The sequence below is a fragment of the Liolophura sinensis genome, chromosome 10, assembly GCF_032854445.1.
Source record: "Liolophura sinensis isolate JHLJ2023 chromosome 10, CUHK_Ljap_v2, whole genome shotgun sequence".
Classification (NCBI taxonomy): Eukaryota; Metazoa; Mollusca; class Polyplacophora; order Chitonida; family Chitonidae; genus Liolophura; species Liolophura sinensis.
This window is the reverse complement of record NC_088304.1, coordinates 19,613,959-19,743,455: the sequence shown is the minus strand read 5'-3', so window position 1 is coordinate 19,743,455 and position 129,497 is coordinate 19,613,959. Positions and strand designations below refer to the sequence as shown.

Here is a 129,497-nt window from a genome sequence, read left to right as displayed (position 1 = left end):
GAACAACCGACTGTGGTCCTGCACCACGTGAGCGATGTCCCGCTGATCTCACCTTTATTTACAGTTCTATACAAGGGGAAGTACATGCAGAGTTCGAACATCTATAACATCTGGCGGCTGATGGAGTGGTTTAGCTACGTACACACATACGGATACTAATTATTGCTGTAAGTCAGAAGGTCCGTCAGCAACCTGCGGATGATCGTGGGTTTCTCCCGGGCTCTGCCCGGTTTCCGTCCTGCTGGCTGCTGTCGTATAAGTGAAATATTCTTGATTACGGCGTAAAACACCAATCAAATAAATAACGTATGTAGGGATAAAACGGAATAAAACAATTAAACTGCTGCATTCCGACTTCCATATTACTGATAACATCTAGATCAACGGCATATTTTCACCTAAACCTTCACCTGAGCGACTGATAGATTCGATTTGCTTACTTTTCCTTATTCCATCCAATAAAAACTTTCGCGTCTTTGGTAAAGAACAAAGATTTCATTGCAAGACGGTAACTTTTTTTCCAACGCGATACCAACAAAAAAGCTTACAAAAATTGATTTACAAAGTTTGGGAATGTCCATCTGAAAAGTGTAACTCCGGCTTCTATTAGTTGTTAATGCCATACAACAGACACTACAGTCACATCTCAAGCTCAAATGTATACAGACCTGACCCTTCCCGATTACTTGCTCATCCCATTTGTTTAGTGGGAAAGTCATTTTTAGTACTATAGTGTATTATTTTTCGTCCGACTTTTTTTTTACACTCTCAGATCGGTAAAATATGGATGTAAATATTGATGTAAAGGATTTAACTGTAAGTTAACTGCAAAGTGTGCTTTCACAAATGTTTAGTGAGTGAGTGCTTGGGGTTTAACGTCGAACTTAACAATTTTTCAGTCATATGACGACGAAGGAATCCTTAGAGTGCATGTAATGTGCCTCCTTGTCGCAGGACGGATTTCCACCGCTCTTTTATCTAGTGCTGCTTTAACTGAGACGGCTTACCGAAGTCAAATAAGCCGTCCCGCCCCAGCCATTATACTGATACGTATCAACCAGTCGTTGCACTAGCCCCTTCTTGCTGAACGCCAAGGAAGCTACAACTTCGCTTTTTGAGACCCAGAATTGATCCTGGATCTACTGCTCCCGTAGCGGACGCTTTACCAACTGTGCTATCGGGGCCGGTAAAGTGTTTAGTTAAAACGGGCATGCACACACTTGGAAACGAGTTAAAAAGGCTGTAAGCCTACCACTGTTTTCAAGTTTGAAAATCCAGATTCCTATTTATGTTCTAGTGAAAGGATATGCTTTTATGATACGCCCTCTTTCGGGTTATTGCAGCACCAGCAGGAAACATCAACTAATCATATCCCAATGGACGTCTACTGTTCGTTCCAGCCCATCTTGCTTTAACAGATACTGGGTTAAATTTTGGAACGCATAAACAGCCGGAATCGTTCCACCTGAATAAATTGCATCGATCCACTGTTCATTAACTTAGTCCTGTTATGTCATGGTGCTAAGTGGCATGTAAGTTTCAAGCATTTACATGAACAGTAAGAATGAAACCCCATCTAAGCTAATCTCAGGCCGGATTTCGTTGGTTAGGTGTGACCATTTGCCAACTATCACGCTGTCCTCTCTACCCTATGTAGAGTAGACAATGTTCACTTTACAGGCCAGTTTTCTCTGGATGTTGAGCTACAGTATTGCACACCTGAACACTTTTGCAGCAGCAACTTGATGAAAAAATGAAATGGTCCAAGGGGTGGATCCATGTAGCTGTCCAATATTTCTTGGAATAAAAATTGACACTACAGAATCGCCTGTTCCTGTATTCTACCAAACTACAAAAGCTATTTTTTTGTTTCCACATGGCCGATCCTTAGAGAATATATAAACTACCAGGCAAAAGAAAGGTTTCACCCACTTCTTGAGCCCATAAAACAAAAACAAAGTCAGATATAAGAATTAAGAAGATTGGTTTATAAACAGGAATCATTGTGAAATATTCTCTCAAAAAGGCTTTAAAATATTGGCATTCAATTGGCCACAAAACACAATGAAAGAGACAAGGGGTCAGAAGAAAAAATTACACAAATGTAAAGTTAACTGGCAAGTGCATGTAAAGTCACAGTATCCACAGAAATGAAGGACTACAGTCATCAGTAGCGAGTGTGGCCACCCTGGGCATCAATGCATGCAAGCACACGCCTCCGTATTGACGTCGTCCGTCGCCGGATGACGTCAGCTGGGGTAACGTTCCATAGGTTTAACAGAGCTTGCTCAAGTTCCTGTTGGTTAGTTGGAGGAGGCACCAACTGTCTCAAACGGCGGTCAAGGTGATCCCAGAGATGGTCAATGGGGTTCATGTCTGGTGAGTTGTCTGGCCAGGGCAACACGATGACGTTTGCGGTCTCGAGGTAGTCTGTAACAATGCGGGCAGTGTGAGGTCTTGCGTTGTCGTGTTGTAAGATCGATCCTTTTGGCTGTCATTAAAGGAAAGGAACGACGACAGGTCTCAGTACCTCATCAAGGTATCGCTGGCCAGTCAGATTACCTCGCACAATAACCAGCTGCGTCTTCATTTGGTCACAAATCCCTCCCCAAACCATGACGCCTCCGCCTCCAAACGGATAAACCTCTCTTACGCAGTTTGGCGCGAGACGCTCGCCTCTTCGTCGGAAAACTCGAACTCTGCCATCGTTCCTGAATGGACAGAATCTGCTCTCGTCTGTAAACAGCACTCTCGCCCAGTCACGTCGCTGCCACCGACGTACAATACGTGTCCATCGCAATCTGCGTTGACGGTGTAAAATGGTCAAGGTCATCCTACGGAAGGGGCGGTAAGGTCGTAAACCAGCTGAACGAAGACGACGCAGTGTTGTCCTGGGGCTGATGACATGGCCTAGTGCCGTCCCCGCTGTTGACGTCGCCGTGACGAATCGGTTTCGGAGGTGGATCTGCCGGATGTAGCGATCTTCAGCCGCAGTTGTTACCCTCGGTCTTCCCGATCTTGGTCTGTCTTGGGTCTGGCCTGTCTGCTGATAGCGTATCAACAACCTCCTGATGGTGGTTTGGCTGCAGTTGAACGTTCTTGCAATGTGACCTTGCGAGATTCCCATGGTGGACATACCGATGGCCTGGTCTCGTTGCGCTTGGCATACTGTTGGTGTTTTTTCGGTCACTGAATGTCTGCTCTTTCGAGCAAGAGTATTTATGCAACATTACCGCACGTGCATCACGAGCCATGCCTCAAAAGGACGTTTTGCATGTTATCGCAATTTCACAATTCCAATTGCTGCGTTCGTGACGATGCGCTCTGGTAGAGGAAACGATGCAGTCATACACCATGTCCTGTTTAAAATCAAATCCGGAACCGCGCTTTTATTTTTTTTTATGACAAAAAATACGGTGAAACCTTTCTTTTGCCTGGTAGTTTACCTTGCTTGAAAACTCACACCGGTTTCTAATGTTATAACATGGATAACGATTACAGTATATATCTTTATTGAAACCTGATCCGGAAAGGTGTGTCCTCGCCTGTCGAAATGTCATACTTATATCTTTTGTGTCATTACTATCAGTAAGTATCACAAAATAAATGTTTAAATGTGGTCTAACATCAATTCTTTGGGTGGTCTGATGTTTTCTTTGTACTTAGAATGGGTGCAGCTATGATGTTTTATGCGGTTTCACATGTCGCAACCGCACGGATTGTTTCTTTTGCTACGACAACACCAAGGACGGATTCGTAAATCGGGACGATAAATAGCATATCACCTAGATTGTTCTTTCGTTATATGCTGTGTTAAGAAAGGGCGAACGTCTCTTTTGAACCTTTCCAGAAGGTTAGTACCAAAACACTGTGGCGAAAGTCTAGAAAAAACTCTTTTCTAAACATATAAGTGTTTGTCTCTTCCAATTTATTTATTTCCACCAATAACATTGCACTCTTTCAGCACTAGCGATGGTCAATGATTAACGCTGGCTCCAAAACGTAGCAAGAACCCATTTCACACCGTCAATGAACAGAAGGTTGCTACACAACCTTTTATGGTGTGGATCACGCCTTGGTTATAGTTCAGCCCGCACAGAAGCGAGCCCTGTCGTATTATGATTGGTGACAACCGCAGGGCACATCTCTTTACGAAAGCCATCATCCTAATTAATACCATATGGTCTTATACATATCGTGAAAGGCCTCTTTAACAATGTGAATGGTCATTATGCGACTATGTTTAGGAGGCTCCAAACAGTTGTAAGTGTTGTCCACGGAAGCTCTGAACCAGTTTGTAATGTGCAATATCACGTCCTTCCTCGGCTCGTCTAGTAACCTGGTGTTCGTCCTTTTGCGGCAAACAACGCTGGTTTATTGCGGGGCCTATCGTGGGAATGATTGAGGAACATGTGAAAATGGGAACGTTTCTTTCAAGCGTGCTCATCAGGTGAATTGCCAACTTCAAGACAAGCCCCCATGGTCATTAAGAGTTTGTCCCATTTATAACAAAGGACAGATTTCAAAGAGCGGAACTTTGTGCTGCAGAGATCTTAGCTTTTTGGCCAATTTCTGTTTTCGATCCAAAAAATTGGCCGTTGAGACTACGGATTCTGGAGGCCCCTGTTTTCGAATTTGACGAATTTGACGCTAAGGATTTGATGAAATTGCGGTTGCCAGACATATCAGAATATCAGGCTTTCAATGTGTGAAAGAGAGCTCCTTCGGTGGACTAGACTTGATCACCATTACTGAAAGCAAACGTTTCCATGTAGTCAACCAGTCGAGATGTCTGTTCTACTTGGCAGGCGTGAAACAAGATGTGCTGGAATGAGGGCCTTCGACTGCCGAGAATGGTCCCCACCACTTCTACTCGCTCCCTTGTGCCGTCCAGTTCATCAGTCGCGACTACTCATCCTGCCAGACATGTGGAAACCCTTGTGCGAGTTTTTTTTTCTTTTTTCTTCACCAATCAGATTCCATGTTTGATTTCATTCTTTGTCTTCCAAAAGCACATACCACGCACATTCAAAACTTCACGCTTATGATATTTCTGAGTCTAAAATTTCCCATCGCTTTGAGAATCCATCTTGTTTTCCGGTTACTCAGATATATATTTTTCTAACCTGTAGTCGTTCGCTGTATATTTGATCAGATGTTGTAGATTCATTTTGGTTTTGTTTTGTCTTTTATCAAACAGGTACTTTTTAGCTAGAATCCTCAGTAAATTTAAACATGTCTTTTTTCCTGTCTCACCCCATCCCATAATTATAATTTTAGGCGTCATTTTTATATTAACCTTGCATATTTATGACAACCACTTTTCATACTCGCTCCAAAGCTTTTGTGATTCGGGACATTCAGTGAATGTGTGCTCTATTGTATCTTTGTCCAGTCTGCAGTAATCACATGTCGTCCGTTCTCTGTCCTATTTTGTGGAGATAAGATTTTGGTGGTGTTATCCCGTATAGATTTTTATATTGAAAATCTCTCGGCTTCGTATATTGAGTGCACTCATATATACATTTGAAGACATTTTTCCAAATTGTTTCTCTTTGCAGACCTAAGGACTTGTCCCATTTTTCGCAAATTTTTAGCTTAAACTGTGAATCGTTACTTAGTAGGTCACAGAAAATTTTTGTACCTCGTTTCTGCTTCGCCAATAATCTTGGGGAAAGAAGAACAGTAAGTGTCTTTTTTTTTCATGATTTATGAGTTTAACTCATTCGGTTGGAACACTTTTAAGTAGCCGATTATAATCCAGGAATGTACCATTTACTTTTAATTTTTACTTAAACTCGGTAAATGTCAACAAATTATCCGTTTTGCTAGGTCCCTCAAACACCTTATATTATTTACCACTGGAAAATGAAAAAACTCGGAAAGCAGGGGTTGTACCATAAGTGTTCATCAAGTAACACAGTCTCCATGAACGGCCATGATACATTATTTAACAAAAGCATGAAGGGAGTCCACATTTTGTCCCAATTAAGAAGATGTGGGTTACATATATACAGTTCACAAAAACACAGTCGATGAATACAAAGAAAGGTGGAAAAAAGGAAAGGGGTAAAGTGCGACATCTCGGTAGTAAAAGTGCGCATCGCATATATACAGAAAAAAGTCCTCATCGCGATCAGTGAAAACTGTTCTATAAATAAACCCTCCTGTCTTCAGTATGAAAGTAAATGTACCAATCCATACACCCTTGTATTCATATACATCCTTAAATAAATACATATATATGTCTACACACATAACACACATATATCACATAAATACATACACACACCATATACACCTATAGATATATATATATATATATATAGACATATATGTATACATATACATATATATATATATGTATACATATATATATACATATATATATATATATATATATATATATATATATATATATATATATATATATATATATACATACATACATACATACATACATACATCCACACATATATATACACATACATACACACACGTACATATACACATATACATATACAAATATACATACACAACATATACCCTTGCACAGTTTTCAATAGAGGAAAGAAAAAATGAAAAAATGAAAAAGAATATGTGTATACGCTGCCCAGAAATAAGGTCAGAAAGGCAAGAAATCCCTGAAGCTCAGTCTATTTGTGACCACAGGTCCCTGAGTGTAGAAAAACACACTATCTTCACGCATGGGTTTCTCGGGTTTGTGGTTCATTCACGGAACCATGGATTAATTATGCTGTACCAGTAACAACAGTTGCTTCCAGCAGTCACTGTGAGATGGGGTTAGTGCTGGGGCTGGTGTTGGGGAGCAGAATGCGGGGATCTGTGAGAGGGGGGCATTCCACCAGTGAAATCGTGCAAATCAGACAAACCACGGATTTGCTTGACTTGTTCATGAGCATTTTTGACATACATTTTCCCGTCCTTGAATCATGCCGAACTGACAACAGGATTAGCCACACACGTTCTCAATAACTGCTGATTTCGTTGTGTCAGATCTTCCTTGATCACAATGCGGGTGCCTTTCAGCGCTGTTCGCTTGTGTATGCACTCATTTTCAAGCTTCCTAGATACAAATTTGACAATAACACCCCTTGGTTTAGGTGCACTAGTGGTTCTAACAGGGCTCAGTCAGTGTGCTATGCTGATATCACACGGCTTTACATTTATATTTAATTTATTGTTTAGCATGTTTATGACTTTGTCAGTGCATTCGTCAGAAGTCTCTACAATGCCATACACTCTAATGCTCTGTAGTCCGTGCTGTTCCAAATCATTGATTTTAGAATCGACCACATATAATTTAGTGTTCAATATTCTGATCTCATTCAAACTTTTTTCGAGTTCACACGAAAGCTGTTTCACATATTCTCTCAGGACATCGTTTTCCTTTTCAAGATTAAACATTCTAGGCTCTTGTACTTCAATCAGTGTTGTTAGCTTACCCACGATTTTTGTCATCATATTAGTCAGATGCTCTAACAGTTTCTCACCTGTCACGATGTTCTCCAGTTTATTCATTATCAAGCTTAGTTGCTCCTCCATGAAAGACGTTGGCTTATGGGGCGACAGAAGTTCCATGACTGTTTGGCTCGTCAACACTGTTTTGCGAAGATATTTGTTTCCTCTTTTACTGTGCCCTTGACCTTAGCATAATCTGAGTCAAAATCCAAGACCCTGATCACAGCTGTAAATCTCACGGTGACACACCCGCCACTCGCGACCAGCTAGCTGGCTTGTACTGCACTCTGGTCAAAGGCTGATCGTACAGAGCGTGCCAATCATGTAAATCACATTTGGTTACTTCCCCACCATAGCCAGTTTCTGTAGGCTAACTTTTACTAGTTCAAAACTAAACTCATCTTGTACTGTCACATATTTGTGGTCATGATTGCAAGCACATCCTATTATACGTAAACCGTTCTTGAACAGGCTCAGCAGACAAAAATGTAGGGAGTAAATCGCAATTCGATCGGAGAGGACCTTTCTGTGTGGTGCTACCTGTCCGCCATGTTCTTATAGACCTCACCCTTGTGCAAGTTACGGGGAGCTTAGTAACGACAAAGGAATGTGGTATTTTGTCTAGAGCAATGGCGACATGGATCCAAGCTGCGCTGACCAGCTATCAGCTGGCAATGTATGAGTAATGTGTAACTGTATAACTAATTTTAAAAAAATGTAAACGTGGTTTTTCTTATATTCGCATGCATCTATTCTCATCGAATGTTCTAGCAATAATGCTTCTTCCAACCAATCTAAGACACAGCGTTGTATACTGAACAAAAATATAAACGCAACACCCAACATTGTGGTAAAATTAACTGTTATCAAATTCCTTTCAATACCATTTTTCAGAGGAGGATAACATGGGCTTTTAGCAATACATTTCCGTAACTGATGGAAACGGACAACCGATGGTAACGCTCAGGCAGGTTAGGAAACAGGGGTCGGGTCGGCTTGGGAAATTCCACACTTTAGTGCCAAGTATGTCCACCGTTTGCATGCCATAATGCTACACATCGTCGACGCACAGACCTGATGAGTTGGTCACTCTACTCCGTTGTTAGTTGCGGACCGTGTGCAAATATACATATTAAATAGAGATGACCTTCCAAACAACATCGGAGTGTATCACGCAACAAAAACCGGCCGCTACGTTTACCTCCCCGAGTAATATCATTTCATGGTGTTTATGTCAGCAATCTGCTCAGCGGTATGACGTCATAATACAGGTACAGTACACTTTTACATTTCCACATCGCACAACAATAAGACACGACGTCATACATACGTAGCTTTGACGCTACTAGGTCAGCTACTTTGGCCTAAGCTTGCCGTTCATTGGTTTAAAGCATTGGTTTTAAATGAGGGAGTAAAACAGAATGGCAACAAGTTTTTGTCATATTTTCTTAATCCTGGGGTAGAATAGACTGTAACACCGTCTTGGTGTTTGTTGTGTAACCCGGTATGCCACGGCGGTGTTAAACCCTTAAATTGTGAGGATTTCTCTAACACTCGTGTTGGGCCAAGTGCAACTTCGCGATGTTACCCGGAAATGGAAGTCTCGTACGAACACGCCGGTGGAGGACATCCCACAGGTGTTCGGTTGCGGACAGAACAAGTGAATACGCTGGCCAGTCGAGCACTTCAACGTTTTTGGCCTGGAGAAATGCTTTGCATACAACAGCAACATATGGACGGTACTGTCGACCTGAAATGTTATACCATGGCACCGGACAAATGGACGACAACTGGGGCGCAGGATTCGCTTCTCTGAGGCGATTCCGAACCGTTTGAGCGGAAAATCCCGTTATTGTGGACCCCAACTGTTTCATTAGCCTGTGCAGTGGCTGGCCTGAAACAGTCGCGGAGGTGGAGGTGGGCGAATATGGCGGTCTTGTCCGGCTGTCGTTACATGCGATCGGCGGGCATGCAGGCGATTCGTTGTCGTGCCGAATTTCTTCCTGACGTCGTCTGAGACGACTTATCGTTGACACATTAACGTTAAGGACTCGACGGTTTTAAGGGTGATGCCCAGTGTCGAGCATGCCAATGGTGCGTTCACTTTGATTTTGTGGCATTTGTGGCATCGTTTCCTTTTGACTTCGGGAAACCTTATAGATCACTGAATACTACAGATAGGACCACACCTTTCTGACGGGTCACAATGGTGAATAGGCTTGAAATCGACAACATTTTGGTTTTGGAGGCTGGACTGTACACTGGTGTAGGGCTTGCTTTTGGTCATCCTTTGCTACTATATTGACAAAACAACTCATTATCTTGTGAAATATTGCAAAACCAAAAAGAGTTGCGTTTATATTTTTGTTCAGTATATTTATCGTTCACCAATACTGTTAAATTCTCACGAGTTATGTCCATTTCAAGTTCAAAATGGTTTGTAAGGCCTATTATAGGTGTGTCAGTGCCAGTGAGACAATTCCAGGATTGCGACTGTTATAGTCACCCTCTTTTGTTCACGAAAAACAAGCCTGCCTCACTAGCTCTACCCGTACGACTCCCAAACACCTAAATTCAGTTTAAAGTGTTGTGTAACAAGTGCACGCTGAAGCTTTGTTGAGACTATGCTTCCATTCGTGACCTTGTGTCCGAAGAACATTATTTTAGCTCGGTATATTTATGCTTGAAAGTATGGTCTATTTATTTCAGCCAGTCGCCTATATTCAACTGTCTGTAAAATCAGTCATATTCGCTACCAAATTTGCCTTTCTTTAGTGACACGTAACAACACAAGCTCTACACATTGGTATCTTGTACGTCTATGTTGTTACAAGGAAAATGTTTTTTTTTCTAATTTACAATGTTAAACTCCATATGCCTTGTTTCGACACCAAGAACTCATTGTCGGGTGACGTCATCATTATTAAGACACAAGTGGCATGCTGGACAATGGGCGTGTAAAGTATTTTTTTCTTCAGTAGCTCCACAAACACGCTGTTAGAGCAAACTCCACGCAGTTACACAGCTCACTACTGTCTCCACGAAAAGACATTTACTGTTTCTCATAACAGAATTATGAATTATCACAACTTTAAAACCATAATGCTGTGAGATCATATATACTACAAGAGATAAAATAAAATTTACGAAGATTATATTGTACTAAAACGTGTGAATAATATACAGATAGAGCATGCTATGAGGTGGGACATCAGGGATTGTCAGAGCGAGAGAAGTGCAGATCACTTGTTCAGAGCTGGCAATTCCGATGTCCCACCCCCACAGCATGCACCAATTGTTTTATTATACCGAAAGAAACCGTACCTTTTTGAGCTGTACTTTAAATCGCCGAATTTGAACGTCGATAACGGAGCTATAACCAGCGTCCGGTTGTTTACTTTCCGAACAAGTAGACGCCAGAGAGCTCTAGACGGCAGATAACTGCTGTGGAAGTAACGCACGTGATCGTTGGATATTAGCACGAGATCGTTGGACAATGCCTCGTGAACGTGGCATAATTCTTTGTAAGCGTGACGTTGCATTCCTTGGGCGCGTGACCGTTGTACTTTGTGTTTTGCGGAATATTATGTGACCGTCTCTCTACCAATGGAAACGGAGAATAACCCAATGAGGTATAATGTCAAATATAATGTCTGTGACAGCGTCACAGAGTTTAAAGTCGATAGCAGATTAGCTAACTGGTGTCGCTCTCCGTTTATACATGTTGAACTTCGCCCAATATCCAGCATGGCACTGGTTTCTGAATAATTATGACCCGAGGCAATGAGTTTTTGGTGTCGAAACATGGCATATGGAGATTAACATTATAAATTAAGAAGTGTTTAAATTTTTGAGAATATGGTCTTCCATCATATCGATGTGTAGTGATTGTATTTGGGTTTATGCACGCTTTGGGTTTTACGTCGCATTTAACAAATTTGCAGTCATACAACGAGGATGAGTCATTAAGTGTGTGTACATATACAGTGTCTTGTGACAAAACACGTCCATGCCGGCAATGTGCTTTCGCCACTAAACTTTTGCATCAAGCTAAAGACACCAGACATAACACACATCCAGTGACATTATACGGACAACCCGGGCAACCAGTCCTGGTTCCTAGCTCTAACCTCTCAGTACTGGGGGCCAAGCGGGGCAGAAACAAGAACCATTTTTGAAGTCTTTGGTACGACAGATCCAGGTTTACCTTGTGAACATCGCCCAAAAACACAGACAAAAGCCAATTACTGCAGTTGAAATAACAAAAATAATTTAATACAAAGCCACCAGTATAGCACTTACACATCAAAAGAAGTCCTTTGATTTGTTTTTATACTGGAACAATACATGATAAAATCTAATGCCCTATGTTTCACAAAGAATAGTTCATACATGCCAAGGTTACATCTACACGATAAAAACTTCCACACATGCGGAAACCAACAGAGCGATCCCATCATCTCTTTTATGCGCATGTATACAGCAATGACTGAAGAATCATCCAAGTTACATAACGGTGCAAGTTATTGCAAGATACATTTCGGAAAATAATACTGATAACTATGGCAAGTTGAAGAGTACTTTAACAATGCAGGATAAATGCAAAAGGTTAACGAACCAGGAAGTAGGTTTCACACTCCCCCAAATAAGAAAGTGCCCCTAATAATGGTGCTGTTTCAATAGCGACAAATGGCGCGACAATCTCCTAATGTACACAAATTAAACTTTGATTTTGTAGGAATATGATCACAAAAGCACTTCTACAAAACATAACTGCAGCAGACGCAACTGTTCCAGCAACGCAGGACTTCAGTATGGGTTACCAAGACAGTTTCTGTTGGGCGGACCCCAGCTGAATGGCACATGTAAATACACGTATAACTGTCATATATACCTCTTCAACTTTTGATCTTAATCGATTAATCATGATCAATTTTGAAAATTCGTGAGAAAATTTATTTCATTAACTTCCCCCCAAACATTATGGATTTTCAAGAAAACAGCTTGTATAGTATGTTTACAGCGTCTTCTTCTCATAAAAGCAACGAATCACAAGCTGATCTATGGGGTACATTTATCCTAAAAGCCAAGTATGAATGTTGTATCATTCATGACGCTGTGACTGCGTTCACGTTGAGGTATTCGGTCCCGCCATGAATGGTAATAAACCCTGTGCATTTAATAAATTAGTGTAATTTGTGTAACGCAAGCATTTAATTATATATACAGAACCAGTTAAAATAGTAACAATAAACAAACAACAAAAAAAATGGTCGGAAAAATACTGCATTAATTTTAAGAAATGCATTTGCAAGTTTTCGACACGTGATTCTAGGTGAACATTTGATTGTAGGTGTATTTCCCTCACGGCTAATGATTCTTCAGTCATTTAATTTAGGAAGACATTTTGAAAGTAAATGTAAAATGCATGTATACGTTGGAAGCATGATCAACTTTGAACGTCTAACATCATTAAGCACTATACATCCAAGAGGCTCTATTAATCATTAGGTAAGGGTACGCTTACCGTGCCTTAAAACCAGCGACATCAGTCCTCTTACAGCATAAGTGGCATCAAAAATACGTTTGTCCTAACACACTGTACGACATTGTGATGCACCTATGTAACATGAGATATCCAGGCTTAACCTCTGGAATCTATTAAGTCCGATTTCGCGAAGAGATCACATAGAAGTATGATCCTCAGACGATGCTGGACCATGAGATGCATTGGTATCGATGTCAGAGTAAATATCCTCGTCGGTGAATCCAGAAGCCTTTATAACTGCATTGAACTTGTCATCTGAAAGGTCTTCAAGATTCGCCGCAGTAATGCCGGATGACGACACAAGGCGATCGAACATAGCGTTTTTCAGCAACAAGATGTCTGTGATTTCAACATATGGCTCAAAATTTACACACGTAGAGTCCACAGGTGTGCTTTTTCGAACCAGACCTGATCGCTCTGGCGACTTCTCAGAGTAGGCTATCTTCTCTCCTGGATGCTTATTTTTAATGTGATTTCTCATGTGTGTTTTGGTGAAACACGAATGCCCACACCGCAAACATTTGAATGGACGCTCGGACACGTGTGTGGAAACATGCTCATTGAATTCTTTGACGTTAGTAGATGAAAATGAGCAAAACCCGCACTTCGCCAATTCGTTTTGGTTGCCTGGCTTCATGAAAGCTTCGTGAAGTGATAAATGTTCTCCGAACAAGCCCCTGTCAGGTATCTTGAATTTACACAAATGACAACAGAAAATGATTGGGCCCGTGTCCGAAAATTTCCCCTCCTTAACGCAACTTTTCCATTTCTTCGAATCCGTGGGGATCTGAAATTTACTACTCTTCTCTGAATCAGATTCATCACTACTGCTGGTTTCGCCATTAATATCCAACGAGATCCTGCGCTTTTTAGTCTTGGGCATTTCGAAAGGCAATTTACCTATGGTCGCTAGCATCTGGTTGTATTGTAGGAGCGCCAATTCCTCGAAGAACTTAAATCTGCGAGGTTCACCTTCATGGCTTCGTTTCATATGAGCTGTAATACTGGAGCTGAAACAGAACATATTTTAGGTAAGAACACTGCTGACCTTCGGAAAAAAATGTCAAGTCATCGACACTGAAAGGGATACTTCTTTTTTAAAGGATACATGACACGTAAGTTTTTTTTATGTTAACATGCACTTTTAGGACGTTCAAAAGAGAAAAATGGGGTGGGTTGGGGAATCCTTCTTTTTTTGTGTGTATGTAGTGAAAATTGAATGATAATCTTCCTGTGGCCTGCGCGGTCAGTTTGGAAATTAAGCAGGCTGCCGTTGTGATGCTAACACGGATAGCTTGCTAATCCCGCGGGTCCACCGATCACGTCATTTGTGAAAATGCCCACACATTGACGGAAAATATGCATAAAATATAATGGTAAATTTGAGCCGCAAAATATGCAAGATTAAAAATGTTCTTTGCTGTCATTTCCCTTATTTCCACATAACCATAATCTTCATTTCTGCTGGTGGACTGCGCATCCCCAAAATGACATCCCCAATCTAAACAGGAATCTAGTTCAAGCTTAACTAAACACGCCATTGGGATAACTTAGGCAGATCAAATCGTTCGAAAAAGTATTTCTCGAAAACAGCATTTCAGGTACCGGTATGCACTTCAGAGCCAGAGAAAGTCGAATGAATAATTTTGTTCTTTGATTTTTTTTTAATATCATTTTCTTTGACTTTATTTTCATTTTATTATTTTAAAGTTGAGTGAATCTTTTATCGCCAAGTGTTGCTAACTAGCGGGTCAAATACACAATCTTTGACCGTTCAAACCGCGAGAAAGTGGTGCACCTAATACCGGGAATGGCGTCTTTTCTTGGATCACAGATCAGAAGACAATGAACCACAATTATTCGAGCAATACACGTAGATATAAATGGAACCCACCTTGGATATGCCCTGTAGTTGCAGTAGCAGCATTGAAAACACTTGGGCATATGCTTGTACATATGTGCTGCAATAAGTCCTGAAGTATGACTGCAAAAAGCACACATTAAGCACCTGAACGCTGTTTTTCCTGTTTCATCTTGGTATTTTTCATACAGTTCCTGCAAAGGTAAATGCGCCAAAATTTTTGACTCTGAATCCTCATCCGCTATAATTTTGAAATTGTCCATATCAGGAGAGCTTTCCCCTGCTTTCCTTTTCAAACCTGAGGTGCTAGTTGTAGGACTTGATCTTGAACTTTCTAAGCCGGACAGTGGGTTGTAACCAGGAAGTGAGGCTTCAGCAGGCAGCGGGGTAGAGTTATGAAGGGTATCATCTTCGGACTGAATCCGGGTGAAAGCCACCTCTTTACCAGGGTGCCATCTTTCATAATGTCTTTTCATTAAATATGGGAAATGTCCTGTATAACTGCATATATGACATTTAATTCTCGGAGGACTATGCAAGATGATGTGATTCTGGAGACTGCTTTTGTTCCGAGTGGTAAAATTACAATGTTCACAATGAAATGGATTCGATGGATCATAGTCTCGCTTTGCCCACAGCGGAGTGCTCCCTCTACTGTACCTACCTTGGGGAGAGCTCTTCTCAGCTTTTAATTGTTTCTCTTTTTTGTCATCAGGATTTCCTTCTACATCGGATAATAATTGTCTTTTCTGTTTGAGCAACCGGTCAATTTTCAACTCAAATTGTTCATTTTTGCGTAGCTTGGAATCCAACACCTTTCCTGGGTGAATACGCAAAATATGCTTATGAAGACGATCAGCCCTGGAAGCCACTTTTGGACAGTACACACATTTGTATGGGTAGTATTTAAAATGTACGAAGTAGTGCTCTTTCATTCTTCGTCTGGACAATACGGAATGTTCGCATAAATGGCAAAAATACTTGTACTTTTCTCTGGAACCTGTGGAATGACACATGAGCGGTGTTTCCAAGTCCTTGCTGTGGGAACTTTCAAGTGATTGCAGACCTTCGTTAGATTTGTCCTCATTGTTAAAGTTTTCTTTAGGGGAGTTTTTGTTACTCGAAGGATGTATAGGTTTCTCCTTCACAGGGGTGGACTCGTCTTTTGGAAAGACACCTGTCAGAATTGGAGACGGTATCTTATCATTCGAGTCTGTCTCCACAGAAGTGCTCTGCTTGGCTTGTTCAGAAGCAGCCGTCCGTTCACTTTCTTTCAGGACTCTTTTCATACATCCGTCATTGTGTTCCTTCGCCTCCTGTCTATGTCTAAAACGCCTCCCGCAGTCAACACATTTATGCACCTGAACAGGAGACATCACTGGTTTAACATCGACACCATGTTTGAGGAGAGAGTGTTCAATTAGGGCAGGTTTGGAAGCCGTGATACTGGAGCAGAGTCCACATTTCATGTGCTGTTTTGAAAGGACACCATCGCTTTTAGCTGGGGAAGAATTCACATCAGACATTTTGTATAACATCTGCTTTTGATTATGAACAGTTTCTAAATGTTCCTCCATATCTAATAATCTCAAGGTGTTGAATTTACATCGGCTGCACACGAAAGCTTTGACGTCGTGACGTTTCTTGAAATGCTCCTCTAAGGCATTAATGGTCTTAGTTTTAAAACCACACAACACACATTCATATGCAGGAGTGTCAGTGACATTGCCTTTTAGTTTTTTCGCCGGAGATTCTGTGCTGTCATGGGCTTTTCTCTTTGCAGCAGACTGCTTTCCATCAGGGCTGCTGGTCTCTGCACACAAAACGTTCGTAGCTTTGTCATATTTTCTAGGCATATTCTTGTGTCGTTTTTTGAGATGTTTAATCATCACTGACTTGGTGGTGCATTTATAGGGGCAATATGAGCACTTCTGGTATGTGGTTGACTTGTGGGAGCTCAGATGTCCGGACAAACTCTGTATATTTGATGCCTTGAATGAGCAAAGTCGGCACTTATAAAATTCTTGTCCAGATTTGGTGGGAGATCCTGTAGGACGAATGTCGTATTTCCCATGTTTCAGAGAATTTGGCGACACTTTAGGTTCATCGTTGTGCTGTTCAAGTTTTCCTTTGGCGTCAGGAGAATGTTCCTTACTTTTGTTTGGAGAAGACGTGTCATTTTTAGGTACGCTTTTCACAGGTGACGTTTTCCATGGAAGGTCATTGAAGTTGTTATCATTGATGGAAGAGAAGTCTGTAGACTTGTGATGTTTCATATGCCGGAAAAGGTTGACCTTTACTTTTGTAGAATACTGACAGTGAGGACACTTCATACTAGAGTTCAGTACACCTTCAGGTGGGACGTCCACGCTTTCCTTATTTTCCGTGGATTTCTCCAACTGGGGGCTTTCCTTAGAGGTTTTAGCAGAATCATCAGCTGTGTTATGAGATTTTAGATGTTCCAGAAGGTCTTCCCGAATACTTGAACTGAAGGAACAGTTTTCGCAGTGAAACCAATGCACACTAAAATCGTGCTCAGAAGAATCTGTTGGTATCGTTTTTGGTTCAGAAGCACGGTTTATAACGCGTTGGAAACGAAGAATTTTCTCCTTACCGGAGTGCGCCCTGTTGCAATGTTGAAAAGTTGCACGCAAAGCTGTAGACAAGAAGGCGCAAAGTTCACACTTGTATACCTGGATGCTTTTCACATCAGGATGCTTATTATATGTATGTGCTGCTAGTTTTGCATAGCGTTCGAAGTTCTTTTCGCATATTCGGCAAGTAAACTTACTGATTTTACCTAATGCAGCAGGATCTATGGATGCAGTTTCGAATTGTACATAAACAACTTCGTGGCTGTTAAAATGCTCAGATAGCTCTTCCGGACAGAACGTAGCATACGTGCAGACTTGGCATTTAAATTCTTTCCGAGGAATGAATTTCTTCGTTGATTTGTAAAGCATTAATTCATTTGGATGGAAATCGGCCATGTGCTTTTCCATGTGAACGGTGTCATTTGTGCTAAACTTACAGAATTTACAGTCATGAATAGTTAATTCATGCGGACCTTTGTGAGAACTTCCATAATGCTTAGTAAGTTCAGCGACAGATTTGAAGACCTTAGAACAAAGGAGGCATCGAAGGTTCTTTGCTTCTTGAAGTCTGTCTGACAGAGTGGCTTGGCTGGTGTTTGGAGCATCCGATGTAGCTTTGTCTGAGGTGTCAACTGACGCAGTCATTGTAGGTGTGTCGACTGAAGGTTTTTGGTTTTTTCTAAGAGGACCATTGGCAGCTTCATCAGGACTTTGGTGGCTTTTCTCAGTTAACATTTTTTTCTCCTGATTAATTGAACTGCATATCAGCTGAGACGTAACAGTTATCTGCCGCGGTTTGTCTGGATGTGTTTGCCCAATATGCTGCAGGATAGTCCTTCTATCTTTAGTTTTCACACTACAGTAGGGGCATTGTACAAATTTCAGAAGGCTGGCTGTAAAATGGCTGCAGAGAGCAGCTAGTGACGAATAATTCGACTTGCAAGACGCGCATGTGAAAGACTCGGCATCGTTGTGAAAGATGTCATTATGTTGCTGAAATTCCGAAATCAGATTTGTCCCAAAACGGCATTTTGTAAACCCACACTTGTATAAAAGGAAGACCTTTGCAGAACTGTGGCTCAGCATGTGACGAAACAGCTCTTCTTCTCCAGGATTTTTGTGACCACAGTGGGCACATGGATATTGGCTTGCTCCTTGGTGGTGTATAAGAAGATGATGCTTGAACTGTTCAGATGTGATACCGGAAAATTTGCAGTTTGAAAAGCCACACACATAAAACATGGAATCTCTAACTGCATTATTCTGAGACGATCCCCCAGGTTGTGGCGGTTTTGGCGAGGTTGCGTTTTGTTCATTTGCTGTAGCCTGTTGTTCCACTTCTTGCCCCATTCCATTAGTTACATTTGTCCTGACGTTTTCACTTAGCGAAACTTTATTATCTACAGCTGTGCTGTTTTCTGTATTTAAGGAATATGATGATTGGATCATTAATTTGCTTTCACCTTCTTGCTTCTGAATTTCAGTTGCTGCTTCAGCATATGAGGACGATTCGTCCTCCGTGAGATCAATGCACAAAGGCTTAGGTTTACCAACAGAAATGATCTCGCAATCACTGTCATCCTCCTCGTTCACAGAGTTGTCTTCTTTTTTCTCGGACTTCATAGATACGCCTTCAACTTGTGATGTGGTGTCTTTCTGACCCTCTGTTGATGAACTCTTCTGTTTGGAAGGCCCTTGCGACCCAGTGGTTGACATACTTCCTGAACTTATAACAGGCACAGCGGCATAAATTTTCTCCATAAACGGACAGTAAAGCGTTGACGATGGATCCCCTGGACCTCTCTGATGAGAACAATGTGTATTATTCCCATGTAAATGTTTCCAGATATGGTTCTTGAACTCAGCCTCTGAAACAGTTTTGTAGTTACAACCAAAACAGAACATGTTGTCTCTTATTCTGCCGACAGTAACACCTTTTGTATTATTAGTTTTCTTATGAATATTGGGCGATTTGGATGAATTCTGTTGAATTGCAGCTCTGGGTTCACAAGCTGAGCTCGGTTTTGATGCGACGTCTGATTTTGCTGGTTGCTCTCTTTGCTGAACATTTGTTGGCAATGACTGCTGCATTTGTGTTGACCAGACAGTTTGATTGTGGGGATGTCTAGTTGCATTTGGCATGGAGACTGTTGGAATAATATTTGGCAATGTTGCAGTTTGTTGAACCACTGCGCCTTGGCCAACCGTTGCAGAAGGAACAAGCAATAGCAGAGGGTTTCCAGCAATAGGTCCCGACTGTACCAATGTAGGAACCACAGTCCTCTGGACTTGCACACTGCCCTGATGAAGTACGTTAAATGGTCCGACGCCACGTACAGTAGATGAACAGCTTGTCGCTGTAGCAGGCGGCGACACTAGAGACGGCGAAAAATTTTGTAGCGATGAAACCGGTGTTGTTGGAATGCTTTTAGGTATTGGCACAGACGAAAAAACTGGTTGTGTCAAAGATTTGGTCGTGCTTAAATTTGTCCCTGTTTGGGATATTGTAGTTGTGGGTGTCATATAGGGCTTCGCTACAGGTGGCAATAGGCCCGCTGGATCGGAAACTTTTTCAGACACTTTCACGCTCGGGTCTATCCAAATATTAGACAATATCTCTGCTCCACTTTTTGCTAATCGGTCCAGAAATTCTTTTGCTGCTGTATAGCCGAACATACTAAACTTGTGAGATGCACTCTTATGAGTATTTATGTGGGCAGTTACATCAGAACACCGCTGAAAATATAGAGTTCCTGGAGATGTGCAGTGAGGACATGTATATGGATATTCAATCATGTGCTCAACTAGATGACCAATGAAAAGGGCATAACTTGCTCGGTAGTTACATATAGTACACAGATACTGGGTTTTATCTATTCGAACAATTCGACAATTAATGCCCCTTTGTACTTTTGGTGAAGGTGGAGGCATGTATATTTTTTTCCTTGTGACAGGCGAAGCAGAAGAAAGGTCACCGTCCTTACTGGATTTCTGTGATTGTGTCTCTGGGTTAACGCTGGGTAATCGACTTTGGCTAGATCTGAGAAGTTCTGTAGTTGGAGAAGGCTTCTCAGTGGATGAAGCAGAAATTCCGCCCATGGTTCGTTTGCATGTGTGCACTTGCAGAATAGCGTCATCCGATGTTGTGAAGCTGCATCGCTGACAGCGTTTCACTCCGAAGTCAGGCCAATTTACTTCAGCAGGTTTCTGAGGTGTTCGCTTTAGTGGAGCTGATGGATCATCAGCACTCTTATTTAATATATCAAGCAAAGACTCGTTTGATGCTGTACCAACTGTCTTGGAGCTGACTGTAGGGTTCTCCTTATTCATATGGAGGGCGCTGTTCTTGGCTGATGTGGTTGACTTTTCTGGATTCTCATGCAAGGTGAATATCTCGGCTATTCTCATGTTCTGTTCTTCATCTTCTAAGGGCTCATGAGCCGAAAGTGTGGACGGTATTGCACTGTCGCTAGGTGTCTTTTCGGACCCTTTGCTCGCAGCGGTATCATGTTCAGTACAGTTCTGGTCTGCAGATGGACTTGCTAGGACTGAAGTTGTGACTAATTCTTTTCCATGGTTCGTACTGCTGCTTCCATTTGGCTCTGCCTGGCTCAATTCTGTCGCACTGGGGCAGTTATTGTCAGCTTCACTCGTAAGCTTAACACTGTTGGCAGGATCTGGTTTCGATGTGCTGTCCTTGGCATGTTCGATTGACTGCTGAACAGGCTCCTCACTAAGCAGATTGGTAAGTGCTTCAAGTTCTTTCCGCACCATACTTATGGTACTACCGTTATCACGTGCAATATTCTTGTCAGAGGGAACAATGGCATCTCCTTCTATAATGGAACCTGAAGACGCGTGTACTTCAGTGGCTTCCGTTTGTTTGCAGTGATTCGAAGATACGTTTGGTGACTTTTCCAACATATCCGTAACATTTGTCTGCTCAGGGTTGTTATTTGAAGAGGCAGATGTGTCCCTTTCTGATTCATTGATCAAATTTTCTTTTGAGCCTCCTGGCTCAGGCACATTTGTGTCAGTTGAATCTTCGGATGTCGCTGGAAGAGAAGCATTTAATGCGTCAAAAATATTTGTCCTGGTCAGTGTAGGAGTTGACCTTCCAGACTTTTCTGAATTTAATTCAGGTTTTCTCCTTTGCCAAGTTCTGTTGATTTCTTTGAACTTTTCTAATTTTATCTTCAGATCTCGCAGCCTGATGCTATCATTAGGAAGCAAATTTTTCCCATCAGACCCCTGAGGGATGTCTTCTGTTTGAGGGTTTCTTGAGGTGTCTGATTCACCATCTGGTGCACCGAAGTCACCACCACTTTTGTCTGTACATATACTGCTAGAGGATTCATCTTGTTTTTTGTCCAGTCCTTCACTTATGGCATTCATGGAGGTTTCCGATCCTTCCAAGGCTTTGTCTTCATCAATCTTCAAGGTAGACTCATCCTCACTATCCTCTTCTGACTGGCTATCACGAAGAAATGCCAACGAAGTAATTAGAGACGGCTTAGCACTAATGTTAGTGTTCGTTGGTCCATGCGCCATAGGTTCGCCTGAACTCCACGGTGCTTTCCCATTATTTCCATCAACCTTTTCAGCTGTGTTTGTGTCAAGCTCACCAATTACAGTATTTATCTTGGCATCACAACTTTTGGATGCATTTTGGTCAACAGCAAAGTTGTTTGAATTCTCACTGGCATTCACAACATCAGCTGAAGACTTTCCTTCAAATGGTGTGGTCGTTTCCAACTCCAGCTGTGCAGTGCTTGAATTGCAAACAAAGTCTGCCACCTCAGTGTTTGTGTCAGCAGTGTCTCTTTTCCTAGCAGGAATTTCTCCTTCTCTCTGCGAAGCTTTCTCAGATGCATTGTCCTCTACTGACTTCTTCCCCAGAATATCAGAGGTTCCTGTCTTGTCATCCTCTGCTCCAATACGACCTTGACTACTGCTTCCCTGTGACGTCTCATCCAGTTTGTTGACTTCGGATGTGTCAGAAGGTTGAGCAATGCCTTCGTTTGTAGAAGTACTGGTAGAATGACTTTTTGCATTGGTTTCTGTGTTGCGAGGTGTCGATTCTTCTGGATCTTTGTTCTCTTTATTGGTTGCAGGTTGAGCTTTCCTTGATTCTGTCTCCTTTAAAGATGTTCCAGACTGACTTTCAGAACTGATTATGGGTTCCCTATCAGGAATAGCACATTCACTAACACGCCCAGGGTCAGCATCACTGCACTGGCTTAAACTACCTCCTATAGAGCCCAGACTTTTGTGCCCACCAATTTGTACCTTACTGAGGTATTCATCACCATCACATGTCGAAGTTTCAGAAGCTGGGTTTGTACTCGTACCTACACCCATGTCTTGGGTGTGATTTTGAGCCAAATGTCCTTTAGGTGGAATCAGTTGTTGTTCTTCATCCTTCATCTCATTTTGGGGGACTGCATGGGAACTGGTGGATTCCATTTCTGTGAAAATTAAAAACAGATATGATTTATTTTGCAGGGGTTTAACAACATTCTCAAGCATATATTACTTGTGCACATTTGGTTCAGTGTACGGGTGAAGAAAACTTCAAGACCTGCTTTCGATTGTTACCATTCATATGCATCAAATGAGCAAGGATTTAGCCACAAAAGTAAGCAACAGATTAGATCTGATTGACTGGGTTTTATGTCATGCTCTCTGATGTCGATGGCGATCAGGTTTGGGATGGAGGAAACAAGAATGTCTGGAATACACCCCCACCCTTCGCCAGGTACCTGACTAAAGCCTGCTGCAAGGGCTGTATTCAAACATCATAAAAGATATCAACCTACAATGTCAACAACCAGAACTGGATGTAAACAAGGGACTGAATATAACACACCAACCTAGGACAAAAATTCTCTATTATCACGGCAATTTTGAGGAGAAATACAACTGGTCCTTATAACTGAGAGCTTTCAACACACACAACCAAAACATTGTGCTCTATTCACTACACTGATTGTTGTTTAATGATATACTCAAGCACTATTTTGATTATAAGTTATAGGTCAATTTCATGAATGGAGAAAACCTAATTCTCCTCATTTTTAGGGCAGATATTAATAGTGTTGACAGGAAAAAATTACATTTCTCTCAGTTTTTTCCGAAAGCATGAAAGTATGTTTTTCATTAGATGGACTAATAGTGTGAGTAAGATGTTAATTAGTTACATGGCAAAAAAACAACAGATCAGATATCGCAACCACTGGAAGAGTTACATGTGGAAGCGGTAGTAAAAATCTAAAAATCTAACCCACAAGGTCAACTCAATATGTACTACATATTGTGGTCGGAAATCTTGGGAGTCATCACAGATCCTTCAATACCAATCAGCTAGAGTACTGGACAATGCAGGTCAATGACTGCAAGAACTATTTCCAAACACATCAGTCACCTAAATGTTTGTTTATCTTTTATTGCCACCAAGGGTTTGACAACAGTAGAAGCAAGGCAATCACGTTCCCAATATAGGACTGACATTAAACGAACTCCTCTTGGGTTTGACAACTCAAAGACAAACAGCACAAACACAGTCATAACCAGCCCCCAAAACATTATAAAGTCTCATGTGAGGTCATAATTTACATCAACACAAATGTATGCAAATGACTGAAATGTCCATATATTATATTTTCAAAACTGATTCATGCCATTAAACTGAACTCTAAAAGTAGTGTCTCTCATTTCAGCTTGGGAAACTCTAATTCCAAACAAGTTACAGCAATAATCCTGACGACAAAACATTCCTATAAATGATAGGAATGACCCCCTGATGGCTAAATGACTGGGTCCCAAATAAAACTGTCTTTTTTGGATGGTGTTAAATTTGTATTTGATATAACAATTCTAATAATTACTTAGATAGGTGATGACTGAATTGGTCTATGAACAGGAGACCTCTTCTGCTCATGATCCATGCCTTATCATGGCCATATCTAGAAAAAAATTCTGAAAAAGGTTCTGAAAAATCAATGGAAACTGGACAACTCTTCTACTGGACCATGTGAACACTGATGTGGCAAGTTCAATGAAGGGGTTGCTTAAAGCAGTCAAGATATATAAACTCAAACCTATCAAATAAAAAATGAGTTAACCCCAATGACCTTGAAAAAATAGGCCAATGTCACCATATATAACTATGGTTCTTTGCACTGCTTTAGTGTACATGTGGTATAACTTTGATAAATCTGGCCAGAAGTAATCAAAAGACAAATTGGCCTTGGGAAAGGAATTTGTAGTTACACATGCTGTTGCCGCATGTGACGCCTTTATGACAACAAACGGTCGACTCTTGGTGCAGTCTAACCGTAACGTTCATGAAGATTAAGTGTTTTTGGCCTTCACATATAGACAGTACACAGGTGTAGGTTACATCTGGGAAAGTTTGTTAGTAACTTGCGGAAGGTTAGTGGTTTTTCCAAGGCACCCTGGGTTCCTCCACCTATAAAACTGGCGGTGAAGAATTCTTAAACAAATAGCTCAAGGTCACTGAAAAACAACAACGTTGTGTAAGTTTAATGAAACTTGCTTATGGTTAGGTACATGTATTACAAGTCTAGCTGTGACAAAACATCACTTCAATGAGTAATGTTCTTCAAAAATAGGTCTTGCTCAATAAAAAACAAATAGGTGCATAACTATAGGTGCACCTATGGTACAGGTTTGATGAATGATCATTGAGGAAATTTCACCAGATACTCACACCACTGCTCAAAACTCAATTGGTATATAGTCAATAGTGTCACCTAAATGTGGAGAGCTATATATTTTTTATTATACATGTATCTGTGTGAGCAGAAGCTGTTATGGACAAGATAAAACCTATGCCATCTACAAAGGGAGACAACTCTTGACTTGTTACCCACATTAGTCATACATGTATATATTATTAGCTTGCTCGCTTTACATGTATTAGACAGAGGGAAACACAAGCAAAGTTTTTTAAATCCTTTTATGAGCCATACAAACAACTGAACAAAACATCTGTAAGCACATTGGGAAGATTAATTAACCCTAATAATAACCACACACGTACATTTTTGTGAATAGTTTATAATGACAATTAAGATAAAATCCTTTACAAGTGAAATCATGACATGGCAAAAAAATTATAACACCATGCCACTTTGAGCCAAAATCCGCCATTACTCCATGTACATGTATCTTTGATAACTTAACGGTAAATTAAAATACAGGATCTACATGAACGTGTGATAATGAAATAAATAAAAAAATGCTCTGAAAACAGTGTTTAAAAAAATTAGCTTCATTTTTTAAAGGCATTGAACATAATGTAACTTATGCATAAACAGTGTAAAATGAAAGGTATTACATACAGGAAAAAGAGTATTGTTTGTATTCAATTTTAAACATACATGTTTGTATTCAATTTTAAACATACATGTTTGTATATAGGGTCTATCACTGGAAAGTTTATCAACATGTGGGTACAACTTATTGTCCCTACTACATCATGTATTGTTCTTTATTGCCACTGGCTGATCAGACGGGTCAAACTGTTGACATACACACTTACGTTTGTCTGTAAACCCTTTCCTCCCACCATAATGCTGGCCGCCATCATTATAGTGAAATATTTTTGAGCACTGCGTAAAACACAAACCAAATAAATAAGTGCAGGCTGTTCTTAGTTTACAGTAACTGTAAATCTCAGCTCACTTACAAGAACAATAGTGATATACATTTACATGAGGCTTTCTAGCTGCTTGATCAAAATTTAGTGCTACTCCTTTTCTGTGCCTTTTGCAACTGTTCATGTGTCAAAACATGTTACAAATTCTGCCCCAGGAAGCATCAATCAATGCATAATTGAGTTGTTTTCCCACAACCTGAAATATATGTGCACCTTGTTCACGGCATCCATTTTGGAATAATCAGGGACAAATAAAACCACGCTCTGTGATTGGTCAATATTTGAACCCTGGATGGCAAGTCACTATAGGGTGAGACAAAGGCTTATATTTACTTAATACACAGTTTTCTTTTGCATAAAAATATTTGTAATTTTGTGCTTACCATGTTGTTTGAAGTAAAATGTAAATCTAATCTCAGTGGCTGAGGGGTACCTGAGCACTAAATTATAATCAAAAACTCTCCAAGTTTCTAAGGTGTCTCCTGAGGTACACCAATTACTTTTTTCAAACTTTTAAAGTTTCTGAGGTAGTTGATTTGTTTTTAAAGTTCCTGAGGTGTATTTGAGGTACATCATCTCATGTTCAAAACCGCTCAAACTCTCAAAGTTTCTAAGGTGTACCTCAGGTACATCATCTAAGTGTTCTAAATTCCTGAGATAAATCTGAGGTATGGGTAAATGGCTGGGGTGTATTTGAGGTACAGTACACTTCATCTATACCTCACAGTGAGGTGTACACCTCACCTCTGCAAGGGCATGAAATTTGCCTCCAGCAGTCATGTGACATGGTGGCCATTTGGAAAAACGTGAAAATCTTAAATTACTCTGAAATTTCGACACAATATAGCCAATAGACAGCGCAATGAAGTTTGAGAAAGAAATTGGAATCTAGTTAAAAATCACTTCTGGTTGCCATCTTGAAAAACGACACAATATGGACATGTAATGAATTTGATCGGATTTCAATGTGCAAGGAATTTAGTCATATGTTATTTAGCATGCTGAACATGAGTATGTGCTAAGCTTATTCCTAGGTGAAATAGTTTTCTGTATAATGAGAGAAACCTTCCCCACACATGCCCCATTTAAATAACATGGGCCATATTATATTTATTAATTTATTTGATTGGTGTTTTACGCTGTACTCAAGAATATTTCACTTATATGACAGCTGTCAGCATTATGGTGGGTGGAAACCGGGCAGAGCCCAGGGGAAACCCACGACCATCCACAAGTTGCTGACAGGCATTCCCACTTACGACCAGAGAGGAAGCCAGCATGAGCTGGACTTGAACTCACAGCGACCTCATTGGAGAGACTCCTGGGTCATTACGCTGAGCTAGCACGCTAACCAACTGAGCCACGGAGGTCCCTTGGCCATGTTAAAGGTGAAGTCTTCAGCATTTGTCATGCTGTAGGCCAAAAACAGTTGCATCATTCTAAAGCTGAAATTTTGACAAATGATGGGCATTGGTGTATGTATGTCCGCTTTTATTTTTAATGACTATTGGTCACGTGACATGGCGGCCATATTGGATTTTGACTAAAATACCATTCTTTTCTAAAAAGCTTCTAGTTAGGGGTTCAAGCCTCAAGACTGGAAGCCCTATTGCAATTGTTCTGATTCTTCTTTTTTTTTTATGGTTATTGTTATTCCTCACGAATCTGTCGCCGAGTTGTAAAAAACTTGGTAAGAGCTAGAAAGCTGAAAGTTTAACACATGATAGGCCTAGGCCTTAACCTGTGCGCCGTAACTTTTGGTGATGATCAGTCATGTGACATGGTGGCCATATTGGCTTTTTTCCAAAAACCCAACCATTCTTTAAGAATCTTGCAAAGCTCAACATTTGTCATGATTTTGACATTTTTTGAAAATAATTCATTTTTAGTGTGTCTAAATATGCAAATTAGGATACATGGATAACACCAGCATTAAAAGCATTGGTTTTTGTTTTGTACAACAGACAAATATATGGCATGCATTGTGTATGAAATTTGCTTCCAGAAGTCACGTGACATGTTGAAGAACGTGAAAATGTTTTAATTATTATTATTTTTCTCCTGTTTTCTTCAAAGTTTTTTGAGCGCTTTAAGAGATGTAAAACGAAAAGTTTTCATTGGATGTTGTTGAAATTTAGTGATTTTAAGAACAAGGTTACAGGGCAATTTTTGCATGTTTTTGGTTAGCTCTGGTCACCCAACATGGTGACCTTCTTGGATTTTGAATAAAACCTTTGAAAATATTCTTGAAGAACCAACGAATGGATCCTTTTGACATCAGAGGTACTTGTAGAATGATCCAAGTTAAAGCAATTTTGAAAAAATCTTTTAACATTCACCAAAAGCTTTGGAAGCTAGTCATTGGTCTGTTCGAAGTCATGATGTCATAAAAAGTGTCTAATATATGTATTCTGGTGTATTTGGCAACGCTGATTCAAATTTGCTTTGCCTATCTTGGTCACTTTTTGAGATATATTCAAAAAACTTTTTTCGGGTGCGTAATTTCAATGGCCTGTAACTCGAGAACTATGGTTGGTCACCAAAACTGTGACACATTTCTGGTGAAAATGGTTAGTCCAAAGTTTATGAAATTTTAATACATCTGTCTGTATGACTTGGAGTTGTGCATTGTAAATTTTGGGCAGATATGGTTCAGTGACATGGTGGCCATCTTGGATTTTGACGTAAATGTAAAAAAAAAAATCTTCTTCTCCAGAACAGCTGATGCAAATGAGTTGAAATTTAAACTGCAGTTGCACAAAGCCTAGGCATGTTAACTTTGAAGATGAAAACTTGGTTGATTGAAAATTGTACACGTTGTTTATTGGGTGAAAAAAATTGCGTTTGCCCATAATTTCTACATTTCTTCAGATTATGTCCTGCAAATACTCATATCTGATGCAGTTTTGGACGCGGATTCCGAAAATGCAATTTTTGCACAACTGGAAGTGACATCATCAAAACCGGAAGTGGGCATATCTCCTTAACCAATGAAGCTAGAGATACAATCTTAAGGTCTAACATCATAACAAGGCAATCAGACAACATTTACAAAAACTGGAAGTAACACATGCCGAGAAAAAAAAAAAGACATTTTTACATTTTTAAAACTGAAAAACTTTTACAGCTGAAAAGGCTCAACAGAAATGTGTGGAATTCAGATATAGGATACACCCAATGATGTGCTCTTGTGAGGAAAGATTTGTGTGTACTCAATCACGTGACCTGGTGACCATTTTGGACTGAATTCAAAACATTTTGACAGTTATTTTCTCCAAAACTTATTGTCCAATCAACTTAAAATTTAGCACACATAACAAGCGTTTCCTGGAGACTATTTGGACAGAAAAAGGATGCAATATGTTTGCAAATTAGGTTTTAACCGATACATAAGATGTGACGTCATGTGAAAACGTAAAATTTGAATTTGAAGATTATTTACACGTTACTTCACATAGTTTGACATCCTCACCAGGGATCCGGTCTTATTTTTGTTCTGCGGTGTATATCTTTGTTGCAGGTTGTGGTTAAAATGCCCGAGATTTGCAGGTCACTTGATACAAAACTCTTATAGCTGTAAAGCTGAAAATCGCCGTGTAATAAGGGCTATGTATGTAATATATGTATGCTGAAAATCGTTGAGCTGTGATAAAAACACAGACGACATGCACGGCTTCAAATATTGTTCACAGGTCGACTGATTATGTTTGACACATTTATATGTACATGTTATACAGTGTACATACAATGCATTGATGGTTATGAAGAACGAGCACTTTCTGATCTTATATATCAGTGCAAAAACACCATACTTGGGATCAAATTGCGAAAAAGCGCAATTTCCACCATATTTAGAGGTCACGTGACAGAAAACTGTTACAACTGTACATTTGAAAATCACCGAGTGCAAAGCACTATATATGTACTCTATGTATGCTGAAAAATAGAGGGGAAATACACACCTTCAAATATTATTCAGAAGTCGATTAATTCCGTTCGGCACATCTACATACACATGCTATACAGTGTACTTACAATGCACTAATGTCTACGAAGAATGTAAGCTTTCTAATTAAGTTGGTTATATAACTATACATGGACAACATTCGGGTAACCAGACGTGACACTGCATAGGCTGGGCAATACCGACTTGAACCCCGGCATTGCTGCTTAAGCAGCTATATACTGAATAACAATGTAAATATCCCTAATTTACAATCAAATGAGTAAATGTCCAGATCATATTCATCATTCTCACCAAGTTTCATGGAGGTGATGTGAAGACTGGGAGACTAGTAGCCCCAAACATAAAACCTCAACTGACCCAAACAAATAGAGCTTACTCAACTGACCCAAACAAAAAAAGCTTACTCAACTGATCCAAACAAAAAAAGCTTACTCAACTGATCCAAGCAAAAAAGCTTACTCAACTGACCCAAGCAAAAAAAGGTTACTCAACTGACCCAAACAAAAACCCTTACTCAACTGACCCAAACAAAAAACCTTACTCAACTGACCCAAACAAATAAGCTTAATCAACTGATCCAAATATAAAAAACCTTACTCAACTGACCCAAACATAAAACACCTTACTCAACTGACCCAAACATAAAAAACCTTACTCAACTGACCCAAACAAAAACCCTTACTCAACTGACCCAAACAAAAAACCATACTCAACTGACCCAAATAAATAAGCTTACTCAACTGACACAAACATAAAAAACCTTACTCAACTGAACCAAACATAAAACCTTATTCAACTGACCCAAGCAAAAAAAGCTTACTTAACTGACCCATACAAAAACCCTTGCTCAACTGACCGAAACAAAAAACCTTACTCAATTGACCCCAAAAAATAAGCTTATTCAACTGACCCAAATATAAAAATCCAATGTTAGGTTACGCTCAGTAACAGAATTTCTTAAGAATGGCCTGAAAATTTACATGTAGGTGCATTTCACAAAAATAACAAAAACATTTAATCATTGAACAAAAAAAATAAATAAATAAAATATTGGGTTATAATGAAGATCTTAGAAACTTACCACTGGGGCATTTTCTGTAAAGGTTCTTCTTATGTACAGGATCAAGCCACAGGTCAGTGATGGAGATACATGTACATGTAGGCAACCTGCCAGACAGAAAACTTGGGTAAGCATTGGATTTTTTTTTTTTAATTGGTGTTTTACACTGTACTCAAGAATATTTCACTTATACGACGACAGCCAGCATTATGGTGGGTGGAAACCGGGCAGAGCCCGGGGGAAACCCACAACCATCCGCAGGATGCTGAAAGACCTTCTCACATATGGCCGGAGAGGAAGCCAGCATGAGCTGGACTTGAACTCACAGCGACCGCATTGGTGAGAGACTCCTGGGTCATTACGCTGCACTAGCGCTTTAACCGACTGAGCCCCGCAGGCCCCGGGTAAGCATTGGAGGACTGAAGAATAGGCATGAGCACTTCACAGAAATGATTGTCCTGTTTCTATGTCAGTTCCCTGGATAAATTAGATTTATATATATATATATATATATATATATATATATATATATTGGTTTAATTGCAGCCCCATTCTAACGAATGATCTGTGTCATAACTCAGCTATTCATACCAGTAGGTACATGTATGTACTATAATAAGCATATGCATACATACACATATGTATACTACACACAATTTTTCCATGTCTGGGTTTATCTCAGTAAATACACACTGCCAAACAGTCAAATATGAATGACTAAACAACATAACTCTTGAGGAGGGATATTCACAGAGGACACAGAGTCAATAAATTAGATTTGGTAGGAAGGCTACCAAGAGCTTGCCCGTAGGAGACGCATGAATGCAAGACTTTAGCTCGATACATAAAGGACTTAAATACTGACCTTAACATGGATTCAAATACATAAAGAAGATGTGCACATCACAAATTTGGCAATTTATGGTAATTAACACACAAGTAGGGCATCAACCATGGAACATGCCCCTCATCTTATTGTGCTTTAGAGTCATGTATACAAAATCTGTGCGCAATACATGCAGTTAACATTTAACTTTTAGAACATTGCCATGAATTTTGTAATGTAGTTAATTAATTCAGCACAGACCATCAACAATGGAACATCCTCACGTTATTGTGCTTCACATGTATGAAAAACTTGAGAATAATATCTGCAGTAGTTTTTAAGATGCCTCCTCTAACATTAATCGTAACATTACTTTCACGTTATGCAGGGCAGCCGGTTCACTGTTGTTCAAAATCAGCAGAAATTTCTTCTACTACCTAACCGCAATTTTTTTTTTGATTGTTGTTTTACGCCGTACTCAAGAATATTTCACTTATGCGACGGCGGCCAGCATTATGGTGGGTGGAAACCGGGGGAAACCCACGACCATCCGCAGGTTGCTGGAAGACCTTCCCACGTACGGCCGGAGAGGAAGCCAGCATAAGCTGGTCTTGAACTCACAGCGACCGCATTGGTGAGAGGCTTCTGGGTCACTACGCTGCGCTAGCGCGCTAACCGACTAAGCCACGGAGGCCCCTCTAACCGCAATTAGTAAAATGATCAGTTTTGGCCACTTTAGTCAAAGTTTCGGTAATTTGAAATCATGATTTCCCTTAAAATCAGCTGTAAATTCTCATTCCTAGTTACTGAATGCCAACACTCCTAATATCACATTAGTTTATACACCATACTTTCCTCAGGCAAGCTGCAAATCACAGCTCAGCACTGCTTAGCAAGAAAAAAAAGAACAATGAAACAATTAGTCATCTGATGAAATGAGCTGTGAGCCCTCAAAATTTAGTGCATTTGTTTAAGTCAGAAGGCTATTCTTACCTTGCACTCACAAATGAGCACATGGATCTATTTCAGTCTCTGAGTAGTGAGCGAGCCCATGCTATTTGTATAGGCAACAGACAGGAGATAGCAGACAGATGGCTTAGCAGAGCCACATGTAGGACAGGCAGTACATACAGTACACAGGCCTCAACAAGAGGATGAACAAGGGGATCGGAAAATCGTTCTCCTGGATTTTCAGCCAGCAGATCAAAATTCTGATCACCCCTACAGAAGTGAAGGGGAACAATCGATCCCTTTGATAGATCACCTCAAGCTTACATTGTGTGTAATTGAGCAAGCGACAATAATTACAATGAAATAATATGAATCTAGACTGACCTATGTGCTATGGACTGAGGCAATGGAGCTCTACTGAAACCTTTTCAGGAGGAGTCAATGAAACTGTTTAGGAAGGTCACTACAACTGTACCTAGAAATGAATCAACTTACATTTTCTAATAAAGGAATTAAAAATGAGTAAAACAGACTTTGGACAGTTGCCTGGCATTATTTGAATATTTGTAGGCAAGGATGTCACATCATTTGATATTTTGTAACACAGTTAACATGAGACAGAAAGTATTTATGTTGAACATGAAGGGAGGCAACTCTTGGTTGTACTGAAGCAGTACAACATTGCCCCTTTTTCCAGCCCATGATAATAAAAGCATTGTAAAATTAGATTACAATATAGGTGTGTATGTATATTTCAAGTGTGAATGTAGTGGCATATTATATTCAATTGTCATCAAATTTTAATATGGTGCATGCTATTGAAGCTGTACTTGAAATAAATCCCAACAGTTGTGTCCCTTTTGTTATTTAGCACAGGTCATATCTTGTACTGTTACAAGAGCTAAACGACTCGTCAGCAGCTGTACTTGACAGGATTACAGTGTAGGAATAGTCCTGTTTATTGTTAATTTGGTCAATGCAAGAGAAGGCATTGTTCTGTTATTACAGATTTATCTCTCTTGGAATAACCTTTGGCAGTTTCTCCACCCTCTTACACTTGTTTTATTTATTTATTTGACTGGTATTTTACGCCGTACTCAAGAATATTTCACTTATAGGATGGCGGCCAGCATTATGGTGGGAGGAAACCAAGCACAGCCCGGGGGAAACCCACAACCATCTGCAGGTTGCTGGAGGACCTTCCCACTTACGGCCGGAGCGGAAGCCAGCATGCATTGGATACTTGTTCTACATGTATCTCAGGGAGATATGAATAACTAGCATTAAATTACAATAAGAAAAACAATGACACTTGTAAAGTAAGACAATCTTCAGAAGTATGAAGTCTCTCATACAAAGAATATGTATGGTAAATAGAAATCCATAACTGCAGGTACATTGCACCTTGCACATAGATACATGTACATGTGTAAGGCAGTGTACATCTCACTACCTTATCCTTATTTTAAATGTGTAGGACAACATGAAAACTTTGCAACCAGAGAAAACCCCTTCCCTTCAGGTCAAATATAAATCACACAACTACATATGTTTATTTTACTGCTGTTTAATCCCATTTTGAAAATATTATGATAGAACATACATGTATACAATGGCTGACAGAGGTACGGAAGCCTCAAAAAGTCTGTCATGAGCAGGAACAGGATTGAACCCACATCTCAGGTGTTGTAAACACTGAAAGACAGATCTTTAGGCAAGCACACTGATGTTCATTTGCCCAGGAAATGAATCTGCAAATCACAAAAAGCTTAAACTTAAGTTACAACATGATATTTGCTGGCAAAGATGACATCTCTGCAAATCGGACATTTGCAGCTGCTGAAGTCCATTCATATGGTAGATGTCCATGTACTGTTAAGAGAAACTGAAAGAGATCTATCACTAGGAGTCAGACTCCACTAAGGTTGTCAGGTTACAGATAAAATCAACATTCTCTTCAATGCAAGGGGCACAACTGTCCAAGGGCCATAACTCCTGCAGAACTACACAATATAAATATACAGTATAAATGTTTGCAAATTTCAAATGATTGTCCAGACCTAGGTTGATCAGTCTCAGTCCAAGAAGAGACTGTGGTCATACCGTACCATGACTAAAAGTGCAAACAACCAAACAAGGCACTTTAATAAAAACAAAGGCTGAGAAAGTCAACCTCACAAGAAGAGGGTAGCTACTTGAGTTCAAACCCTGGCAATTATCATGCTGACCCTTAGCTCGAAGTCAAAACCTGCAGGGTGCAAAGATACATTCCTCAACAAGGGACAGGATGGCAATTTCCACTATTAAATGTGTGCTGGACTAAAAAGGGACAAGGAGCATATTTATAGCGGAAGGGTAGAGCATCCTTCTAACAGGAAGTCCAAATCACCAATTTTTTGTTTTATTCATGCAATTTAGCCCTTGTCTGGAATGAAGACTCCATTTTGACATGCTCTCTGACCATAGCGGTCACTTCATCCAATTTAAATTGAAGTGCTTTGTCTCAATTTTACATTTACTCCTCATGAGATATACAGCCTGAGAACACCTTAGTAAGGAATGATGGACATGCCCTTATCATATTGTGTTGATGAGGTACAGGTAAAGTTCTCGAACATTAGTCTCCTTAAAGTGTTAACATAGCTAGCAAATACGGGCAGGTATCATGCAGAATGAAGCAACTCTGAAGGACGTCTCATTTCCAATTTCCTCCTATTTTCTCTATCTTTTCCATGCTAATTTTGTCAAAATAGGGCGTCTCAAAGACACGGAGACATCCTTGTGGCTAAACCTATCAGCATTAGAAATGGCAAGCATACAGAAGATACCATGTTTTACGGGCTTTGCTGTATACAAGAGAGGAGTTCGCAAAAAAGGCTATCCGACTATTGTTTAATGCTGCACTCAAGGATTTGTCACTTGTATGATGGTGATCAGTTTTATAGGTAGACCAAACCAGAGTGCCTTGTGCAAGCCACTGAGGAACTTTCCTACATATGTTGTAAGCCTATATATATGTGTACCACACATGGAAAACAGGCAGCCTTCAATAAATATTAGATTGTGCCATACGCCACAAGAGCATCATGAACTGCTTGATGTCACCACATGCAATGAGAGATGGGTGGAAAGGAAGCAGCCTTCAATAACTATTAGATTGTGCCATATGCCACAACAGCATCGTGAACTGCTTGATGTCACCACAAGCAATGACAGATGGGTGGAAAACAAGCAGCCTTCAATAAATATTAGACTGTGCCATAAGCCACAACAGCATCATGAACTGCTTGATGTCACCGCAAGCAATAAGAGATGGGTGGAAAACAAGCAGCCTTCAATAAATGTTAGACTGTGCCATATGCCACAAGAGCATCGTGAACTGCTTGATGTCACCACAAGCAATGAGAGATGGGTGGAAAACAAGCAGCCTTCAATAAATATCAGACTGTGCCATATGCCACAACAGCATCATGAACTGCTTGATGTCACCACAAGCAATGAGAGATGGGTGGAAAACAAGCAGCCTTCAATAAATGTTAGACTCTGCTATACGCCACAACAGCATCGTGAACTGCTTGATGTCACCACAAGCAATGAGAGATGGGTGGAAAACAAGCAGCCTTCAATAAATATCAGACTGTGCCATATGCCACAAGAGCATCGTGAACTGCTTGATGTCACCACAAGCAATGAGAGATGGGTGGAAAACAAGCACCCTTCAATAACTATTAGACTGTGCCATACGCCACAACAGCATCGTGAACTGCTTGATGTCACCACAAGCAATGAGAGATGGGTGGAAAACAAGCACCCTTCAATAAATATCAGACTGTGCCATATGCCACAAGAGCATCGTGAACTGCTTGATGTCACCACAAGCAATGAGAGATGGGTGGAAAACAAGCACCCTTCTATAACTATTAGACTGTGCCATACGCCACATGAGCATCGTGGTCTGCTTAATGTCCCCACAAGCAGTAAGAGATGGTGGAAGCTGACAATTCCCATAGGCAAAAGAATTACTTATGTCCCAGATGTGTTTGTTCAATGTAGGTTAAATCATTTTTTTTTGTGCGTGTACTTACGAAATCCTTGCCTAAATGAAAACATCAACAACATCATACACATGGTGAACTTACCCACACTTTATGTTTGGAATAAAACGTATATGTATTACTGTCTGAATCATTCAAACTTTGAGAAGCTATGTGTAGAAGTAGCTTATTTTTAGGATTGTTGTTAAAAGCCACTTTTAAGGAGTTGAAGTTTTTGAAGCATCTTTCAGCCTCCACTCTCCAATTCAAGCACTAAATAGGTTTAAAAGGCTGAATGGAATTTCAAAGGATTGTGTAACCCTGTACATGTCTAAACTGGGAATGGGTGAGACTAGTTCAATAGACTGTGCAAGAGTAATATTGCACCTGGCGTTAAGAGTGAAATTTTCCATTCAACTTAAAAAAAGAAAGGTGACTTCAGTATAGGTACTGGCCTTATCAGATAAAAGTTTGTTTGAAGGCAGTGCTATGTGTATCAATAAAAGAGTTTGGCTACCATGCCAATGTCAGGGGGGATAATGAAAGTAAGGGGAATAACTCTTTTATTGAAAAAATAAATAATTTCTTCATAATTAGCCCCAAACAAGAAGGATACAGCTATGATATAAGGACATAATTACTCTGGGTACATATAGGCATCACAAAAAATTGTGAAAAAAATGTTTTAAATTGTATTGCATATTATACCATATAACTGAATGGAAAATTAGGAATAAAATGTCCCACAGATCATCCTTGTCGAAGCACATAAATGTTAATGCCACAAAAACATTGCATTTTTATAATTTGTACTTGTACACTTTGCGACATGAGATAGGAAATACAGACCCGAAAATTCCCTTCAACTGAGGCTAAACGAACGGGCTTGTGGTTTACAGTTCATACGCAATTCATACAAATCACAATTAATAAGATAAAAACAAGAAGGGACCACTGTAGACATAGGTTAGTGACGGTCTGTGGTGTTTACAGTCATACCGTGTGTCAGGATCGCAGCGAAGACAACAGTACCGGGTATCTAGATTTACGTCTGCAAACACATGTCTGGCCGAGTCGCGGTAAACCTCCAGCTAGTCATTGTGTTTCTAGTTCGACGACACGCACACATTCAGCAGACCTTGGCCTGCTTGAGTCCAGCAGTCACCGCGAAGTTACAAAAACCTGTTCTCCTAGTCAGAAGTTGTAATCCTACCAGCCTTGTACAAGCCTCGATCACAGCCCGAGCTGCACAGAGGTCGATAGAGGTTGATAGGGTTTTAGCCCAGCCTTGTCAGTCAGTGTGTGACCCGCCGGCCAGTCTCGTAAGGCCGCAGCTGAGCGACGAGCGACGATCCAATGCGGGTTGAGTGGCAGCGGGCGCCACAGTCAGCCGATCGACTTCCCCATGCCGAAACATAGCGAAAACATGCTATCAGTTCTAGTAGATTCGCCCACTGTCCCTTGCTGAGGGTAACAACAAATCAATAATGCTGACTTACCTTTTCTATCATGTTGCGCATGTTTCCTTTATCAACTTATGAGTCACGTTTTTCACAGGTACAGTTCGCTCGCTGTTAACAATAGACGTCTGGCAATCGAATGGCCGAGAAACCGCAGATGGCAGGCTTTTCATTTATACCCCCACGTGACCGCGGCGGTCACATGGTACAAGTCTTGCATTCTGATTGGTAGAATCGCAGCGCGAGAGCTTTTCTCCCCATTAGTGATATATACCATAGTGCGTTTTTAACTGCGCAGTTTCCTGAGAGGATGGGTAAATATAAACATGACGTCAGGCGGACGGAAATCCCAACAACATTCCCGAAGCTTGAGCAACAGACTTAGCTCATAGGCCCGCACAGCCTGCGTATTTATTGGGAAGTGGGATGTAAAGAGACGGATAGGTTGTAGCCACTACCGAGAGTGTTAACACCAGTAAGAATGTTTGATGGATGCAGATATTGTGCATATGGAAGAACATACTTGTTTGTAATGAAGATAATTTATGGCATTTTGTTAAGCTGTGTACTTGTACTTCTTAATTGTCAGTTTTAGTAATACATTTTTTTATGATTTTTATGATTTATTTATTTATTTATTTGATTGATGTTTTAATCCGTACTCTAAAATATTTCATTTACAAAACGGCGGTCAGTATTATTGTGGGAGAAAACGGGACAAAACCGGTAGTTTCATTTTATGTACTTCCTTTATGAATATAGTGGGTGGGTTCCTCATCGGCTTGTCTGTGTAGACAAGGAAAGCTCCCAATCTATTAACTCCAGATTAACTCCCTGTCTCTATATATAGACACGTACAGGCTAGGCCTGTACCACAGCTGGCGTGGGAAGGCATAGACAGTGCTCGCGCTCAAGTCAGCCCACTGCGCTTTGCCATAGCTAGGACTATAGGCCTACTGGCTGTACAGCCTTCTTTACGCAGCGGCCAGCGGTATGGGACATGTAACGCCTTTCCACTGCTCACTAGCCTATGCTCCTGAGTTAAAGCTATCGCAACGGGAGCTGAGGAGTGGTGGTAGCTAGACACTATTGTCAACATACACCGGATGCGAGACATTCTTCAGCTGAAGACTGGACCTGTCACAGCTCGCCCAAATCCGCCTGATTTAGCTAGCCGCGACCTTGTTTTTTTATTCGTGTAACACTCAGTCTAGCTTTATAGCGCAGAGTGGGTAGGGCCTACACTACACAAGCAGACAATGAGCAGTATACTGCTTGCGGGCTATAAAGTAGGTCAGGCACGTTCTGCACGGAAACACGTCATTATCGTCTTGGCACGCTGCCAGCCAACTGATACCGCTTGAGGAGGGTAGGCACGCCGTAAGCTGTACGCCACCAAGTGAGCGCCGCCGAGCATTCGGTATTGGTTTAGCAAGAGACAAGTGAGATACATTTCCTTTCACTGGTAGTGATCGACACATGTGTATAATGTATCTAAATTGTAAGTTAGTGCGGGCGTAATGCTCTTATAGCAGCCATACATGGATACATGTAACAGATGCTCGTAAACAAGCTCGGCGTCAGCGTACACAAGTAAATACGTACTCTTCCGCGTCATCGTCGTCATATGACTGAAATATTGTTAAGTACGACGTTAAATTCTAAGCACTCACTCACTCACTCTTACGTGTCACGTACATGAGAAATGTGTTCAAGACAAAGGCCACTTTTGTATCATTGCGTGCATAGTGTTACTACGTACACTGCTTTGTATTCACGGTAGAGACGTCAATTTAGAATCGGTCAGTGTAGAGATGTCATGTAGTATTTTCCACATACGACACACTGAGTGCATGGAAATATCCAGCATTACAATAAGCGCCCTATGGTCGAACGAAGCATAATGCGTCGCCACGTCATCGTCGCACGCAAGTATCGGTGCATTCATTATTGTTGTTACATGTTGGCGACACCGTGGTCACTGCAAATCGGCAGGACGCCCTTAATATAACAACACTCAATAGGCCTAGACATTGTGACGAGTGATGTATGCGTGTGTCTCGTACAAAAGCCACTACTATTAACAATTAAATGTACGCCAGGGGAAAAAAATATCTGTGCCGTGAAACAATACACGCATACCTCGGACGGTTACATTGGTGTTGCAGTCGTGTTCCACCCGGCCATTATGTGTGTGCAAGGTTCATTTACGCTATAGCGTTGGGGGCAAATCCCTTGTCTGTCTGTTAACAGCGGGTCACGTTGCCCTTAAAGGCCAGCTGCAGTTTCAGCGCATTGTATCTGCAGTCCTGATTCTCGCTGGTTGGGAACAGCCGTTCCTTTGTAAACGCAAGACTAAATAGCAAACCCAGCCGTTAGTACATGTATAATAAGTACTGAATGCCCAATGCCTACGTGATGTCCATGGCGTTGTCTTTAATTTGACCAAAATTTGCTGCTTTATGGTATCAGATCACTACAATAAACATTGCCCTCTACGTACACATCCGCTTTGCATGAATTAACGAACTATCGAAACATCTAGTAAAATAAAATGGAAGCAACTGCCTTCATTGTGTGATTTATTGGCTTGTTGGTAGTTTAACGCCATACTCAAATGTTTTTTCTCTTACACTAGGGCGACCAGCTTTACAGGTGGAAGAAACCTGAATGTTCCATGATAAACCACCAACCTTAGGCAAGTTATTGCCCACGTGTGAAGTACATGTACCTATGTAGTTACATATCATATAAGTAGTACAGGCAAGTTGTTTTCAGCGAATTATTAGAGACCTTTAGTCAGAAGTTACAACCTGTAACTTCTAACTTCAAATTTGAATTAGTTTACCTATTCTAGTTTGGCGTTACAAGTTAAACTTTTAACTTTTAATGGCCTTTACGAACATTGAGAGCGGCAGAATCCACAGACCCCGACTGCCTTCAATAAGACAGTGACCCAAATAGTTAGTTTCATTGCGATATCGGGTTCTCTGTAATTTCAAATTTGAAGCGATCCAGTGTGTGTCTGATTTGTTCGCTTGTAAAAACAGCATAATAGTTTTTTCTATCCCGTAGAACATTTTGCATGAATTTGTGGCGTGCTCAAATCCAAAGAAATCTGTGTGGGTTGGGAAATTCCATCAAATTGTAGAATTTGCCAGCTTGATGGTCATCAGAAAAGCACTAGCACAGCGACACCTCAAACTGGAAGCGGAAACTAGGCATGATGGCTATTAATGCTACGGGAAATAGCTAACCGCATCAAGCCGATAGCTGCGTCTAATTGCATTAATTTAGTTGTTCAAAATAGAAGCTGTAACATTCATTTCCTGAAACAGCAATGATTTCGTGACTCAATTGTCGGAATTGGAAATCCATTTGCCATGTTCCATTTTTTTTTTTTTTTTGGCTACTTATACCAGAGGTAAATTTATAGAAAGTGTTTATGGAAAGTTTAAAATGCACACTCTGCTGAACAAAGAATTGCATATATCTTCAGCGGATGTTAGATTATGGACTGAGGAATTGAAATTGAATTTAAATATAATAACGAATCATTGAAGTATTTATTCATTTATTTATTTATCTATTTGGTGTTTTTCTCAGTACTCAAGAATATGTCACTTATACGACGGCATATCCCTACATATTATATAAGCATCATTTAAGTAAGCGATGCCTTTGTAAGACGTGGTTTATACAATTTGATTGAGTGAGTGCTTGGGGTTTAACGTCGTACTCAACAATTTTTCAGTCATATGACGACGATATACAATTTGAACTGTAATAGACTAAAAGACTGGCATAAAAACTCCGGTCTACTAACCTAGATATAAGTTGAGCCGTATAGCCGATGTTTGGCGTTATGAACGTACTGCTATGAACTGCGTATTTATTCTTTGCTCTGTACAAAATTCAAGCCAAATTTAGAAGAACGTGTTCAGACTTGTTCTTGCATGATCAAAGCGGTTTTTCCAAATATCCAGCCTAAACCCGCCCATTTACCCGCCTTGACTTGCATCATCGATCGGTTTTGTGACGTGTTAACATGAGCTTGTGGAAAATGTTATATAACACTCAGACATTCCAGAATTATCCACTTCTATCGATGGCTTGGGAATTTTCCGCCACACTTCTCAGTCATGCTTTCGCATGGCCCATATAGTGAACAAATAAAGGTCATCGCCCTCATCAGCCCTGACAATTCTAAACCAAATCTTAACTACAGTCATTGTCGACCTTCTCTTCAGATATTTCAACGGTTCCATATACTGAGCCGAAACTGTATGAACGATATTTACCGTACAAGTAGAATCTGGCCAAATGTTTTTACTTCCTGGATAACCAAGATTCTTACCTTCTGATTTTCTCAGCCACTACCATGCTGTAGGAAACATGTTCTTATTATGTTCTAATTGTACAACTGCATTTGTGATGCTAGAAATCTCAAAACAGCTTTGAGGGGCTGCCGTGCCTCAGTTGCTTAGTGCGTTAGCGCAGCGTAATGACCCAGGAGTCTCTCACCAATGCGGTCGCTGAGAGTTCAAGTCCAGCTCATGCTGGCTTCCTCTCCAGTTGTAGGTGGGAAGGTCTTCCAGCAACCTGCGGATTGTCGTGGGTTTCCCCCTGGCTCTGCCCGGTTTCCACCCACCATAATGGTGGTCGCCGTCGTATAAGTGAAATATTCCTTAGTACGGCGTAAAACATCAATCAAATAAATAAATAAATAAAACAGCTTTATATCTTCGGACCTAATTCCTTCCCTTTGATCGACGTTCACCCGTCAAGGGTTTATGAGTGGCTGGCGTAGCGGGGTACGTGGTGGTTTCTACCGAGATCAGACTGGCTTCCTCCTGCATTTTAAGCAAAGGTAAACACCAGTATATACATTTTACAGAAGCTGTTTGCCTGTTAAAGCATCCCATTCGTCGCGCGACAGGGTGATACTTTCTAGGGCAGAAGCCTCGTTGTAAAAGGCACTGATATGAGCCCGTGATGAGACCTCCTGTATCGTTCCCTTGGTGGCAATGTCTTTATTATCTAAGTTTTTCATCGTATGTTGGATGATTTTGAGATGAAATGTAATGTAGCTAATTGAGTATTAGCTAAGTAGAAGAAATTTTAGCGACATTGAAAACGCTTTTCGATCTCTGTACAGTGTCTATTTCTGCATGTACGCGCCAGATCTATGTCTCACTCTAGTCAACATTCCTATACCAGCCGTCAACCAAACTGAAAGCAACGCCAGGTCAAGTTCGAAGACAACGTTTAGTACAACACACCGAAGAACTAAGAAACTATTTAAAGTACGGAATCAGGACGGATTCATCCAAAGTCAGTAATTTACAATGATGATTGAAAGACGCCAAGAATGTCCAAGGCGAATGAATAAAATCAGTACTGACTGACCTTTTTCCAAATGTAATTGTTATATGGTGTTATAATCTACTTCCAGAACAAACTACGCCATACTTTGGCTTACACAATCCACAAATTAATATGCCTCGAGAGAATCGATCAATCCAAACGCTCGAGCTGAGTTGAGTCATTCTTATGCGCTGCATACGAGCTAAATTTAGAAACACCAGTTCCAACTGGTTTGAGCTAGCTTCAAAGCGGTTTTTCTTCACACTCATTGGTCCGTCAAGTACCTCGATTGACGGCAACGCAGCGTTGTAGGTTTGTTTCACAAAAGCTTGGTATTTCCATGCCAAGAATTGGCAGTTCAGTCCGGAAGTAACGGATATAAATGAGCTCCAAAATTCAAAAAAATTTCTGCGTTAACAGATGGCCTGATTGTAACAGGTTCAAGACTAGCCACTTCCGCCAGTCAGAGGCAGCCCCCAGTTTATAATCCTTCTGATACTGTGGTACTGGACGGTCGAAGAACGCTGACGTGGCAAAGGTGTCACAGATATTCATGACATGCCTTTAGGCCTCCTTGGCACTACAAATTGTCGAGAAGCAGCTTCCGGAAAGGTTTCATCCCATTTGTGCAGTATGGTCTTCCGTGTCGCCAAAATTACACACTTTCAAGGCCAATCATGTTAGCCAGTTTTCTAGGAACACCTTCATGACGGGTGCTGCTCGTACCAAGACATTATTTGTCAACCTCGCACCAAGCGAGCCACTTTCCTTTCGACTTCTGCTTTTTTGTTCGTATCATTAGTCAACAGTTTCAGCAACGACTCACACCTTACCAAAGTCCAATGCACGTGACCCAAGCAAAGGCCAAAAACTGCCCAGGCAAAGCAGTTCTCAATCTTGCACTATGCCAGTATTTTTATTTTCACTGATATGTATGTCCCTTACATATTTGGTGTTATCTAAAGCAGTTCTTGTTCAGTTCAAACATTGTCTAGATTAAGTCATCCTAAAACTGGGGGTCATATTAGACATTCCTCAGCAAAAATGCCCAATGCTTGCGATACTTTTCTCCGTTTCACCTTACTTGAACCAAATTTTTTCACTCCATTCATAAAATTCTTCATTCGGTTATTTGTACACTTACACCCAATTCCCATTCACCTCTGACAATACTCACTTTCCTAGCCTGCTTCCACACAGCAGAAATTTCTACCTCTGTAGGGAGAGTAGTTACTTTCAACCACACTTCTAAACCATGCTATAGCATGGCCCAAACAATGCTATAGCATGACCCAAACAATGTTATAGCATCGATCTCTGTACAGTGTCTATTTCTGCATGTACGCGCCAGATCTATGTCTCACTCTAGTCAACATTCCTATACCAGCCGTCAGCCAAACTGAAAGCAACGCCAGGTCAAGTTCGAAGACAACGTTTAGTTGGGCCAATAGTTTAATTGGCCCAAACAATGCTATAGCATGGCCCAAACGTACAGAAAATTTTAACGCCCTCCAGTTTATCAGCCTTGACAAGCCTTGTTATCCAGACCATAAACGCGTTGGTTATCTTCTGGTCCAGCATTCCAACCCTGTATACGGTGCGGAGACTGGGATGTTATATGTGTGACGCAGTGGTTCGGCGGCCATATTGGATTTTATGTGAAACTGTTTAAACATCTTCTCAAGTACCACTGAACGGAGTATTCTGAAATTTAATATACACGTAGACCGTTGGTAGGTACAATAAGTTTGAAAAAATCGTTGACTTCGGGTAAAAATTGTGGAAGTTCGCCATTGGTCGAAGTTGTGACGTCAAAACTAGTTTTGAAGTTTCAATTTTTTAAAAACGTATTCCGGTGCATTTTGAGTCGCTGATTCCAAATCTGCTTTATTTTTTGCCTATCTTGGGAACTTTTCAAGATATGGTGAACAAACTGAAATTGAGGTAAGTGATTTCAATGAACTCTAACTCGAGAACTATGGGAGCTAGAACAGTGAAAGTTGCACCAAATTGTATCCCAAGACGGTTTTCAATCGTTTCAACTGTACACCCAATACCCAACGCACCTGAAAAAGGCTCGCCGCTATCCTGCTTCCCTACCACACTTGTTCAGATCATCGATCGTGTCATTTCTTCCAAACCTCTTCTTGCACAACCAATGCCCAGCCCTAACCAAGCCCCATTCTGCACCAGCCTTTTTCCTTATTCTTGGAACTTGGATAATAGATCAATATAGATCAATATATTTCCTTCCATTCACACACAATACTCATTCCTTGACTCGATTCCCTGCTCCAGCCGGCTTCCCAAAATAGAAACTTTCCTAAAAATTTCCTACATGTAAATCAAAACCGTCTGATGCTTAAACATTTCTTGCCCAATTTCAGCCCTCAAGCCCCGAACAACGCCACGTTTTCCGTCGTATGACTGAAACCAGTTCTGCAACTTATATGTACGCGACATAGACAAAAACAGTTCACACTTATGAATGCTTATTCAGAAGGGCTTTTCGTGACAGTTTTTAAGTTTAATCCTCCGGATTCACAATTACGCATTATTGCTGGATGTTTACCAGTGCCTGAGATCTTACTGCCAACCATCGACAGGTCACTCGACCTGGATGCACAGGCCAGCGACTTCTTACATTCAAGAAGCGTTTGTGTCTGCAAATGGTGGTCTAATTTTCCAAGGTTGTCAACTGTGACAAACCCTACCTCCTGGTCAAAAGTCAGTTATCCACCATGAGGATAATATTTTCTGTTTTCCAACCACCAAATCTCAGCAGACATGGATCTCCCGCTTTTTTCCTGTTGCCAAATCATTGTCGAAACCCATTCCATGAACCTCCTTTACACGAGTTTACAGTTTCCCATCCACATTCCAAAGCTATTTTCCATGAATAATTTACAGCTGTGAGACTCAATCTAATTCTTCATCTTCCTGTCCAATTACCGTTCCCTAAGCTATTTAATAAACCTCTTCACTCAATATCATGGAAACACCTAGTCAATGACAACATATCCAAACTATGTTTTCCACTTCAGGGACAACCCCAGTCTTTCAAGAGCCCGTTCTTTCGTAGCTGATTGACCCACTGATAAAACTCTTCCCTTAGTGTCACTGATCTACCCAAGTTCCAAACCACCTGAAAAAAAAACACACTTCTCCAAGTCTCCGTAATTTTCTTCTCGCACAGGCTGTAGGCCATCTCACTTCCTACTCAAACAAACATGGCTTTGAGTCCCAGCCATATGTTTTATTGACGAGACCACTGGTCAACCCATTTTCAAAACCAATCTAACCACGCCCAGTTTCTAGCCACCTGACAAATTCTAGTCCTGGAGTGGCCGAATGATACCAGTCCCCCAAGTTCCTTGTCTTCGCCAGTGTCCTGTCACCTGACTAGACCTGACGCTACTTCTCTAATTCTCTGACATACCAGCCTCAATCTCCTGGCCAAGTTAATCTCCCTGACCAGGCTAAGTTGCCCAGCTTTCCTCGTGCTACGCACAACGCAGATCATTCGTTAAATTCCTCTGGCCTCAAACAATTCGTAACGGCTTAACCACGAGTAATTCTCAAACTCTGGGACAATATCTGTCTCTCAACCCCTGACCACACCTAGTTTCCAATCAATTGGCAAACCTGGGCTTCAAGCCCATCTAATCTTGCCCAGATGTCTAGTAAACCCAGTTCTCCAGCCCAGCTCTTCTTGCCCAGATCTCTGATCAGCCAAGTTCTCCAGCCCATCTCTTCTTTTCTAGATCTCCGGTCAACTAAATTCTCCAGCTCATCTCTTCTTGTCCAAACCTCTGGTCTTTCCAGATCTCCAGCCCATCTCTTCGTGCCTAGATCTCCGGTCAACCAAATTCTTCAGTAAATCTCTTCTCGTCCAGACCTCTGGTCTTTCCAGATCTCCAGCTCATCTCTTCGTGCCTAGATCTCCGGTCAACCAAGTTCTTCAGCACATCTCTTTTCGTCCAGATCTCCGGTCTTTCCAGATCTCCAGCTCATCTCTTCGTGCCTAGATCTCCGGTCAGCCAAGTTCTTCAGCTCATCTCTTCTTGTCCAGACCCCTGGTCATTCCACATCTCCAGCCCATCTCTTCGTGCCTAGATCTCCGGTCAGCCAAGTTCTTCAGCTCATCTCTTCTTGTCCAGACCCCTGGTCATTCCACATCTCCAGCCCATCTCTTCGTGCCTAGATCTCCGGTCAACCAAGTTCTCCAGCTCATCTCTTCTTGTCCAGACCCTTGGTCATTCCACATCTCCAGCCCATCTCTTCGTGCCTAGATCTCCGGTCAACCAAGTTCTCCAGCTCATCTCTTCTTGTCCAGACCTCTGGTCATTCCAGATCTCCAGCTCATATCTTCGTGCCTTGATCTCCGGTCAGCCAAGTTCTTCAGCTCATCTCTTCTTGTCCAGACCTCTGGTCATTCCACATCTCCAGCCCATCTCTTCTCATCTAGATCTCTGGTCATTCCAGATCTCCAGCCCATCTCTTCGTGCCCAGATCTCTGGTCAACCAAGTTCTCCAGCTCATCTCTTCTTGCCCAGATCTCTGGTTTACCCAGTTTACCAGCCTATCTCTTTTCACCCAGATCTCTGGTCAACCAAGTTCTCCAGCTCATCTCTTTTTGCCCAGATCTCCAAATACACTGAGAAGACACATCTCCACAATGTTTTATATGTAAACTTCAGGCGGAAACATGTAGTGAGTGACTCCAGCAGTAAAAAATAAAACCTATGCGTCAAAACAAACATTCATATACTAGTCACCAGCCAAAATGGACGTTTCAGATCAATAATCGCAAGGCTAATTCCCAAAACAGCGTTCAACACAAACCACCAAAGAAGGCATGCAAAGTACAATATTTAGACGAATTTATGCAAAGAGAAGCAGTCGACAGTTTTGAATGATCATGGATAGACGCAAGGATTGCTCTAGGCGAATGAATGACACCAGTATCCCAGTTGTTTAGCGTGCTAGTTTATGAGTTGTCGTTTTTGGTTTATAGTTTATAAATGCTGACTAAACTGAAATAAAATGTATTTGTGGAAAAATACAACAGATGTAAAGAAGGCTCTTAATAGAGGGTAATTTAGTTCATCTAAGCGTCAAGCCCGAAAGTTGACGACAAGATTTGATTTGGGTTTCGTGCTGTGAATGTGGACAATGAGAAGTTCATACCATAAACAACTACAACTTTACGTGTCACTGTATGTTCCAAACATACCGATAAGAACAAAGTGTGCTGCTAATAGATAAATCTGAATTGAGCTTGATCAAATAAGCTAGGACGTAATGGGCATACAATAAAACAGGATTGGGCATAAAGGTGCGCTTGGTGCACCACCCACAATCAACAGTAGCATGATGAGTCCACGTTTTGACTTCACACGGACTAGCCATCTATATTGGAGCTTGTTCCGTACCACGTATGTCCCTCCCTCGTATTCACAACAGTAAGGCAACGTCGTCTCATTGACTGCCCTACACCCGTGAACACAGCATTATGCAACCTGCTCCATTGCTCTACCACAATGACACCCAGGTCTTAGGATTGAGGTCAGGTGATTTTGATGGCCTTTCCATGACGTCAATACCCACAATTTCCAGGAAATTTCGTGTCAAAACAGCTGTGGGTGGTGCCGCATTGTCATGTTTGAACTGAAGGCCATGAGCAGCCATGAACGGCGCCAGCTGCGGGACAAGGGCCGCTGCACTAAGATCTCCAGGAATAAAGAAACGTTAAAAAAGACGTGAGTACACGTTCCCGCGAGTTCTCCAAACCATAGCCCAATGCCACGAGATCGATCAACTTCCTGTACGCAGCACCAACGTTCACCGCTCCGACGCCACGCTGACGCCCTTCTGTCAGCAGATCGCAGCGTAAAATGTAATTCGTCGCTAAGCACATCCCTATTCCATTGTCTTTGGTTCCAGCGAAGTTTAAATTCTGCCCACGTTGACGTTGACGGTTGACATTGAGGTCGTGAATCGATTACGCAAATGACGTAGCCGAATTTGATTGTCCTCGGCATATGCCGTAACTCTTGGCCGTTCTGACCTGGAGTGTTTGTGTTTTTTTTTATTTGGAAAGAGCTAGGTAAGATTATTTACCAAATCCAGTTGTCAAGTCACATTTCCAAATACCGTTTCCAAACAGTGGTCAAATTCATTTCTAACCCCTCACAGGGTACATAAAACGCTTTGGTTTTGTTCCTTAATATGCAGATTAGGATGTGGAATAACATATATATAACAGTACAAAAAAAATTCAACTCTGGCTTTTGCGGGGTAAAAATAGCTTCAAAGTTCAGTTTTCTTAAGGCCCAAGTGGTCAGTCCAGAAATTAAGTAGCTTGCAGCGGTGGCGTCAACGGTGAACCCTGCTTTAAAAGAACTCCGTGGGGGATGGGCGCCAAATGAGAGCGGGTGTATAGGGACGCGGGGGATTGGGGGCGCTAAGCCAACACACAGAAGCCATGCAGTGCCTCAGTATATGTCAGCTTGCCCACACTGTTTAAACATGTGCGTGTATATAGGGCTGTGGCAGCCAGGCGACAGTCAGTGAACAGAGACCAACGTAAATTTACACACCATGGAACACACATCATTCAACATACAACAGTATCAGTTTGAACAAAAAAATCTACGATCATTTAATAGAGGAGTTTGACAGTGGCTGCTTAGAGCATTCTTATCCAGTCATTTGGGGGAAATATGGATCGCTTCATTTTCCATTCATGTCGAAATGTCACATCAAGTGGAAATCGGAAGAATCTGACGCCCGAAATCATCCCACACTTTTTGGAACAGCTAATAATGGCATAAGAAACCATCCCTGAGAGTAGGAAATATTTATGAATGAATATGTAGTTGACTTGAGGCAATCTCAGCGAAAAAAAAAGTGACGCTGACTGATCAGTTAAATGTACCGGGGATTGTCACGATTCACCGGGCTCGGGGCACTTCGGCGGTGTTCACCGAGCTCTGAGCAAGATCAACGATGACGTAATTTTCGAAAAATGCGACCACTGGCGGAAAATATGCATAGTATAGAGAGGTAATTAACATGTATAAAAAATACTCCCAAAACTGAAAATTGTTGGGCATAATTTTCTACATATGGCATAGAAACATAACTTTTGTTCTAGAGTTCTTTTTCATGTATCCTTTAACAAGAACTGATCAGTACTTCGGGCCTGTTTTAAAACCCACATACCGGAGACTGAAAAACCGAACTCCGTTTTCTTAAATCTGTGGTTGTGTCAGGGTGTGCCGAGTCGCCATCTTCTGAAAGAAACATTGATGGCAAAGGCTAACATCGAGAGAGCTTATTTAATATGAGGGGCCTCCGTGGCTCAGTCGGTTAGCGCGCTAGCGCAGCGTAATGACCCAGGAGCCTCTCACCAATGCGGTCGCTGTGAGTTCAAGTCTAGCTCATGCTGGCTTCCTCTCCGGCCGTATGTGGGAAGGTCTGACAGCAACCTGCGGATGGTCGTGGGTTTCCCCCGGGCTCTGCCCGGTTTCCACCCACCATAATGCTGGCCGCCGTCGTATAAGTGAAATATTCTTGAGTACGGCGTAAAACACCAATCAAATAAATAAATAAATAACTAAATATTTAATATGACCTATATTTTCACAGCCTGGATGTGAGACCAGCAGCCTGAGACTATGCGCGTTATCGGTGGAACTAACAGTAGAGATGATAAACATGACTTGCCGGAGGTTACATGGCATGCCTCTAGATATCAGTGCCCATCGTATCATCTACAAGAACCTGGCAATATCGTGAATGGGCCCGATTAAATCACATAGCGCATGTACATATGTAAGGTGGGGAGGTCTGTCAACAAGTTCCCCCCGGGCTCTGCGTGTTTTCACCCACCATAATGGTGGCCGCCGTCGTATAAGTGAAATATTCTTGACTACGGTGTAAAACACCAATCAAATAATAAAATAATAACATTTCAGCAAGAGCACGAGGGCGCACAGGACGTCCGATCACCCATGCACATCGACGGTTTCACACAAAGCCTTGTCAGTGGTATGTCGCCTATACGAAGCCGTACATCAATGCTCAGCACACTTACCAGGGGATAAGCTGTGTGTATAATGGTATAATCTGAAAAAGATTACAACCTCTTCACCATACCCCGATTTCCCCTGATTTTATCTCTAGTTAAACTCAAGGGTGTGTTTTATCATAGTACAGTTAGAAGAAAAGGCACATCAAGAAAGTGAAGAAGTTAACCAGATACTGTGGATTGCGGCTTCACACATCAAGCCTGACTACCGTCGTCTGTGTGTGGAATAAACTACGGCTTATACGTGGTTAATAAAACAGGCACAAAAACAGAACTTTGTCTAGTAATACAAACATCATCGGGGCAACCAGGTTTAAATCTCAGCAAAATAACGTCACACAGACGGCACTCAGTAGGTGCTGATAGACAGTGTTATAGAGGGTAGGGCTTAACTTGTATCTTGACCCTGTCATCCATTTAGTGTTCATACAAACCGTCTGCGGTACAGCGTATAGCGCGTAGTGGACGAATAGCACGTCAGCCTAGTAAATGAGATATGACCTCGAAAACAATGTTGAAAGCGACGTCAAACCACAATAAAACAAACAAACAGTACTGTTTATACCAAATGCATATTGTCCAGGGATTGACGAAATAACGACGCCTATAGCTCATGAGCCAAGGCCCAAAATTTAACATATTGGTACCTTCCAGGTTGGCCAAATCTCCTTGCTATTTTCAAGATGGTACATGTCTTTAGTTGATGTTTTGATACGGTAGCTCTCACAGATAGATGGCTTTGTATGGGTTATGGCCCTTTTAATAAATGCACCTATTGTTCAACGTGCTAACTCATATATTGCCAACAGTCATACAATAACGGCGCTATTTGAACCCTCAGTCAACTCATGAACAGAGCGTTTACCTTTAGGAATGCTTCCTGAACTAATTCAAGCTGCTCTTCTCAAACATAATGGCAGATTTGCTGATGAAAGATGACATTTTAGCCCTATATCGGTTGGGAGAGGGGTGAGGTCCAAGGGTGATAAGGACTGCATCAGGATTTTTTTTTGCAGCCAGGAAACGACAGAAATCATAAAGTTTATGTTTTGTAAAATTTTACTACATTCTATCGTGGTTGTGTTAATAATTAACTGTTCACTTCATGTCTAAATACCCAAATCGTATATTCGAAATGGCACACAGTCTTTCCATGACCCCAAACACCAAATGAAACTGTAAGACTTTTGATTCTTCCAGAGAAACATTCACATTCTAATTTATCTGTGAATGGGTGCCATGGATGTTTAATCAACATCATGCTCCTTAATTTCATGTGTTAATTGCATGGGAGCTTTAATTACGGAACACAAGGTGTTTCCCTTCTCATCCGAAAAACGAAATTAAGTGATTAATCCAACTCACTCTGAAATAATGATTGTTGTGGACGTATTGGGTTTTACATAAAATCTGTCAAGCGAAGAACTTTTTGATTTAGAAGAACATTCCTTATGAGAAGAGTTTTTAATTCTACTTCTGGAGGAATGATTGTGGTGGATTCACACTGCTTTTTCTGGAGGAAGGTTCCTCTTCGTGTACAATCTAAAGCTTCTACTGCATCACTGCAGCGTTGAGGTCCGTCTTGTGTAGGGCAAAGAAGTTTTTGGATTGTTATTCTAAGTCTCCTCCCATCTACACCAAGCTAAGCAAACTCGATAGGAGGCTCGTTTGTTTTCGTCCATTAGAGAACAACTGCGTCTACATGATAATCCTTGAGACCTCTTTGTTTGTCTGCGCGCACAATTTCATCCGTAAGGAGATCATTAGATCTATCATCCTGGGATCTATCAAACAACTTTTTGGGTGGAAGGCTCTAGAAGTAGTTGGTGTATCCTTAGAAAATCTTCAAGTAGTAGTTACAGGCTAGTCACAAGCACATCTGGATAGCACAGTCAAGTCTTTGTCATGGTGAAAATGCTACTGAACTAGCAGCCATGTTACTGTTTTGAAATTTGTTCGTGTTCAAGTCCTCTTGCCTTATGTCCACCGGTTGTTGTAGGATGTTCCACGAACCTAATCTCGCAATATCAGGGATTCAGTCATCATTAGAACAATGAATGATGCCTAACTGTTTCATTTGCACACTAAGCAGTGTCCTAATCTTCTCGCGATATCAAGGATTCAGTCATCATTAGAACAATGAATGATGCCTAACTGTTTCATTTGCACACTAAGCGGTGTCCTAATCTTCTCGCGATATCAAGGATCCAGTCATCATTAGAACAATGAATGATGCCTAACTGTTTCATTTGCACACTAAGCAGTGTCCTAATCTTCTCGCGATATCAAGGATTCAGTCATCATTAGAACAATGAATGATGCCTAACTGTTTCATTTGCACACTAAGCGGTGTCCTAATCTTCTCGCGATATCAAGGATCCAGTCATCATTAGAACAATGAATGATGCCTAACTGTTTCATTTGCACACTAAGCAGTGTCCTAATCTTCTCGCGATATCAAGGATCCAGTTATCATTAGAACAATGAATGATGCCTAACTGTTTCATTTGCACACTAAGCAGTGTCCTAATCTTCTCGCGATATCAAGGATCCAGTCATCATTAGAACAATGAATGATGCCTAACTGTTTCATTTGCACACTAAGCGGTGTCCTAATCTTCTCGCGATATCAAGGATTCAGTCATCATTAGAACAATGAATGATGCCTAACTGTTTCATTTGCACACTAAGCGGTGTCCTAATCTTCTCGCGATATCAAGGATCCAGTCATCATTAGAACAATGAATGATGCCTAACTGTTTCATTTGCACACTAAGCAGTGTCCTAATCTTCTCGCGATATCAAGGATCCAGTTATCATTAGAACAATGAATGATGCCTAACTGTTTCATTTGCACACTAAGCAGTGTCCTAATCTTCTCGCGATATCAAGGATCCAGTTATCATTAGAACAATGAATGATGCCTAACTGTTTCATTTGCACACTAAGCAGTGTCTTCACCAACGAACGATATATCCATTAAGAAACTATTTGCTTTAGGGTCTATTCTGTTAATGCATTTATGGCTCTATACAAGTATGCCAGTGCATTTTAATGTTGTAGCTTAGCTCTCTGCATTTGTCAAGTGGCAAAAATCTTTTGCGACGTAACTGTTCACAATATGGTCAGAAAAAGCCAGTCAAGTATCCAGTGTGTTAAAGCAATTCACCAGGTCGTAATAATTTTTAAAAAAGTATTTCGTCTGAACACACTTCAAAACAGTGTTTTTCTCTTTCTTGTCTAACTTCGAAGTAGACATTTAAAATCTGTAAAGAGTGTTACGGAATAACTTAGTCTTTAATCTTAGTGTTTGGCGGAACTTTCTATGACCGGTATTCTTGATGGGAAGTCAAAAAATCTGATCAAAGATCTGCTCTGACATTGTACTGATCTACCTTAAATCACCGTTAAAATGGGCGTAAACAAAAGAAGTACACAGCTGGGCATATAAACTGCTGATAAACTGTTACCAACCCAGCTGAAAACCTTGCAAATCTTACATGTAAATGTACAGGTAAACTGAGAATTTAGCTAATAGTGTACATGAAATATAGACAAAATGTGGACTGCTAATTTTTCTTTGCTTCATAAACAATACAAACCACCCTTTTAAATTGGTCTAATTATATAAATAACTAAAAGTCCACGATATATCGACATTTTTCTGACTTTTTGTAATTTGCACACGCCTTATAAGGGGATTTTTTGTTTTATCAAAATATGTGATAAAGCTAACACAGCAGAAAGGCTATCATGTCTTAATTTACTTCCGCTAATCCTATAAACATTTAAATACCAATTGGGGCGCCTCCGTGGCCCAGTTGGTTAGCGCGCTAGCGCAGCGTAATGACCCACCAGTCTCAACAATGCGATCGCTGTCCAGCTCATGCTGGCTTCTTCTCCGGCCGTACGTGGGAAGGTCTGGCAGCAACCTGCGGATGGTCGTGGGTTTCCCCCGGGCTGTGCCCGGTTTCCACCCACAATAATGCTGTCCGCCGTCGTATAAGTAAAATATTCTTGAACGTAAAACACCAATCAAATAAATAAATAAATAAATTAAATGCCAGTTAGGTCTGGACAGGTGAGTGGTTCCAGTATCATGCCTCGTCCATGACCTACTACTAGAATGCACACCGCACATAAGCTGGTTCAGATGTATAGAAAGCGGATACAGAAATAACTGATCGTAACTTGAGATATTTCCTGTGAGCTGGAGATTAAAATGAGATTGCCCGCACATGTACGTTTCATGCATAAAGCTCCCTTCAACCATAATGCTGGCCGACGTCGAAATAATCTAGGCGTGAAACACCAGTCAAATAAATAAATAAATAAATAAATAGATACATAAATGAATAAAATGGATTCGTTAACAACAAACCAAACCCATATCTGTAGGATGAAAGTATCACTAACATTGAGTGAAAATATTGATGGTCGTGGGTTTCCCCCGGGCTATGCCCGGCTTCCTCCGACCATAATGTTGGCCGCCGTCGTATAAGTGAAATATTCTGGAGTACGGCGTAAAACACCTATCAAATAAATAAATAAATAAAAATAAGGTACCGGTATTAACTACACATCCCAAGCAGACCTTTACCCCAATGAACTAATTCGCGCCCAAACTGTGTAGTCTAGCTATCGGTTATTGCTGCCATTGCGATAAAGATTTGTGGACGAACTAGTAACGTAGGACTCGAGTATTACAAGAGGTAAGCGATAAACGTGGCGTGGACTCGGTGACCCTCATATGCGGGAACTCAGGGGAAACAGATTTACAATGGAAATAAAGGGAGTTAACTCTTTAGTACACGTGTCAGGAGTATTGTCCCTTGTCTGTGCCTTTGCATACCTATATGGCATTCAGATCCTTGTTACGGGTCTCTTGATGTATATATCAACAAGTTTGCTTTCGATCGTATCTTGGTTTATACTAAAGATAGCACAACAACAAAAGGCTCAACACAACTGTTATCAAACAGTGAACGCATACAATATATATAAAGCTACCAGAAATTAAGATTGACCTAATTATGACCAAAGATAATGGCAAGGACTAAAGCATGGTATATCCCTTCGTATTTCTTATATACATATATAAACTGTCATGTAAAACAACACTCATGTGATAATTTACGGCACTCCACCAGTGATTTTTCAAAAAATCACACTCCCTACCATTAAGCAGGTACAGAAATATAACCGGCATAAACCATAAACTTTGGATTAATAGTTCGACGCTGATGTTACCAGAAATTCCCCTAAACGTGGGTAGGATGCCCCTAACGGATGCACAAGACAATGGTTATCTTGTGTCATAATCTGCGTCATTAAGTTTAAAATTTAGACAGTTCTGCGCATTCTTGTCCATGCCATTGCCTTACAACATAATGCCATATATGAAATTAAAAAGGATTTAATTAGTCTCATTACGGTGTTTATACTTTATATGTTCTGATTGGCATTTTTGGGGGTTGGCTGTTGTGCAGTCTAAAATGGAGATAAATATACAGCTAAACACAGATCTGCACATTTTCTGACAAATGCCACATCAGAGTATCCTTAATGTTTCATAAGCAGCCCCAAACATTCCATGGCCATTAAGTATTGGTGCCTACACGTAGTTTGCCCATCCCGTGAGAAAGCAGCCAAATACATAAAGGTTTGGAGGTTCGTAAAGGCTATATTAGGATACTGGACCACTGCGGTATGGATACGGTGCCAACGACTAGGGAATGAGATGGATCCAGCGATACTGGACACCTAAGTACACGCAAAAAAAACTTATATTTCATTTGGAAAAAAGCAATAAAAGAATGCAGGTTTATTTCTTAACTGTTTTTCTGTCTTCCAACAATTTTTCTAACTATAAAGGGAAAAAAATCTGTTTATGTATATCTGTTATTTTCTCCATGCTCTGAACTACCCGTCAACATAGGCGTGATTGTCATCTGATGTAGCAGGCATCAGCCATCCGCAATAAGAATATTCCTAAAACTCATACTTATTAAACTTATTAATACTTACTAAAATTCTTATTAAACCATTCAAACCTCCAAGAGGTTAAGGTAACCTGTACATTGGCTGGCCTACTATAAAAAAAAATGAAAGCTTTCAAATAAAGTAATGCTTTATGTTGAAATATGCCGATGTTGAAATATTTATTTATTCATTTATTTGAATGGTGTTTTACGCCGTACTCAAGAATATTTCACTTATACGACGGCGGCCAGCATTATGATGAAAGGAAACTGGGCAGAGGCCTGGGGAAGCCCATGTACTTTTATATGTTAGGCCACATACTACTGGCTACGTTAATTTTCGAACTGATCGTTAGGGCGTAAAGCCACTTTTTCACTCAAAGAAAAAAGCTGAAATATTTTATTTGCCCTTTTATTTGTTACGCCACATACTAAACTCCATAACAAGAAAAAAAAATCCCAAGCGTTTCATGTATCCTTTAAACTGACTGACTGTCACTGTAACCAAAACCTGAACCAATACATGCCAAGCCAGCGAGGACAAAGGCCAGGCAGCTCGGAATACAACCGCCAATCCTGTGTGGGGCAGGGGAGGGGGTGGGGGAGAGAGAAAACTCATCATTTAAATACGAACATCTCGAAAACCACATCAGTACATCAACGTCTTCATGATTAACAGACTGGACGCTTCTGTCTTTACTTTCCCTCTGTTAAGACTCCATGATTTATTACTTTCATGAACTTGAAACAGTTTTGACACTTGCCGTTTGATTTTATACTTTCATTTTGTAGTTAATGCTTAGAGCTTGAAGTTTATACTTGCCGTATGAGTTCAGACGTCTCAGTGGAAGTTTATACTTATCGTTTAAAACTTAGGGTTAGGGTTAGGGTTAGAGGTTAGTAACCTTATACTTGGTGTGTGAGATTAAACGTGCCGCTGAAAGTTTCTACTTGCCGTTTACTGTTTGTACTTGCCGTGTGAGTTCAAACGTGCGGTTTGAGGTTTATACATGCCGTTTACAGCTTATACTTGCCGTGTGAGTTGTTGGACGTTTATACTTGCCGTTTTAAAGTTTATAGTTTAAAGCTTAGGGTTAGGGTTAGGGGTTAGGCACGTTAGATTAAACGTGCCACGGGAAGTTAATACGTGCCGTTTACAGCTCAAACTTACTATTAGATTTTTTTTTTTTTTTTTTATTTATTTATTGATTTATTTATTTATTAGAATGGTATTTCACTTACACGACGGCGGCCAGCATTATGATGGGAGAAAACTGGGCACAGCTAGGGGGAAATCCATGACCATCTGCACGTTGCTGAAGGACCTACCTATGTACGGGTGGCGAGAAAGCCAGAATGAGCTGAACCTGAACTCACAGCCATTACATTGGTGAGAAGCTCACGAGTCATTGTGTCATGCTGGCGTGCTAACCACACGTCACGGAGCCCCCCCCCCCCCCCCCCTCCGCCTCCGTCCCCCCTCCGCCAAGGACTGGCCCAAAACCGACGTCGAAGGGCTCTCCATTTAACTCTATGATATCCTACTCATTTGTTAATCTGTGATACTTATCAGAGGTTTGGCAGTCACAGCGGTTAAGGTCACGTAAGACAGGGTCAAAGGTCAATTTTCTTCGAAATACCTTTGATTCTACTTTAATTCACGAAAAAAAGTCCAGGAAAGAAATTTCGAAAATGCAGAGTTATTATCTCTTCTTCAATAATCATCCACATTCGACCAGCTCTCGTGGTGGGATTATCACTTAAGACAAGGTCAAAGGTCAGTTTGCTTCAAATGCTACTCTATTCTACTTCACCAATAATCATCGGGATTAGACCAGTTCCTATTGTGGGATGCTCACTATAGACCAGGTGAAAGGTCAGTTTAGTCCCAATGACCATTGATTCTACTTTAATTGACATAGACCATACAGAGCTGAAACATATAGAGTTTTTTGTCTTCATGAATGATCACCCATATAAAACCACGTTATTTAGTGAAAAGGTAACAAAGGATACATGAAACGATTGTTATCTCTAATATATAGTTTAGGTTGTGGCCTAACATATAAAACTACAAAAAAAAAATTCTCATCTTTCTTCTTGGGGCATAAAAATGACTTCGAGCTAAAGTATTCCTAAGCCTAAGCGCCCAGTCCGGAAATTAAGCAATCTGCGGTGGTGCAATCAACGGTGAGAGCTGTGAAAACACCTTTACGTGTGTGTGTGGTTGTGAATAGGGGGCGCTTAGGCGGTAAGTTCATCGATGACGTCATTTGCGAAAGTTTTCGACCATTGACCGAATATATATATCATACAGAAGGGGTAACAGATATAAAAAAAGATATATGCTTCAAAATTAAAACTTCATCAAACATCACCAAACAGTCTAAGATTTGTAGCTCCCATATCAAATAAATTTGAGCCATCCCTTGGGCTCTAGACTCAATGATCTACAGGTATGTAACGGGCCACTGTGTGCGTGTAGCATTTGTTGACGCCATTTTACTCTGGTTTCTTGTGGTTACTTTAAAACTCCACACGCCAGGAATTCATAAATTTAGTTTCTATAATGTGTTTCTGTTAGCTTGTCTCTATAAACACGGTTCCCACATCAAGAAGTCTTTGTGTGACGTCCTTTTTATTAAAGAAAACAGTGGTATGGTGGGTATTGAGTTCAGTATTTTTGGACGGATTCTGACACCAGCTACCTAAGCTGCTATCGGCTACACACGGCTTCTCTTTGACTCAGACTAGCAAAGGAACATCTTCTCAGAGACGGAGCGAGCCTTGGCCTGTCATGTCCATCAGTTCTATACCATACCATGTTTTATGTTCGTACCATTTTAGCTCTTTATCATTTTAGCTCTACACCATTTTCATGTCTGCACCTTTCAGCTCTATACCATTATTATGTCTGTACCTTTTAGCTCTACACCATTTTCATGTCTGCACCGTTTAGCTCTACACCATTTTCATGTCTGCACCTTTTAGCTCTACACCATCTGCATCTTTTAGCTCTACACCATTATTATGTCTGCACCTTTTAGCTCTACACCATTTTCATGTCTGCACCTTTTAGCTCTACACCATTTTCATGTCTGCACCTTTTAGCTCTACACCATCTGCACCTTTTAGCTCTGCACCATTATTATGTCTGCACCTTTTAGCTCTACACCATTTTCATGTCTGCACCTTTTAGCTTTATACCATTTTCATTTCTGAACCTTTTTGCTCTACTCCATTTTCATGTCTACACCATTTTTAGCTCTACACCATTTTATGTCTGTACCATTTTAGCTCTACACCATTTTATGTCTGTACCATTTTAGCTCTACACCATTTTATGTCTGTACCATTTTAGCTCTACACCATTTTATGTCTGTACCACATTATTCCTCTGTGCAATAATATATCATTTACAGAGTACATGTAACGATAAGGAATTTACTACTAAAATCAAATAAAAAAACTGTGATAAGAGTAAAGCGCAGGCGTTTTTTCGAACGTTCACAAAATTTGACCTATTTGCCAAAATGCTGTCGACACTGAAGTATCAAGCCGACACGTCATTTCTGAAAATGTCCCACCATGCACGCATGAAATACAGAAGAGGGGTTAACAGATAAAAGAAGTAAGCTTCAAAAATGAAATTTTGGTCTGTACCTCACCTAACGGTTAAAGCGTGATTGCTTTGAAAATCCGTACGCCGGGAAGTCATAAATTTAATTTTTATAGTCTGTTTCTTTTAACTTGTTGACAGCATACAGTTCCCTGTAAAACCAGGCACGTTCACTAGCAAAGCTGCGTTTTGTCAGTGACACGAAACAATTCAAGCTCTTGGCATTGATATGCTGGACTTTCACAGAGTGAAAGAGTTAAAATACCTTTTATAATTCATAACCTTGGTTCCCACATCAAGAACTCATTGCCTCAGATGACGTCATAATTATTCAAAGATCAGCGGTCAACGAAAATGAACATTCCAGATCCACAATCGCAAGACCATATACCAAAATGACGCTTAACACAAACCACCAAAATGTATAAGAAGTATATTAAGTGAGAAAATAGGACGAGATCTTGCAAACAGAAGCATTCACAGTTTTCAGTGGTGTCAGAAACACGCAAGGTATGCTCTAGGCGACGGAGTGAAATCAGTATTCAGATCGTGTACCATGCTAGAATATAACTTGTCGATAATAAAACAATGTATCTCAACTCTTCGTTATATCAAACAACACGGAGGAGATATAGCACCTACCTCCAGGTTGTCCATATCTACTTACAAAAAGGAAATATACCCATCGTAAAACTAATTATATTGTATTCCTATACAAACAGGATTCTTCTGGGTGGACTAAGCATCCCCCTTGGCGGTGGTTCCTTTGCTTTGTTTTAATGTTATTGAGTACTGAGTACATAGTTGAGTACTTCTAGACCAGTGATGTCCAATAAATTGTATTTAACATCACTGCATACTTTTTCTTGCCTAATTCTGCTTAAGCCATGATGCTACGGGGTGTGTTTTATTTGCTACTATTTGTGCATTTACATAAATAGTTACAATAAACCCTGACTGAGGTAAATTGACAGGAAGCCGTGTTTCACGGGTTACGTGTGGCCATTTACAAGCTATCACACTGTCATCGCTGGTCTGGTCTTACTCTCTGTGCTGTACGTTTTTAATTATATTTGATGGAATAGCCTTGACACGCTAGAAGTAAGAACAAATGAAGTTGAGTAAAAATCGTCGCATAGGCGAGATGTCTTGCGATATGCAGGAATTTGACTGGGTGGGGGTGTCATGTCTGGTGTCTTCGGTGAACACTTTAACAACATGGACTCGCTCTGCAACAAGAAGGCACAGTAGATGTACACACACGTTAGGATTCTTCGTCGTCATATGACACAAAATTGTTAAGTACGACGTTAAACCCAAGCATTCATAATCACACACATAATAAATCAAAATGTAAGACTTCCGAAAAGCATTGACCAGGGAGAAGATTCCAAGGACCGGTTGTTATTAATGAAATAGATCCATTAATAATGATTCCGTGAGTTTTACTGATCTTACAAAGTTGTTTTTGAGGTTTGTTTGGAAGTTGTAGAATGAGGAGATCCTTCTGAAAAAATATAAGTTGTAGAGACTAAATATAATATAATGTAGCCTTTTGATAGGCCAAGAATTTGATATTCAAGAATTTTTCATTTGTACAATGGTGGTAAAGTTTATGGGGGAGAAACGAGGGTGCGAAGCATTGTTGCTTAAAGCCGGTTTCACGCCCTCGTTACCATGATATCCGACATCATCCCTACAAGCGTCTGTTTGGAGAAAGATTTTACAGTTACACCTTCCTGACCTTTGCACATTTTACTATTACCCACGACGGCACACAAGATGTTGCATGTTAACTGCCAGATTTAAGCAAGCCCCGATAGTCGCACCTGTTATGCAAACCAAGTCTCAAACGAAACTGCGGGTTTTCCCAGAATACACCAGCGTAAGTCAGCAGTGACGTCATTATGGCTTAAGGCTGAGTGAGTTCAGAGTACTTTGACGTAAGAGCCTCTCGCCAATGTGGTCGTTGTGAGATCAAGTCAGGCTCATGCTGACTTTCTCCCTGGTCGCACGTCAAAAAAAGTCTGGCAGCTACATCGGGTTGGTCGAAAATTCCCTCCAGAACTCGGTTCAATCCCAGCATAATGCTGTCCGCCGTCGTATAACTGAAGTATTCTCGAGTGCGGGCGCAAAACACCAATCAAATAAGTAAATAAGTAAATATTAAAATGCAAATGAATCTGAAAGAAATAAGAATATTTGTTACGTTTCAGGAATATCGGTTTTTGGGCATGCGCAATGTTTCTGAGTGCAGGAAAGCTTTGTGATCTAAAAAAAACTTACGGCATAGAGAGTAAAGCCGGAGCAGCTACGCTGGTGCGATAGTCGGCAAATGGCCACGCGTATAATCGGTGAAATACGGCCTCTTGTCAGATTACCTGAATGCTGCACTCTAACCGCCCATGCACGAAAAATTGTCAATATCAATGATGCATTGTTTACTGTCACTGATGCATTGTTTATTGTCACTGGTATAGAGCATGCACAAATCACAGTCATTTTCTCTGAATAAGCCACTGTCAGAAATCACGATGATTCCAGAAGGTTAAGTCTGCTGATGTACCACAGATCACCAGTAACGTCCCATCGTTTCTCACTATTTAAGTGATAGTTGTGACGTCACCCTATTGTCAAACTGTAGTTTCTTTTTAAGGAAACTACAGGTAGTGCACATTCTTTTTCTGGAAAGTACAGTTCGACCTAGCACTTAGTGTACAGTGGTCATCGAAATGATTATTACATGGTGAACTAGCGCATTGTGCTATGTGGGTTGGATCTTATGAAGCTCTCCCCAACTACGCCATCCCAGCCTTGCACAAGACACCCATGCAAACCACTGCCTTTGTGATGCAAATGCCATATTATGTTCTACCACGGCAAGTCCTGTTCAGTTAGCGCATTTGTTCAAAGATCCAAGAAAAATCCACGCATATATATCCGATACAATTTAACTGGGCGCATGTATAAAGAATCCAGTTATAAATTCGCGCACGTGTTACATAAAGGATGGTAATGAAGTTTTTAGTCTTGTAGATATATATATACAGTCCACATTTCACTGCATAAAATAGGGACAATATGTCAAATGTTTACTCCACCTATCATTTCAGAAATGTAGAGAGTCACTCAGGTACAAGGATATTGTTAGTGGCTATCGTTTAAGACGGAGAAAGCACTCGTAACAGTGCTTTCCTGGAAGAAGAATAGACTTGGCGCTATCGCGCCTCGTCGTTTCTTTTTTAGGAAAGTCGTGTTACTCGTACTGTCTCCACTACATCATGCCTTCGCTTCCTCTCTGTAGTATGACGGTACGATGTTGACCTTAACAGGTTTCCATTCATCAGTAGTCATGGTTAAAGGCTTTCCTATCAACGTTCCATTATTTCAGATAGTTCATCTGTATATTGACTAACATTTTCAAGTCAGTTGTTGTTTTTATCTATTAGTGAGTCATTGAAACTATCTGGTGACTCCCGACCAATGACTACTACCATTGCTGTCGTTTGAGCCATCTTTTTGCATATTAATTAACTGTCTATCATACGACTAGTTCCTACGCTTGTTGTTTTCAACCCGTAAACCGTTAGAATCTCAACTATCTGGTGCCAACGACGAGTTCTTGGCTGCCGTTGTTTTTGAACAGTATTTTGTTGCAGTGTGGATGGTTCCCTATTATACGGTACATTTTTTGAAAACAGTTGTTGTTCTCTGTTTTTAAATCAAAACAACTGAACTGGATTGTGTCAACCTAGGATTATTTCATCCTATGCACATTGTTTTGTTTTATCATAGATTTAAGGACGTTTAAACTGCCGTGCTGATTGTAATAACACATTCAACTTATTATTGTGCTCACTGCTAACAAAATTCTGTAATCTCAGTTGCGCTTCGATTGCAACTGTTCATATATCCAACGTGGAGATCTAATTCCACATGATGAATGTACAGTCCCTAGCCTCGGGTTAAGCGGAATTAGGCACAATCATGAAGCAGAGCGCCAGAGATTCTGGACACTGTGTCCATATTTACTTACAAGAGAATTATACTCATTGTAAAATTGGGGTGAAGGCGTTTGATGGAGTGACCTTGATACACTGTCCCTCTACATCAGTCATGTTAAAATCAGGCATTGCTTTGTAACCACACATTCCAATTTACATCTTAAACTGTTTGCTGCCGATTTGAGAGTTGCCAGGAGAGTCCTGTTATTTCGGATATTTTCCAAAGATGTACTTGTAAGTGTGCCGTGGGGAGAATGTCATAACCAGAGGGGCAGGGGTCACTTAAACAAACCCCCTTGAGAGCGTTAGGGCTACGGACAAAAGGGCAAAGAGGGCAAAGCTGGGCTGCTGCGAAAGATGGCATCTTAATGAATTATTACACCGCTGGGTGAGATAAATTCCCATATAGACACGCTCAATAGACACTTACTTACATTAGGGTTCTAGTCCAGCTAATGCTGGCTTCCTCTCCGGCCGTACGTCTTCCAGCAACCTGATTTTGTCCGTGGATTTCCCCCTTTCTTTGCTCGGTTTCCTCCCACCATGATGCTGAGCACCGTTGCACAAGTCAAATATTGTTCAGTACGGCGTAAATCACCTATCAAATAAATAAATATTTATAAAGACATAGTATTATGACTTTAAGGTGGTGAGTTGCCAATGTCAGGGGACCTGGCAACTTAATAAATGAATGCATGGAGTAGTGAGGACTGTCCCCACACAGAAAGGTTGAACAGAATTTCATCATTAAGAATGTACTTATTATGAGTGCGAATGTACCGCATGAAAACAGGTTAACCTGTGCTAGCCCGAGCGACTTGACTCTTGCACTGGATGGAGTAGCTGTGAATACCCTGGGTAACGTTGATCACCTACATGTAGTAGCATTTCTCACTGAATATTCATGTCCTTTCGTCACCGATTCCTGTACAAAATTACTTGTCACAGCCCTTGTAGGTGAAACAGAACAAATACATAAAACTCCTTACTGGACTTACCTTTCTTAGATTGGCTATTTAACGCCATACGCACTGTTATAGACTATTTCTTTTAGCGAGTCACCTATGTAATGCTTTATTTGTTTAATGAGGATTCCCCACTGCCTAATGGCCACTTCGGTAAATTATATGAGCTACCTTCATTAATTGATTTATTGTAGAGTCTCCTTGTTTGAATCCAGAGTTATTTGGCATGAGAAGATATTTATTGATACAATATTCATACAGGTGTTTATATACAACTTTCTCAAAACTTTAGAAAGAGAAGGTTGTAGAGATACCGATCGACAGCTTGAGATACCAAGCCTAACCCCTTTCTTAAATACTGGGCTAACATGAGAGAGTTTCCCTGAAGTCGGGAATACTCCAGACTATAAAAATGAAAAAAGTTTTAGTTAGAGATAGGGCAATGTTTCAGCACTGTATTTGAATACGAAGTTACTTATACAATTACCACCAGGCGCTTTTCTGTACTTAGATTTTTAAGAAAATAAGTTACTTCCTTTTCACTGGTTTATATGCAGTGAAATTGTGAGTTGGTAACGTATGTAAAAAGGGTACTGTTTGCGGTAGAATGGAATGGGAGGCAAAGAAGCTGCAGAATTCCTAAGCTTTGTCCTTGTTGCTCGACACATTTTCTCCGTTAAGATTAAGAGGAGGATTTGGGGGCTTTGTGTTAGGGGCAAATAAAGATTTCATCACTGATCAGTACGTTTTTCTGTCTTAAGAGTAACGCAAATTTTCAGAGTAACGCAATATTGCATTTCGTTTAGCAGTATTAGCTTCAAGTCTGGCAATATAGAACGGGAATGTGTCTTCCTCTCTTTTTGGTATGTTTGAATTTTTAAAGCATCTATTTCTGATCCGTAGTTCAAAACTAATATCATTCGTCATCCAGGGTTTGTCACGAGGGCGAATTGTGACAGTTTTGTTTGGTAAACATTCATTAAAACATGACAGGAATAATTTATACCAAACATAAACTTTATCATTCATGTCAGTAAAGATTTCACCAATAATATCCCATGGTGTAACAGATAGGAGATGGAATTAACCGACTAATTCGGCACATTTGAAGTTCCAAACACGTCTTTTACAAGCCCTAGATCTGTCAATAAGCTTAAAGAGATTGTTTACCGTAATCAAGTCAAACTAGTTAATTTTTAGTTTACTCTTGTCATGGAAGTCGTCCCATTTGGTGTATTTGTCATTGAAGTCTCCCAAAATTAAAACGGCATCTGGGTGTTCTGTTAAGACAGTTATAATAGAATCATTTAGATTAGTTATGGAGAGCTCCCGTTCATTAGCAGATTGATTAGGCGGGCGATAGCAGACAGTAATAAACACATGTTTATCATTATATTTCAAGTTGATCAACACCATTTAATTTTCCAAACCTTTTCGTCGAGTGACATTAAGACATATTTTATGCCTCCTCCATGTCTATTCCAATCTTTTATTTCTCTCAAAAAACCCATTAATATATACTAAGTCGTCTGAAATTTCGCAACTTAGCCAGGTTTCACTGACACAGATGAAGTCAAAGTGATATTCATGTGAAAGAACAGTTGATATCACATCTGCTTTTAAGTTCGGGGAAAGCTGGTCATCGCCTTGCGTGAGTAAACACCTTGCGTCAATGTGACAACACGACAAGTTATTTCGATGGGAAAGCCCTGGGGTACTGGTGTATATCACCACGTTACAGCAAAAGGATGACACTAGTATATACAATCAGCGAGTACTTACAATTAGACAGGGCACTTAGAGCACATAGTACTAAATTGCCAGACTACGACGCTAATACAACGAAAAAAGATTTCAAATCAATAAATAATATACAATACCAAAATGGTACTGATATTGTTTACAACATTTACAAAGGAAATCTTCCTTACTGATTTTATTTATAAACGGTGGGGGAAAATTAATTGATACAAAAACATAATATTCAATAAGTAGTATATTACAAAGATCCAAATAAGTAACTTCATTACGAAACTAGAATGGTACATATACGTGACTTGATAGTAAAGTATGATATTTACGCTGAGATATGGAAATTTATTATCGAGTGTCACTGTGAAAGCATTGACAAGTGAAAAAAAATATGTCTTTATATACATATTATATAGTAGAAATACAACAGCAGAATGCAATCACGATCAGCTTTGGCAAGGTTAATGGAATAAAAATAAGAAAAAGTGACATTCGATGAGAAAACAATACTATATATTAATCTACAAGGGTGACTATATACCAAATCCAAGCGACTGAATTACTGTTTGGGTGGACAGAAACAATTGCCAATTCGTCCCCTGCGGGTCAAATCATAAACTAATATCACGAATGTGTGCACGGTGCGTTCGTGTGTGTGTGTGTGTAAACGTACCAAGTTTGGTGGCATGTGATAAAAATTAGTGGAGTTAGTATGCCAGAAGTTAATTACGAACCCAGTTGCCAATTCGCCCCCTGAGGGCCAAATCCAAAACTGATGTCACAAAAGTGTGCTCTGTGTATGTGTGTGTGTCAAACGTACCAAGTTTGGTGGTAACATTCTTTTAGATTAACCTGATATATATGTTTTAACCTGAATATCGGACTGATAACTGGCATGTAAGTTACTCCTGAATATCGAACTAGCAACTGGTATCTAAGTTACTTTTGAAAATCGAACTGACAACCGCGAAATGGCATCCAACTTGACGAACATTGAGCCGTCTTTGTACTGATAGATACTGACACAAAATGGGGCCTCAGTGGCTCAGTTGGTTAGCGAGCTAGCTCAGGGTAATGACCTGGAAGCCTCTCATCAATGCGGTCGCTGTGAGTTCAAGTCCAGCTCATGCTTGCTTCCTCTCCGGCCGTAAGTAGGAATGCCTGCTAGCAACCTGCGGATGGTCGTGGGTTTCCCCCGGGCTCTACCCGGTTTTCTCCGACCATAATGCTGGCCGCCGTCGTATAAGTGAAATATTCTTGAGTACGGCGTAAAACGCCAATGAAATAAAATAAATAAATAAATCCTGACACAAAGTGAAATCCGCAAGCAGGGAAGGTCTCAAATTTGACATAACATTTAACGTAGCCAAATGCAATGATGATGAGTTTTTAAAAATACGACTGTGGTAGAGACAGTGATCTATTTACATAACTGGGTCATGAGATCTAGTGGCTGAGGTTGTTAGCCCGCTAGCGCAGACTCAGGAGTTTCTTAATGCGGCCGCAGTGCGTGCAGCACAGTAAAAATAAGTAGGACAACTAAAGAAGGAGAGCAACACAGTCGGCCAAGGGACAACATGGCTATTTTCTTGACGTTAGCTTTGGCCGTAACAATACCAGTCTTTTTCTTGCTGTACAGGAGAATCAAATACAGGCGCTACAAATTCCCCCCAGGGCCCATAGGCTTGCCGATACTAGGTAATTTTCTGAGCATTTACTCAAATAATGCTCATTTGAACGTCACCCGTGTTACCAAGCCGTTCGGCGATGTTTGCTCTATTACGATGATGGAGACAAAGGTCGTCGTACTGAACAGTGCAAAGGCGATTCGGGAAGCCTTCTTGTCCGAAGAGACTAGGGACGTTTTCGCTGGACGCCCGGATAGCTTCTACGCGCGGTATTGCGACCGTGGTCCGTCCACAGCCTTTATGGACTACGGCGAGATTTGGAAGCTGCAGCGAAATTTCATGGTGAAAACTTTGAAGCGGTTCGATGACCCACATCACCAGTTTGAGACGATAACTCGTAAGCAGTTAGAAGAGACCGTACAGATTATTAGAGACACCAAAACAGAGCCCTTCGACCTCAGCTCTGTCATCCTTCCGTCCCTGGCTAATATCCTCTCCATGCTGGTAAGTTACCACGGCTCTGTCATCCTCCCGTCCCTGGTCAATATCCTCACCATTCTGATAACTCACCTCAGCTCTGTCATCCTCCCGTCCCTGGTCAATATCCTCACCATTCTGGTAAGTCACCTCACCTATGTCATCCTCCGTCCCTAGTCAATATCCTCACCATTCTGATAAGTCACCTCAGCTCTGTCATCCTCCCGTCCCTAGTCAATATCCTCACCATTCTGGTAAGTCACCTCACCTATGTCATCCTCTGTCCCTAGTCAATATCCTCACCATTCTGGTAAGTCACCTCAGCTCTGTCATCCTCCCGTCCCTAGTCAATATCCTCACCATTCTGGTAAGTCACCTCAGCTCTGTCATCCTCCTATCCCTAGTCAGTATCCTCATCATTCTGGTAAGTCACCTCAGCTCTGTCATCCTCCTATCCCTAGTCAATATCCTCACCATTCTGGTAAGTCACCTCAGCTCTGTCATCCTCCTATCCCTAGTCAATATCCTCACCATTCTGGTAAGTCACCTCAGCTCTGTCATCCTCCCGTCCCTAGTCAATATCCTCACCATTCTGGTAAGTCACCTCAGCTCTGTCATCCTCCTATCCCTAGTCAATATCCTCACCATTCTGGTAAGTCACCTCAGCTCTGTCATCCTCCCGTCCCTGGTCAATATCCTCACCATTTTGGTAAGTCATCTCAGCTATTGCGACCGTGGTCCGTCCACAGCCTTTATGGACTACGGCGAGATTTGGAAGCTGCAGCGAAATTTCATGGTGAAAACTTTGAAGCGGTTCGATGACCCACATCACCAGTTTGAGACGATAACTCGTAAGCAGTTAGAAGAGACCGTACAGATTATTAGAGACACCAAAACAGAGCCCTTCGACCTCAGCTCTGTCATCCTTCCGTCCCTGGCTAATATTCTCTCCATGCTGGTAAGTTACCACGGCTCTGTCATCCTCCCGTCCCTGGTCAATATCCTCACCATTCTGATAACTCACCTCAGCTCTGTCATCCTCCCGTCCCTAGTCAATATCCTCTCTATTCTGGTAAGTTACCACGGCTCTGTCATCCTCCCGTCCCTGGTCAATATCCTCACCATTCTGATAAGTCACCTCAGCTCTGTCATCCTCCCGTCCCTGGTCAATATCCTCACCCTTCTGGTAAGTCACCTCACCTATGTCATCCTCCGTCCCTAGTCAATATCCTCACCATTCTGGTAAGTCACCTCAGCTCTGTCATCCTCCCGTCCCTAGTCAATATCCTCACCATTCTGGTAAGTCACCTCATCTCTGTCATCCTCCCGTCCCTAGTCAATATCCTCACCATTCTGGTAAGTCACCTCAGCTCTGTCATCCTCCCGTCCCTAGTCAGTATCCTCATCATTCTGGTAAGTCACCTCAGCTCTGTCATCCTCCCGTCCCTGGTCAATATCCTCACCATTTTGGTAAGACACCTCACCTATGCCATCCTCCCGTCCCTAGTCAATATCCTCTCCATTCTGATAAGTCACCTCAGCTCTGTTATCCTCCCGTCTTTGGCCAGTATCCTCACCATTCTGGTAAGTCACCTCATCTCTGTCATCCTCCCGTCCCTAGTCAATATCCTCACCATTCTGGTAAGTCACCTCAGCTCTGTCATCCTCCCGTCCCTGGTCAATATCCTCACCATTCTGGTAAGTCACCTCAGCTCTGTCATCCTGCCATCCCTAGTCAATATCCTCATCATTCTGGTAAGTCACCTCAGCTCTGTTATCAGCTCTGTTATCCCCCCGTTCCTGGTCAATATCCTCGCCATTCTGGTAAGTCACCTCAGCTCTGTCATCCTCCCGTCCCTGGTCAATATCCTCACCATTCTGGTAAGTCACCTCAGCTCTGTCATCCTGCCATCCCTAGTCAATATCCTCATCATTCTGGTAAGTCACCTCAGCTCTGTTATCAGCTCTGTTATCCCCCCGTTCCTGGTCAATATCCTCGCCATTCTGGTAAGTCACCTCAGCTCTGTTATCCTCCCGTCCCTGGTCAATATCCTCACCATTCTGGTAAGTCACCTCAGCTCTGTCATCCTCCCGTCCCTAGTCAATATCCTCACCATTCTGGTAAGTTACCTCATCTCTGTCATCCTCCCGTCCCTAGTCAATATCCTCACCATTCTGGTAAGTCACCTCAGCTCTTTCATCCTCCCGTCCCTAGTCAATATCCTCTCCATTCTGATAAGTCACCTCAGCTCTTTTATTCTCCCGTCCCTGGTCAATATCCTCACCATTCTGGTAAGTCACCTCAGCTCTTTTATCCTCCCGTCTTTGGCCAGTATCCTCACCATTCTGGTAAGTCACCTCATCTCTGTCATCCTCCCGTCCCTAGTCAATATCCTCACCATTTTGGTAAGTCACCTCAGCTCTTTTATCCTCCCGTCCCTGGTCAATATCCTCACCATTCTGGTAAGTCACCTCAGCTCTGTTATCCTCCCGTCCCTGGTCAATATCCTCACCATTCTGATAAGTCACCTCAGCTCTGTCATCCTCCCGTCTTTGGCCAATATCCTCACCATTCTGATAAGTCACCTCAGCTATGTCATCCTCCCGTACAACGTCAATATCTTCCCTATGCTGTGCTTTCAATCATAACAGTTTTCACGAATTGTTGACCCTACCTTACGCATTTCCATGCCAATGTTTTTATTTATTTATTTATTTCAATTGTGTTTGAGGCTGCACTAAAGAATTTTCTTATATGCACAAAAAACGCTTTTGTTGTTCTCATTCCACACAGAAATATGTTATCCCAACATGAACATGTGTGAAGTAAGTGTGAAGTAAACATGTTTGTGTTACAAAATAATAAAACACAAACTTGTGTTAAAGCAAAATGAGGTCATTTATGCAAAACAGCAAAAGCTTCTATATTTTACAACAAGTATTGTGTACAACATCCAAATTCAATTCTTTCAGCACAAGAACTTGTGTTAATTGTACACAAGATAGAGTTGTTCAAATATCATAGAAGACTTCGTGTTGGAAAGAACATAAATTTGCTTTACAGAAGAAGTGTATTTTGTATGTTATGATGGTGAGGTTTATATATAGTCAGAAAACCCTTATGTCTGGAGGAAAGCAGCGACCTTCGCCAGTCATCAAAAAACATCGTGAATAAAAGCCGCAGCCAAGTCTAAACTAATTACAGGCTAAAGGTATTATTTCATTTAAAAATTATCAGTGGTAATAAAATGATCTAACCTTGTACTTCAGATGACAGGAGAGCGCTACCCACTCGGCCATCCCGCTGTTCAGGCCGCTATAGATTTTGAGCGCGTTGATCTTGAGATCCTGACGGGTCAAATTGTTTACGTGATGACCCTGTTTCCCTTCTTACGTCATCTTCCCTTTGGGTACGGACGGCTGTATCGAGATCATAAACGAGCTTTCGAGAGATATTTGTATTTCATGTTCGAGATCCCGAAGGTAGGAATGGGACTGTACGGATTTTTTTTTACCTCTGCAAAATATTTTGTCTGCGATTGAAATTGGGCAGAAAGCATCTTTCGGTAACCATAATTCTGTAGAAATATGGGCCAGCAATCATAATTTAATTTTACTATTCTTATAAAAATCTTAAGCCGATATAACTCTTCCGTGACTATCTCAAACAAGTCATCTAAAATAAGTGTTAAGCATTTTTAAACCCGAGAGTTGTTTGAGTAGCAGGACCGTTTACGGCTAACTAATTTGTACATGTTTTTTTTCTGTTAATGCCAAAAATATATTTTTTCTGTTATACATATGTGCAAAAGAACTGTACATACGTATAGTTTTGATGTAAATTTGAAAATGTACATGTAAAATTCTTTTATACATATCTCTCAGTCTTTTATACATACCTGTCATTATTTATACATACATGTATATAACATTCTTTGGCACGTATGTGAAAGTCTCTGTACATACGTGAAAATCTTTGTACCGATGTGAAAATTTTTGCACACGCGGAAATTTTGTATACGTATGTGAAAATCTTGTGTAAACACGTGTGTATCTTTTGTACTTGTGGAAATCTTTTGTACATATGTGCAAATAAAAATTCAATTTCTACAAAACGTTCACATATTTACAAAAGAATTACACACATGTACAAAAAAAACCACCAGTTAAAAATAAACAGATGTGCAAACTACACATGTGAATAATCAATGAATAAATAAATACCGCAAGGGCTTAAACAACCGAAACTCATGATACATTTGTTGTTTGTTTAGCTCTTTCTTTGACTACGTTATCGAACCGTGCGTCTATTATACTGTGTATCTAGTAAAGAGATAAACAAAGCATATAAATGTGTTCTTTCCAGGAAAGGTTTGACTCGGAGTCCTCCGGAGGATGTGTGAACGAGCTCTTACGGCTGCAATCAGAATCGCCGTGGCTGAAAGACGACAACATCCGGGGCATTGTGCGGGAGATAGTCAGTGCGGGTAGGCTACTCACATGTACACTGCAGTGCTTGCTATTCATTCACCCAAAATACAAGGTAATTCTGATTTACTATATCTACATTCTACGCCAGATCAAGAAACCAGTCGCCGTAAATCCGTACAGATTCATGCTGTCTGCCTAAAATCCAACGGAGAGTCTTGCAGCATTATCGCTATATCAGAGGCCATTCTTTCATTCCTTCAGCCTAAAACGCAGCGAAAAAGAACTGATAATAATGTGAAGATGTCTGGCAGAGGAACAAAGTTCGCCAACGGAGTTTCCTGGCGAACCACTACCCTAATTCTTCTAATTTTCGGGACACCTATCCTGTTCTTCTTCGCCAATATACCTCTAATTGTACCATTAATATATAATTTCTCTTTTTTTTTCTCATGGTTAGTTTATTCATGTCTTTACTTTTCAAAAAAACTGGGAGAGAAATGTAATACCTTGTTTTCAGCACTGCTAATATCTGTCCAAAAAAATGAGAAAAATTAGGGTGGACACTTTGAAAAATACATGTAAATGGTGTGAGAACACCGCCAAAAGTAAGTCTCTTATCAGATAACCATCTCCAAAACCTAAAATACATCTTCCAAACAAGACAATCTTCTATTAAACCAAAGAAAGGTTTGTTGGATAAGCCTCTTCCAAAGTGAATAAATCTCTGCCAAACAAGCATCTCCGAAACCGAATAATCGTCTCCCGAACAAAGCTAACTACAAGAAGTTACTTAATTACATCCCCTGTAACCAAAACGTTTCTGTTACTTGACCACAAGTTGTGTTTATATTCGGTTTCTGAGAGGCTTGTTTGGCAGACCTATATCCGGTTTGTCAGATGCAGCTTTGGCAGACCTGTATACGGTTTGTAAGATGCAGCTTTGGCAGACCTGTATACGGTTTGTAAGATGTATGTCGGTAGACCTATATCCGGTTTGTGAGAGGCTTGTTTGGCAGACCTATATCAGGTTTGTGAGAGGCTTGTTTGGCAGACCTATATCCGGTGTGTGAGAGGCTTGTTTGGCAGACCTATATTCAGTTTGTGAGAGGCTTGTTTGACAGACCTATATCCGGTTTGTGAGAGGCTTGTTTGACAGACCTATATTCAGTTTGTGAGAGGCATGTTTGACAGACCTATATTCGGTTTGTGAGAGGCTTGTTTGACACACCTATATTCAGTTTGTGAGAGGCTTATTTGACAGACCTATATTGGGTTTGTGAGAGGCTTGTTTGATAGACCTATATTCAGTTTGTGAGAGGCTCGTTTGGCAGACCTATATTCGGGTTGTGAGAGGCTTGTTTCGCAGACCTATATTCGGTTTGTGAGAGGCTTGTTTGGCAGACCTATATTCGGCTTGTGAGAGGCTTGTTTGGCAGACCTATATCAGGTTTGTGAGAGGCTTTTTTGACAGACCTATATTCAGTTTGTGAGAGGCTTGTTTGGCAGACCTATACCCGGTTTGTGAGAGGCTTGTTTGGCAGACCTATATCTGGTTTGTGAGAGGCTTGTTTGGCAGACCTATATCCGGTTTGTGAGAGGCTTGTTTGGCAGACCTATATGCGGTTTGTGAGAGGCTTGTTTGGCAGACCTATATGCGGTTTGTGAGAGGCTTGTTTGGCAAATCTACAATAGGTTTTAGAGATACTTGTTTGGCAGACCTATATTGGGTTTGTGAGATTCTTGTTTAGCAGACTTATTTTCGATTTGTGAGATGTTTCTTTGGCAGTCCTCTATCCGGTTTAATAGATACTTGCTTGGCAGACCTATATTTGATTTAAAAGTTAGCCTGTGTTTGGTACATGCACGCATAACGGATTCAATAAATATGGATTTATAGAAATTCACGTCTCTTTTTTTCTTCTCATTTTGACAGGCCTGGGCACAACAAGCATCTCTGTACTAGCCTTCTTTCTTATCCTTTTGCACCGCCCGGATGTGATGAAAAAGATTCAGCAGGAGATCGACGCTGTGATTGGACGAGAACGACCTCCACGACTGACAGACAAAGGTCACATGCCCTACACCGAGGCAGCCACGTTGGAATCTCTCCGCTATTACACTGTTCTCCCGCTAGGTGTCGTACATACTACCACACGCGAGGCCCAGTTTCGAGATTATTTTATTCCGAAGCACACTGTGGTAAGGAGGTTCACATGACCTGGACTTCACTGTCTGGTATTGTTTTGAAAAAAGTAACAGATAATGCACGAAATGCGACTTTTCGCATTTGATTATAATAAAAGACTTACAGCCATAGAGAATGGAACAAGAGAAGCGACGAAAGTGTAACTGGCAAATTATTACAAGTAACCGTCCTCTTGCCAGTTCACTTCTGTTATAGTTTTACTCCCGATGTTCATTCAAATGCTTAAGTAGCAGCTAATTTCACGTCGTCTAGCCTGCACCCTTGTAATTGCAATTTATCAGACGTCACTGAGCTATAGAATTACTCAAAATGTGGCGTTGTCGTTACAGTTAACATAGAGTATCATTAAACCAAGGCTTCGGGGATGCTTAGTTCACCAGTAGAATCCTGGTTTAAAGGCACACAGTTCTCAAAATGGCACTGATTTTCAGCCCTCATTGTGTGATTCACCCAGGCAGATTTGTTTTAAATTTATTGCCTTATTACAAATGGGCTAACCCAGGATAAGGAATCAAGCAACAAATAAAACCAGAACTTTATAGTAACGTTGGCTCTTCTTTGCCAAGTAAATAGGCGAAGTAATAGTGGACTGAGTGTCAGTGTAACGTGACTTGGTGGGGTGTCGTAGTTGGTGTCTTCGGCATTGCGTTCCAGTAATTCACTACCATAAATATGTCGGTGAGCTGCAAGGAGACGCCGTCTTGATAACCCAAAGCAAACCACCAAACAAACACATATCTAAATAAAAAAAATAAAATGTTGCTTCTTCTGTTCCCTGTCAGATATTCACTAATTCCTGGTTGGCACATCACGACGAGGCAGTTTGGGGCGATCCCTGGGAGTACCGCCCGGAGCGGTTCCTAGACGAGAACGGGAGGCTGTTACCGGCGGACAGTGAGCTCATGAAAAGGTGAGAAGTAACACAGTGCTGCATGGTCCCGCAGACAATGGGGCGTATATTCCCGGGCAAATGGCGAGTCGGGTCCAAGTCAGACTGAACATTGTTCTCTTGAAATGCATGTACTTGAGTAACAGTGTTGCTCATGAAAGCAGGTATGAACTATAGATTACTATAGATTACATGGATTACTGTTACTCCCCAATTACTTCAGACGGGAAATGTGCTCCATTAAAAGTGTGACAATTAATATAAATATTTTACCATATATCTGCTTTTAGAACACAAATATAAATTTGTTAGGCATACAAGCTGGGTAAATGTGTGTGCTTTTTTTTTAATCCAAATTCATATTAGATATGACGTAATGTGACGCTTTTCCATGGATACCTGACAAAAGTCAGTCAACAAGGAACATATGTGCACGGTAGAAATCGCGAAACTCCTTCTCACAAACACAATTCTGAAGGCATCTAGTACATACAATCCGTATTAACACGTAATAAAATAGATTAGGCAGAGGCGAAGTTTACAGTCACACTGACAACACCGTACAAAATAAATTCTATTTACTTATATGTTAACGTTCAGTGCCGCTGAGCTACTCTGACAACAGCCATCTAAGTGTGTATATCTGTCCTAATTTCAACTGATACCTTCCAAAATACACTTGGCTGTCAACTTCAAAGCCAGCTTTATAAAATGACACTCGAAATAAAAACCCCAAAAGAAACAGAAAATGAGAAAAAGAAAAGACGGATACAATCAATCCAAAACAGTTAATGTTAAACATAACTGAAACTATATGTCGTTATCTACTGAACGAGAAAATGCAGTTGTGGTCTGTATCCAGCTGGCCAAATAGTTACGACTACCCCAGATCACTAGCTCTTGATTAATGAGTTTGCGAGTTCGAATCCACCTCTTGCTCTTCCGGTTGCGTGTTTGCGTCAGGAGGGATGCCAGGCTTTTGACAAGATGGCGTGTCCCCCCGTGGCGTCTACAAAAATCATTCAACCATCAACCTGACCGGTGTAATTCTGGTGAAGCCAATCAAAAGACGATCATATATCTATTTTGCAGGCATATACTATTAATTTGATCAATAAGAAATGTCTTTGTTTGTCAACAGCTGGTTTCCGTTTGGAACAGGAAAGCGGGCCTGTTTTGGGGAGCCCTTTGCCCGCTGCAGAATCTTCCTCTTTATAACAACACTCTTACAGCATTTCAACTTCCGGCCCTGCGCAGACGAGCCCTGTCCGTCATACGATCCTCGAACATTTCAGTCTAACATCACTTTGATTGCACCAAAGTTTAAAGTGTGTGCATTTCCGCGCAACTGAAGAAACGTTTTACTGGAAACCAGTTAAATAATTTCTCTCAAGCAGACGAAGCTTCCTTGCGACTGACATTTAAATACACATCTCACTGGAAAAATAGTGCATGATATGTTTCTCTGTTTTAATCCCGAACACCGTATACCGATATGGAACTTGGATCGATCAAAGCTACCCAAAGCCAGACAACAAATATAAACAACTTCTCTTTGAATAGAGTTAAACGAAAGTGATCTCCACATTATTTATGAGTTTGACTCATAAGATAGTGGAGCAGACAATTGACGGAACGCTGTATACATGGAATTAATGGACAGTTTTGCATATGAGCCGCGAGCGGCTCTCATATCGTGGGACAAATGCCAGTAAAAAAACAACCACATCTTACTGAGGCATTGATAAAGAATGTGTTCACAGAATGCATTGAGAGCGAGCCCTTGTGGTGAGTAAAGTGGTTGAATTCACGTAGTCGTCTCAGTCGAAAGCTACATATGTAAGTGGAGCAGCTTGCCAGTGCTGAAAGGCTTTCTGGCATTAGCTACAGGTAACTTTCCTTTAAGCTCAATCCGTCGAGTGCTGCATAAGTATTGCTCTAAACTGTTACCTCTTGTATTTCGTCAAAGTAGAACGGTATAAGAGTTGCTTACAACTCTGGACAAAGTTAAAGGCGGAAAACAACTGAAGTTTTCTGATCTTACGACTAGGGGATTCAAAACCAACGGCCACTCAAATTCTTTGTGGATTTGTGAAACGATGTAATTTGGGGGATCCACGCCGACCACCATGGGGGAAGTTGCAGAATACAGCAAAAGGCGCAAGGTTGTTTATGACAACTACTGTGGCGCTTTCTACAGGGAGTCGCTGGAGGAAGCGTTAAAGAGAGCTTGCGACACCCAGCGACGGTTCTTCGAGAATAACAACCGATCGGAGTCGGTTCGTCTGTTTGTGTTACACAAGCAGATCGAGACGACACGACATCTTTACTTGATGAAGAAACAACGAGAATACAAAGACCATGAGAAACAGCTGAAGGTAAATCTCGCGCATCTACGCGCCCTTCAGACTCTCGCCCTGGACAGGCAGCGAGCGAAGTTCTCCAGTAACCTGGGCCAGTACGGACCGGCCACGACGCGAATAAACCTACAGTCCAGGATCGATAGGGAGGTAAATGGCAACACTACATCTGCTAGGCGGCGCAGCCAGATCGTTCAAATCCTGGCCAGTATGCCTGTAGTGGTGGAGTGTGACCGCAAGTTGCCTACACTCGAGTTGCTCAAACCAAGTGCACATCTTCGCCTTCCTGAAACTCCGGGTCCAGGTCTAGTCAGGCACCCAAGAAGCACCGACCAAAGGAAGGGCTGTGGAAGCATGAAGAGCGCGGCAGTGGCTAACTTCGCACGAGTTGCGGGACCGCTTCGCGAGAGAACCTCTGTGCGATCACAAAGTTGCCATGGAGCTCTTCTGTCTAAAGAGTAACATTCCTGTCTTACACATGAAGTGAACGGTTATGGCCAGTCGTGCGAAACATTTTACTTACTGCTGTACGAAGTACTCATCAATTCGTCCGTAATATGGCCAGCCTCCCATTAATCTCGGGGCCCCGTCGCGAGAGAACCTCTGTGCGTGCCCAAAGTTGTCATGGAGCTCTTTTGTCCAAGATTTTAACACTTTGTGGGGCGCAAGGAATGAACAGGCTATTATCTACGGAGAGCAACTTTTATTTTATATTTATTTTTTTCGCTGAGAGGTGTCTATCTAATGGTGTCTGTAGCATGTCATTCCAGCTATTCCACAGTATCCCCTGGAACTATCTAGAATCACCTTATATAAATAACTAGTATTCTGATGATAAAGATACCGTAAAATTTATGAAACTTTATTCGTGTTGAGAATGCACTGAAGAATCTAGTCTTCAATATATAAACAGAATGCATATGTATAAATTATAAATAGAAAGTTTGAGAGAACGTGACCATAGCGTTGTTCAAGATTTCTGTGCAACATTGGCTAGCGGTGGCAGTGATGTGTAGCGAGCGTAATGAGTGCTACATGCGCTGCAAGGCGTATGGCCGGTACATTAGATTCTGATTGTGGTATTGATATCAGGAATATCTGTTATTAATCATGATGAATTGTCTAAAAAAATTAACAGTAAAAAGTATTTAAGCGGGCCGCCGTGGTCGAGGTTGTTGGTGTGACCCACGAGCCTCTCACCAGTGCGGTCGCTATGAGTTCAAGTTCAGCTCATGCTGGCTTCTTATCCGGCCGTATATGGGAAGGTCTGTCAGCATCCTGCAGATGGCCGTGGGTTTCCCCCGAGTTGTGCCGGGTTTCCTCCCATCATGATGCATGACACCGTCGTATACGTCAAAACTTCTTAAGAACGGCGTGAAACACCAATTAAATAAATAAATAAATAAAAAGTATTAAAACTCGGTATAACATGATGAAATCTAATGACAACTTTGGATACCCGTATTTTTTGTTTTGTTTTTTTGTTGTTTTTTTTTTTTTTTGTTTTTTTTCAACCAATGAACAGCATGAATCTAACAAATCTTGCTTATATGTACAGTTGTTTATGATTTCATTAAAACAAATTTCAGGGAGGCGGGGGGATATTTTGGTTTCAGGCTGGGAAGTCACTGGTTTTATACTGTACCTATACTGTATTACATGTACATATATGACTAGACACTGGGCACCTGGGCACTGGGAAATCTGTTGTCTTAAACTTGGCACTATGTTTGTCATGACAGTGGAGAATACATAAAAATTACATAATGTTCAGATAAAGGGCGCGAAAAGTTAGTTGTAAATGTGATTTTCAAATATTTTTTTTTCTTTCAAGAGAAAAAGACACTTGAAAGTACTTTTTGTATGGAAGATATTTGGGACCACATTTTGGTATACATTGTAGTTTTGAAAGTGGCTAACCTATTGAAGAGTATATTTGCCAATTTGGACATTTCTATATTTTTACGATTTCTTCCAATCATACCATTAGTCATTGACCAATGATTTCACGTGTTCGAATTCAGGTGCACTGACCCGGGCGCGGCTTTATATTGGGTGTTTTGTCACGTGCGTTGCTTATTTCTGGGTTCTGTTCTTCATCATCCATAAACATGCCAACTTTCATGTAAATGAGACCATCTTAAGTATAAAGTAAAACACCAGGGCTTGAATTTTCCAGACGTTATAGGCCTTGTTTGCAACCATGAAAAACAAAACACTAAAAACTGGTTGTACATCAATGACCGTTTATTTTTCCGCAAACTACAGTCCATATACGGAAATGCTTAAACTTGTGACTTCGGCATGTCGAGAGCAGACGACAAGAGATGTCCGACTGAGTGGTCCCAGCTCAGTAGATATCTTACAACCATTGCACAGAATGAGATTTTTAACTCACCAGACAGAAAATATCAAACACGTCTCGAATATTTTCTCTAGCGACTCTAGAGGTGGAGAACTGAGCAAAATAACCCGGCATTATAAGAATTAAGTGCAGAGCAAACTGCCTTGAATGACATTTTGCTCAGCACACAGACCTAGTGAGCGGCAAGCTAAATTCTTTTTAATAAATGGGCCCAAAACATTCCTAATCTTGACTGTGACGTCAGTGATGACAATCTACATAACGCCTTTAAGATGACGTCACTTCCGCCTGATAAATACCTGATTGTGACGTCATAAACAACTAATCGTTCACCTCCGTGACGTGAACGACGCAAAAGCAGACAAGTTACATGTAGGTGGGAATCACAAGCGGGAACTTGAAAAACATCACGATGGACGTTCAGCGGATGCCTGTACGATGTAGAGTAGTGGAACCGGCGACTAAAAGATACGATCCAGCGGAAAGTAAACTGTCCCGGGAAAAGGTAACCGCATACGTACTTGTACCGTTCTGATGCAGAATATATATTGTACAAAATGCAAGGTAAAGCGAAATACAGTACAAAACAGCGATATAGCTTGATTTGCATTAACATTTGGAATGTAAATAGTGAAATAGTCAAGTTGTTAAGAAGTTGTTTTCATCTTTGTAATTATGCTTGTATAAGTGGAATATTTGAGAACAAAATAAAACATGAACAAAACTAAAGTAAAGGTATTAGAGCGAAAATATTGCCCCTCTGCACCAAATATCAACCACATATTAAGGCTCCAAAAGATGATCACAGCAATGGAAACAAGAACTAACTCATATAATCCAAAAGATGGTCAGTTCTTAAGCCTAAGTAAGCCTAAGCTGATTAAATGCATTCCGGTAGTTCTGAAACTATTGCCAGTTATAACATATCTTAATACTGATGAACGGACAAGTGAGCATACATACCTCAGAACTTGACCAATTCTTATAAGGTCTTTGCAATCGCGTTTCGAACCAAATTCGAGCACATCCACGTGCCAAAAGTACTGGACATACCACACGAATAAGGCTATAACGGCAGTAATGCCAATATACTGACGACTGGACAAATGGGTGAAGGAGAAAATCGTTGACCAATTCTCAATGTCGGTGTCACAACATTTCAAGATTTGTTAAGTATCAGCCCTTAGCGCCATCACCATTGTGGACAGTACAAACATATCTCTCTCCAGCTTATTTGGTGTAGGCACGATGTTATAACTTGTCCACTGTAAAATACAGTGAAACGTGCTTGTGATACATTTAGTCATTGATTTTACTTTCTGCTTTTTAACATTTCTGGGGCTAACAGGACCCTGATCGGTGGAACCTGATGAGCCGTCTGATCCCACCAGCCAAACCCAACACCTCACGGGCCGTAATACGGGGGGAGTGGGACACATCCAGCACCCTTGACGGTAAGAGACTGGGGTCAACTTCGGCACTAATGTAGACTGCACGGCGTTACGCTACATCTGCCCTCCTTTTGGGTTATACATGCGCAATTCGTGCAATTGGGTGTAGGGTTTGTCTCCGGATTGAAGAGTGCTGGGGCACTGACTGGATAATACAGCCACATAAATATCACAGGTTGCTGGATCACTATAAATGCCTGCACTGTTATTATAAAACAAACTAAAATATTTAATGTTTTTGCCAGTTTTGTATAGAACTGAAGACTTTTTGTTCAAGGCTATTATAACCCGGCGTTGTTGTTGTTCTTGATTGATGGAGGATTTTTTTTTTTAATACGCATGCGTCCCACAGCTTGGGACCGCGCAAAGGGTCATTTTTTCTTCTATGGCGACATCTAAACAATACAAAAGCATTAAACTCACAATTTCTTCATTTATTTGCTAATTTATATTATCATTTCCTCTTGATCGGGGTTCATTTTTTAAGCGATAGGCAGTGTGATACGACCAAAACTCTGCACTAGTTTTGTCATTCAATTCCAGGACACGTTCTTCCGGAAAAGAAAAACTACACATGCGCGTGCCACCAAAAGTCACTACACGTCACGAGAAGCCTTTGGGAAAACGGGCAAAATTTTACTGGAAAACGAATCTTAAAGAAATCGGATTACGGGTAAGATGGGGGCTTCCACTGAGATAACACTATATAAATAATATCAGCATGACTTCAATACACTACTGTTGGCCGCCAAATAATGTGTCTGTCCATAATCATAGTTGTCTCAGCTATGGATTCCTGCTAGGTGTCCCCATGTATCACCCCTAGTAAATCCTCACAAGCATGAAACTGGTGAAAGCTAGATAAGTTCAAACTCAAACCGCCATTCTTGAATGCATACGGCCACAGACCCCCATTAGTTTCCATAAGCGACAATGTTAACGTTTAGCGCTGTACCTCAGTCCCAAACATTCCGTGGCAAATAAGCTTTGGTGCATACCTGGCCCAGCCTGTGGGAAAGAAGCCATAAAAATCTTGACATAGGTTGACCATCAAAATCTGGACCTTTATTTGCCGGCAGCTGGGAGGGGTGCCTAGCAACGCCAAGGGGGACGTCACTCACAGCCTCATTACCACCTGCCTCCTGTGTCTTCTCGCCCAGAATTTCAAACTTTCATTATTAAAGCTCATACCTGCCCAAAGCTTCGAAAATTTCCATTATTTTCATGCCAAGCATGCACCTGTTCACCAAACACAGCAGGCAGGCAGCAAAAAAAAGACTTTACACCCTAAAATACACAGAATTACATTCGTCCTTACCGAAAACGGAAGTTGTGATGGGGGTCTGTGTCCATGCTCCTCACAGCCCACACAAGGGAGATAACTGCTGACACTACTAGCAACTGACAAATTTTAAACATCTTGTTTAATCGTTAATTTAATTGTTTGAGAAAGTTTTAGTGATAAATGTTGATTATGGGTTTTCTCTAGATCATTACTTGTGCGACTGATGCTAAACTATGAGCCCATATGTGTCCAAAAGGTCAAACCAGTCTAGTAGTAGTTGTGGCAGTGATTCCCCTCACTGTGAGGAGTATGCATTCAAAGACGTCGGTTGGAGATCGGATTTTCTCAATTTCCACCAGTTTCATGCTTGTCCGGATTTACTAGGGATGATACATGGGGACACCTATCTGGAATCGATAGCTGAGACGACTATGAGTACGGACAGGCACATTATTTGGCGGCCAACAGTAGAGGTGTTACAGTACAGAACAACATTGTGACCAGCTTCTTTTGAGATAATCATATGCAATATGACTGTTTTTTATAGTCCTGACTTGACACTATCATCACTATCACTAAGCCTTTCTTTCCGTCTTGGCAAAGCGCCGCTGTTTAAAGCCGATGTTTTTGAAACTATCAAACATACAATGTGTTATTAATCGCAAACGAAGCCTACATCCGGCCATGCATGATTCCCTCCATTTCCGAACAGCTTCAATTTACGTATGTCAATGATCAGTTTTCCTATTTTATACTGTAAATTTATCTCCTGAGATAAGGCCTACCCTTAGTTTTTCAGGTATTAACCAGTCTTGAAACAGCATGGAAATCATTGTACTACTCCACTTAGCCTTTGGCGAGCCGGTTTCTGGACTGATACTTCAAACTGATGCTCACTGCCATGCTGTGGGTAACATAAGCAGGGTGCGATCAGCGACAAGTTGCAGATTTGGCTGTTTCAAAATATCGCCATGAAGGCAGAAAAAGCTATTTGGCTTTACCCTTGTGCGAAATGTATGATGGTTTGTGGCGCATGCTGTTGTTGTTGAAACGTGGATAGTTTTCGATTAGGCATAAAATACATCACGATATGACTCTAGTGTGAAGTCAGAACTATAAAACAGTCATATTGTATGACTTCCAATATTCAACTTCCAAAACACTGTCGTGATACAGTCTACATGGTGTTGAAAGTGACGTTAATAAACTCTAAGCAAGCAATTCGTCCAGACTAATATTGAAGACGGCAGATCTTATCACCAAAAGTGCCTTTGTTGAAATGTTTTTTTTGCCAGTGCATATTTTATGTCAGTGGTGACTGATTGGTGTGGTTTAAGTCACGTTGTTTGTATTCTGTTTTAAAGAATTACCATTTGGTTTATGGATTTCTCCAATGTTTTTTACGAACTTTGTTTTGAAGTATTTGTTTTTCTTTTGCTTTATACGAATCTACGCGCTTATATTTACCTTATTCCATTTCTTAGTTCTTTGCTCTCACCAATGCGGTCGCTGTGAGTTCCAGTCCAGCTCATGCTGGCTTCTTTTCCGGCCGTAAGTGGGAAGGTCTGCCAGCAACAAGCGGATGCCCGGGCTCTGCCTGGTTTCCTCCCACCACAATGCTGGCCGCCGTCGTATAAATGAAATATTCTTGAGTATGGCGTAAAACACCAATCAAATAAATAAATAAATAAATTCTTAGTTCTTTGGTAGTTTGTGTTAAATGCTGTTCTGGGAGTCTGCCAAATTTGGTAAAAGGCCAGATCACCGTGTTTGCAGTTTTCAACTGTGCTCTTTGTAAATTTGTCTTCTGTAACTTACTAGAGATTTCCCCATGCGTTTTACAGATTTGTCCGCGACGTACACGAGGCTCGAAAGGAAAATGGTGCTTCCCAATTCCCGCTGTCCACCATTGTTGTCAGCTGGAGAACAGACATGGTCCTGTACAACCTCACCTCCCTACACCGACTCCTGTCCCTGTTCGGAACCATCGTCGACATGAGGCACATTCGAATTAACAGCGTTGTTGTTGTGTTCGATGACTTGTCCCACGCCTGCCGACTCATTGCCATACGCAACATGGTGTCTCGCGTGAATCAGCTGCATTGCACGTGGTGGCACAAGTGCATGGAAAACAAACATTTTAACCTTTCCAACGGGTTACAGGTTTACCACGACATTTACCTACATTACTAGGTTAGGAAAATGTACGGAATCTGTCACTGAACTTTTTGCGTGCATTATTTCACTAGGTTAGAGAAATATACGGAATCTGCCGCTGAACCATTTGCGTTTATTACTTTACTAGGCTTGGATAATATACGGAAGCTGCCGCTGAACCATTTGCGTTTATTACTTTACTAGGCTTGGATAATATACGGAATCTGCCGCTGAACCATTTGCGTTTATTATTTTACTAGGCTTGGATAATATACGGAATCTGCCGCTGAACCATTTGCGTTTATTATTTTACTAGGCTTGGATAATATACGGAATCTGCCGCTGAACCATTTGCGTTTATTATTTTACTAGGCTTGGATAATATACGGAAACTGCCGCTGAACCATTTGCGTTTATTATTTTACTAGGCTTGGATAATATGTGGAATCTGCCGCTGAACTATTTGCGTTTACTATTTGACTAGGTTAAGAAAATATACGGAATCTGCCGCTGAACCTTTTCTGTTTATTATTTTACTGGCTAGGTTAGGAAAATATACGGAGTGTGCTGCTGAACCACTTCTTTTCTTTTACTGGCTAGGTTAGGAAAATATACGGAATCTGCCGCTGAACCATTTGCTTTGTTTTACTGGCTAGATCAGGAAAATATACGGAATCTGCCGCTGAACCATTTGGAATTATTATTTAGACATCCCATCATTATCTTAGTGTGGGACATCGATTTTGTGGAGTGCCGCAGTCATTGTGAATACGCGCTTGTTTGACTGCAAGCTTTCTTAAAGGTCCAGCATATATAGGCCAACAAAAGCATAATTTAGACTCCTGCTGAACGAATTATTACCAAATGTTTTTAGACCTTCTGCTGGACTGCATACTTAGCAGCAATTCACATCTTTCTGATGGAACAAACCCAAGTGCTCGGTAAAAATATCGGTTTTTCGCCAGTTATCTGACAAACTTCCCGACTTCCTCATCAAGCCGCACTCGAATCCAGCCAAGGCGCAGTTTCCAGCATCGATCTCGATAGACCGCTCGGGGTCTCCACGAAATGTTTCTTGACGTAAAACCAGGCTTTAACTGAAGGCAGTGACACCAAAATGCATGGATTTATTTATTCATTTGATTGTTGTTTAAACCCACATTCAAGAAATATAGAGAAAACCAGAGAGCCTAACGTAATTCACCGACCTTTGGCAAGTTGCTGACGAACTTTGTCTTGTGGGACACACAGACCTGCACGCCAAATTGGTGGAGGACTAGTGGTCTCCAAGAAACGTTAGACTACCCTAACGGCCACACAAGCATCGCCCACCACTTATTGTCAATAAACCCCCTTGAAGAATGAGAAGGTGGGGAGGGGGGGGGGTACAAATTTACAGTACAAACCCAGCTCTGAACCCGAACCTCGTGTGCACTTGCTAGTGAAACACGAGCGCCTTTAACTACTTGGGTCCAATAGCACTGAGATAAGAATCTTGTACAAGACTGAGAAAATACCACTAGACCAGTATTCATGGAATTTAGCAGACATGTTTATTTTTCGATACAATAAATTTTCTTACCTATAGCACTTGTAAAAATTAATAACTTTAAATATGAACCTTAGGTCCACGTGTTTTACACGTGTTGATTACACAGAAAATGTACTCAACATTCACATATTAAATGCATTTCACACTGTGCAAGAGACCAATGCTATTGCTTTAAAAGCTCGAATGTACTACAATAAGAGACAATCAATAACCTACTTTACAGGCGACAATGTAGAGAAAGCAAGGGCAACTACATTGTATTTATTTATTGATTGATTTATTTGATTAATGTTTTACGCCGTAGTCAAAAATATTTCACAACCCACGAAAAACCGCAGGTTGCTGCAGACCTTCGCACGTACGGCCGGAGAGGAAGCCAGCATGACCTCACATCAACCGCGTTGGTGAGAGGCTCCTGCCTGCGTCTTCACGCCGTTCTGGCACGCAAACCACCTTGGGCACGGAGTCCAACAACTACACTGAAATGATGCTTCACAATCCCAAATGTAAAGGAATGAGGGAAAATTATACCGAAGCATTAAAAGCTCAAATGCAAATTAAACTGTGTAAGTTCGTTTCAAAACAAAAGAGTACATTTAGGTACATGGAGTGTACAAATATAACAAAATGTCTGAGTTAGGTAAATCGACATAAAAGAGTAAGCAAGTATTAAAAAACATCCAGAAAACGTTTTCATATCAATAATAAGCATCTACCTTGATAAGGAATTAAGGAATTCTCCTCCATACTATTGTGAAACATTTCACATGTAGAGATTCATACATGGATATGTAAAAGTTTCAAAAACCGTACCTTTTTACATTATGTCTTATTTATTTATTTATTTATTTTATTGGTCGTTTATGCTATACTTAATACTATTTCACTTGTTCAACAATATGATGTGAAGGAACTCACGACCGACTGCATGCTGCTTTCATACCTTCCCAAGTACCAGCGGATAGGAGGCCTGCATAAGCTGAGCTTGAACTCACAGTGACTGCAATGGTGAGAGGCTCCTGAGTCATTGTGGTACACTGGCACACTAACCCCTTGGTCACGGAGGGTCCCTGGTGTTTGTTTTGTAGTATTCACGCATGAAGTTTTTAGTTTAAAATAATTAACCTAGTTATGTAATACATAAACGTAATTTATGTATTACATAACGTGATACAAGTACAGAAAAATGAGAAGGTACACGTATGGTCTTGGAGGTATAAAGTTATAAAATTTGTACCTCCACGGTGTAAGTGAAATCTGAGTATAACAAAATCTGATCTCAGCAAATTACAGGTATGCATACAATGATAACTAAAACTGGCAACTGGCTTTTTATCATATATACTTCAGCTTCCTCAGTATCAGTATACTATCTTATTCAAGCCAAAACATGTTAAAAAGACTTCAGTAATACTGAGATGAGAAGTGGAATTGCACTAGCAGGGACGATCAGCATTCAGAGTATTAACTAGCACAATACAAAAATCAATCCCTACGACAAAGAGGCATTCATCATTATTAATAAGAAAAAGTGATGACAACTCACTGATAACAAGTGTATTGAGATTACAAACTGTTGCTAAATTCAATATGCACTAAATTTCGTAACTTGTAAGGTGAAGTGGATGTTAGGTTTGACTTTGCACAGGAGGTATATTATAAAACCCTGAGTGTGGATTTCAAGCCTCATCTTCGTACCCTTTTTGTCACACAAATAACGATTACGTCTACAATGTTATTAAATAGAAAACCATTATTGCAAATACTGAAAAAACTAGTGAGGTAAGGTATATCAACCCATGACCACTGCAGACAGCTCTTATAAATAAAGACAGAAAACTGCAAAAGAAATATGACGTCCGGAAAATTGGTCATGTAAAGTGTAAATTATTGAAGTTCCAGATGAGATTAACTTACACTGTGTGTTAGCGTGGTCTACAAATCTGGCAAGTATGTATGGATATTTTAATCAGGCAGTGGTAATTAAGGTCGCAGACATTCTCTATTTATGCCTCCCTGTAGGCATACCTGCTGAACATGTCGGTCCACAAGCTATGAACAAAGTACTGATCACAGGCAGCTCAGCTGAATGTGAACAAATTATAACAACAGATCTTCGCATTGTCAGTCCCAAAGCATTCAAATATCTTTATAAATATTCGTTTTAGTGTCAGATCTTGTACAAAATATATTATCCAATCACCAGTTGAAAAGATCGCACTTCTTTTCAAACAAATAAGTACTTCGAGGTCAGGTGAGCCAAGCTCGCAGCAAGGGCTTTTGGAACCTAAGGAATGGACTGAATCTATCACAGCGAGCTGGATGCGTCAGAGCGAGCTGAATGCGTCAGAGCGAGCTGAATGCGTCACAGCGAGCTGAATGTGTAACAGCGAGCTGAATCCATCACAGCGAGGTAAATCCATCAGCTTTTAGGTTTTATTCTTGACATTCTCAGAATATTTTTTTACTGTCCTGCACATCGTATGAACATATCTCTATCAAAAACTCCATATAAAAGCATTTCATTTCCAAAACAAGGGTTAGAAGAAACCCATGGTAGCAACTCAGAGGATTTGCTAAATAAAAAGGTCTAAGCAGCCTGCTCACATCCATGAACAAAAAGAAGTGTGACCCAGGCCTCAAGATATATCTTTGACCACAGTCACCGCAAACAGCAAATAAATGCCACAATACACATCAAGATATACATACAATTACTATGTACTGACCAAACTTACCCTTAACAAAAATATCTAATAACCAGACACGTGGATAAACACGGAATCCAACAGCGACAGTCTCAGATACCATCAAAATACTACGTCTTGCTACACAATGACGAGTTACAAGAAAAAAATTTTAAAAAACAGATGCTGACATATTTCATTACGTGAGAGACATTTTGACAAAACTGACAAAATCATCATCATTGAACACTTACAAAAATATTGAACACTGTTGGCAGTTAAAGTTGTTTTCCATTGTTGACCAGTTAACAATACATGTATAAGAACTGTTTTTCTCAAAAAACATCACTAAAGCTAAGCCTTACATTCCCCATTTAGCAAAATTATAGCACTTCCTTCCAAATTTCACCATAAAACATAAGACACATGAACCCTCACTCATGATCACTGCATGATTACATGTACATCCCCACAACATGCACATGATTACATGTACATCCCCACAACATGCACATGATTACACGTACATCCCCACAACATGCACATGATTACAAGTACATCCCCACAACATGCACATGATTACAAGTACATCCCCACAACATGCACATGATTACATGTACATCCCCACAACATGCACATGATTACAAGTACATCCCCACAACATGCACATGATTACAAGTACATCCCCACAACATGCACATAATAACATGCACATTCCCACAACATTCACATGATTACATGCACATTCCCACAACATTCACATGATTACATGCACATATCTAATACATCTTTATCATTACATGTACATCCTTATTACATGTTCATGACCACTTGTTCATCTTAATACATGTTCGTCATTACAAGCACATCACTACAACATGTACATCTCATACATGTTTATGATTACATATACATCCCTAATTTGTTTATGACTACATGTAAATCACTAATACATGTTTATGATTACATGTACTCCCCTAATACATGTTCATGATTGCAAGAACATCTCTAATATATCTTCATCATTACATGTAGATCCTAATATATGTTCATGATTACATCTAAGGCCTACATCCCTGATACCTCTTCATGATTACATGTACATCCCTACATTTTCATGTTAATGCCTAAAACCACAATGAACTAAATTTTGGTTTTAACTTTTGATCTCTTTACTTGTGACTTTTTCTCACTGATTTACTGTAAATTATGGGTGTATTTATAACTGTGAAAATCAGCAGCCCTATCATGCCATCCAGAGGATGGCACAAAAAGAAAGAGAAAAACATTGTGTGTGTGTCCACATGTACAGTGTATGTCTACATGTATGGTTGTGTGTCTACATGCATGTGTGTGTCTACATGTATGCTGTGTGTCTACATGTACAGTGTATGTCTACATGTATGGTGTATGTCTACATGTACAGTGTATGTCTACGTGTATGGTGTATGTCTACATGTACAGTGTGTGTCTACATGTATGGTGTGTGTATACATGTACGGCGTGTGTCTACATGAACGGCGTGTGTCTGCATGTACGGCATGTGTCTACATGTATGGTGTGTGTCTACCCGTATGGTGTGTATGGTATGTGTCAACATGTTTGAGAACCATTTCTGTTCTCATGAATACAGCCCTTGAGAGTATACACAGGATTTCATTGACCAAAAAACTGGCACCACCTGCAAACAGTTTAAGGGAGTATCAATGACAAGAGCTTCTATTAAATCATTTCAACGTAAAAGAAAGCTAAAATATGATGCAACGTTCATCATGCGGACAACTGAAGACTATGCATAAATACTTTCATGTATTGAATGAGTATTGAAAGGCATTCAAATATTGGAATACTATGGAGGGGGTTGGATAAGCCATACTGACGGTATCTAGGATCTCTGACGTCACTTCACTTTTTTCCTGGTGTTCACCAGAAAGAAGGAATTTTTGGGAACATTATTTCAGTAATGTTTTACTCATGGGTAAAAAATAGAGTTATTCCAACATTTTGTGTCGTGATTAGAGTTGGGAAAACTTCCTGTGACATCAGCGTTACTCAACTCTCATACTATTGTCCATAAAGCCCACTTTAGAATTCAGATGTTTGAACACCTTTAACAAAAATCGAAAAAAAAAAATATAAATAAATGAAAGTATATTTGTTCCTAGTTTTAAGTGGTATGTCGATTGATGCTTACTGCTTTTAGAGGTCTTTTCTTTTCAAGACATGCAAAAGTTTTTTCGCTTCTCTCAGCGATGGCACGCATGGCTTTCATTTACCGGACACTATCCCCTCCCATCCTCAATTCTTCCGTCCCTACTTTATCCTCTCTTCTCATATGCCATTGCTGTCCACTTCATGGTCCGGTGACACCTTCAGAGGCATCCCAGCGTCTCCTCTCTCGCTGGATGCTTTTACCTCCTCCATCTCTAAGTCTGCCACGTCTTCTACGTCCTCGATCTTGTCAGGTAATTTTTTGTTCAGAGTCTCAGAGAGGGTCAGAGTTAAGGCCCCTCCCACCAGGGCCACACCCCCAAATATAATGGTAGGAAGCTGCTTGAATGTGACAAAACCCTACAACACACAAACCAGTCATGACTCAACAAGTGGGACAGACTAAGTGAATGATCCACTGTTTGACTCGTAGAAGTATTTGGTAATTATAGCAGTTTTACCAAAGGCTGAAATGAACACAATTCTTTACAGTATCCCTAAATGCAGCTTACGAATTTGCCTATGGAGGCATCACAGAAATCCGTGATAAAACGTTGTGAATTTTATTTTGACAATGAACATGTGTAGCGAAATGTGATCATACTCTAAAGTTTAATACTTGTAATGTTTCAAAAACAAATTCTGCTGGCACTTTAGACTATCTGCCTTTCCCTGAAATACAGTGCATCCTATTACAGACAAGAAGAAACTCAGTTTATTGACATCGGTGTTAAATTGGAACAATTTGAATTATACCTTTCTCAAGAATATTTCACTTATAAGAAAGAAATCAGGTATATGGGAAAAAGAAATCAGGTATATGGGAAGAGGAAATCAGAAAGAAACCAATTCACCAACCCACCTTGACAGGTACCTGACATATTTCCTGAGCTAAAGCTGTGGACAAAGCAGCAGGAAGTGGTTCGAGACTAGGAGACCTCGTGTTGCTTTGTCTGTGTAAGTTTGGCTTAAACCTTGTTCATGGAATGAGTGAAACTAGATATCTTTCTCCTGTTCGTGTACTTCCAGGAATGAATAATTTATGTACATTTGGAGATGGAAGAGCAAAAAAGTTTTACCTTGGTCACACTTCAAAGTCTGACCTTGGTCACACTTCAGTGAACGCAGACTAAACCTAACCATACAAGATTACTTCAAGATTAGGCTGGACTTGCCTATCTCTTACAGCTGCCAATTAGTAACAATTGTGTATCGTTGTACAAAGGTATTATAGTTATAAGCCAACACTTGATCTGACTGGCACTTCGTCTATGTTCACTCAGGCTTACATTTCATGTATATACATGCATCCATACTTACCAGTCGTAGAATCTGCGGGGCCGCCACCCCAGCTGCCCTCATCCAGAAGGCACATGCTCCACAACCCACGTTTCTGAAACACAACATCATAACATCACTATGTTAATAATAAGATATATTCAATAATAACAATAAACCTGAGGATGGTCGTGGGTTTCTTTTGGGCACTGACCTGTTTCCTCCAACCATAATGCTGGCCATTGTCGTATAAATGAAATATTCCTGAGTAGGGCGTGAAACACCAATCAAATAAATAAATAAATAAATTAATAATAATAATCCTGTAACATGACAAAATTAAAGCTTTACAGTTTGAGTATCATTATTGTTTCTATTGACATTACAGCATATACATATGTAATTTATGATAAAAGTACTTTATCTGCAACTAAAACAGCTCTTTATTTAGTGATGATCACATGTTTGTTTTATATTTGAGTTGGGTTTTTTTAGTGACTCAATGCCTTCTGCTTATCAATTCAGTTACCGTATTTCTCGTAGAGTTTAGCCCATAATTCTAGAATGTGTATCCCATGATTCCTTGTGTCTAGTTGTGATTCTTGTTAACTGGACACAGCTAGGCGAGGTGGGGTTGGAGGAGCGTGCTCACGGGATTGCGCAGGACAAACCCGTAATAAACAGGCCTACGTTTACAAGAGCGCAAGTTTTTCACAACATGGTCTAATGACGTATGAGTTTTGTCCAAAGTAAATAAATACACACATGCGTCTTAAAAGTTAATTTGCAAATAGAAATAGCCAACATATCTACACTCCATTCCATACATGTCTGCTTTCGTTTTTTTCGCTGTCGTCATAAGTGGAGTTCGCAACAACGAAGCCAATCGGTTGAGGTACAGGTCTCAATTATAAGATTCGTCATAACACGACGAGGACTGATTTTTGCCAAAAAAAAAACAAAACAAAGCTGCCGTAAGACTGACTAAATACAAAGTTTTTTTTCTATAATTTTAAATATTTCTTGCTTTTATTATTACGGTCATGCAGGTCACTGTCTTACTAGTGGAAATATAACGAATTCGCTCATTATCAGACGCAAGATCTATATCAATCAAGTCAACACATTTAGAGTTGTAATTTATCGACTTAACAACACTTTATTTTCCTCAATTGAAAAATGAAACTGGTATGTATACAATGAATTCCACACAGTTGCAACATATGAAAGAGACACTGAGACTGGAACATTTAGAGAAAAGGGTTCTGTGTGTCATCGTCTAGATCGGGTGCATTCACATTAGTAGCAGTGAATCCACCAACTGATAGCCGAGCAGAGCAGCACGAAGAACAGCTGCTCTCCTTCCCACTTCCACTGCTGCCTTACCCAACGCTCCTGTGATGCCGTATGCGTCAAATTACCTGGCTACCATGTGTGGACTCCGGCCCATCGGCCGCCAAGCCGTGTCAACCTCGTCCAAAATAAGCTGGCAACTGGCTGTGGGAATGTGAGCACAGGTATGGTCGAACTCACTCATGTAAGCTGTCTAAGAATGCCTCAGGTGGTCTTTAAATGGTTTGTTGATTGAAAGATCCAACGGTTGTATTTGTGGGAAAAAATATACATACTTGTGGCATGATAACACCTAAAATGCATATATATATCTTGTATTTTAACATATGGCTAGGTAATAATTTGATCTCCAAATCAAATCAAAGGTGGGGTGTGAGGGGGGAGGCGTTAATGTGGGCGGCAAAGGAATCCATGATCAGAAGACTTCTCCTTCCTCACGTGAACGAGGGCCAAGACTGTTCTGATCCACTTCACCATTAAAACCTTCCGACATCCACCCTTATCCTGCACCCATTATTTCCCAGCACTGATGCAATGTCCGATAGCCAACTCTTCCCTTTCAAAATACAAAAAGAAAATTAAGTTAATGTGCAATGACTTTTTCCTGGTGGTGACTGAAAAATATCATGGAAAGAGAGCAGAAAAGTAAAAAGCATATGCCTACCTCTGAAGATGACCAGAGGCTAAAGGTTATACCCTTAGGTGTTGTGGCAAACACAACGGTAAGGTGACGTTTTTCAGCTGATGATGACGGTCTTCTTCCCCTTCTGGGCATGAGTTGTGTTTGGTCGTGAGTCGAAGAAGACGACAGTCTCGTCCGTGTTGATGATGCATTCATCGTCAAATTCTCCATTCATCCTCCGCTCTCGGATGTAAGTTTGGAAAATCCATATTCTCGCCTCCATGTCATCAGGCACTTGTTGGGCCACACTCATCCTCGTCATCTGGGTAAGGTTGTGCCTACAGAGGAAGTGGCGCAACCAGTCATCGGACGCCTTGAAGTCGGGACTGTCCGGAGCTTTCCGGGCGTAATCCATAACTGCAGCTCTAGATACTGGTAGATTGTTGCTCCGTTGCCACACCGCTTAGTCTCTGATCTGCATGTCAATGCGATCAGGATAAGACACGGACAGTCTGATGTTACCTTTCCCATCCTGAACAGTACCAGACTCCAGTTTCTTTCGACAATTCACGACTGACGTTGTCGGTATCCTTAACTGTTTGGACGCAAAGATAAGCGAATGAGGACTAGCAAGTTGAGCTACCGCCTGTTTCTAATTCAGAGGGTATCGCCGATAAGTGCCACGAGTAGCTAGAACTGATGTCGTGGTATGTATGTATGCATGTATGCTTGGGGTTTAACGTCGTACTTGACAATTTTTCAGTTATATGACAACAAGGAGTCATTAGGTTAGTCTATGCCCCAAAAGTGTTGCCACTTCTGAAGTATCATGCCAAAGACAACAGACATGACACCCCACCCAGTCACACTATCCTGACACCGGGCCAACCAGTCATGTATCCTTGCTCTAACCGCTCACTGCTGAGCGCCAAGCAAGGCAGCAGCAAGTCCTATTTTTAAAGTCTTTACCCTGACCCGAGCCGGGCTGGTTCCCCGGGATCTCCCGACTTCGACTGATGCTATAGTTAGTTTCTTATTGGAAATCTGAATGGGATTTTGTCGCTTATCTGATCACGTTGTTTTCATGCGAGTGAGTAATAAGGATTACTGTAGGTCATTCGAAGTGGCCGCCAAACATTCTGATTTAGCGACAAGCGATCAGGTTATTTAATCGGATTGCATGTAAGACTAAAAAAAATGGAGCTGCAGATTATAGTTGAAAAATACGACCACTAGAGCTCAGTGTCACATGGTAGTAACTCAATAAATGTTATTCTAAGAACGAATTCATTCTGGAAATTGCGTTTTTGGCTGGGTTTCAGGTTCACGGTACAGGAGATGAACTGCTCATGTGCACATATCTCCCATACTAATGACAGATAATACTTCGTTATCATAAACAATGCATTCAGTGAACAAAGATACCTCGACTCACTGAGCAGTGCTTTTACTTTTGTTCTGGTCAATTACCTCGTTTTCATTTAGCTTCTTTCGCACTGTGACTGATTCTACCCTGTTTCAGGAAATTAGTTAATGTGTTTCTTCAAGACTGCAAAACACCTGTTTACTATGGTATATGCATCACCATGCAGCATAGTGACATATCCTGATGGTTACCCGTAAATACAGAGGACAGTTATAGTACATACATATAGAGACGGACTTATCAATTTCCCTAATCTGTTCGTAGATATCACCAGTATCGGACTGCCTTTACCAGAAGAAAATAAGCAACTCACTACTCGATGTGACATAGCCAACGGACACGACAGACACGCCACGGCTGTACGTAGGGGGCACATTAGTGTCGGACACATGCTTGCCGAGATCTCTCAGATTGCTTGGTTTTTAATCGTCTGCCGGCACAATCACCTGCACATAACCTCCACTACTCGGAAATGATGATCTGAGTATGTATTTTCCGGAATAAACCTTACTCTGGGAAATAGAAGTCAAGCTTGTAAGAGCCAGAAGACAACGAGCAGTGACTGAGAGATAGCTCTGATAGACAATGGGCAGTGATTGGGAGATAGCTCTCATAGACAACAGGCACTGACTGGGAGATATCTTTGATAGGCAACGGGCAGTGACTGGGAGATACCTCTGATAGACAATGGGCATTTACTGGGAGATACCTCTGATCGACAATGGGCAGTGACTGGGAGATACCTCTGATAGACAATGGGCATTGACTGGGAGATACCTCTGATAGACAATGGGCAGTGACTGGGAGATAGCTCTGATAGACAACAGGCAGTGACTGGGAGATACCTCTGATAGACAACAGGCAGTGACTGGGATATATGTCAATCTTATTCACATAAATCTAAGTTATTTATTTATTTCATTCGTGTTTTACGCCGTACTCAAGAATATTTTACTTATACAACGGCAGCCTGCATTATGATGGTAGGAAACTGGGCTGGGGGAATCCAGGGCCATCAACAGGTTTCTAAGCTAATTAGAGACGTCTTGTAAAAGACTGTGCGCTCTATAAGGGAAAGCCTAATTTAAGCATAGCGAAGTATGGTGGTCAGCATGATTTACCTGGACTGTATTATGTGATTTACTGGTTGCATCATGTTATTAAAAAATACATAAAGTGAATAATTTTAAGTGGTTTGAGCTTTATTCTGGTTATCATGGACAAACATGAATAAAGTGACATGTTTTGTCAGGCTTACATGTGTCAGTCACATCTGCATACTGTAATCAGATCTGTGTTTTCCTGTCACCACTACCAGTTGATAGGCCTGCTGGCCACAACAATGCCAGGTTTATCGAATTTCACTAAACATTTTCATTAGTTAAATTCAAGAGAAAGAAAAACAAAACACAACTGTATTGACATTTTTTTCAGTTCCTAAAAAGCATACTTTTTGTTGACACATCCACAATTACACAGCATTGCGTGTATAAACACCACGCTCTCAGTCCATGCTTGGGAAGTTCACCCCACGTAGCACTCCACTGGACTGATCACTCTCCCCTGTTATCTCTACATGCAACTCAATTTGGCTAAACTTTGCGCCAGAAATTATCGGCTAAACTTTACGTGAAAGACGATATCTAAATATCACCAAACACACTGCTCTTTAGTACACAAAGAGTGCTCTTTGTGACAGTGAACATACCTGGCCTTTGACATAAACATATCAAAGGGAGATGACTGCTCGATACAGTGTTTCCACCAATGGGAACACAACTTGACTGTTGCCGGGACATACTCAAGGGAGGTAACTCACCCGTTGGATACAGCTATGTTGATTTATTTATTTGATTGGTGTTTTACGCCGTTCTCAAGAATATTTCACTTATACGACAGCGGCCAGCATTATGGTGGGTGGAAGCCGGGCACACCCTGGGGGAAACCCACGATCATCCGCAGGGTGCTTGCAGACCTTCCCACTTACGGCCGGAGAGGAAGCCAGCATGAGCTGGACTTGAACTCACAGCGACCGCATTGGTGAGAGACTCCTGGGTCATTACGCTGCGCTAGCGCGCTAACCGACTGAGCCACGGAGGCCTACAGCTATGTTGAGTACAAAAATACAACTGTGCTGTCACACAGACACACAAAATGGAGATAGCTCACCTGATTACTGTTGGGTACAGCTCTGCTGTGTACAGGAACACAACACTGAAGAGGCCAGCAGTGCTGAACTTCCCGATGAGAGACAAGGCCAGGGACAGGTTCTGGAGGCTAGCGTCTGAGCATAAACAGACAAATAAACTTCGAGATACAAATAATTCAGGTAAGTAAATATATATAAACTAGAGGAGATGCCTATCTAGACTTACACTTGGAACTGCAGACTGAATTTTAATTCAGTTGGAAATGGTATGCATTTCATACATGTGCTCTATGGGAAGGTCACAAAGGTCGTATTATTTCAGTAATTCCTTAAAGCACATACTTACAGAACTGAAGTTGGTAAGATTAATTAGATTATTGCGCTAGTAACAGTCCCTGTGGTAATGCATGTAAGGACACAATCAAAACATGGAGTAATTTATTACTGTAAAGCGGACGTATAAGTGTCGTAATATCAACACAAACCATAGCCCCCAGTGTTATCTCCCTTGTACGAACACAGCCAGATCTCATTACAATGCACACCAGTTGCACGGTTCTGTGCGGTAACTACATGTCACTTTGCGGCTGTTGCACGGTGCTGTGTGGATTACATCTGTTCTGTGCTGTGTGATAATTACAAGTATTAGTTACTATGCTCCTAGTACTGTACAGCTGTCAAATAAAACCATGCAGCTGCCGTACACTACTGCAGTGTTCATGACAGCATTGCAGCTGTAACACTTGTAATACTCAGTTTTGTCACCTCACATAAAATGATAACATATATGTATAAATGCTTGAGGTTTTACCCCATACTTAATTTTTCATAACGAGATATATGGATAACAACTTCTGTTTATTTGGAAGCGATAGTTCGGTATAGATACTAATAGCATTGCTTGATAACTGTATTAGTAGCTATACTGAAATGTTGCTTCCAAATAAACAGAACTTGTTATCCATACATCTCGTTATGTTATCCCACTCAACTTCTAAATGCCCTTCATAGATGTTAACAATTTTTCAGTCAAAATGATATGATGACGAGGAGCCCTTTGGTGTTTTGCACATATACTGTGTCTTCTTGTGGCGGGCGAGTCCATGCCACTAAACTGATGACGTCACTGAAGTATCCTGACAAAGACACCAGATATGACACCCCACCCAGTTACATAACACTGAAACCCGGGCCAACCAGTCCTGTGTCCTTACTCTAACCTCTCAGTGCTAAGCACGTAGCAAGGCCACAACAACAAGTACCATTTTCAAAGTCTTTGGTATGACCTAATCAGATTAAACAAACAATGTTATGTAGATGTCTTACCTTTACTGTGGATCATACCAGCCCCAATACAAGTGATACCACAGAGGATGAAGAATCCTGCCATTGGCTTTCTACGACCAAACCTGGGTGAGGAGGAAAACACTGACAGATTAGACAACTGACAGGACAAATCACTGTTCAGATTTATTTTAGAAAATACTACATGTATGTCAGTACAGAAATATAAAGAAACCAAGAACAAAAATAAAAAAAAAAACACTTAAGAATTCTTTAGATTTAGATTTAGATTAAAGATCCCCATTCAGCTAAATTGCTGTCTCTCCAGAGAGTAGACAGAAATCAATATCATTAACAAGTCAATATCATTATCATGTCAATATCATTAACATGTCAATATTAGATTCCAAAACCTCCAAATGTGCATGTACAGTGTGTACATGTATTTGATTAACTTGGGTTTTCATCAACTTCCTTGCTAATGCATCCTAAAAGTGAACTCACACTAGAACATTCACTGAGACTGTGACATTGACATTTTACAGGTCATCTTACTTCTCCAAATAAGGAATCCCAGTGCAGTCAAGTCATATGTTCATTGACTGTACCTGTGATGACAATCATACCAGTGATAACTATCTCATCTGTACCTGTGATGACAATCATACCAGTCATAACAATCTCACCTGTACCTGTGATGACAATCATACCAGTCATAACAATCTCACCTGAACCTGTGATGACAATCATACCAGTGATAACTATCTCATCTGTACCTGTGATGACAATCATACCAGTGATAACAATCTCATCTGTACCTGTGATGACAATCATACCAGTGATAACAATCTCACCTGTATCTGTGACGACAATCTTACCAGTGATAACAATCTCACCTGTACCTGTGATGACAATCATACCAGTGATAACTATCTCATCTGCACCTGTGATGACAATCTTACCAGTGCTAACAATCTCACCTGTACCTGTGATGACAATCATACCAGTGCTAACAATCTCACCTGTACCTGTGATGACAATCTTACCAGTCATAACAATCTCACCTGTACCTGTGATGACAATCATACCAGTGCTAACAATCTCATCTGTACCTGTGATGACAATCTTACCAGTGATAACTATCTCATCTGTACCTGTGATGACATTCATACCAGTGATAACAATCTCACCTGTACCTGTGATGACAATCATACCAGTGATAACAATCTCATCTGTACCTGTGATGACAATCATACTAGTGCTAACAATCTCACCTGTACCTGTGATGACAATCTTACCAGTGATAACAATCTCATCTGTACCTGTGATGACAATCTTACCAGTGCTAACAATCTCACCTGTACCTGTGATGACAATCTTACCAGTGATAACAATCTCACCTGTACCTGTGATGACAATCATACCAGTGATAACTATCTCATCTGCACCTGTGATGACAATTTTACCAGTGATAACTATCTCATCTGTACCTGTGATGACATTCATACCAGTGATAACAATCTCACCTGTACCTGTGATGATAATCATACCAGTCATAACAATCTCACCTGTACCTGTGATGACAATCTTACCAGTCATAACAATCTCACCTGTACCTGTGATGACAATCATACCAGTGCTAACAATCTCATCTGTACCTGTGATGACAATCTTACCAGTGATAACTATCTCATCTGTACCTGTGATGACATTCATACCAGTCATAACAATCTCACCTGTACCTGTGATGACAATCATACCAGTGATAACAATCTCATCTGTACCTGTGATGACAATCATACTAGTGCTAACAATCTCACCTGTACCTGTGATGACAATCTTACCAGTGAAAACAACCTCACCTGTACCTGTGATGACAATCTTACCAGTGATAACAATCTCACCTGTACCTGTGATGACAATCTTACATGTATCTGGTCTGACAATCTTACCTGCAATGATAATCTTACCTGTTGAGAATATAAATGGACGCCATGTAAGCTGGCAGTTCCACGACTCCACTGATGAAGAAGATGAGGAATTTATTGCCGGCCAGCTGCGTAAAACTGAGAGACAGGCCATAGTAACCCAAAGCTGTGGCAAACCTGCAAACCAAAATGAAAGGTTACAAATGTAAATAAAATACAAAGCAGTCCATCAGTGTGAGTTGTAGGCACAAGAATGGAATGCAAAATCTGTGAGCTAGCAAAAGAACAAACCTTAGCCTTTTGTGTCATTTGAATCAAGGTGCCATACACATGCTGCAAGTTTATACTACAAAATCTGACAGTTTGAACAACTTTCTGGCAGTAAATGTAGCAGTCAATTACACAAAAACGTACACCACATCAATAGCATGCAAAAGGGCTTAAGAAATTGTCCTATTGCTGGTTCTGTAAATTTGCACCAAAAATAGGTTTTTGTGCAAATCCGAGGCTAAGTTCTCGATCTGAAGGATTCTGCTACAGCACCGGTCAGTTTCAAAGCTTTCCGCTTGTAACTTATCAAACTGAGAAATATGCAGGAACTCACTCCACATCAGTAATATCCAAAATCTGTGCAACTGTTCCCACATATGTGGGTCCTACAAGATCTGAGTGTCACAACGTAACACTTGGGTTGGTACATATAGCCTTAGCTGTATAAAATTACAACAAATGATTGTCACACGGACAGAAGACCACCATTCTTACTACCCCTAACAAAGTGATGAAATTGTTTTGGACAAAGTGTTCAATACTGTGTCTGACAGCAACAACTTCATTTTATGATTTTCATGAATTACAAAAACCTAGTGGCCTAATTTTAAAGAAAAAAAACACATTTTCACAACCTATACCTTAAATGAAAGAGCCATACAAAATGTATGGAATTTTATTTTGTTTTTTTTTTTTTTACAAAAAGAAACTGTTTTAAACATGGTCACTTTCTAAAAGTAATTCCAGTCTCAGCTAAATGCATGTGTATATTGTTATTATCAGGGATTTTAAGGTCTATGAAATTCAAATTTAAACAGGAAGAGTTTGGGATCTGCCAGAGGGCCACATCACGCCTACATGCGTGGCTGTAGACTTCCAAAATGTATCTGGAACGGCTTGCCCTGATTAGTTACTCAGCACAGCTAAGCACGGTGTCGTATATGTAATCTGTTACAATGCCAGCCTGAAGGTGACTTCTAAGCCTTTGATGATTATCTGTTAAAAGCTCAAATAACCAGCACTACTGGCAGAAACTAGAGGTATTTCATTTAACCTTAAGCATAGCTGTTTCATTCAATTAACATGCTGCATAAATGTGTTCTTTGCTTTTAAGGCAAAAAGTTACCTCTGCAGTGCACCTGGCTACATAATCTAAAATAAAATATCTACATGCACCAACTAACATTTTGGACAAATCTGTACAGGGAAAATTCAGAAATCTACATAGATGTAGATCAATGCCATGGCCTTTGATAAACTACATTCTCGATAACTTTGTGATGCACGTGTGTAAATCAAAGGCAAATTTACACTATAACAACATTTTCTACAAGCATAATGAGCTCTCAGACAAATATGTAGGCGCACTGGTGCATGTATGTACACGTATGCACCTGCAGACCCTCTTGAACCAGGGCCATATCTACATGTAAGAGCCATTTTTTTAGTACCACTCAACTTTTGGGCCCCATAACCACTGGGCGCTAAAACTAATCAACTTGTATTCATACCAACAATAAATTGATTTATTTATTTATTTACTTGATTGGTGTTTTACGCCATACTCAAGAATATTTCACTTAGACGATGGCGGCATTGTGGTGGGTGGAAACCGGGACGAGCCCTGGGCGAACCCAAGACCATCCGCAGATTGCTGCCAGACCTCCCTATGTACAGCCGGAGAGGAAGCCAGCATGAGTTGGACTTGAACTCATAGCGACCGCATTTGTGAGAGACTCCTGGATCATTATGCTGCACTAGCACACTAACCAACTGAGCCACGGAGGCTCAAAAGCTCTCAGACAGTATGACTTATGAGTTACCACTTCTTCATGCACGGTCACAATGTCACCCTGAAGTATGACATCCGAACCTGCGTTTTTGTCTTCTAGGTATAGCTCTGTGAACCTTCACCTGTACGACATGAGCTCACCAATTATAAAAGAGGATAAGTGACCGCCTTCTAATGACCGGTGTCTTAAACAGGTCCACGACGGTGTAGCTGACTGTGTGATTGTCTGACATGGCCTTGATCTGTGACTTCACCAGGGTCACAGAATCCTCGGGGTAAGGGATCTTGTTCCACTTGACTATCCTGTTGATCACATTGTCTGCTGCCTGGAATTTGTTCTTCAGCAGAAGCCATCTGAACGACTCGGGCAATAACCTGATAAAAGTGATAAAATCATGATAAATTGCGAATAAAAATTTATATACTTAACTGTTACATAATCACTGAAACAATGGCCATCACCCTTATGGGTGCAGGAAATGCTCAAGACTGCCCAAGGTAGTACACCACCAATCTACGGCAAATACTTTATTTCACCTTGGTTTGTAAAAACACACTTCCAGAAGCTCGCACACAGATCTTGAAATGATACTTTTGATGCCTAAGTTTTCCTGACAAGAATTTAATGAAACTTCACAAAAAAAATTCTTTAGTGTCTGCAGTTATAGGTGATGAATCGTCAGAATCAAGTAAAACACATTACTTGAAAAAAAAGGCGAAATAACTAACAGTCATTGGCAAATTCAAACCATATTACAAATATATGCACACCATTTTGGTGGAAGACAAGTGGTGTTCAACCAGTGTTAAATCACTTTTTGTCCCTAAGGCCCAACAAACAATGCAAGCAGGAAATCCACAAATTTCATGTTCAAGACCAGGTCTGATCCCACACCTTGTGTGTCAGTGTTACTGAAAGACAAACCTCTTGCCACTAAACCATGAACAGCATGTCACTGAGAAGTGAGAAACCACCATCTGATCAATGCTCATGTATGGATGATAGCTGGCCATATTTTCAGGTGTGTGATAGTGTATGGGTAACAGATGTCAAAAAGATTTACCTGTGGGGTGAGAAGTCTGTGGACGACATATCCTGGTACATGCCAATGGATGGGCGTTACAACAGACTTAAGAGTGAGTGCACATGGGTTGAATCGTTGGAGGCATTTAGCTGAACAGAACATTGCTAACCATATATAGGCTATGGTGAGTGCTGAAGGTAGCGTTATATCCAGCTGTATGTATCTCCAGTCCTGGATCAGCTACCAGATCCAAGTTAAGATCATGTAACTACAGCCCCAGTACAACTCTGACTTACCATATGTAGGTGATGGTGAGTGCTGAGGGTAGGGTGATGGCCAGCTGTATGTATCTCCAGTCCTGGATCAGCTACCAGATACAAGTTAAGATCATGTAACTACAGCCCCAGTACAACTCTGACTTACCATATGTAGGTGATGGTGAGTGCTGAGGGTAGGGTGATGGCCAGCTGTATGTATCTCCAGTCCTGGATCAGCTACCAGATACAAGTTAAGATCATGTAACTACAGCCCCAGTACAACTCTGACTTACCATATGTAGGTGATGGTGAGTGCTGAGGGTAGGGTGATGGCCAGCTGTATGTATCTCCAGTCCTGGATCAGCTACCAGATCCAAGTTAAGATCATGTAACTACAGCCCCAGTACAACTCTGACTTACCATATGTAGGTGATGGTGAGTGCTGAGGGTAGGGTGATGGCCAGCTGTATGTATCTCCAGTCCTGAATCAGGTACCAGATTAAAGCTAAGATGATATAAGAACACCCCCAGAAGAGCTCCAAAGCTGCACCGACATACGCACGATGAGCAGGGCTAAATAACTCCATGACCATGGCGTATGATGTGGTCTGCAGGCCCTGTGAAAAGACAATAGGAAAAATTATGATACAAAATTAAGCTCCATTTAGGAAAACAGACATATATAAAAAGGCAAATTTTTGTATTAATTCAAATTTCAGGTACACTTCATTACTTATTCTTACTACATGAAAATATTATTTATTTCTTTATATATTTATTAGGCTTCCAAGCTTCGTTCTTGCTCAGATTATTTTTCTTCTTCTCTGATAACTGTTTTTTTTTTTTGTTTTGCGAGAAAAATGTGTGTCACAGATGTTAACTTTCTACACATGTGCATTACCGCATCCCTTGAGCCACCTGCTAAAGTATAAAACTGTACCTGTGACTCATATTGGAGAAGTATGGAAATCGTTTTCCACAACCGCTGATCCGATAGCATCGAACATTGATATACATGTAGAAGACTAATGGGTGTTTCAGGATTTAAATTTTATGCAAACTGGTCGAGAAATGTGGAAGCTCGCTATTGGTCGTTTTATTCACATGATGGTGGAATATTAAAAAAACAAGATAGCAATGAAGTTGAAAATTGGTCAGTAGATAGATCAACTATATTTCTGACTGGTAGGGCCGCGGGGCTCCCTGTGACAGTTCTGCCGTTAAAATGTGTTTAAAAACTTGTCATTTTTATTCATAGTCAGCACATAAAATTGCAATAGCTCCAAAAGAGGTAAAGGTAGAAAAAACAACCCTGGCATTTTTAACAATGAACATATAAAGCAGCTTTTGACGTTTTGTGCTGTTTGGCTTGTCACATGATTTAGCAGCCATTTTGAATTTTATTGACAAGCTTAAATCATCTTTTACCGTAAAATGGCTAATGATCTTTAGATGAAATTTCACTTGCAAGTTTTAGGTGGATCGTTGTACCTATATTGTAAAAATACATTCTGTTTGGTATGCAAGTTATGCTGTAACTGACCAATGAAATTAGCTAAAAAGTAGGTCAAGTTTAGAAAATGCTTAAAATGCTTAAATCATTACAAATCTAAGAATTATTTTTGTACGTGGTATCTTTTTCAGCTTATGATCAAAAAACCATAAAAAATATGAAGTATGACCCAAACCGCCACCCCCAACCCTCCGGAAATACTTCCTGCGAGACTGCATGAAACGCGTTCACTGTAGAGTGCTGGCTACAGGGCATGTATTCTAATTGTGGTTTGGCGACAGGTGCAGCAGATCAAAGGAACAATCTCTCCATACATCTGACCCAGCACTGCTAGTTGACAGCAGTGTTTGTTTTCTTCTTTTCATTGCCTTTCACCATAGCCCCGATGAAAATCATCCCCTAGCAGTCACCTGTTCATATCCAGTTCATACCTGCCAATCTCTGTTCTCCTTTTTTCTTAAATTACCATGAAATTATTAGGCACCAGGCTATCAGTCCTATCAGCCTGGGGTTCAAGTCCAGTCTACTCCTTACCATTCTTATAAAATTCATTCTGATTTAAGTATGGACACTATGGTTTATTTGTGGGAGATTGTGATGCCAGGTATTGTTGAAATAGTTTTGTTTCCATTGAAAATACGAGATTTGGTTTTGACACAGTAAATGCAATTCATGTGTTCTAAGAGTTAATTGTCTAATGTAGATTATGCCTATGTTTTTGCTTGTATTAGACAAACATGAGGTCTTTTCAGAAGAAAATAAAACTGATAGATCTGAACGGTCTGTGGTGGAGAAAGTGGAAAGTTTTAGAAAGTCGGACGCTAAAGGCTGTGAGTACAGACTGCATGCAGTTCTAGTTTGATTTGTGGTTAAAGCCAATACTCAAGTCCTTTTCCTTACATCACGGGAGTCAGGCTTTCTATCATAGGTGGAGGTATAGCGAGTGTGTGCTTGGGGTTTAACATCGTACTTAACAATTTTTCAGTCATATGACGACGAAGGAATTCTTAGAGGGCATGTAATGTACCTCCTTGTTGCAGGACGGATTTCCACCACTCTTTCATCTAGTGCTGCTTCAATGAGACGACTTACCAAAGGCAAGTAAGCCACCCGCCCGAGCCATTATACTGATACAGGTCAACCAGTCGTTGCACTGTCCCCCTCATGCTGAACACGAAGTTACAACTTCCTCTTGTAAAGTCTTAGGTGTGACTCGACCCAGGATTGACTCTGGATCTACTGCTCCCAAAGAGTACGCTCTACCAACTGTGCTATCAGAGCCAGTATATAGACTTTGTCATACGATGGTGGTATAACATGATCTCTCCTTTCCTCCACCCATGAAACTGACAAAACTACTTCAGAATGGCTGGTAAACAACAATCACACAAATATATTTACTTATTTATTTATTTGATCGGCGCTTTACGCCATACTCGAGAATATTTCACTCATACGACGATGGCCAGCATTTCTGGTGGGAGGAAACCGAACAGAGCCCAGGGGAAACCCACAACCATCTGCAGGTTGCTCGCAGACCTTCCCACTCACGGCTGGAGAGGAAGCCAGCATGAACTCACAGCAATCGCATTGGTGAGAGGCTCCTGAGTCATTGCGCCGCACTGACGTGCTAACTACTTCAGCCACGGAGGCTCCCACACAAATATAATAAATTGACATATGATTTGATCCAGATTGACAATGAAAAATCACCACAGCCAGAAAAACAAACTACCTGCATTAAGGCTCCTTGTACAAAGCGAAGACTTGTAAATACTGCATAACTTGGCACAAAAAACATTCCGATTCCCACAGCGAAATTGCTGTAGAGCGTGAAGAGGATGAATGGTTTCCTCCCAAAGTAATCCGAGAGGAAGCCGAAGATGAGACCCCCAAGCATGACCCCGCAGAAGTATACCGTGGTGGAGAGAGACACTAGGTGCTTGTGCTGACAGACCAGGTCCCACTGAGAACAGAAAAAAAAACATGAATATTCAGAGAACATATATCACACGCCAAATATTGCAAAACTTGCATGACTAAGGCTGGTTTGCGCACTTTATCCAAGTGAGCTAGTGAGCTACAACCATTCTCATAAAATAATTACACAATCAAGACTGTTTGAGTGGACAGAAAGATGTGTGCAACAACAATCTTTGGGGGGGGGGGGGGGAACACAATTGTAACTGTGACTTTCTGCACACAGACCCCCATTACAACTTCTGTTTTTCTGTAGGGATGAATGTAATTCTGTGTATTTAGGGTATAAAGTCTTTTTTTGCTCCCAGGCGGCCATTTTTGGTGTACAGGTGCATGCTTGGTATTAAAATGCTGGAAACTGTCTAAACTTTGAAGAAGTATGAGCTTTATTGATGAAAGTTTGAAATTCTGGGCGAGAGGACACAAGGTGTGAGTGAGTGATGAGGCAGGGAGTGATGAGGCAGGGAGTGATGAGGCTGCGAGTGACGTCCCCTTGGCGTTGCTAGGCATGCCTCCCAGCTGCTAGCATGGAAAGGTCCAGATTTTGATGGTTAACCTATGTCAAGATTTTTATGGCTTCTTTCTAACCGGCTGGGTCAGGTATGCACCAAAGCTTATTGGCCAGGGAATGTTTGGAACTGAGCTACAGTGCTAAACGTTAACATTGTTGGACGGGGAAAATTAATGGGGGTCTGTGGCCTTCTAATCACATGTTAAAAGGTGGATGTTTGAAACAAGTAGAGGTGCGCATGTAGATGTGTTACTCTTTCATCTACTTGAACTGCTCATATGTACTGGACATATTTTACAATCCTGAAAGATCCTGGAATGGGAACCAAAAATATACATTCCATTGTCAAAACAAATTTTGCATCGAAAGCTGCCAATAAAAAAAATGGAAATACAATTATCCATTACTGCTGAGAAATGTAGTCACATAGTTAGATGTACCACCAAAATAGAGCACATGCATTATGTAGTGATGGTTAAATTTTGTGATAATTTTCAGATCAAGAATTTAAACTTAAGCACACCAGGAAATTTTTGATAATCCATGTAAAATTCTGAATGGTAATGACCCTGATTCCTTGAATCAAACATAGTAATTTTATTTCTTTCATCCTTCAACCTTTTCTTAACTTGTGTGTTTCTAGCTACACGAAGCTGAAAAGTTGCTTAAAATTTCGAATTTCGACATACCTCTGTTACAATGGTGACTTCAGATGTATCATACACCCACCCAGTTGTACAATCCTGTGTTTGATTGGTCGTTCCATTGTGTGTGCCTTTGCTGGGCACCTCACACGTGTTCTGTGATTGGCTAGTGATGTTGGCCATGGAATACCCATTACTCCTGTCTTCATCACAGTGGAAAGGAATTTTCGACCCCAAAACAGCCATAAGAAGATGGTTGGTGACAACAGGGAAGTAGTTCAGGCCTAACAGCACATACAGGAACAGCTGACACTTGCCTGGGTTCCCAAGCCGCTTCACTAGTTCATCCATAGCAATCTTCATGATGATTGTCTGACCCTGAATGTCTCAGCACAGATAATCACAACAGTTAAAACAGGAGCATTAATTCACCGCCGTCACCACAACAATACCATAAACCTCCAGCTTCACAAAGTATGGGTATCTTCAACAAGTCATTCTGAAATGAAACTGAAAGAGAAAGTACTGATACATACAAATATTCCCAAAAGAAGTATGATGCAGCTGCTTAAGAACTGAGTGAACACAGATCAACAAGACGAAAAGTGAAACTGAAAGTTAGTTTCTTGGAAATTCCAGAAATCTGAAGACAAAGAACACCTACAGCAACGTTTCAGCAAATATTTCACTGAGTGCAATGAGGGCCTTGAACTATGCTAATTCAGAGCCTGGTTATCTGATGCTACCACTTTAAATTTACCGTATAAAAAGTGCCCTTTATAGTAATATGCCTATTTACAGCTGAAGAGTGTCCTTTCTGTAAAAAAAATCTACCATCATGTATGCAAAGGTCTAATCCTTTCATCTGATTGTAAGTTACAAGTTTGATATGGTGCATATTACTTTACATTTTAATAAGCTTAGTCAGCATTTCAGGAGTCTTGCGAGACGTGATTTTATGGTAGCTGCCACCAGCGCTCTTGAGCCAACTGACCCGGCTATGCAATATATATATATTTAGTCTAACAAGTACCAGCCCTCAGAGTGTCTCTCAGCAAATATATAGAAGAAAATATAGGACGTTTAAAATAAAAATACAGGATTTTTTTACAGGATACAGGATAATATAGAAAAACTCCAGGCATACTTCTGTGACCAATAGATGATGTATTATATATCTGATTATTGTTTTATGCCACACTCAAGAATTTTTCAGTTATACAATGGTGGTCAGTTTGTGAAACTGGTAAATCACCGACAAGTTTGCGCATCATGTGACACGCATATAAGTGGCTTTCCGCAACATTAAGGCTATGCAATCTATCACACCAGCATCGTTGACTACTTACTGTCACCAAGCTCCCATAAAGATCAAGGCATAAAGAAATCTAGGATTGAACCCATTGAATGATAAAGTATATGTACTACCATACTGGGGACATAGGAAGCAAATGAAAAGTGCAGAGGGTATGGGGGAGAGGGAGTTGGGCAACAACCTACTTTTTTCCAATAGGGATGGGTTACCTCCCAAAATTTTTTTTTTTTTTTAAGGATGGCCTCACAGAAGTATTAAAGAAGTTTTTGAGCAAGGTGTCAAGCAACAATCAAGTAAATAAACAAATAAATAGTTGCATATTGGTAGACGAAGTCAGGAATTTTTTAATTTACGGGGCACCAATGGCAAAACTTTTTCCTTATGGTTTACATGGATGTAAAACATGTAAACATTCTATATTAAATTTGGGTTAAAATGTAAGTATAAGCATAACAATATGCATTATTGCCAATGCTCTTGATTGATTGTTTGATTGAGGTTTTATGCCATACTCAACATTTCATTTACATAAATACGACAGCGACCAGCATTATGGCGGGAGAAAACCTGGCAGAGCCTTGGGAAAACACACAACGACCTGCAGGTAGCTGGAGACTTTGGCACACGGAGAGGAAGACAGCATGAACTGGACTTGAATTCACAGAGATCACATTGGTGAGAGGCTTCAGTGTCATTGTGCTAACCACTAGGCCACCGAGGCCACCCAAAATTTCTTTTTGAATGCTCTATCTTGAACACTCTCTTTGCCAAATGTCAGAAAAAGTTACTTCAGGATTAGATTAGTGTATATGTAGTAGGGTCACATTCCCCTAAATTCTGGCATTACCTGCTGTTTGATGTAAAATGTCAAACAATAAGGTGTGATATAAGTTCCTCATGTAGCCTACATAAGCCATGTACACAAAAGCTTAAAAGTAGGTGTACCTTAAAATCTTGCCTTTCAGCTGTGTTAGTTAGAGTCCCCACCCTGTCTCGTCATTATCTGCAGGAACTTGTGGGACTCCTGAAATGCCGTCATGTAAGATCTCATAAGATCACGTCTGAATAATCAGCGCACCCTCAAGCCACGATTGCTGGATCTTGTTTTGAGTCTCTTTCATGCCTCTATTTTTCAATAGTCATCACACATCTATTTAACATGTACTTCTCTTGGCAGGAGAAATTAATACATATATGCATTACTGTCACATGGGATGGGCCTACTAGTGAGTTTGTGATAGGTGTGGGAATATGTATGCCCACATCCATGATGTTTAATGTAGCTGAAATATGTGTGTAAACTTGCTAGCAAAAGCTTACAAAACACAATTAAAAATACACAAAATCATTTTTTTTTCCAGGAAACTTCTTCCCCTTAGACCCCCACTCCCAGGAATTTGCCCTGGGCCACACCGACTGTTTGGGTTTCTCAATCCTATGGTCCTATCTAGACTGACAGCTCTGCAACATGTTTACCCTCAGCGTAGAATTCACACACCAGTCAGGCTTTATAAAAGAGTTTACAACAACAACGTGTCGACTTGTATCCATGGTGATAAGTGGATGCAAGGTTAACGTTGACTAATTTAAGAATAAATATTCCCTTTTTGTCCACAGTCCGCAATTTTTGAGTACTAGCCACGAGTCTCACAATGCACAACCAGGAGGACGATTAAAAGCAGTAAACAAAGGATACATTTTCGAGATAAAAGAAAAGAAAACATAAGTAACGAGAATCGGGCCTGGAGTGCGACCCTTCCTTCATTTCACTTACACCGCCAAATCCGGAGGGGGATTTGAGTGAATACTATTAGCACCTAATGTAGGTCTCGCAATCTAGGCATCTTTGAACAGAATGGTCGATACGATAAACCATACCCAGGCCCATCAAACAGAAATGACGCTATTATCCCAGACACCCGTTTAGCGTGCTTCCTTGCACACCCGTGCCTGGTCACGTGCTGTCCACACGACCCCAGTCTCAGTGACCTCCACAATGAGATCTATGGAATAGGGTTTAGCGGAATGGCTCAACAAGCTTTCGATTAAGGCATATGTTCATGCTTAAGTTAATGGTTTCAAGTTCATTTCTGTACAACCGACCACACTGAATTAACAACTGGATTTCTAAACACGCCAGTCACTGAGTACAAGCCAATCCAAGGCTACTCCTACCAAACAACTACGTACACAAAGCTATGGGCCTATACACATTTTACCTGTCAATCGTAAAAAGTGCGAAATATCTGCAGGTGAGAATTGATAATGCCGCCATTGAGACAATGAAACAGTAATAAAACGTCCTTAACTACACGTATTTGGCCCACCATTACCGCTGTTGCTCACAAAAGCCGATACCGATAGCGACAGAATACAACAGTTTATACGCACTCACTGTTTCTCTCATTGTATTAGTAGCCATCTGCATGCACCATGGAAGCATGCACGAACACAAGCTACTGCAGGCCTTTAAATATAGGGAAGCGCTCTGGTCCACAGGACAGCCACTAACCATGCTGTACATATAAAATAGGAAACCTTACAATTTTCTGTATAAGCTGATTTAGTCATCTTCCTCAACCCTATAAATAAATCACATTTGTATAAAATTATAGGGAATCTACATATATATCTTGTCTAAAGGCTACCGTAGTCACTTCTTAGCTACACACACGATGAAGAATAATTCTCGGGCTAGCCCTGTAGCTGTAATGGAAATCCTTTTTGGTCAAGATGCCTTATTTTCTTCTCACCTGTACATATCGTAGAAAGCATTTGTCATTTAAAGGCTAGTCACTTCTCATTTGTACCTGTAAGGGAGAACCTATCTCGTTTAAAGGGTAGTCAGTGCTCGGCTGTAATAAAGAATCTTTCTCGTCTAGATAAGTTATTCACTTCTGGGCTGTACATACAGAGAACCTGTCTCATTTACAGGCTAATCACTACTCAGTTGTACATATGACAGAGAACCTTTTTTGTCTAAGAGTTAGTCACACACTTTCCTGCCTAAATGACACGGCTACTTAAAGGATACGTAAAACGTTTGGTTTTTCTTTTATTACAGTTAGTGATATGCAGTGTTTTAATACATAGAAGGGTCCACGTTGTCGGCGTGTCAGCACTGCGGTCGTTGTGAGTTCAAGTCAAGCTCATGCTGGCTTCCTCTCCAGCCACACGTGCATGGGATGGTCTGGGTTTCACCCGGGCACTGCCCGATTTCAAGAAAGACAGTGTTTTGGAGTACTTACCGTGTGGTGTTGAATTGCGAGTGGTTTACTTGTCTGCGTGGTTTGTGACCGGATATTCCTGTCATGGCGCACTCTTAAACAGTTGCCATATCTGAGAATAATCTTGCTGGCGCGACATTCGTTGATTTCTAAGTGTTTTAGCTTTCCAGTCCTGACATTTACACAACTGTATAGCTTGTTTCAGCTGTTATCTATCAAATCGTGTCAAGAATACTAAGTGTTCGTGAGGTGAACAGTAGGGCACATAGGCCTATAGGCCTCCGTCAAGATGCAGTTCAATGTGGTCATCCCCGAGGTGACGATAGTGGTGTCCCAGATAGTTTCTTGCAATCAATAAATACCATACAAAAAACCGAATGGATATGGCATGTATGTGATGACTGTAAGCTGAACTTTATATGGGACAATAATCGATAAACTGGATATGCAGCCGCCCCCCCCCCCCCCACCAACCCCCCAAAAATCAAATATAAACTCTCCTAGTGTTACCAATAAAACCATATCAATCCCATATATATCGTATGTATATTTGGCTTTTCTTCTGTGGACTAATTATAGCTTTAAAGGTTCGATGGAACATTCCGTAACAATTAATTGGTTTTTTTTTTTATAACAATACAATCATTCGACTAGGCTGTATGAGCGCGATATCGCCCTGGCATCTGAGACAAAGATATGTAATGCTACTCAAACCTCCTCGCCATTATCCAAACAGTATAATGGCCCGTTTGATGTTGTTGGTTGAGTTAAGTGACGTGACATAGATGTAACATTAGGCTGAGTAACAAGACATCAACCTGGCGACATAATAGACATAGGTATGCAATTCGCCCAACTCGATGTCTATGTTGAAAAAAAAAAAATAGGTAGCTGGTAATTTAGTTCGATATTCAGCCGTAAAGTATTTCACATTCGAAATGACATGTCATGCTGTATAACTGTTTCAGAAATGCTTGCCTATGAAACAATGTGCAGTTCTGAAACTAAACGTGAGCATGCATGAATACAAATATTGAATTACATAGACAACATTCCATAACAATTTTACATTAGCTGCATGCACGCAGCTGCTATATACGTTGATGTCGTCTTCGTGAAATTTAGGGATAGGTACCGTAACCATGTACACTCACCTTACTTTAAGCTTTTGGCTGTATGTATTAGAAGCTGTATATCCTGTGAGGCTATGTATCCGACACTGAGCGCGTTCACCGATGGTAGGCCTATGTGAAGTTAGGTGCATAGGCTCATATGCGCATGAGCAGTGGACCAGCATGCCATTAGTCTCAGTGTTCAAACTTCTGTTTCAAGGACACACTCATCCATGTTTCTGGGTTAACAGTACGCAAGCCACCTCTTGAAATTTTCAGTATATACTCTTCTTCCCCTCGGAATTCGCACACTCTCGAAATTGTCAGTATATACCATTCTTCCCCTCGGAATTCGCACACTCTAATATTCATGTATCTTCGCAGTCCTTATGTTCTAGTTAACTGGGCATCTATATGCTGTGAAATCTCAGGGGTATCATCTCACGGGTGAGCAAATAAAACTGAATTACATATTTAATTGCCATCTGCAGGTAGATCAGAGCCAAAGCCTGTTTGAAAGCTATGCGGAGATTGACGGTAAATACTGAAAATACAGGCTCTTGACATAAAGATCCCAGGTCAAAACATATCAGTAACCTAAAAATTTTTTTGCACACGTGAGCCCTATGATTTGGCTTGATCAACAGGTAGGGGGCCTATGCTTTGTGTGAAGTTGCTGAAATATTGACAGACTGCATTATGTCCGTGGTCAATTTGTGTAAAATGAAATATTCCCTATTTGTTAACCTGTTGTAGAGATTTCACATTCACAAAACTTTTACCAGAACTGTGAAAATAAACTTTGACGACATTGTTGGCGAAAATCATGTAAAACTTCGTTTATTTAAAATTTATGCTATGTATGTATTTTATGAAATGATAGCCTGGAACAAAACTAGGATTCGTGAATGTTTGTGTGAGTCTAAAACAATTGTGTTCTACTTTTCATTGTTTTCATGTTCTTGGTTGTTAAATGTGACGGAATTTTGAGTAATTCTAGTTGTAGGCCTATATAGTCTACGATACCAGTTTACTCCCCTGAGAAGTCGAAATTCACAGTGACAAAACTGTAGAAACTAAACAAGTCCTTAACCCGTGTGACCTCCCTGGGTGACCGCCACAGACTCGACGAACCCTCGCATACTTTTTACAGCGCATGCGTCGTTCTCTACACTCGCTTCACATCATTGTCACCACTAGCACCACTGGCAGATTTTGTACACAAATCTTGAACAACGCCGAGGTCACTGGGGTCACGGTGATGAGACAGGAAGTGATGTCAGAAAACACAACAATCCGTCTCAGCCTTTGTTTCTAATAATTTTGATGTATAATAAGTCTATACAAATGTATTATCTTTATCTAAAGTGTGTAGGCCTACAACATGATGCTAACCAGCATCTAAAACAATTTATTGATGAATGCTCATTAAACAGTTCCACTTGAGGACACACATGATGAGGCTGAGCCTTAACAAGGCTACTTGCGTCTCACAGGCTCCAAAGGTCAAGCTTGTATATTGTTGACAGTGATGTGAATCGAAGGGCAGAGAGCGGCATATAAGATGTAACGAATTGAATCTCTCGGAGCATTCTAACCGTCGCCGCCATTGGTCAAGGAGCGCTTGCCCAAGATCGCGATGACTTGTTGTGAATTCAGCTGTTGTCACGCTAGTCTTCCCAGTCCATTACAAACATGTCCAGTCGGGTTCAGGTCTCGGGAAGGTAAAGGCCAGCGCATGACAAAAAGTTTATAATGGTGCTTATTGCTGCTTCACCGAGGCGCCCAGCACTGAGAGTTTAGAGCAAGGAAACAGGACTGGTCCCCTTGGAGTAAGTATAATGTGAATGGGTGGGGTGTCATGTCTGGTGTCTTCGGCATGATACTTCAGTGGCGGCAGCATTTTGGCGACATGAATTCACCCTGGTACAAGAAGGTGCAGTATATGTACATGAGCACACACCTAATGACACCTCGTCATTATATGACTGAAAAATTGTTAACCACACCGTTAAACCCCAAACATTCATTCATGCTGTTGTTGCATGAACGTGTACTAGATTCTGTTCATGCACTTGTGCTAATCATTAACGCTGGCATTGATACACATATTCGTTGTACAATAAGCTTTGTTTCTTGCAAAAACTATAAAAGTTAGCACTTCCTATACTTCGTTCTTTTGAGCCTTGATATCAAAGTACACGAGAAAATCGGGGTGATTGGGGTAAACCACCGCTCTTTGGCCTGTTAATGGCCAACTTTGCCAGATGCGATTCCGACACATATATGCGCACTATATTGGCGGAGAGGGCACAAAAGGGGAGAAATTTCGTCTAGGTAAGTTTTAAAACGTCAGTTACTTTTATGGATGGTGAAAACTGGAATCTGCCCTACCTTTGTCCATCTGACAAACTTCATGGCTATAAGGCGTGCCAGCAAAAGCTGGATTCGAGTCTGCGCTCTCATCGATCAGAAGTGAGACTACTAACGCCTTACGGGATGAAAATTCGCGCAATGATGTTACATGTCTGGCGGTGTATTAAACACAACGGAGTCGTGCAGGCATGCCATTTGCAGAATTTAAAATATTTCAGGGATGTCTCATTGTTCAGCAAGTGTAAATATAATATGTATCATGTAAATGTCGAGTAAAGAGGTGGAAAGGTCAGCTGTTTTGTTGAGCAGTGCAATCCAGTACAGGGATCGAGGCCATTGAGTTCTATAGTCACTGGTCAGACCGACGTACGTGAATATATAGGTCTAGGCCTGTGCTGTTTTGGTGGCCATTTTGGCGGGACTTTCCACATCTATTTAATTTTGTTGCAGGAACTCTCAAGCCCACAAACGTATGTATACAGATTTATTTTCAAAGACACTGCCTATGTGGCGTTAAACACCCATTATTCATTCTTGTCAAGATAGAAAATTATGCAACGACGACAGAAAAAGAACAATTAATCATTTATTCTTTTCAAAAGAAGAATAACTGAAAAAGAATAACGTCCGTCTCAAATCAAGCTCATGCGGGTTTCTTCTTCGGCCATACGCAGGAAGCCTTACAACAACCTACGGATGGTCGTGGGCTTCCTCAGGGCTCTGTCCAATTTCCAACACCATATAATGCTGACCGCCGTTGTGTAATCGAAAAATCCTTGAGTACCGGTCCAATAAATAAACAAATCCAAGTTGAAATTGAGCACATGACGTCACCCCGGAAGGAAGTTCCTAGTATGCTTCAACATGATGACCACATAAAACATTATAGGATCGTGATTGCCGAGTCAGCGAATGCTCTCGAAGTAAATGGCCGTTTTTGTGACGGGGCCACAGAATGTACTGGCTATTGGGAGTTCTCTTCGGTCATAAAATGTACAAACTGGCTTCTTTTAATCCAGACAAAGCTAGTACACTTTTCGGCTATCAAATTCGAAGTCTTTCTAGGGCTAGCCACGATCAAAGTGTCATGTTTAAGTACATATTGTTTCTTTTCCATAATTAAAATTTCAAGACGGAGGACAGTGCATGAAGTCCCACCAATGATCAAGTCTTGAAAAAGGGAGACGAATTTCATGACATTCCTGGACTCCTATGACCATCTCTAGTCCTTTTCGAAAGGAACACATGCCTGTAACTTCGAAAGGCCACAACCATAATAAAGAATGGTTGGCTTTCCAACTTTTAATGACCGATGTTGTCACCGCTGTAGATTGGTCGGTTGCAGACCCAGCTGAGGTCAGGTCATGATGTTGGTGTCTTACGTGGCATTCCACAGGTCATAGTTGTCCAAAACTGTCTTAAGACTTTATACTAGATTTAACATTAAGCCACGCAGTAAACTTTTGTAACGGGACAACAGTGTGATAGTAATTGTTTTAGAATTGCTTGAAATATAAAAATAGTCAGTGTGTTCTTAACTGTATAGCACCAATAATCAGCGAAATCATATTTTTTAAGTTTCGGTTTCAAGGTATGGCCAGTTGTTGTAAGAGCCGTTTACAGTAGATTTTCCCATGATTCAGTTCACAATTCCCACCCAAGAGGTTGGCATATTTCTCCACCAGGTGGCGCAAGCTCCTACAGATGACGTAACATGTGTAATGTGCCATGGAAACTAGCTATAGGAAAGTTGCAAACTTCTAGGTAATGGCCTTCTAGTATTAGCCAATACACTTTCGAACAACCAGGTCCAGAATATTTCACTTTTATTGTGGTCAAGAACTGGATAGTGGAAATTGAGATCACGCAGATATAAAAAAAGATTGGACTTCGAGGACGAGTTATTTTTTTATTTATTATTCCTCATATACTCACAGCTGTCTTCATATTTAACTGGTCAATCCAAGTTCTGTGATAGGTCATTATCTTTTCTTTATATAACCCGCCCTTCATAAGCCATCCATTGCTCACATGAGGTTTGCGGTCAATATTTTTTATCTGACGTCAGCAGCACGCGCGGTCCCAAGTAACTATAATGATCACATTTCTCATTTACCAGTTCATTGAATTTCACAGACATGGAACTACCAGGTATGGGATTAAATACGACTACTTCATTGTGTTCGTTCATCATACTGCAGATGTAGATTGCACATAACACGTGCACTTCTCAGCTCTACGCGAAATGGACATGTTTAATTTTCAGGCAGGCTAGAGTTTGACACTCCGCATGTCGTGTTTAAGTTACATCTAACATAACGGAGGCCCAGGAATGATCTGACTGCAAAACTTTTACTGGCGTGAGGTGACTTGAGGTCTTGCTTCAAACTAGAGCAACCCTGTGGGATTAGAAAATACCCACGCATTGCAAGAGTCTCACCGCCATAGAAAAGCGAACGCCTCCACCTCACGGCACCTCCCGACACAAGACACATCCAGCAAGAGATGGTGCCAAACTCCAAGGACAAGAGATCGAATCCTTCAGTTTCCAGTATGTAGGCCGGCATGGCTGACTCAATTTGTTTTAACATGTATTTTAACATACACACTAGCATTGCTACACGGGTGAATTGGGAGAACAGTAACGCTTGAAGTGGTCCAGCAAGTACTGGGCAAACTTTCTCACAGAAGACAAACGTAGAGCATAGAGTGAGCTCATTGATTGGTGGGTGGATGTATGTGTATGTGTATGCATTTACGTACATACGCGTTTCGTATTTAACAATTTTTCAGTCATATGACAAGAAGTTATTGGCGTCTTTCTGCCAGTGCCACGATGCCAAAATTGCGGCTGGCACTGAAGTATCATGCCGAAGACACCAGGCCAACCAATTTGGTTTGTTTCATCTACGTTTTCCACGCTGATCGCCACACAAGGCAGCATCAAGTATCAATTTTTGTATGACCCCAATCAGAGTTTGGTCCCACCTAGCAACCAAAGCTGTCCCCATATTGATTGAAATTCATGCAAGACCACCTATACAAGCCAATACCAACTGTATATTCATCACTGGTGTTCTTACCATATTACTTCAAACTACCTGTTGGACTAGCTCATCATGTGAATGGCAGCCTAACCCCAGTTACCTTTGAATGATTAAGTCTTTCAACCAAATTATGAATCAGTTTGATTTGATTCACTTAATTAAGAACTGAAAAAATTCTCCACAGGCTAATTAACAAGACTTTTCAATTCATAATCAATTCTCACAAACTCAACCACAGCTTCATGGAAGTGCACTCATCAGGGGTTAAGCCCTCGTTTTCATTCAATGCATTAAACAGGTGGGGCAAGCTAAATGATTTGATGTTAAGCCATCAACAAAGATGGAATTTATTTCAAACATGGATGATAAAATGAAAATGTCTGGATATACAGCGAAGTACAATTATTCTAAAATGTAATGAGAGTTGGTTATGATCAATCCATTCCTGACATTAGCGGGAGCAGACAGACAGTCTTTACTGGTACCATCCACAAGAGCTTCCGACTTGTTTCCAATGTGCAGCACACAGTCCACAATACCGAACACTTGTCAACATAACATCTGTGTGTGTGTTGCCTTCACATTAATTAGAAATGCAATCAAATTGCTGCTACTGTCACTTTCTCCTCTGGAACACATTGCCTCTGCCACCTGCTCTTCCCCGACCTCTGGCAGCTGAAAAACAAGAAAATATTAAATAATATTGCAGAAATACTACACTGCAATTTCGCCTAAAGTCTGGCTTCTTTCCAGCAATTTTTTCCTTCATTCTCATTCAATATTCCACATTACAAGGCCGCGGTGAAAATTTCTGTTTCAAGTTTGATTAATTTCTTCTCTACAGAAAATTTTGTGAAAGAGCAGTTTTACAGGCCAAACCTTAGGTAAAATACAGAACATCACACTTGGATACGATGCCATTCCACTGCACATACATTTACATCTAGGCCTACTGGAGTAACAAAACATTTTGAAGTTTTTGCAACATTGCAATGTCCCAGGGCACATATCAAACCTTCATTTTTCATATGGCTTTGGGATCCTCTAGCTTCAAGAACACTTATTTATTCATTTATTTGATTGGTGTTTTATGCTGTACTCAAGAATATTTCACTTATACGACAACGACAAGCATTATAATGGGAGAAAACCTGGCAGAGCCCGAGGGGAAACCCAGGACCATACCCAGGTTGAACACATTTTTTAAAAAATGGCATAGAGACACATTATTTTGATTTTGTCAATAACTTTCCTGCACTGAAGTCGATTTTGTACCAAAGGTGACATTTTCAATATTTCAGTTATCAGACAATTTACTGACAAATTTGGGCGCCTACTGCAAGCACAAAAGCATGCACATACATTGATGAGCAAGTACAAAACAATCAAAATTTAATGTCCATAATATTTAACTATATAAACTATGCCTGTACTTTTTACAGACAAGCTAAATAGGGCAATTCCATTTTCAAAATATCAAGGGTGGTATAACCGAGGTAAGTGTGGAAGAGTGCCCTCCACTTTTCCCAGTGCAAATTTTTTTTAGAAATAATGGGCCAAAAAAATGACCAATTTGACCATCTGAAGGTTATTCCAGGCTTTTTCTGAGTCGCATTCAACACTGACGATACATCAAATGCTACCACATTTTTCATGTACTTTATTCACATCACATATCCAGTCCAAAGCTTTGTAACACGGGCCCCTGAACACAATAATAATCCATCATATCTATGTCTGGGCAGATTGAAGTATATGCCTTTTGACCCTATTGCGTTGATAAATGTCCTGATGAAAGTTTGTTTCATAGTCACTTATGTGTAGGTGGCCATAATCAAGTCTGGTTTCCACACCCAAACAGTCAATTATTCTTGTCCATAGGTCAGCCCATAGTTTCAGAGTGAGGTAACTCATTTCCAGCAAAGCAGTTGGGGAACTAGTCGACTTAGGGTAAGGAACTTTTACCGCTGTTTACATACACATTAATACTTGCCTTGAATAAATCAAATATTCCTACAAATTAACTAACCTGTTCTTAGGTCGGCTAGCCAAAATGCTGTCCATGAGAATAACAGAAGGGCCTACCCTACTTCAGAAAGCCTTTCAATCGTAATCAATGTGGCCACTCAAAATGCCATTTAAGGAAGACAGTCCATGCACACAGCTCTACACCTGACTGATAAAGTCATGACCTCAACACCTGTCATTGTCAAAGCAAAGTTATGATGGAGGTAAACTCTCTAACTGCAATGGCATAGGCTTGGAAAAGTGCTTAATTTTCATTCAGAGGTCTGATCGCCACTGAATGTTTTAGGTTGTTTTGGTCTCTTAATTACAGAAACTACATGGTTGACATGGATTTATGACAGTGAAGTTTTACTGTACATGTGAACAGCGGTAAATGTTCATTACTGTATGTCTGACACATTTGGAGCTGTATTACTCCATAAAGACATCAAATCAACCTGAAGTCAGCACCACCAGCATATGTGCCTACTCATTTTAATATAGATTTATTATAGTCATGAAGGCCTCCAAGGCACACTTTGGCCACTGCCGCCATCTTCCCACTACTAGACTTCAGAGCGGGACATGAGCGTACCTGATCACGATAGTGGCAATGGCAATCAAATTAACATAGTTCGCGTCGAGAATCCGATGATGCTAAACCAGTATAAGAGAGTTGGAGCCTTTCGGGGTAGGCCAACATAAAAGAAGGAGTTGCGAGTCCTCTGGAACTACAACAATCTATCCTGTAAGATGGGTTGGAAGTTGAAGGTCATGTGACCACCCTTTTGTGTCTAAAACAAAATGGGCGCCCAATTTTAAGCACTGGGGAAAAGGTCACTTTTTGCCCCTTTGCTAGTGACGAGTAAGGCCTAATTGTACAAAATAACATCACGAAAGCCCTGCAGAAATACTCAGACTATCTAGAAAGCTGAAAATTATACAAATCCAACAGATACAAGATTGCTGACAACGATTCAAAAATAGGTATTTTCCTATGCCAAAATGTTGGTAGGACCGTTTTCTTCACCCATGCTATTTGTTACTAAGGAGGTCACGTGGTCACTAGCTTCCGGTCCGAGTTGTAAGACTAGGGTAATATTTACGTGCTGATTTCCACATGCATTCTGACGTCATTTTTTTTCCCACGGTCACGTGCTTTAACTGATTTTTCATTTGTTAAAATTGAATAGGGATTTTTCTTTTGCAAGCAAAGAAAAACAGCAGATATAAGACGTTTATCATTTTAGATACTATCACGTGTCACCAATTATAAGATTTATTTGATTGATTGGTGCTCTACGCTGTACTCAAGAATATTTCACTTATACGACGGCGGCTTCAAGACATCTTCACATGCTTTTGGACATGTAGTCACTTGGACTACACCTGAAAAGGGTCTCCTCCATATCTGGCCAGTCTCATTCAAAGAAGCATGAATGAACTGACGTAATTAATGACGTAGAAAGTTACACGTAAATATCATGCTAATCTTTACAACTTCCCCGCGGGGCTGCATGTGACATTACCCTGGAAAAACAACAGCCAGTCAGCCATATTGGATTCCTGTTAACAAGTGCTGGTATAGCCACAGTACTCCAATATGGCTGCCAAAAGTACAACCGGGTATTTTTTAATAGCATATATAGAAAGCTAACTCCACGCGACTGTGGTTCAGCCCAATAAAACTTTAAAACGATCCGAGAGATCAGTGTGGTTTATTGTTAACTTAGTTTATTATTAATTAAACCTAGTTTTGAGATCTACTCACAACTATACCACTACAGTGTTCGCAACGATTCATCAGCATGATACTAACCTTGTGCTCTAAGAATGGCCGATTTCCCACGACCAGCTCCGCCTCCTTTCCCTTGAATCTTTTTGAACATCGGTGCATTTTTCAACATGTCTGGTAAAATCAAAAATCGAATTTTGCTACCTCGGATGTAAACATTCTCTAGCTGTGCCACTCGGCCATCCCTATACGTTACTGTTATGTTAGACATCTGGCAGTTCATGTTGTCCTCCGCTTCCACCAGCTTCCCCCGGTACACTTCCCCCATTGTTGTCTCACATGTAATAACATGGCCCTCCGCTTCGTGAAGAACCTTAATTGGTACCCCAATCGACATCTTCACGTGCGCATCAGTTTCTAAAATGAAACTTTAAAGTCTTATTTCCGCGTAAGATGGGCGGATGCTCCGGATTTTCGTTGGATTCTACAGGTCTTCCGTGTTGACTGCTCACCCGTGTTTTGAAAATGGCGGCCAACGTCAACAAAACGATAGCGCCTCGTCGGGGTGAATAAGCGCTAGTGCTTGATTGGTCGAAACATAAAAATCACCATTTTTGTTCTCTCTCTGTTTTCCGGTCTGCAATTTTTTGTTCTTTGTGGGCAAAATTTCTATTATATTTAACATAATGAATTAAATAATGATTTGTTGCTCAACCTTTGTAGTTTTTGTTGGATGAAGGTTATCTTCCCTTGCCCATGCCCTTTACATGGCCACAGACCCCCATTAGTTTTCCATAAGCGACAATGTTAACGTTTAGCGCTGTAGCTCAGTCCCAAACATTCCGAGGCCAATAAGCTTTGGTGCATACCTGGCCCAGCCTGAGAGAAAGAAGCTGTAAAAATCTTGACATAGGTTGACCGTCAAAATCTGGACCTTTACATGTCGGCAGCTGGGAGGGGTGCTTAGCAACGCCAAGGGGACGTCACTCGCAGCCTCATCACCACCTGTCTCCTTGTGTCCTCTCGCCCAGAATTTCAAACTTTCACCATTAAAACTCATACCTGCGCAAAGCTTAGACAATTTCCATCATTTTCATACCAAGCATGCACTTGTACACTAAAAACGGCAGGCTGGCAGCAAAAAAAGACTTTACACCCTAAAATACACAGAACTACAATCGTCCCTACTGAAAAACGCAAGTTGTAATGGGGGTCTGTGTCCTATCACACCAGCCAACTTTTTTTAAAATCAATCATTTTTGCACCACATAATGCTTACTACCTCTAAACCTCACACATAAAGTTACAGCTTGATACATGCAAAAACTTTTCAGTAGGAGGAATTTAACTTGGGGTACCCCTATCTTGGAAATGTGTCTGTTTGTCCGTCCTCAAGCACCAAGTTCAAAGCTCTGTAGTGCACATACCCTTCAAAATATCTTAACCAGGTCAAATGTTTTGGAAAGCTGGTATGTATATCTGCAAGAAAAATGAAAAAATTCCAATGACAAAGTATTTTACATTTTCCATTGACAAACATTTAGAAAATTATGGATTTTCAAGTAGATTTTCTTGTTTACAGCAGTGTTAAGAAAATACTTAAAAGCCAAAAGTGTCAAAATATATATCAAAAGACAGGTAATTTATCTGACAATTCACTTAGCAAATATAGGACATACCTTTTAGCAACTTTGTGCAAAATTTGACTTAAAGTGATACAGGTGGGTAGCAAAGCGGAGTTTCAAAATTCCAGAAAAGTACATTTTGATCACCATCAAAGTAAACGTATGCATCCAAATTGATATAGAAATGCTCATAGGCACAGTTTCCATGGATAGGGCTAAAGAAAAGACTAGTATCCCTTTTACATAGTGATTCACATGATAAAACCCTTTAAAAGATCACCCACTCCCCCCCCCCCACACACACACTACCCCCCTTTCCCGTCTCCCCCATGGCTGCCATTGGTTGGCTGGCTTACCTCAACTCACAGTGCAAAAGAATCCCACCACCTGTGTTGTTGCCTCAGACTAAATTAGTACTTTCCACATAACAAACACCAAAGTGTGACACTGGCATCTACAAGAGATAAGTAGAGGGGAGAAATATGAATTTGCCACTTACAAAAATAAAGCCACACAGTACATGCACATTGGTCATTCAGACAGTCAGCAAGGCAACCCTCCCAAGACATGTTGAAGGGACCCAAGAAGAGGGGAAAAGCTATACTTTTTAACCTGTAACAACACAGAAATCCTCAAATAATCAGTGAGAAATTACATCCGTAATCAGGTTCCACACTGGGTGTTGCTGGGTGGGCATGAGGAATGGACATTCAAACTGTCTGTACATATATGAGAAACCTGTGACGTTTCCCCGGTTGGGGGGGTGGGGGGGCCGGAGGGGTATGTGTCATGGTGTAGTACCGGACCAATGACGGGGATTCTAGGTCGGCCAAAGGAGTCGAAGACTGCATCCGAATGGTCAGGCCTTTGAGGAAGCTGAACGGCTAGCAGACCCCACTCACCTAGGTAGATCCCAGTTCAATATATGCATAAACCAGGCAAAGTTCACTGACGCCATGTTTGGGAGACAAGATCTAAAGAGGGAAACCAAGACAAAAGCTCAATAGGTATTAAACTAGGATGTGAAAGACATATGTAGCTGTCTAATTTCTAACTTGTGTGTGAGGACATTG

The 129,497-nt window shown here is 40.8% G+C and overlaps 5 protein-coding genes across 5 annotated transcripts; 1 reads left to right on the top strand and 4 right to left on the bottom strand.

Annotated features, from left to right (window-relative positions):
- Positions 1–11,735: 11,735 nt before the first annotated feature.
- On the bottom strand, positions 11,736–38,640 carry LOC135476096 (uncharacterized). The gene is made up of 4 exons (XM_064755994.1): positions 38,506–38,640; positions 31,217–31,302; positions 14,925–22,953; positions 11,736–14,040 (listed from the first exon to the last, which is right to left on the bottom strand). The coding sequence occupies exons 3-4, from the start codon at positions 22,949–22,951 to the stop codon at positions 13,167–13,169; spliced, it is 8,901 nt and encodes a 2,966-aa protein (XP_064612064.1). The 5' UTR covers positions 22,952–22,953; positions 31,217–31,302; positions 38,506–38,640; the 3' UTR covers positions 11,736–13,166.
- Positions 38,641–72,085: 33,445 nt separating this feature from the next.
- LOC135476977 (acidic leucine-rich nuclear phosphoprotein 32 family member A-like) lies at positions 72,086–73,654 on the bottom strand. The gene is made up of 3 exons (XM_064757124.1): positions 73,613–73,654; positions 72,770–72,985; positions 72,086–72,268 (listed from the first exon to the last, which is right to left on the bottom strand). Exons 1-3 carry the CDS (start codon positions 73,652–73,654, stop codon positions 72,086–72,088), a joined length of 441 nt encoding a protein of 146 aa, XP_064613194.1.
- Positions 73,655–73,726: 72 nt separating this feature from the next.
- Positions 73,727–79,232, top strand: LOC135476976 (cytochrome P450 2D6-like). The gene is made up of 5 exons (XM_064757123.1): positions 73,727–73,837; positions 74,721–74,841; positions 76,719–76,984; positions 77,774–77,901; positions 79,022–79,232. Exons 1-5 carry the CDS (start codon positions 73,727–73,729, stop codon positions 79,230–79,232), a joined length of 837 nt encoding a protein of 278 aa, XP_064613193.1.
- A 13,950-nt stretch (positions 79,233–93,182) lies between these two features.
- On the bottom strand, positions 93,183–112,434 carry LOC135476975 (organic cation transporter protein-like). The gene is made up of 9 exons (XM_064757122.1): positions 112,026–112,434; positions 110,581–110,811; positions 107,753–107,949; positions 106,192–106,425; positions 104,031–104,165; positions 102,103–102,185; positions 100,797–100,911; positions 95,269–95,341; positions 93,183–94,308 (listed from the first exon to the last, which is right to left on the bottom strand). The coding sequence occupies exons 1-9, from the start codon at positions 112,341–112,343 to the stop codon at positions 94,069–94,071; spliced, it is 1,626 nt and encodes a 541-aa protein (XP_064613192.1). The 5' UTR covers positions 112,344–112,434; the 3' UTR covers positions 93,183–94,068.
- Positions 112,435–123,349: 10,915 nt separating this feature from the next.
- Positions 123,350–127,341, bottom strand: LOC135476746 (small nuclear ribonucleoprotein Sm D3-like). The gene is made up of 2 exons (XM_064756870.1): positions 126,884–127,341; positions 123,350–123,732 (listed from the first exon to the last, which is right to left on the bottom strand). The coding sequence occupies exons 1-2, from the start codon at positions 127,194–127,196 to the stop codon at positions 123,674–123,676; spliced, it is 372 nt and encodes a 123-aa protein (XP_064612940.1). The 5' UTR covers positions 127,197–127,341; the 3' UTR covers positions 123,350–123,673.
- Positions 127,342–129,497: the final 2,156 nt, after the last annotated feature.

Coding starts and splice junctions, on each gene's coding strand:
- LOC135476977 (XM_064757124.1), bottom strand. CDS start 73,654: ATGGCCGAGTGGGTAGCGCTCTCCTGTCATCTGAAGTACAAG. Junction 72,986..73,612: donor CCTGTCATCTGAAGTACAAG/GTTAGATCATTT, acceptor TTGAAAGCACAG/CATAGGGAAGATATTGACGT. Junction 72,269..72,769: donor GGGAGGATAAAAGAGCTGAG/GTGACTTACCAA, acceptor GATATTGACTAG/GGATGGCAGGATGACAGAGC.
- LOC135476976 (XM_064757123.1), top strand. CDS start 73,727: ATGACCCTGTTTCCCTTCTTACGTCATCTTCCCTTTGGGTACGGACGG. Junction 73,838..74,720: donor TCATGTTCGAGATCCCGAAG/GTAGGAATGGGA, acceptor TGTTCTTTCCAG/GAAAGGTTTGACTCGGAGTC. Junction 76,985..77,773: donor TTATTCCGAAGCACACTGTG/GTAAGGAGGTTC, acceptor GTTCCCTGTCAG/ATATTCACTAATTCCTGGTT.
- LOC135476096 (XM_064755994.1), bottom strand. CDS start 22,951: ATGGAATCCACCAGTTCCCATGCAGTCCCCCAAAATGAGATGAAGGAT. Junction 14,041..14,924: donor AACTACAGGGCATATCCAAG/GTGGGTTCCATT, acceptor GTTCTGTTTCAG/CTCCAGTATTACAGCTCATA.
- LOC135476975 (XM_064757122.1), bottom strand. CDS start 112,343: ATGAAGATTGCTATGGATGAACTAGTGAAGCGGCTTGGGAACCCAGGC. Junction 107,950..110,580: donor TACAAGGAGCCTTAATGCAG/GTAGTTTGTTTT, acceptor GTCTTTTCACAG/GGCCTGCAGACCACATCATA. Junction 100,912..102,102: donor TGGTATGATCCACAGTAAAG/GTAAGACATCTA, acceptor GTTTATGCTCAG/ACGCTAGCCTCCAGAACCTG.
- LOC135476746 (XM_064756870.1), bottom strand. CDS start 127,196: ATGTCGATTGGGGTACCAATTAAGGTTCTTCACGAAGCGGAGGGCCAT. Junction 123,733..126,883: donor GGCCATTCTTAGAGCACAAG/GTTAGTATCATG, acceptor CTTGTTTTTCAG/CTGCCAGAGGTCGGGGAAGA.